Source organism: Epinephelus lanceolatus, chromosome 11, assembly GCF_041903045.1.
Source record: "Epinephelus lanceolatus isolate andai-2023 chromosome 11, ASM4190304v1, whole genome shotgun sequence".
NCBI classification, from domain to species: Eukaryota; Metazoa; Chordata; class Actinopteri; order Perciformes; family Serranidae; genus Epinephelus; species Epinephelus lanceolatus.
Window position 1 is genome coordinate 2775012 of NC_135744.1, and position 131132 is coordinate 2906143.

The following is a 131132-nucleotide window of genomic DNA, read 5'->3' on the forward strand; positions in this document are numbered from 1 at the left end:
TGTGAGGGTCTTAAGGACAGAGGGATGTCGTATGCTGTAAAGCCCTGTGAGGCAAATTGTGATTTGTGATATTGGGCTTTATAAATAAAATTGATTGATTGATTGATTGATTATTGATTATGTTAAATAATATCACTTAATTTACATTAAATCACCTCATGGGGCACCATTCCCGAAAAGGGAAAATACTGATAGCCAGTTAAAGATATCAGTCTCAAAACGTCACTAAATTATCAATTTGGAATTTTGGTTAATAATTAAATTAATAACAGTTACCAAATTTAACAGTAAAACCTGAAGGATTTCAGAGTTCTTCACATGGCAGAGGTTGACTGTTTATTCACTCTTGTGCAACATTAAACAGACAGCAGGCATGATTCCAAAAAATTATATTTATTCATAAAGTAAGCAAAGCTAAACCAAAACTACACACAATTCTAACTAACTAACTATATACAAGCTTGGTGTGTGTGTGTGTGTACGAGAGAGAGGGAGAGAGAGAGAGAGAGAGAGAGAGAGAGAGAGAGAGAGACTTTTTTGACTTTTAAAAAACTACTTTATTTACAGTTTCAGCACAAACACACTAGGAAAGGCAGACAGGTATCATCTAACATAGACATGCTGCAAACTTCAGATCTCCTTGATGATATATTGCACATAAAACCTCCTCATATCCCCACTGTTGTTTAAAAGCTTCTACATTCTTCGTGGCCTTGTAGAAGCAGAACTCCAGCCTCAATCTGACCCTCACGTTCTGGTTCCATAAGGCCACGACATCACACACAGGCTCAGCCTGCAGTCTGTCTCTGCGAGTCAGATATATCACCAGTTTAGCTTCACCTACCAAGAAGTTTAAAATTGAACTGAAATGATTTTGTTCTTTTGCTGTACTTGACTCCACCAATAAAACGGAGAGACACAACACTAAAAGCATTAAAAACAGCAGTTAAAACACTTAAAAACTCTTGCACTCAGTAAAAACACTCTCAGACAGATTACAGAAAGGGCACTCATTTAAAACACTACGATTCAAAATAGACACAAAAGCATGGATGGCGATAGCACCATGTAAAATCCTCCACTGTAAATCACCAGTCCGTTTTTTTAAAGGGGGTTTGTAGAGAGTCCTCCACTGTGGACTCTGTTCCCCCAGTCTGTCCTTCCACACAGTGGGTGCTCTGTCGTACACGCCCTTTTTGTTTATCACCTTCACACAGTTCATAGGTCTGTCTGTCTGTGTTGTGCAGGCTCAGCTTCTCCTTATTGCAGACTTTCAGGAGAGGACCGCTGAGCTCCACAGACCCAGGATGCAGACGGAGGTCGGGGAAAGCGTCTGTGGGGTCAGGCCCCGCCTCTCCTCTGCCGTACCGCAGGAGAAGGCTCCTCTCATTCACAGAAAGCGTCTGTCTCCAGAGCTCCAGACTCCTCTGGATCAGCCGGACTGACCGCACCCCCAGCACCGAGATCACTGCCTGGGCATCAGTGAGTGCTGGCCCCACTATTTTCACCAACTGCTCCACTGTCACAATCTTTGAACTGCACAGCGCCCCCATCAGCCCAGGCACGGCGCTGCTGCAGACATCCAGTCTGCCACCACAGACTAAAGGCTCCTTCAGCAACTGTGCAGAGAGTCAGACTCCTGAACATGTTTCCAATTAAAAAGTGCACAGGATTTAAAAACACCCTGACAAAATTGAGGCAGCCCACTTAAACATAAAATTTTAAGATCAGTTAAAAACAGAGCAGCATCCAGCCCCAAGTTGTTCACACGCCTGAGTACGCAGCTGGCCACATCCCTCCACACTAAATCAGAATGCCCTGTGAGATACCTCTGAATAAACCGTATCTTGAAGGTGGCTGTTCTACTGGCCAGGTGGACGAGGCCCTGGCCCCCCTCCTCTCTAGATAAAAACATAACTGACTGTGGCACCCAATGTAACCGATCCCAGAAGAAATTAACCATCTTTGCCTGGATCTGGGCTAACAAACCTGATGGTGGATCCAAACAGGCCAGCCGGTGCCACAGCAGAGCGGCTACAAGATTGTTTAAAACCAACACTCTTCCTCTGTAAGATATGTCGGAGTGAATCCATTTCCACTTCAACAGTTTGCCCTTGACCTTTTCAATAATAGTATCCCAGTTCTTTTTGACCAGACTTTCATTTCCTTGATAGATACCAAGATATTATAGGCCATCCTTTTTCCAGGTCAGGCTTTGAGGGAGAACCGGGAGGCTCTCACGCCACTCACCGACAGCAAGGGCTTCACTCTTTCCCCAGTTCACCTTCGCAGCCGACACACCAGAGAACTTATCAGTAATACTAGCTAATGTATTGACATCATGCTGATCCTTTATAAAAACAACAACATCATCAGCATAGGCAGATAAAACCACATTGCCAGTAAAACCAGATAAAAACAGACTTTTAACACTCGAGCGTATTTTATGAAGGAGGGGTTCCAGGGAGAGTGCATAGAACATCCCAGACAATGCACAACCCTGCCGGACACCTCTATGCACTCTAAAAGGAGCACACAAGCCACCATTAAACTTCAGCACATTCTCAATGTCACTGTACAGCACCTGGATCTTGGCAATAAGACCAGTGCTGAACCCAAACCTCTCCATGGTCTTCCAGAGGAAACGATGTTCAACGTGGTCAAAAGCCTTTTCTTGATCTAATACAATCAAGCCAGTATTCACACCCAATGCACTGGAGACCTCCAAAACATCCAGAATGAGGTAGACATTGTCTACCATAGACCTGCTGGGTACACAGTACGTCTGGTCCCGATGGATAACTTGCTCCATAGCTTCTCTCAGCCGGGTGGCCAAGGGTTTGGAGGGTGCCAGTTTTTTTATGTCCTGCAAGTTGCCTTTTTTTTGGCAGGAGGGCAATTACCGCCCTCCGGCAGGACAGAGGCAAGGAACCAGAGGCAAGGCTGTCATTAAACACATCCAGCATATCTTGTGACAAGGTACTCCAGTAAGATTTATAAAACTCAACACTGAGGCTGTCGATGCCTGGGGCCTTCCGGCCCTGCATGCTCTGGAGGTACAGACAGGGGGCGCTCTAGCTGGGAGTTGATCTCTTCAGAGACCTGAGGCAGTCCATCACAGAACTCCTCGAAAAGTTCTCCATTCTCCTCATACTCGCTTTGGAACAGTGAGGAGTAAAACTCCACAGCCCTACCCCTGATCTGTCCTGGTTCTGTCAGCTCTCGCCCTGTGTCTTTTAGCAGAGAGTGTATCATCCTCTTCTGTCCATGTTTTCTCTCCGAGCCAAAAAAGAAGCCAGAGGGAGTATCCATCTCAGCTATGGTCTGAATTCTGGACCGGACCAGCGCACCTTATAATTTACTGTCCAGCAGGTTGGCTAAAGCTGTCTTTTTAGTCTTGAGGATTTCAATATATTCTTGATTTCCTGTGGACTGACTAAGTTGTTCTAGTTCCACTATCTCAGTCTCCAGATCTCTGATAGATCCGGTGATATGACGTGTGACATTGAGTGTGTGCTGCTGACACAACAGTTTTATCTGAATTTTCCCATGGTCCCACCACTGTCCTAGACAGGAAAATTTATTTTTCCTCTGTCTAAAATCAGTCCATAAATAACTAAGAGCCTCACCAAAACTTTGGTCAACAGCTAAAACCAAATCAAAATGCCAGTAGGTGCTTTTAGGTAAAATATTCCTAATAAAAACACTACAGAAACCCAAAGAATGATCTGTAAAACCCACTGGTAAAATCCTACACATTTTAAAAACAACAACAAAACAACAAAATTGTGTTTGAAACAATAAAAGCAGTCGAGGCGAGCTAAAGACATTGTGTTGTCTCTTATGTCGGATCATGTGTACTGTCTGCAGCTTGTGTGCATCCTATGTATGTATGCACTCCACACATCCACCAGGCCATGGGAGTAGACCAGCTGCTTCAGAGCCTGCTGAGAGACTGGATGAGGCTCTGCATGATTTCGATCTAAAAGATCATTCTCAATCCCCGCCTAAAAATAAGAAATCAGATGACCTATAATTTTGTACTTCTGTACTTGTACGTTACTGATTTTTTCTAAAAAGAGCTTCCTCTCTGCACTGTTGTTTGGAGCATAAACATTAATAAAAACAACAGTAAACTGATCAAAAACAGCCTCAACTAAAAGACACTTCCCCTGAATGACATGCTCTGTTCTTACTGACGTCGGAGTAAAAGCTTTTGAGAACAGGACAACCACCCCAGCACTGACTGCAGTGCTATGACTTAAAATGACCTCCCCTCTTTGCCAGTCAGTCTCATTATTACTGTCACTGTGTGTCTCTTGTAAAAACAAAACATCTATATGTTTGAGTTTAGCTGTTTCATATATGTTATACTTTTCGTAACTTCTCTGGCCCTGTTGACATTCAAACTCCCAACTTTAAAAGTATTCATAAAAAGTGAGAGACTTAAAACAATACTAAAAACAGCCAATAAACTAATTGAAATGCATGTGCTTTCCCATCATTTAACAAATTTGTTTTTTTAACTTTCAGGATCAGTTTCTTCAATCTGAACACTTCTTGATCAGTAAAATCAGAGTCAGCTTTGTTTCTGATGTGAAGTCTGGCTGAAAACGCCTCTTTCTCAGGAAAATAATGCTCGAGGTTTACTCCTTTCACATTTTTTGTTTCTTGAAGGAAAGTTTTTAACATTTTTGCTGTATATGCCCTATCTTCCTGGCTGACTGATTGCTGAGTGTGTGACAGATTACTGTCATCAGAGACGCAGTCCTCACTATCACTGCTATCTAACAGCTCAGCTCTCCTGCCTGACTGTCTGCCTGTCAGCCTGCTGCTTTTTGCTCCTACGTCCACATTCTTCTTCCTACCGTGACGCTTCTGTGGCATTGATATCCACGCAGCCTCCTGCTCCATCATCTCCACAGCTTCACCTGCCTGCCCACCACATGCTTCACCTGTCTTACCTGCTTCACTTACCTCACCTGCCTGCTCAACACCAGCCCCATCTTCTTGCTCAACGCCAGCTTCACCTACCTGTTCAACACCAGCTTCACCTGTCTTACCTGCTTCACTTACCTCACCTGCCTGCTCAACACCAGCTTCACCTACCTGCCCAACACCAAGCTTCACCTACCTGCCCAACACCAGCTTCACCTGCCTCCTTACCTTTGTTTCCATCTGTGTCATCTTTCCCACTCACCTCACCTTCCTGAGCCCCAGCCATCTCACCTGACTTACCTGTCTCACCCAACCTGTTCTCCACACACTGCAGTGGCTCCACAGTTTACACCAAGCCAGCTCGGCTCAGACAGGCTTTGACCACGTGCCCCTCCTCACCGCAACCAAAACACTTCATGAATGAAGAAGTAGCGAATAACAAATAATCAAAGTCATCAACTCTCACATGAAAGCGGACATTGAACTCCTCGGTACAGTTATTCAATATCATGAAAAGTTGTCTCCGGTGGGAAACAACATGTTTGAGTAATGGAGATTTACATCCAGACAGGACTTTATTTAATTGGAGAAACAATCTTACCCTGTCTGGATAACTCCCTGCTGAGGAACTCATCACTTATGAACGGGGGGACGTTTGACAGAGTGATCTTTGTTGCCGGTTGAGTGAGTGGCAGCACCAACTCAAACAAACCACCGACACTGATCCCCGTCTCCACCAGGTGATTCACCTGCTCAACCTTCTCCAGGAACAGGACCACCGCAACGTTCATCCAGGCCGCCGATTTCACCGAGGCATGCCCGGTCACCTCTCCTACGCCAAGGGCGACCTCCGAGAGAGAGAGAGAGAGAGAGAGAGAGAGAGAGAGAGAGAGAGAGAGAGAAAGAGAGAGAGAGAGAGGCCGGTGTGGTAATCAAAGGACCGTTTGGCCTACAAAACAAAATGACTGACAACAGAGAACTACAAGATGGTTGTAGTTCTGTAGTTCTATAAGGCCGAATCAAAGCTGGCTTCAGATCGGGGGAGGTCTTGTTCGACTGTGTGGTCAGGACAAAGACAAGGGAAAAGTTGTCTCTTCGGGTGTAGCTCTGTTGAAAGCCTATTTTTAAATGAGTCTTTGTGAATGTGATATGTGTTGCAAATGGTCTGGATCAATGCAGAGGATGTTTAGTTGCATGCAAGACATTTCTGTGAACAGCATTAGCAAACTAAACACTAAGCTTTGGCTAAGCCAACTAACCAATAACCTAATTGCAAACAATCACAACAACTCAGTAAACAGCATTCAATCACATTCAGCAAGTTAAATAGTCTTGCTTAGCCTGTAAAGCTGTGATAAAAATATGCCCAGTTGTTACATTACCGATCCTTGAATGGATGGAAGAAAGAGTTGCTTTGTGGTGTGCTGCTTTTGTTAGCCGGCAGAAGAAGGCTGGAAAGAGCTGTGGTTAAAGAAGGAGTCTTTGTCGTGACCTTGTTCCAAAGGTGCAGATCTGAGGAAGCTGATCGCTCGGGGTCCTTGCAGAGTTAAGGCCCTGACACACCAAGCCGACGGTTGGCCGTCGGTCAAAGTCGGGCCGTCGGTGAGCGTCTGTTGCCCTGGTTTTTGCGGTGTGTCCCGCACTGTCTGCACTTTGGCGACGGCGGCTTTTCGGCCAATTGAGCTTGTTGAATTGATGGCGGAGCTTGTTGGTTCAGGTTTTATTTCCTCGCCCCTGTAGCGAGTGAATCTGCCTGTAGTGAAACCAGGGTGAAACTGGGTGCTGGTGCTTCCTCCGCAGGCTCCACATTCACTCAGCTGCCCGACAGATCTGCTGCTTCTTCCACTTTATTAACCTGAATAGCCGCAGCATGACTGGAGGGAAGCACAGCCAGTTAGCTTCCACTGGCCTCCCAGGTAGCCCCGGCTCTCTGTTTGGATACAACCGGAGCATCGAGCCCCAGTTTGTTATTCAGGTTGAAGTGGGATGAAGCAGCGGGTTTGTCGGGCAGCTGAGTGAAGTGGAGCCTGCAGAGGAAACACTGGGACCATCTGGATATAATAGTCCATGGAGGTGCTGCGGTGCTCAGCTGCACAGATAGGAAACTCCTCAGCTGACAGGATGTACCACTCTCTCACTCCGCTACTTTGTTTATCTCATGCATTCCTCAGACTTCCGGTTTCCATTTTTGCGTTATTTCCTCTCACACACAGGCGCAGAATGTACGTGCTACTACTACGACGCGAGGCGACATGAGGCGACGTGAGGTGACGTAGACGACACAACAGTTGGCTTTCCTCGCCGCTAGTTCTTTGATGTCGGTTTGGTGTGTCAGCACCTTTAGATGCTGGGGTGCTAACTCAACTTGGTTCTCCTTGTTGCTGGAAAGTTAGTTGCAAACCTTGTGTTTGCATACTAATTCATCTGGTTTCCAAGTTTCGACCCCGCTGTGGGCCGAGGTCGTGGTCCAGAGAGTGTGTGAGAACCCATTTTCTGGTTCGGGGCAAGGAGCAAGGGTCTGAGCTTGTTGGCAGCCCAGGAGAAAGAGGAGGCCTGTCTGGGCACCTCTGGGCTGGTCCACAGCTCTGGACAAAGAGGTCTGAGCTGCTCAGCAACTCAGGAGCAAGAGAAGGACTTGTCTGAGAGAGCACAACTTTCCTGAAGTTTGCTTACTGACATCACAGTGGGGCATGTCACTTAAAAGTCCTGTCCAATCAAGTTTTGAGACTTGTATCTCACTTACCCCTTTTCCACCAAAGCAGTTCCAGTGCTGGTCTGGTGCCAGTTCTTAATTTGGAACTGGTTTTCCTGTTTCGACCGACAAAAGAACTGGCTCTGGGCCAGAAAAACCAGTTCCAGAGTGGCAACACTTCTTTGCTGGACTAGAAGAACGAACCACATATGTCACGGGGAAGGGGCCGGGGTTATTGAGCCACTCAGCTACTGCAATGCTGGAGGTGATGGTGGACGAAAGTGTAACTCTGCCACAAACGGAACCTGGTAAGTTTCTTTACGAACATTTTCGCGTTGTTTAGTTTTACCAGTTTCTTCAGATAATCAATCAATCAATCAATCAATCAATTTTATTTATAAAGCCCAATATCACAAATCACAATTTACAGCATACGACATCCCTCTGTCCTTATGACCCTCGCAGCGGATGAGGAAAAACTCCCCCAAAAAACCCCTTTAACGGGGAAAAAAAACGGTAGAAACCTCAAGAAGAGCAACTGAGGAGGGATCCCTCTTCAAGGACGGACAGACGTGCAATAGATGTAGTACAGAACAGATCAGCATAATAAATTAACAGTAATCCGTATGACACAATGAGAGAGAGAGAGAGAGAGAGAGTGAGAGAGAGAGAGAGATGCAGGTAATGACAGTAGCTTACAACAACATTATTGAAAGTAATAATATTATAGTTATAGTTCTGGCTACTGTGGTACAATATGTTGAAAGTATGTATTAATATCTGGCAGTATACACGTGTGACAATAGTCATATGTGTATAATAACAGTAGAAGTATGACTAATGACTAATGATGGAGCAGCAGGAGGCATCTGGCAGGACCACGGCAGCAGCACAACCACACGCGTCACGCTGTCCAGGCACCGCTGCGATATGAGTTAATCTGAGAGACAGTGGAGCACAAAGGCTCCGGAGAAGAAGCTGAGTTAGTGACATCCAGAATGGCCGAGTTAGCAAGATGCAGTAATAGAATACGAGAGAGAGAGAGAGAGAGAGAGAGAGAGAGAGAGAAGGAGAGAAGGTGCCCGGTGTATTATAGGGGGGTCCTCCGGCAGACTAGGCCTAAGTCAGCCTAACTAGGGGCTGGTACAGGGCAAGCCTGAGCCAGCCCCAACTATAAGCTTTATCAAAGAGGAAAGTCTTAAGTCTAGTCTTAAATGTGGAGACGGAGTCTGCCTCCCGGACCGTAACAGGAAGATGATTCCACAGGAGAGGAGCCTGATAGCTGAAGGCTCTGGCTCCTGATCTACTTTTGGAGACTTTAGGGACCACGAGTAACCCTGCGTTCTCAGAGCGCAGTGTTCTGGTGGGATAATATGGCACTATGAGCTCTCTAAGATATGACGGAGCTTGACCATTTAGAGCTTTATAAGTTAACAGTAGGATTTTATATTCAATTCTGGATTTTACAGGGAGCCAGTGCAGCAAAGCTAAAACAGGAGAAATATGATCTTGTTTCTTAGTTCCTGTTAGTACACGTGCTGCTGCATTCTGAATTAGCTGGAGAGTTTTTAAGGACTTACTAGAGCTACCTGATAATAGAGAGTTACAGTAATCCAGCCTAGAGGTAACAAAAGCGTGGACCAATTTTTCTGCATCTTTTCGGGTCAGGATAGGCCTAATTTTCGCAATATTACGCAGATGAAAAAATGCAGTCTGTGAGGTTTGTTTTAAATGAGAATTAAAAGACAAATCTTGATCAAATATTACTCCGAGGTTTCTTACGGTAGTGCTAGAGGCCAGAGCAATGCCATCTACAGAAACTATGTCATCAGATAAAGAGTCTCTGAGTTGTTTGGGGCCAAGAACAATAACTTCAGTTTTGTCTGAATTTAACATCAGGAAACTGGTGCTCATCCAAGTTTTTATGTCTTTAAGGCAGTTAAGGAGTTAAGTTAAGGAGTTTAGTTAATTGATTACTTTCTTCTGGCTTCATCGATAAATACAACTGTGTATCATCCGCATATCAATGGAAATTTATAGAGTGATTTCTAATGATGTTACCTAAAGGAAGCATATATAGAGTAAATGGGATTGGTCCGAGCACAGAACCTTGCGGAACTCCAAAACAAACTTTGGTACGTAAGGATGATTCATTATGAACGTCAACAAACTGAAAACAGATAAATAAGATTTAAACCAGCTCAGTGCAGAACCTTTTAGGCCAATTAAGTGATCCAGTCTCTGTAGTAGAATTTGATGGTCAATTGTGTCAAACGCTGCACTAAGATCTAATAAAACAAGTACAGAGACGAGTCCTTTGTCTGAAGCAATCAGAAGGTCATTTGTAATTTTAACTAGTGCTGTCTCAGAGCTATGATGCACTCTAAATCCTGACTGAAATTCCTCAAATAAATTATTATCATGGAGAAAATCACACAGCTGATCTGCGACTACTTTCTCAAGGATCTTTGACATAAAGGGGAGATTAGATATTGGTCTATAGTTGGCTAACACCTCTGGATCCAGGGTGGGCTTTTTTAGTAGAGGTTTAATTACAGCTACCTTAAAAGACTGTTGTACATAGCCTGTTAATAATGATATATTGATCATATCTAATACATGAGTGTTAACTAAAGGAAAGACCTCCTTAAGTAGCCTAGTTGGGATGGGGTCTAAGAGACACGTTGATGATTTAGATGAAGAAATCACTGCGGTCAATTCTTGAAGAGAAATTGGGGAGAAGCAATTTAAATAGATATTAGGTTTTACAGCTGTGTTTGAGGTTAGATAGGTACTATCTGAGGACAGGAGGTCATGAAATAACAGCTGTGTCCCAATTTAGTGCCCGCGTCCCTCGGAGGATGCAGCCCTAAATTGGGACACAGCTATTGTTTGTGATGTCTGCTTGTGTTAATGTTAACTGATCAACAGGTTAGCCTTGGTAACATTAGCTAACATTGGCAAGTTACTTAGCCATGGGCTCACCTACCAGCCTCACTTTAAGTTGGCTAAACATTGTATAATGTGTAGTGGACAAGTCACTGTTTAAAGCGCTGTTTTTCATGTGGTCTATAGAGTTATCTGCCATCGAACAAGACGATGCTAACTTGGAGCTAACGTCGCCACTCCACTGCAGCTCGCCAACACCATCCAGCAGCTCAGGTCAAAGCCACCAGACCAAACCAGGTAAGCGTTGTTGTGGTGTTTATCCAGTAGTTTGTCTCACCAGACTCTATGCAAACATGGAGACATACCTAAAAGTATGACTTGATTATAATATAAATATGTGCTGTGATAAATGAACAATCATTCATGCACAATCCCCCAGGGCAGCTACATACTCCAATCAGCAATACTATGCACAAGTGTCACTGTTACTTTTATACCCACATCCTCATTTCCATATGGTGTGAGGTCTGTATACTGTGTTTTAAGACTAGTGCTGATTGTTGAGCTGACATGTTTGTTACATTGTACTGCTGAACCTGTGTTTAGCCACTTATTACTTAAAAAAAACTTTTGAACTGATTCTTCTGTTCTTGTACACAGGGAAGAGGAAGAGAGACAGCAACACAGAGCTGCTGGAATACCTGGAGAGGGCAGACGAGAGGTTCTTGCAGCACAACAAAGACCTGAATGATTGACACCAGTGCGTTTCTTGGACTGATGGGGCGCATGGTATCTGTGATGGAGGCCCAAGCCCAGAAATGAGCAGTTCTGTTTCATGGGAAGTTTTAGTTTTGCACATTCAATGCACACTTAATGATGTACAATTTAACTATGTAATAAGTTCAAGTAAAGCTAGTAAAAACAAGTCAAGAACTCAACAGGTTACCCATTTATGAAGATGCTTTTCATAGATGTCTTCAGTCACTGTGTTTATAAAGAAATGAGAACATGATAGCCATAATCATTTCTATGAATTTATTGAACTGAAGGATGAAACAATAGTGGTGACATGAAGTAGTCCAGCAAACAGATAAAAGTAGTCAGGTAAACAGCAACAAAACAGCAAAAACAATGGAGAGTAGCAGCCAAAACACGTGCAGCATACACAACCAGAACTAAATAAAACAAACATTTGAATGGCAGGTTCAATTATTCCCTCTGTTAAAGTATGCCATTAAAGCAGTTCTCATGTCAGCCCCTTCTTGGTTGCCATGCTCTGGTAATGCCTGAAGAGGAGGCTGAATGTTGGCCTGTGTGTCCTGGTGCTCCTCAGTGAAATTGTCACTATATTCCTCACAAATGCTATGAAGGACACAGCAGGTCAGTGCCATTTTCTTGCTCAGGTCAAGTTTGCAGTCATTTCTTTTTAGGAGGCACCTCCACCGTCCTTTCAATCTCCCAAAAGCCATTTCCACAACCGACCGTGTACTGCTTAATCTGTAGTTGTAGGTGTGTTGTTCAGGGGTCAATCTGCCAGTGTCCGCAAAGAGCTTCATGAGCCAGCTCTGAATGGGGTAGGACAAAAATGTATAGGTAAATAAGCATGCTGAGTGGAGAGTGATCAATACTAAAATGAATGTCCATCATACTATTCAACCCTTATGCCTCGTTTAATAAAGTTTTGCTTGTATTGAAAAATAAATGGGAATGCGCATGAGTGTCTGTACATTTTTCCCCGTTAAAGGGTTTTTTTGGGGAGTTTTTCCTTATCCGCTGTGAGGGTCCAAAGGACAGAGGGATGTCGTATGCTGTAAAGCCCTGTGAGGCAAATTGTGATTTGTGATATTGGGCTTTATAAATAAAATTAATTGATTGATTGATTGATTGAAATGTGTGTATGTGCAGATACAAACAGGGTCTTGCAGATCTGCATTCATAGCATGTGAATGCGCTGTACATGTAATGTATGAGGAAATGTACAGCACATTTGAAGTGTAATATATCATTCTGTTGAGTTTATTACCTTTTATTGATGCCATATACAGTACAGGCCAAAAGTTTGGACACACCTTCTCATTCAATGCGTTTTCTTTATTTTCATGACTATTGTAGATTCTCACTGAAGGCATCAAAACTATGAATGAACACATGTGGAGTTATGTACTTAACAAAAAAAGGTGAAATAACTGAAAACATGTTTTATATTCTAGTTTCTTCAAAATAGCCACCCTTTGCTCTGATTACTGCTTTGCACACTCTTGGCATTCTCTCGATGAGCTTCAAGAGGTAGTCACCTGAAATGGTTTTCCAACAGTCTTGAAGGAGTTCCCAGAGGTGTTTAGCACTTGTTGGCCCCTTTGCCTTCACTCTGCGGTCCAGCTCACCCCAAACCATCTGGATTGGGTTCAGGTCCGGTGACTGTGGAGGCCAGGTCATTTGCCGCAGCACTCCATCACTCTCCTTCTTGGTCAAATAGCCCTTACACAGCCTGGAGGTGTGTTTGGGGTCATTGTCCTGTTGAAAAATAAATGATCGTCCAACTAAACGCAAACCGGATGGGATGGCATGTCGCTGCAGGATGCTGTGGTAGCCATGCTGGTTCAGTGTGCCTTCAATTTTGAATAAATCCCCAACAGTGTCACCAGCAAAACACCCCCACACCATCACACCTCCTCCTCCATGCTTCACAGTGGGAACCAGGCATGTGGAATCCATCCGTTCACCTTTTCTGTATCTCACAAAGACACGGCGGTTGGAACCAAAGATCTCAAATTTGGACTCATCAGACCAAAGCACAGATTTCCACTGGTCTAATGTCCATTCCTTGTGTTTCTTGGCCCAAACAAATCTCTTCTGCTTGTTGCCTCTCCTTAGCAGTGGTTTCCTAGCAGCTATTTGACCATGAAGGCCTGATTGGCGCAGTCTCCTCTTAACAGTTGTTCTAGAGATGGGTCTGCTGCTAGAACTCTGTGTGGCATTCATGTGGTCTCTGATCTGAGCTGCTGTTAACTTGCGATTTCTGAGGCTGGTGACTCGGATGAACTTATCCTCAGAAGCAGAGGTGACTCTTGGTCTTCCTTTCCTGGGTCGGTCCTCATGTGTGCCAGTTTCGTTGTAGCGCTTGATGGTTTTTGCGACTCCACTTGGGGACACATTTAAAGTTTTTGCAATTTTCCGGACTGACTGACCTTCATTTCTTAAAGTAATGATGGCCACTCGTTTTTCTTTAGTTAGCTGATTGGTTCTTGCCATAATATGAATTTTAACAGTTGTCCAATAGGGCTGTCGGCTGTGTATTAACCTGACTTCTGCACAACACAACTGATGGTCCCAACCCCATTGATAAAGCAAGAAATTCCACTAATTAACCCTGATAAGGCACACCTGTGAAGTGGAAACCATTTCAGGTGACTACCTCCTGAAGCTCATCGAGAGAATGCCAAGAGTGTGCAAAGCAGTAATCAGAGCAAAGGGTGGCTATTTTGAAGAAACTAGAATATAAAACATGTTTTCAGTTATTTCACCTTTTTTTGTTAAGTACATAACTCCACATGTGTTCATTCATAGTTTTGATGCCTTCAGTGAGAATCTACAATGTAAATAGTCATGAAAATAAAGAAAACACATTGAATGAGAAAGTGTGTCCAAACTTTTGGCCTGTACTGTATATGGCATCAATAAACACATGAACACAGACAAAATTATCAACAAAATTAAGTGACAAACCAAGAATGTTCTTAGTGAGGCATATGGGTTAAGAAAATGAGGTTAAACATAAATCACTTGTATTTTCATATAGTTTGTTTACATGCATTTCAAATAGAGAGTTCATTTCACAGAGTTATGCATCCTCTTTTGTCCAGCTGAAACTACAATAAACTAGCCCTTAGTTGTCTAAATAAGTACACATACACATTTGCGTTGTGAATTAGCTGTGCTCTGCCAGCTAACGTTAGCTTACAACAAAGGCTAACATAAGAATCTCACATTCAGTGTTAGTAAGAGACAAACCGTGTTAGGTTATTACCTGTCTTCTGGAACGTAATTGCCGCCCATACAAATATTGTCGAGCAGCACAAATACGATGTATCTGCCATGTTTGGATGCAGATGAAGCCTCATAGAGCCAGGAGTAACAGCTGCACAAGTACGTGGTCCGCCATCGTTGTTGTTGTTGTTCCTTCAAGCTTGGCACCAGTGGGAAAGCAAAGATGTAACTGACGTATACAGTGACACAGTGACGTGGCACCCTAACCACCTCGAGCCGTGGAAAAGCAAATTGGTTCTCAGCTGGTTCGCAAGTTGAACCAACTGAGAACCAGCACCAGCACTGGAACTGCTTTGGTGGAAAAGGGGTAACTGAGGTGTGAGGTGGGACATCCTGGAGATGGGTGTCAAATAGCTCTCTTTGTTTGAAGAACAAAGAGCGTGCAGAGAAGAAAAGCCCTCACATGTCCAGTTTAGATTTTAACAAATGGCAAATCATCTGTGGTCCGTGTGAATCCCAACACTCCTTAATGGTCAGTTTAAATGAATCTCTCAGGGTATGTTGCTGGTACCTTTATCTTAAAACATTTTTTTGCAAGTTATGTGATGACTGGCTTGGCTGTTAAAGAGTAAGGTCTATTTATATGCTGAGCAATGCCTCCTCCAAAGCTCATTGGATAACATCTTCAAAATGAAATGAGATATCAACGAGACTTTGATAACTTTAAAACAGTTGGTCCAACCATGATCCATTGAAAAATTTGGTACAAATTATGCTTGCGGTTTAGAAGAAGATTTTTTTTTAATTGTTTTTCAAAAAAATTCAAAATGGGATAAATTTTCCAAGTTGGACCTTAATGGTTCTTGAGGCTGTTTTGTAGAGCACATAGAGCTGGACTTGTGAGTCAAATTTCAAGTCGTACTTGAGATGCATGGCCTTTTCAAAAATTGAATTTTGGGGTTTTAATTATACCGCCCCCATCTGGCCAATTGCTGTCATATTTCTGGAACAGCATTTGCACACAACATCCAATCATTGGTGAAAATTATATGTGCAAGCAGTGTACCGCCTCTGGGAAATTTGTGAAAAACATTTCTTTAGAAAAACAAAAAGAAGTCTGCAAAACATGAACAACAGGGTTTCAACCCTTCAGGCTTTAACCCCTCATACTCCAGCACAAAGTAAACAGGGTTCAGCCCCTTCAGGAGTGGAGCCCTAAAGGCCAATTTCCACCAGATGCGTGTTGGTTGCGTCTGCGCTCCGGCACGGCAGCGGAGCCGATAGGATTCCATTCTAGTCAATGTGTGTGTTTCCACCAGCTGCGGCTGTGCTGCGTTCCGGCTCCGTCTCAGCTCCGGCACTCCAGAGCCCTCCGCAAGAGATAGAGGCCATATATATATATATATATATATATATATATATATATACGTGTATATGTATATATATATATATATATATATATATATATATATATGTATATATATATACAGTGTTGGGCAAGCTACTTGGAAAGTGTGGTGAGCTAAGCTACTGGTTACTCTAATATTAAATGAAGCTTCACTACATCAAAGCTATTACCCTCAGAAATGTAGCAAGCTAAGCTACAGCAAAATGAAAGTAACTAATGCAACTACATCCAAGCTTTTTACTAAATTGAACCAACTTCGTGCCAAGTCCAGAGGCGGCCTTTGGCATCAGGGGGCCCGTTTCAATACTTAATATGGGGCCCTACCATGTAAAACATAAACATAATTATGTTTGCCAGCTACGCGTCCTGCGTCCGTGACGCATTATAAGCTGAAAGAACGCAGTAAAGTCATCCATGCGTCCCGAGAATGCACATATTTTCCCATGTAAAACGATACATTGTGACCAAGTGTTAAAATCATAACCAGGGCAAGAAACCGGGACTCAGCAGAAAAGGCGAGGATTCAGGTTGGTTTGCAACAAATAAGGATATGGATACTTTATTGTCCCTTACAATCCCCTCAAATTAAATTAACAACAAAAATAATGAGTGCTCCGCGTTATTTTTGTCCAGTTGTGGTCAGAGCACTCTCTCGGTCAGAGAAACGGAAATAAAAGAGAAACAACTTTCTACAGATTTGTTTTCAAAATTCAGCCAAAAAATCAAAAATTCAAAATTCTCAACTTAAATTAACAGCAAAAATAATGAGTGCGCCGTCATTTCAGCACCATGGACAGCTCACTACCTGCATGAAAAGACAGAGACAGACGGAGGAAAAAAAGAAAGGTTTCGTTCTGCAAGGTGACAGACTATTGCAATTATCCTTTTCATGATGTCGTTCCAGTGTTTCTTCTCCAGCATTTGTATTTCTTGGTATGTTTTGTCAATGGCACTGTGCATTCTTACGCGCGTCTCCAGCTCGCGCCAGCTGTCCATGTTGGAACGGTATGCATTTGATTTCTCATGATCCTGGAGTGTGAGAGTGAGTCGTTCCCACATTCTGAAACCCCCGTCAGTGAGACTGTGATTTTGCTTGCCAAATAGGGTACAGCTGAAACAGAAAACTGAATCTGATGATTCTGAATACACTAACCATGATTTGGGTATTTTTTCTCCATTTTTCATCCTTATGAAATATCTGTCATTAGTAAAATGGCGGCGTGTTTGGCTCTGTGGGAAGTTAAAGTCCTCTATCTGAACGGGACCTCTCCGAACAATATCGATCCGTTGGTCACTGGTAATATGCTCTGGCCAACATGCTGGGTCTGTCTCTGTGAATGGTAGTGGGACTTTCTCCCTGGCTGCAGTGCTGGTGGTGGCATCTCCCTCACCTGTCTCAGTTGTGGGACTATCATCATGTGGTGCTTCAAACGATAATGTATTATCATCATTATCACCAGCTGTTTCAGTAGAAAGGTCTTTATTTTCACCTTCTCCCGTATTTGTTGTTTGGCTGGCGTTATGTGAGTGGGTTGCAGCTGCTGCTGTAGTCGGTGCAACTGTTATAGATGCAGGACCAAAGAAAGAGGTCACTTTTGGAAGACTGCTCACAGCTTTCCTTTTGATGTCTGCTAGTTTTCGCTTTTCAGCACCACTCTGGTATGTGCGTTTCATTTTGTAACGTTAGGGATGTTAGCTAGCTAGTTAGGTGATGGCGGGCAGTGATTTATTATTGTGTCTTCCTTGCGGCATTTATTTTTTTGTCAGTCAGTTGGGGGCCCCCTGGTGGCCGGGGCCCGTTTCAACTGAAACGGTTGAAACATAGGTAAGGCCGCCTATGGCCAAGTCAGTGTTATCTTACTGATCAATAAAACTGTCAGTCAAACAGATAGGCAGGTAAAAAAGTTAAGTTCAACTGTTTATTGAACAGTGAGCTGCACTAACTCACAACATGACTCAAACCACAACAGCAAGAATGAAAACCTGCTTCAAACAGTCACAACATGGTCAAAAACGTACATGCATGTATGTATGTATGTGTATGTACACTGCAAAAACTCAAAATCTTACCAAGAATATTTATTTCTAGTCAAAACAAATCTCATCACAATTGAAATAAGACTCATCACCTAAAAAGTAACTTGTTTTTAGACAATTTTCACTTGTTTCAGGAAAATTTCCACAGACAAATCTGTCCATGGAGCGAGCAAGTTTTTTTTTTTTTGCTTGCAATAAGAAAAAAAAAAAACTTGCTCCATGGGCAGATTTTCATACTTATTTCAAGTGAAAATTTGCTTGAAACAAGTATTTTTAAGTGTAAAGAGATTTGACTAGAAATTTTGACTAGAAATGAGGCTAGTAAACACATATTAGTAAACACATTTTATAGTGAGCAGCATACACATGTCCACTACAAATCCCAACCGTGTTTACAAAGTTTGAATGAACGAGACTGACGCAAAGGAAACAGAGGCTGCGCATTGATCCTTTTGCCTCTGTCTGCAGGAAAGAATAAAAATCCCATTCATGATGGGGTCAAATGGATTATGTGCACAATTAACCACAAAACAAGCAAATACTGATACACATATATACATACATACACACACATATATATACATTATATATATATATATATATATATATATATATATATACACACACACATATATATATATACATATATATATATATATATATGTATATGTGTATATATATATATATATATATATATATATATATATATAAATAAAAAATAAAAATGGTGTTCCACTGATAATTGTTGCAGTTAATTGCACTACTCTGTTTTCTTTTACTTTTTTCTCCTCTCTCCTTGACATCTTGCATGTTGTCTGGGCGCAACAGTCCAAGCTCAACAGTCCAAAATGGCGGCAGCGCCCCTAGTGGCTGTTGGCAAAACTAAAACGGAGCTTCGCCTCTTGGTATCCATGCTCTTTGACCGGAGCGCCACCGTGGTCGTTTCCACTGCAGTCATGCGTGGACTGCACGCTTACAATAGGTTCGTTCGAGATGAGTCAGGCCTGCGCAGATTCGATCACCAGCGATCGGCGCACAATGCATGCCAGTTAGTTTTGTGTCCGACTTCATCCCGACTTGCTCTGATGTATTACAAAAGTGGACAGCGATAAAACCGTGAGAGCGTGGTTTAAATGTCAACTCAACAAGATGACGTTTTAGATACAGAGTCTACTGTATATTAACACTGGACTTTTTAATTATTGAAGTATTTAGCAACACAGAGACTTGTGGTCAGTGGGATGTGAGGATTCTTAAAATAACATCAGATGTGAAGCCCTGACTGTATCTGACTGAGCCTTAATGAAAGCTGTTGTCTTGTTTTTTTTTTCCTCTGAAAGTATTAACCTTATAGTCAAGCGCTGTTTATTTAGCCTGTGTAGTTGAGGGGACAGGTCAAACTGATATGATGCTGATTTACAGGAGAATTAAATGGAGGATAAACCATGAACATAAACTACAGATCACCTGTAAAGCATTTTAATAAATGAATCTATCATAATTAAACAACTGGAGACTGAAAACAAACTGATATATGGGTCTGATCACTTTTTTAATGAACTGACATCATTCCAGACAGGATGTTAGTGTGTTCCTGTACGGACTGAAGGCTGCTGGAAACTGTCAAGGCTATTCAAGAGAAGGCTGAGACACGGGGTCAAACATGGGGGGATTGCACATGCGCAGTAAAATCTGGTCTGCACTTCCTCAAAGGCTCAGTAGATGGCGTGAGACCGCAGAATAAGGGGGATGTTTGTTTCATGGTCAGTTTGTATTTTTGGTTACATTTGGGAATTTATGAATGATTTGAAAATGTTTGTTTTTGCAATAGAATTTAACTATTATGGCAAAACTGATAATCTGTGCTCTGGCTTAACAGCAAAATATATTGTGATAATATCTAGTGTTACACTGAAGGATGATTCTCAGAATCAAAACCAATGACAACAACCCTAGTTCTTTACCAGAGGCATTAGTTAAGGTTAGCTACTTTATTAAGGAAGAAAAACAAATTAAAATGATGTTGAAAAAAGAGCTTATTGACACATGTTGACATATTCCAGTATTCAAATATTCTCAGTTTCATTATTGTCTTGATGTCACACACCACAAAACACAGGAACAATTGCAGGACAAAAATGGTTTATTTTGCGTTTTCACAAACAAACAGTCACCACACAAATAACAAATGAACTAAAAGTCTGAGGAAGAGCTTTGTGCTGGAAACATCACACAGCAAAACAAGAGGTATTTGATCTGGCTCCATTTTGTTGGTTCTGGGATATGTGCATGCATGTCATTTTCACAGCTTATTATTGGACTGTCACTGGTGGCCTGCGCTGTGGGTGAGAATGACAGAGATGCAATTCCAAAAACTTCAGGCAACCGCTGTCCAAAAGTCCAAGCAGACCACACCAAGTGCACTCCTTGATCGCCTGAGCGGATCCTGTGCTTTTTATCTAGCGCCCCTGATGTCACCCTCCAGCATCGCAGCTCAAGTTACACTGCGCATGTGCAGACCCCCCATGTTTGATCCCGTGTCTCAGCCTTCTCTTGAATAGCCTTGGAAACTGTTGGGAAACTGTATGACTTCACCGCGGCTTTTTGTCACCGCCCCCTGCTGCGGCCGCCTGCTCTCGTCTACTTTCCAGGCAAGGCGCAGTTCATCTCGGGAACTGCCCATTGGTTCGACAGCCCATTGGTTCGACAGCCCATTGTTCCGACCATATTAAACTCATTGTTCCGAAGTCTGTTCCAAAATCATCATGATGCCCTGTGGTTAAGGTCTGGTTAGGTTTAGGCACAAAAACCACTTGGTAAGGGTTAGGAAAAGATCATGGTGTGGGTTAAAATGAAAAAGAAAGTGACAAACTCATAAGCCGTGAGCCTGCTCCGTCTCAAGCCGGTCGCGGCACACCATACGCCCGCCGCGAGCCGTTCAGCACCGCAGACAGTCGGACCAATGGGCTGTTGAACCAATGACATGGACCCGTTCATCTCGAACGAGCCTATTAGCGAGGTGGACGGTGATAACACTGCGTGGAGGATTGACAAGCACGCACATGTGCTAACAGCTGTACCCACACGTATCCTATCGCCATTTTCCCAAGCTAAAATACAAAAGACTTGGAGCACACACCTCTCAACCACCTACTAATACACAAGCCACATTTTCTTTATTATTCGTGTTAAGGGTGCAGAATGGGTTTCCTTTTGACTAATATCAGAGACAATACACATACAGTAGCTACTCAAACGTGAATATGTAGTATTTGGTGGAAAATAAATGCATTTGTGAGCGAGGCAGAGTGCAGATTAAATGGCAATTTTGCCTTGTTGCAGGAGATGCTTGAACAGAAAGACAAATAACTCGCCGTGTTCGATGACTGACGTGTGACGTACCCACCCAGGTAGAGGCCGCATTTGAAATCGTGTTGCTGACCATTATGTCATCCAACCAGCGGGAAACAGAGGCGGGACATAGCCCCGTCAATCATGCAGACATTTCAGCGGTTTGAATAGGCTGGGCGAGGCGGGGCGAGGCGAGACGGGCGGGGGGGTCCAATCCGGTTTGAGCTAGTTCTTCTTCCAATGGAACATTAATGTCTCGCTGCGCAGTGTTAGACTGTACTGGTACAGCTTTATCCACAATACAGGTACCACTGTATTTTCATCTGTACTGGGCAACAGTAAGCTGTTTCTCTTTTCTTTAAACACCCCACACAAACCAGCCATGCCTAAACGGAGACATGTGAGTACACCGACATCTCTCGTGCATTCAGCAGTACGGCATTTATAACCCCCAACTGCAGTTTGTAAAATGGGCTTGTTAAGCTTGAGGCAGAGTTGTTAAAATGTTGCTGCAGATGACCGTTTTCTGCTCAAGGTGTGTGTCCTGGTGTTGCTGCTTGCAGCAGGAGTTAAGTTAAAGTCTGTTGCGATTTTCTCTAGTGGCTGCTTCTTTCTCCTATCTCTCTCGTGTAATTATTATCTTTGTGCCAATTGCTTTTCCGTGTGCGGATTTTCACTGCAGAATGGTGACACGCACAATCGCAAGTGCGTATAAATGCATTTACTTGCATTGTAAGGACAAAGAGCGATTATTTTCCGTGTCGATGGTTGCTTTGCTGCCAAGAAAGTTGGCGGCATATTGACTATTTCCTATGGGGCTCGTCACGCCGGATACTTAAGTTTCTTTGAGAGAAAATGCGACCACATCGACAACGTCTAATGTAGCAGATACTCGGTCGGAGCTGGGTTTAATGTCAGGGTTTTGTATGAGCACCGTGTCTTGTTTACGGCCCTCGTGTGGAACGAAAACACATATGATATGAATACATGAGGACCTCTCTCTTCCAAAAACCAAGCATGCATGCGTAGGCTATTTCTTATTACCGCATGGCCGCCCGTTTTTTCCCCACTGAAAATTAATTCCTTGGAAGGCGTTCTTTGTGCTAGCGTTGTTTGTTTCTGTGTATTGTCGGCTCAGGCCAGTCGAAGGTTATGCAATGGCGAGCCTCCGTCAGTGAAGCGCTGCTCTTGTTGCTGGGTGTTCTAGTAGATTTTGCTAGCAGAACGACAGACTCTTAAAATTCATGGCGGGAACGCTCTCTACACTGCTCGGTTTTCTCTGTACACTAGTAATTGCACTTATTACCAATGAATGGATGTGTCCTGAAGAGGCGGAGTCCGCCCGCTTCTCCACCGGAATTTTGTAGCAGCCTGTACAATTAAGTCAGTTGAAGGAGCTTGAACAGCACGACCGCTGTTATAACTACTACATGATGCCTATGATATTGTGTTACGACTTCTGTATTCAAGCGAGTCACAGGGCGCTTTACCTCCTTGTTTTATTGTTTGTAGACAAAGTAGTTCTTAATTTTGATATGTTGCTAATATTCATAAGTGGTATTTGTGATTTCTAACATGCTTAAGAAGTGAGCCTTTTAGCCTTTACAAGGACTGCTTAATTGTTAAAGATTTTTAGATTATTTCTCAGCCAATCTCAGCGCTTGGTGTGAACTAAATCATGTATGGAGCTACATGTGAGTCCATAGGCTTATATTCTGTCTGGAAACGCCCACTTTATAGTTACATAACTAATGCTGAAAGCTCATGACCCACTCACCAACTCAGCACAGGCACAGACAATTGCAGACAATTTCCTTAAACTGATTTTTTTTTTCTTACAGGAACCAGGAGTCTCAGTGGTAAGGAATAATTAAACATATTTTTAACAGACTTGTGTTTATTTCATTTTTAAACTAATGAAACAGTCTGTGCACCCACAGGGGGTCAATAAAACCACATCAGTGAGAGCCACTGGTTGATATGTTAAAAAAAATCACCCTGTCTGTTTACTGTCTCTGCAGCCCAGGAGGAGATCTCCAAGGTTGAAAGATGTAAGTACGAATCCAGACTGTCACAGTAAGTTTGTTTGATGTTCATTGCATTCTTAGTGCTGACGTAGTGTTTGTTGCCACAGAAACCTGAAAATGCAAAGGCAAAGACAGAGGCCAAACCTAAGCCAAAGGTGGGAGCTTTTTTTCTTTTAATAATTCTTATTATTAGACTCTCAGCTGTTGAATTAGTGACTAATGCGATTTGTCTTTCTGTATGCAGAAGGGACCTGCTAAGTCTAAGAAAGCTAAGGAGGTGGAGAAAGCCAAGCCTGATGAGAAAGCACCAGACACCCCTGCTGAGAATGGCGAAGCCAAAGCTGAGGAAGAGGTAAGGCTCATGGCATCAAATATAAACATGCAAAATAAAGTTTGTCCCTTTGGTGATTAAGCTGTGACACTTTGTCTTCCAGACACCAGCTACAAACGCAACTGAACAAAAAGATGAAGCGGCAGAATAACATTTCTCCAACCACATCTTTTACCAGTGCTCCCTGTACCTCTTTTCTTGTACAATTCAGGGGAATATTTTTATCAACTATTTTCTAAATACAGGTTTTTTAGTAGTTTGATTGTAGAGAACACTTTTTTTTAATGAAAGAAAAAAAGTCAATTTGGAGACGGGAATTTTCATCACATCCCACAATTTTGCATCGCCGTAGAATTTGCGGTCATTGTTGTTACTGTCAGTGGATTTCATTTTGAGTTTAAAATGTCAATGGGGGGGGGGGGGGGGGGGCAGGACAGGTTACCTTGTCAATGTGCAAGCACAGCATTAACAGAAGCTGGGGCAACAACTGGAAGAGCTTGTCTGCATGGGTTACATTCCATATGTTTTTAAGTGTGTGTAATCTGTGCTGGGGTGGGAATGGACAAAGTCACAGGGCAACTTTTTATTGTTTTATTGTTTATAATAAAGACCAGTGTTTTAGAATGTTTTAAAACTTTGTTCCTGTATGTTAACTCTTGTACTCATGCAGTTTTCTTAATGAATCAGATCAATAAAGCTAAAATCCCTAGTACTGGAGCTCTCTTTATCAGAACCGTGCATCACGTGTATTAGTTGTGTCTCTGTTCTGTGATAGCATCTAAATAAATTTGTATAGCTGCTGTGTAAAGGGGTTTCAATCTCTATATTCAGTGTGTAATGGTACATTGTTAGGATGATTCAAAAAATGATTGTTTTCTTCACCAAGCTATTGAGGAGTGTAACCATAAGAAACAAACTGTTGAGAATGGCCTCTTAAAGACCAACAGACAAACTACATTTATTTGAGATGTCAAATGCATACCAACGGTAGCAATATTCATGTGGATTTTAGATTTCTGTATCAACTACACGTGTGCAGGTAATTTGGATTTGTTTATAGATGTACCTGTGTAATGATTGTTATCAACAAACCAATAAAACTTGGTTGGTAGGTGTTACGCTGTTTTATTCTGGAAACACTAAAAGTTGCAGATACAAGACTGTAAAAACATTAACTCCAAATTTCAAGGCAAAGATGGAAGGTGTATATTACAAAAACACAAACATAAATATATATATACATATATATATATATATATATATAAATAAACACAAATATATATGTGTGTGTATATATATATATACACACACACCCACACATATATACATGTATATACACACATATATGTTGGACTGCACACTCTCTCTGTGCACCCCTCCCCGCCCTCACAGGCATCCTGCCTGCACCCTGTTTGAAATGTCTCCTGGTGCCTATTGAGCAGGTGACAGAACAGTTTCAGCACCATGGACAGCTTCTCATTGGACTGTTGGTGTATCAGCTGTTGTTCAGCCTTTAGTTCTCCTTGTGTCGCATGTACATTACTTTTGACAAAATTGTATGAAACGTCAGTGTTAGTAAAAAAAATCGATGATGTGCCTTGTGCCCTGACGGATCTTTGATGTAACCTCATAGCGGCAGCACTTTCTTTTCCGTCCCTGCCATCGTTGGTCTGCACAGAAAGTCAGGAGGGAGTCACAGAATTTACTTTGCCTGTTTTTCCACCATCTGCTGTCAGATGATTTCCTGTATTTACACACAAACATGATACTGCCTATAACTACAGCGACTCAAATGTCCTGAAGACATCCCTTCCTAATGATAATTTCATGTAATTATGTTGTAATATGTTGTATGTAAGTATGTTATTATAATGACAAAATGCACGGTCCCTCATATAGGCAAACATTCACTCTGAGGTTCATTTGAAGCTAATATGTTGACATATTATGTTATGCTATACTTATCTATATCATAATTTTCATCATTTACCAAATGCTAATATGTTACACAGATTTTTTCATTATATTGTATATTTATATTAAATCTCTGACAAACAGCAAATACTTAGACCATAACTTACCATTACAGTTACAAGCTTTTATTACAGTTTTTCCTAAGCTTAAATACATTTCTTGAAACTACAGCTCAATGTCACAAACTCTAAAGACAAAACTGAGAAGAGTTACCACCTTGTCAGACCTCTACAAAATTAAACCCTGCACTCAAAATCATGTTCTGTCTTTTCAAAATTGATTCCTGATTCTACCCACCAAAACCATATGTCTGCTGCTCTGTAGAGCAGAAATTACGTAAGCACTGTGTGATAAATTTAAACACTACCATGAAAATACTGTTTATATATGTCTTGGCTTCATGGGGCACTTGCTACATATTCTAATTTATAAAACAATGTAGAAAATGTTTCCTTTTTCCACTTTTTTTTTTTTTTTTTTTTTTTTTTTTTTTTTTTAGAGTTCAGGGGATTTTTGTCCCAAAGTTGATAACACTTTTTTGGTATATACAGTATACTATAAAGACTGTTGCCATACTGTAATACTGTACTTTGAATATTACAGCAAATATTCTATTGATGACACCATTATCAGCATAGGAGAAAATGTACATTTGTCTATCCAATGAACTGCAGTTGGGCAAAATTTACAATCCCAGCATGGAGAACTGAGAGGAAGGCCTACAAACATTTATTTTTATCAGTTCATTCAGCTCAACATTGTACTGTATTACTTTTTCATCTTTACATCTCCCGAAAGACACTTTAAACATTTTCCTACTGTAGTTTTTCTAATTTTACGTACAATAACAGTTCAGTTACAGGGAGTTTCAACATTTGTATATTCTCAGAACTACTGCACTATCAAATATACTGTAAGTCTACATGATGACTCTGGGAAGCTAATTGAGTTGAAACAGGTGAGACGGGAGTGAGGCTAGGTGGTAATTAGGGTGTGTTATTTCAGAGGCAGGTGTTCTCCAGATGAACAAAGTGCTCTAAATGATGCAGTTGGTGCTCAGATTTATGCATAGATGTGATTTAGAATTTCTATTTAATAATAATAATACATTTTATTTATATAGCGCTTTTACAACTCTCAAAGACACTTTACATTTAAAACAAAGAAAAGAAGTACATACAAAAAAAGGGGGGGGGGAGTGAAACAGAGAACGAAAAGCTAATGTTTAAAGGTTAAAAGCAGATTTGAAAAGGTGGGTTTTGAGGAGTGATGTGAAGGTGGATGGATCTGGACAGTCACGGATGTGTATAGGGAGGGTGTTCCAGAGGGAGGGGGCGGCTATGGAGAAGGCTCTGTCGCCCCAGGTTCGGTGCTTGGTCCTGTGTGGAGGTGAGAGGAGGTTTTTGTTGGATGATCGAAGGTTGCGGGAGGGAGTGTGGTGGTGGAGCATGTCCGTGAGGTAGGAGGGGGCCTGGCAGTGGAGGGCTTTGTGGGTGAGGAGGAGGATCTTAAAGTTGATTCTGTACGGGACAGGGAGCCAGTGTAGGTTTTTCAGGACAGGGGTTATATGTTCACGGGAGCGGGTGTGGGTGAGGAGGCGGGCAGCAGAGTTCTGGATGTACTGGAGTTTGTTGAGGACTTTGGATGATGAGCCGTAGAGGATGCTGTTGCAGTAGTCGAATCTTGAGGTAATAAAAGCATGGATGAGAGTTTCAGCGGCAGAGAAGGAGAATAATGGACGGAGACGGGCAATATTTCTGAGGTGAAAGAAGGCAGTTTGGGTGAGGCGGCTGATGTGATGTTCAAATGTGAGGTTATTGACGAAGGTGATACCAAGGTTGCGGATGAATGGGGAGGGAGAGAGGGTGGTGTTGTCGATGCTGAGGGTGAAGTTTTGTGTTGATGTAGAGAGGGATTTTGGGCCAATGAGTATTATTTCAGATTTGTCACAGTTCAGTTTGAGCAAGTTGGTTTGCAGCCATGATTGGAGTTCAGTCAGACAGTTGGTGAGGGTCGAGCGGGTGGCTGGGGTGATGGATTTTGTGGAGATGTAGATTTGGATGTCGTCAGCGTAGCAGTGGAAATGGAGACCATGACGACGAATGATAGAACCAAGGGGGAGTAGGTAGATGATGAAGAGGAGAGGACCAAGCACCGAGCCCTGAGGGACACCTTGAAGCAGGGGGACAGTGGAGGAGGTGCAGTTGTTGACATGGATGAACTGTCGGTGAGGTTTGATTTGAGCCAGGAGAGAGCAGAGCCAGTGATGTTGAGGGAAGTTTGGAGGCGGGATAGCAGAGTGGTGTGGTTGATGGTGTCAAAGGCAGCAGTGAGGTCAAGGAGGATGAGTATGCTGAGGTGGCCAGAGTCGGCAGAGAGGAGGAGGTCGTTAATGATTTTGAGGAGAGCGGTTTCAGTGCTGTGTTGAGGGCGGAATCCGGATTGAAATGGTTTATATAGTTCATGAAAGCGGAGGTGGGTCTTGATTTGGGAGGCGACAACATGTTCCAGAATTTTTGACAGAAAGGGGAGGTTTGAGATGGGACGTAAATTTGAGATGATGTCAGGGTCCAGGCTGGGTTTTTTGAGGATGGGGGTGATAGCGGCCAGTTTCAGGGATAGAGGGACAGAGCCAGAGGTGAGGGAGGAGTTAATGATGGTAGTGATGAGTAGGGAGATTGTTGGGAGGCAGACTTTGATGATGGAGAATGGTATGGGGTCCAGGACAGAAGTGGAGTGGCTCTTCATCTTGGAGATGATGGGGAGGAGTTCCGGGGGTAGACAGGGGAGAAGTGTGACAGTGGTTGAGTGGTGGTGGAGGTGGTGAGCGGCGGAGAGACTGAGATGGGGGGGGTGGGGGGGGGGGTGCTGAGTTGAGTGTAAATGGTTTCGATCTTTGATTGAAAAAATGTCAGAAAGGAGTTGCATTTGTCAGTTGTGATGGAGGAGAGGGTGTTGTTGAAGTGTTTGAGGAGTTTATTGACAGTGGAAAAGAGAGTCTTGGGGTTTTTGGAGCCAGAGTGAATGAGTTGTGAGTAGTAGTTGGACCGGGCGGCAGTGAGGGCGTCTTTGTAATTTGAAAGGTGGTCTGTATAGGCATGGAGATGGACTGTGAGACTGTTTTTTTTGTAAGGTCTTTCAAGCTGGCACTTACGGGTTTTCATGTGATGGAGTTCAGGAGTGTACCAGGGAGATGAGTGAGTGAATGAGACAGTTTTGGTCTTTAAAGGAGCCAGTTTTTCGAGGCAGAGGGACAGTGTGTTGTTGTAGTGGGTGACTAGGTCAGAGGGGTTTGGGGTCAGCGGGGTGGTGGATGCGGACAGCGTGTTTGCCAGTGAGTCAGAGAAAGCTGAGGGGGAGATGGACTTGATATTTCTGAAGGATATGTTGCGTGTGAGTTTTGGGGGAGGGAGTAGGGTCTTGAAGTCTGCAGTGATGGCCAGGTGATCCGAGATGTGGAGGTTGGAACTGGAGAGTTGGTGCAGGGTGAGACCAGTGGAGCAGACTAGGTCCAGGATGTGGCCGTGACAGTGGGTGGGGAAGTTGACATGCTGGATGAAGTGAAGGCAGTGGAGCAGTTCCAGGAGGTCTATTGCACTTTTACAGTTTGGATCATCAATGTGGATATTGAAGTCCCCAAGCAGGAGAATTGAGGGGGATACGGCGGATAGCTGGGTGAGGAATTCGGCGAGGTCTGAGAGGAAGGAGTTGTTAGGTTTGGGAGGGCGGTAGATGATGGTGATGACCAGGGAAGTGGGACCAGACAGTTTGAGGGCTACATGTTTGAAGGACTGAGCAGGAAGTATGGAGATTGTGGACATTCTAAAGTATTTCCTGTAGATGGCAGCAACGCCACCACCCCGTCCGTCTGGGCGGGGTTTGTCAGTGTAGGTGTAGTCAGTGGGTGTGGTCTGGTTTAAGGAGAAGTAATCCAGGGGTTTGTGCCAGGTTTCGGTGAGGCAGAGGAAGTCCAGTTTATTGTCAGTGATGAATTCATGTAGGATGGCACTTTTGTTGGTCAGTGAGGAGGTGTTGAGTAGAGCCAGTTTCTGGTGTTGTAGGGTTTGAGTAGCACAGGGGGTGGCAGGAAAGCAGAAGATGGGGCACAAGTTTTTGTTATTCACAGTCTTAGTGCGGTAAGGGCGGGGTGGTCTGTGCTTTATGATGGACCGTATGGGGAATGTCTCAGGTGGGAGGGTTAATGATAGATATGGTCGGATGGGGGTGCTGGTGAGGGGGCTGTGCTCTGTGCTGTTGTTTGCACGGGGAGAGGAAGAGTGTCAGTGGAGGGGGCGTGTGATGTAAATAGTCATGCACGTGGCGCGTGATGTACAGCATGCTGAATATTGGCTGCCAGTGTGCAGCTTCCCAGGGTGGTAGGGTGAATGCCATCGTGTTTGAAGAAGGAGGGACGGTTCCAGAAAAGATTAAAATTGTCCACGAAGTTGAAGCCTCGAGCGTAGCAGGCAGGCATGAGCCAAGTATTCAGCAGGAGCAGTCTGGAGAAGCGTGCGTCCCCGCGACCAAGTGTGGGAATGGGACCGGAGATAAAAACGGACTTTCCACAAGTGCGTAGGAGGTCCAGGAGGGAGGTGAAAGCACTTTTGGTCAGCTCAGAGGCACCCCGAGCCAGGTTGTTGGTCCCTACATGCACCACGATGCGGGTAATGGAGGATGGGAGTGACTGCAGCAGCCCAGGGAGTTTTCCCAGGATTACCGGGACTGTGGCTCTGGGGAAACAACAGGTGGTGGCATTGAAGAAGCGGATATTCCTTGTGATGAAGTCTCCGATGATCAGGGTGGTTGGAGGGAAGAGCGGGCGAGGAAGGGTTTTTGATGGGTTGGATGGTGTCGAACCAGCGTCCGGGCCGTGCGCTGGCCGCGGGATCGGTGACCGTGCACGGCCGGACAGGTGCGGCGGTGATTCGGCCCCAGGAGGAGGAGAGTCTGCCGGCGGCGTGGGGTGGAGGAAGCTTCCGGAGCGTCTGAGGACGGCCTCCTTCAGGAATTTGCGACGTGAGGCAGAGGTAGTTGTCCTGGAGGAGAGCTGGTGATCCAGGACCGCAGCAGAGCCACACTGGGCATTGGCAGGAGCTGGTGGGGAGGAGGGCTCCACGTCACCCATGGGCGCTGGGCTGCCGGGGCGGCAAACCACGGGGACACCGGCAGCTGCCAGTGTGGAGCCAGCCACGATGATCCCAGAGGCAGGGCAGCTGGAGCGGGGAGATGGCTCACCAGAAGCCGCCGAGGCACCGGGGGCCGCGGGGCCGTCGGAGCGGGAAGCCGCGGGGACGCCATCAGCTGCAGGTGTAGGACCAGCTACCCAAGACGTGGAGCCACCTGAGCCCGAGGGCGAAGCACCAGCCACAGGCGGAGAGGGGCCAACGGCCTTTCCAGAGCCAGGCGTTGCACAACCACCAGCAGCTGTGTGCAGAGAGCTAGCGGCGGGGCTACCACGTTGGCTAGCTTGAGCTATGCTAACCGGGCGGAGATCTGGTTTTTCTGCTAGCGCCTCGAAGCAGTTGGAGAGGCTCAGGTGAGGAGTAGAGGCAGTCGCATCGTGGAGTCTCTTTCTGTCGTGGATCGCAACTTCAGCCCAGGATGTCTGGAGGCTGGGTGTGGAGGAGGAGGAAGGCCGCGGACATGTGGAGGTATCCCATGGGACGGTGTCCCGGAGGGCCGCTTTGAGGGAAACAATGTGCAAGGACTGACAAAACAAGGAAGACTCCAAGGCACTCTCAGTTGAACAAAGTTAAAAAGCCTTTATTTTAATGGCTTGGTAACATCTCCCTTTAAAAAAGAACTCCAATGCGTTTCGGCAATTAAGCCTTCATCAGGGAGTCAAACAGTTCTCAACAGGAAGGAGAGTTTCTTAAAGCATAAGTCCACCTATCAGAAACCTCCACCTGGCAGGAGTGCTGGTCAGGTGACAATTGCCATTACATAAAAGCATCCAGCAGATGTCATCCTTACAACACAGTCAGAGATAAGTATCATACAATTCTCAAGAACGTCAAACATGAATATAGAAGGTCAACATGCAAAACACATTACAGTCAGGTTAAAAAATAAACCATGCAGAGAGTAAACTCAAACAACATTAAAAAGACAATCAAATAAAGACACTAAAGTGCCACGGCCTCTGCAAGCTTCACAGATACAGGTCAGATAGACTCTCTTTCTAGTAGACGACAGTTTAAGCCCAAATCTACTTTCTGCCCATTGGTTCAAAATGCTGCATTAAATACATTTGCCAAAAAGGTGAATTTTGATGTTGAAAATTTATTTAAGAACAAGAGGGTTCACAAACTAAACAATCTCTCCCACAAAGAAAAGATAGCATTGGAAACACTATCAAAAGATGATGAAATAGTCATTAAAAAGGCAGATAAGGGGGGTGCTATTGTTGTGTGAGGCAGAAATATGTATGTAAAAGAGGCATTTCGTCAACTAAATAACAGAGTTTTATCAACCCCTGACCTACAATCCTACAGAGTCACTCAAACAGGAATTGGGAAGAATACTATTTGAGGCAAAGGACAAGGGGTGGATATCTGAGCCTGAATTTAAATTTCTGTGGAACGAAACTCCAAAAATGGCATCATTCTATTTGCTACCTAAGATACATAAATGTGTTGACAACCCACCAGGCAGACCTGTGATCTCAGGAAACGAAAGCCTGACTGAACCAGTATCTAAGTACATTGACTATTTCATCAAACCTTTTTTACCTTCTCTCCCTGCATATATACAAGATACAACTGATGTTTTGAACAAGATCAAAGAACTGCAAAATATAGGCCCTGAATCTTTTCTTGTCACAATGGATGTGGAAGCATTGTATACGAACATTGAACACCAACAGGGTCTTGAAGCACTCACATATTTTTTAAAGTTGCGACCTGCATCTGAAATGCCACCCACTGACTTTTTACTTTCATTGACAGAATGGACCTTAACTAACAACATCTTCATTTTCCAGGACAAGATCTTTAAACAGACAAAAGGGTGTGCAATGGGGGCGTGTTATAGCCCATCATATGCAGGCTTGTTCGTGGGCAAATGGGAAGAAGATTTTGTCTTTAATTGTGAAATGAATATGTTTTTGAAGTACATTGTTTGGTGGAGACGCTATATTGATGATGTCTGTTTGATTTGGTCAGGATCAGAAACAGAGTTAAAAGAATTCCATACATTTTTGAACAGTATTAACTCAAACATTAAGCTTTGGAATACAGTAAATATTTTATTAACTTTCTTGACCTGACCATCTCTAAAGATGATCAAGGATCTCTACATACCTCTGTGTACAGGAAACCAACTGACAGAAACACCACTCTACATGCCAGAAGTTTCCATCCAAATTGGCTCAAAGAGAATGTACCATATGGACAGTTCCAAAGAGTAAGGAGAATTTGTGACCAAGACGAGGTTTTTGAAAGTGAATCTAAAGAAATGATATCAAGGTTTGTGGAATGGGGGTATAAAAACACCAATCTCCAAAAGGCCTACACTAGAGCTAAACACACTGATAGGTCATCACTACTGAAAAGAAAGACTAATAAACAGACAAAAGACAGACCAGTATTTGTCACTATGTACAGTACAGAGGCTGAACAAAATAAGCAAATCATAAGAAAGAATTGGGGTATCATTGAGAGTGATGATCTTCTGAGCCAGGTTTTTCCTGAACCACCTCTGGTAAGTTTTAGAAGATGCCCTACCCTGCGAGACAAACTGGTCCACAGCTACCTCAAACCAGATTGCCAACAAACATGGTTATGCACTAGGCCTAGTGGTTGTTACAAATGCCACCACTGTAATCATTGTGCTAATGTAATGCAAACCAAAACATTTCAGGATGTTGTATCCCAAAAACAACTCACCATTAACCAATTTATAAACTGTAAAACCTCATTTGTCATTTATAGATTGGAATGCTCTATGTGCAGAGTTTTCTATGTAGGAAGAACTAAACGACGCTTACAAGACAGACAGGCTAAACACAAATATGCAATCCGCACAGGCAACATAAACTATCCCATGGCAAGACACTATATAGAACATCACAACAGTGACCCATCCACCTTACAGGCTTGTGGGATTGATCACATTCCACTGTCCTTGAGGAAAGGGGATAGACAGAGACAGTTAAATCAGAGGGAAACCTTTTGGATTTATAAACTACAGGCCACTAAATATCCAGGCCTGAATGAGGATCTTAACTTTAGTGTGTTTCTTTGATTGTCTGTGCATGACTTTAGTGTCTTTATTTGATTGTCTGTTTAATGTTGTTTGAGTTTACTCTCTGCATGGTTTATTTTTTAACCTGACTGTAATGTGTTTTGCATGTTGACCTTCTATATTCATGTTTGACCTTCTTGAGAATTGTATGATACGTATCTCTGACTGTGTTGTAAGGATGACATCTGCTGGATGCTTTTATGTAATGGCAATTGTCACCTGACCAGCACTCCTGCCAGGTGGAGGTTTCTGATAGGTGGACTTATGCTTTAAGAAACTCTCCTTCCTGTTGAGAACTGTTTGACTCCCTGATGAAGGCTTAATTGCCGAAACGCATCAGAGTTTTTTTTAAAGGGAAATTTTACCAAGCCATTAAAATAAAGGCTTTTTAACTTTGTTCAACTGAGAGTGCCTTGGAGTCTTCCTTGTTTTCTCAGTCTAAAGATTCCCTTCCAAAGAGCACCTCAACAAAACTTGTCTTGAGTCCAGGAAGCGCTCCTAGACTGACACTTTGTGAAATGTGCAAGGACTGTTCGTGAGCCAGGTCCAAGCAGGAGGTCAGCATGGCCTGTTTATCTTGCAGTTCCTGAGAGAGTTGGCGGATGTCTTCCTCAAGGTCTGTAATCTGTTTGTTTGCTTTTGTGAGCATTGTGTTGTCACAGGCCATGGATGTAGCACGTTGGCTAGCTTGAGCTATGCTAACGGCTAGGTGCAAGGGTAGGAGGTGCCGGTAGTCTAGGCTGACCAGACATCCTCTTATGCCCGGGCATGTCCACTTTTCATGTCCCGTCCGGGGTGTCCGGGCATTTTTTATAAACTGATGATAATGTCCGGTTTTCCGTGTGTTTGTGTGTGTGTGTGTGTTAGAGTGCGGCACGGGCAGCATATTTCTGTCTGAACCCCGAACCGAGCCCGACATTATTTAATGACCGAAGCACTGAGTTTGTGTCACGCAGTGGTAACAGGCTATTTAACAGGCCGGGCGTGCGCCGTGGGTGCTCAGCTGAGGGAGACCTCCGTGTTTGAGATGGGAGCGGGAGGCACAAGGTCCGACGCTTCTAGCGAGAGGAGAGGGAGAAATAAAATAAAATAAGATAAAATAGGAAAAACCTGTCTCCCTCTTTTATTTTATTTTCAGCGCTCAGTCAAGGCGGAGGCGGGCGGCTGGAGGTCCGAGACTTCCAGAGAGGGGAGAGGTAGAAACAAACAGCCAATGTGTGTCTGTGTGTGTTATGTTCAGGTGTTGTCACATAAATAACAGTGCCCAAGCAATAAACAGGACAGACAATAGGATTTTATTTATTTTTACACTACATTTTCACTGAAAGCTGACCGAATCCGACCCGAGCCCGAATACAATTTATAGCTACATTTTTGACCAAACCTGGACCAACCCGTTGGGTACCGTCAGGCTCGGATCGGGTAGCCACACTCTAGTGTGTGTATGCGTCCCCTACTGGGGCCTATCTGAATTTCTGTCTTTGAGAGATATTATTTTGTAATATAACTGAATTTTCTATCCATACATATAAATTTTAAATATATTAAAATTATAAGGCATCTTTGAGTAAACTGCGAGTATCATTTAAGTAGGCTATGTATGCCAAGTGTCCTCTTTTTTGGAAATCAAAATATGGTCACCCTACGGTAGTCGGTGGGTAGATGCAAAACTAGGACAACAGTCAGTGGAGCCAGCAGGGTCGTGATGAGTCTTTTAAGTCTTAACAATGACACTTTGCTCAGAATTTAGCTTCACGTTTTCAGAACTGTGTGTATAGTTTCATTTTTGTGTGTGTGTAATAGAGAAATACTAATGTAAGCACATCATCTAAGCGGAGAGAATGTGGCTCAGAGGTAGAGCAGGTCATCCACTAATCGGAAGATCAGCAGTTCGATCCCTTGCTCCTTAAGTCTGCATGTTGAACTATCCTTGGGCAAGATACTGAATCCCAAATTGCTCCTGATGGCTGTTCCATCAGTGTGTGAATGTTTACTGAGTAGCATGTGTCATCATGTATATGCACCAGTGTCTGAATTTGTGTGTGAATGGATGAATGTCACATATAGTGTAAAAGTGCTTTGAGTAGATGAAAGAATAGAAAGGCGCTATTTAAGTGCTGGACCATTTGTGTTTTTAATATTATTGCCCTCTATTTTATACAGTATTTGGAAATGTTATATCCAATTTGACTTGCATTGTTGTCTTTGTCTGATTTAATTTCATAATTTCATTTCAATTTCAGGATTTTTCAGATAAATAAGCTCTATTTTGATGCTTTTTAATGCACTCTAGCACTTTATTTACCCATAACCCCCCCCCCCCCCCCCCCGCCATATATTGAACCTTACATTTTAAAGCCCACGAGTCCCACATTTTGTTGATTGACTTTTCCAACAAATGTTTACATTTTTTCTTGAAGTATTCATGATTAAATCAAATATCTGATTCAAAGTTTCTACTAAAATCTGCTAAGTAGTTCTTTGAGCCTGTCGAGGCAATTTTAGGTTTTATTTTTTATTTTGTTTATTTTTGTTCAGAAACAGTTGTTATAATACATGTAAATGGTTTATCACATTACAAGCAAAAAACAAACAAATCCACAGAATTACGCTGATTGTCATTTTGGATAACCACTGAAAACAAAACAAAAAATCCACAGATTCCATTTGGGCCTGGTAATTAGTATTGAGTAGAAACAGAATACTTAACAACTGCTATCATTAAAATTTAGAGAATTACGAGGTGTTTGTACTTGAGTATTTCCATTTTAAGATATTTTATACTTCTAGGGAAACATTGTATTTTTTACTCCACTACATTTATTTATCTGCTTTAGTTACTTTGAAAACTTAGAGAGTTAATACAAAATATAATCAACTAATAAAAGATAACGCATTTTTATAAAACTACCCAGCAGTATTTATATAAAGCCTTTAACATTTAAGTGATTACTGGTGCACTCTCTTTTCTTGCATGTTATCACACAAAATTAACTGCTTAAATGACACAGAGGACACAAAACTTGCATCTGTGATCACCGTTGGGGGGGTTTGATGAATGAATTAAATGACAATCTAGTAGATCAGGGGCTGTTTGTTTTTATTTGGGCTATTCTTATTTTTGAAATAGCCTATATATTTAGTTTCGTAAATATATTATTAGTATTAATAATACATTCAGGGCTGAAGCCACTGACACCCAGGCCTAACAACGCCACTGTCTGCTATTAATCACACTGCTGTCACTTTACTTTGTCATTTTGTATTCAAATGCTCTTGCAACCAAATTTCAATAAAGGCTTATTGTAATGTAAGGATTTAGTACACTGAGTTAGTCAAATAAATTGACTCTATCTCATTGTTTAAGATAAAAATTCCCACAGACACCCCCAGATTTTGTGCAATTTGGATTGCAGCAGCCTCGTACGCTAGTGCGGCGGCATAGCTATAAAATGGTTCATTTTTGTGATAAAAGCACCAAATTTGGCAGATGTGTTGACAAATATATTTAGAACAAATCTTGATATTGGGGCATCAGAAACTCGCCCCCTGGTGGCCAGAGCAGGCAATTGAATCCTACCTTGCCCATGGACCCGTCCCATTAAAGAAGCAACAGACAGCATTTTTGCCTATATATATCATTATGAAAATAATGTGGGTTGCACAGGGTAGTATACACAGTAAAATCAGACTATCAGCGTTTACATAGGTTACTTAGTGACTTTGTAATAAGCTTCTGCCACCAGGGACGAATTTTCGCGGAAAAAAATCTGCTTTATGGCAGGAAATGCGTCACGTATTGCCAAACTGGTCGGTCAGCCAATCAGAGACTGGAGCTGGTCCTTATGAAGAACTGGCCGGGGCATGAGATAGTTGATTCAGGAGCACAATAGCAGACGGACAAAGTTTGGAGATAAGTGAAAAACGGCCTCCCAAAAGAAAACGAGCTAATCTGTCTGAGGAGGAGAGGATGCACAAAAAGGAGAGTGATAAAAGAAGAGGAAAAACAAGAGTAAACCTCAGTCAGGCGTTCAAGAGATGGAGGGAGCTCCGAGACCAAAGAGGCTTCAGAACCGATGTCCAGCTAGCTTTCTTTCTAATGGATCAGTAAGTAACACGGCTAAATGTTAGCTAGCCGAGAGAGGACTGTACTGTACTGGCTGCTAGTTCATTCCTAGCTGGCCAGCATCACAAATCGCCGCAACCAGGGACCGGGTAGCGAGTGTTGGTCGGCTGACATCCTCGTTGCCATTCTACGGCAGCCCTCGGACAGTGATTATCGGGGTTCCATTCCCCTGTCGGGAGTTATTTTTCAACAGTCACCGGCTCACTATACATTATCCCTTACGTGTCTACTGTTGTTTGAACTGATACTGTGCATATTGGTATCATTTACTGTGAGCTGTTTGTACTGGTACTGTGCATTCTGGTATAATTATTTGCATTACTATTTGTGTTTTTCTTCAGATAAATCTGATAATTGTTGCTCGGTCTCTTGACTCATTTATTTAGTAGAGTGTCCCCACACTTTCTCATTCTACATACACATAGAGGTATAATGGTGGCTTTACAGCCTACATTTTATTGATTATCTCTGATCCCCACGGTCAATTTGGTCTTTGCGACAGTGTGAGCAACACCGCTGATGATAGGTGGCGCCAAGCTAAAAAAACCCCGAATCCTATCTGTTGCCTCTTTAAGGTCTGCTCAAAGATAATCAAAGTCCAGCAGAGAGACTGAAGCTGTCTTTGGGATAAATATGAAGGCCAGAAAGCAAAAGGAATTACTAGCCAATTTAATCACGTCCTGTCTAACGTGCCAGTGTGCATCTTTTGCCCATGTATCGATCTCTGACATATTACTACTGCTGCTTGTTTCTGCCTGTGAGTTTGTGTATGGTCTGGGTAGATTGTAAAACAGAATTGCCCTTCTGGGATAAACAAAGTTGTCTGAACTGAACTAAACTAAATAGATCAAATCTCACAGTAAGGCTGCAGGTGCAGTTTAATTTCTTCTGGTAAACAGATAAACAGAAACCAGACAAAGTAAACTTTACTTATTTACTAGATATCATTAATCTTTCAAAGCCATTGTACAATCCCAGTAATTTGTGTTGACAAAACACAGATTTTAAAGTAAGAAAGTTTACAGTATACAATCCAGTAGTTACTGCTGCACACATTTTCCAGTGGCAGTGACAAAAACACCTGTAGCAAAGGTCTGAAGTTAATCACTCCTTAAAAACATGCCTGATCACAAAAGCTGCCATGGCCTAAGAGGTCTGCAACAAAGTGTTATTCTGCATCATGTCACATACAGATATGTATAAAATAATATACTCTTCAATTACTGAAGTGAAATTATGAGCCTATTACATTTGATCACATATGTGAGGTATTAGCAAAATTACCATGATACATGCTACCACATTTGTTCAAATACCTAGACAAATAATAGTCTAGATTATACAGGCTCATCAGTAAATCAGTAAAGTTAGATAGAACTGACCTCCACTAAAGTCAGTGTATGCAATGAGTAGCATGCATCCGCTTTAACAAAAAAAAAAAAAACAACAATCCACTTAGACCTTTTTATAAATTCATGTCCGTGTTTTTTTTTTTTTTTTCATATACAACTTCAATAAATTTTAAATTTCTCTACATGAAAACTGCCTTTGGATAAAATGGAAGCATTAAAATGTTAGCATGCAATCTACTGTCCTGAAAACTCTAAGTGTGTGTGACAAAAGTACCTGATTGTGAATCTAAAGTGATTTACTGACTCACACCCACCCTGATCATTGACCTAAGACCAATTCATACGAAAAAAAGTGGAAGATTAGTGTATGTGACAGTGGTTTTGTTTGGTCAGACTGGTGTTGTATTAATGTACAGTAGTACAAATTCCATCTCGTCACAAAACAGGACGTCAACAGTTGGCTTCGTTCAGGAAGATAAATTAGTCCATTTTCTCTTCAATTCGTCCCATTTTGGTACGCATGTTTCGTGCTAGGAAGAAGCCAATGGTGGCCATGGCCATTATCACCTCGGCTACCCAGAAAGCAAAGTCCCAGCTGTGCTGTTTAGCAATAGTGCTGAAGGGAAGCCCCGCCATAAAAGCCCCCACTGCAACAAAAGAAAGCTTGTTTAATAACAATAACAATAACAATAACAATAACAATAATACATTTGATTGATGGGCTCGTTTCAAAGCACTCAGACACCTTACAAGACACAGTTATAAAACAAGCAGCAATCTAGCCATGGATCATTAAGTCAAAAAATCAGTAATATACAATAATAAGTTATAAAATAACTAGACAAAATTATAATTATGAAAAATTAGGTATAAAATCATCATCATAAAGTCGTCATCAGTGGAAGTCTAAATATGTGTGTCACCATTAAATCAGACCGAACAGGCCAGTTTGAAAAGGTGTGTTTTCAGATGGGGTTTAAAAGTCGAAATAGAGTCAATATTGTGAATGTCTTGTGGGAGAGAGTTCCAAAGGCTCTAGACCCCATGGTGGTCAAGCAGGCAGATGGTGATGTGAGCTGGATTGCAGAAGATAAAGAGTACGGAGGGTGTGTAGATATGATAGAGTTTGGATAGGTAGGAAGGGGCTTGATCATGAAGGCCAGTAAAGGTGAGACAAAGAAACTTAAAATCGATGCAATATTTAAGAGGAAGCCAGTGAAGCTTCTGGAAGCAAGATTGACATAATCTTTGGAGGGGATGATATGGTCGGCTGAATTATGGACCAACTGGAGTTTATGAAGACACTTGAGACAAAGACAGAGATGCAATAATCGATGCGAGATGTAAGAGTGAACAAGAAGGGCGGTGCTGTTTCGTGTAAGAGATGAGCGAAGAAGACAATCAATATTATGTAGATGAAAATATGTAGACCGAGTAACATTATTGATATGAGCCTCAAATGACAATGTACTGTCCAGGGTGACACCCAGACTCTTAACCTGAGGGGCATGATGGACTTTGGAGTTGTCAGTGGTCAGGGCAGTGCCAGCAAGTGGCATAAGCTGTATGGGTGAATGCTTAGCTGTATTGTTATCATGTCAAAATGACAAAAAAACTCTCTGGTGCCCACTCAACTATCACTACACTACTGAGAGGAGTGGATGTGGAGAGAGAGAGAACATGAAGAAAAAAATGGGCAGGAGGAGAGCTAGTTACTGTTACCTATAAAGCAGTCAGTGGCCGCATCCAGCAGCTCACAGAGGTTACATTGATTTTCATTGTGAAGCATTCAAGCGCTATTCAGTAAAAATAAGTATTGGGTGAAGGTAAATCATAATGCTCTCGTGAAAACATCCACAAATTCCTCCTTCAAAAAGCTGGATTTATTTAAGTTTCTCATCAAAAGCTAAATTTACAAGATTATGGTGAACACATCATAAGTACTATAAAATAAGTATTAGAGAGGGAAATTATGACGTATCATATATAGTTAAAAAGGCTTTTTATTTTTAAGATGTTTTTCATGACAGAAGGTTATGTTAAAGGTTGTTACATAAATGTGTATCATTGATTTTGTGCCCATTCAAAGGTAGTGTAACGAAGGACTGAATGACTTTAAAACTGTTCATTTATTTTTTATAGTGTAGATTTCTGTTTTTTCCCTGGTACACAAGAAGAATAAATAAAAAAACAAAACAAAGAAAGACCAATATAAAAACATCAGTGTCAGCTATTGGCCAAATTGTCATTTAAAACACTGGTATCAGTATCGGCCCAGAATTTCAAAATCGGCGCATCCCTAGTTCAATTAGAAAGTTAATGTGTATATTTTATTATTATTCTAAAATGTTATATATCATTTTATTTATTCTTCTGAGTTAATTTGAAATTCTTTTTTTATTTATTATTGATTTATATGATTATTACAACACATGTACAACATGTTACTGAAAACAAATTAGCACATATTTGACCTTATTTTTTTATTGTTAGCTAAGTTATTTACTTTTTGGTAAAAAGCGTGCAATACTTTGACTGTTAAAGGGGGCTCACATAGGGCACTAAATTTGCTAGAACCGCCACTGTTTCAGGGAGAGACTATGCGGTTAAGCAAAAACAAATGTAGTACCTACACACCTCCCAACATTCAAGACCATGCTCAAAACTCACCTTTTTAAATTAGCTTTTAATGTATAAGTTTGTGTTTTACACTGTTTTATTGCTGTTTCGAGTTTTATTTTATTCTGACTTAGCTCTCTTCTATGGTTTTTCAAAACTGTTAAGTGTCTTAGAACATTTGTAAAAGTGCTTACAAATAAAATGTATTATTATCATTTATTATTATTATTATTATTATTATTGCTACAAGGAGTCATATGAATCTATCAATGCTGAAATACTACAGGACGTGATACAGATGTTTCTACTGGTCATGTGAATCTGCAGCTTACCATTAGCCATCAGTGCTACAACAGCATGAGAGGTTCCACAAAAATTTGAAGGAGCACTTTCACTGGCTATCACCCCAAACAAAGCAATTGGTCCGTAAGAAGAAAATCCAAACATTGCACCAAGGAACAGGATCCAGATCTGTGTAGGACAATATGAAAATGTAGAACAGTGTTCTTGAAAGCTACAATTTTGATACCCATGAACCCAAAACATTTTTAACATACCTCTTTTTCTGGTACACCAATGTGAATGGAGACAGGATGAAGGACTTGGACCCAAACAGGAGCCTCCTGAGCAAACATAATAATCTCTCATGATATTTTCAACATGGACAACATGTTGATTTCAAGCATTTTACACAGTAATAAAAGAAATTGTGTTGCAATTACCTTCGGAATTTCAGGTGTGATAGTGACCCTGAAGAGGTACATGGACACATACATGCCAGCCATCATGAGAATGAGCAGGCCATGACGAGGGTTGCCGTAGGTGTCCAAGCCTTGCTGGAGGGAGTCAAAGAGAGGATGTTTTTTAACACTGACCCCGGCTGAATAAACTCAGTCATTTCTGCCCAATTCATCCCAGCCTATCACTTACCCGAGCTACAGCTCTGTCAGAGAGGAAGCCTGCTGCAAGGCTGCCCACAAAACCTCCCACCTCCAAGGCACTTGTGTAGGTACTGCCTGTGAGCAACACAGCTGATGTCAGCACCCACAACCAGTTAGACAGAGTGAAAATCAGTGAGAAGCAATGGACAATTAAAATGCATACCCATCAGAGCAGTCTGGCCTTTCTCCTGCATGAGGAACAGCTGTCCCCAGTCAGTGGCAGCCGTCTTCACCCCAAACACCACCAAGTAGCCCAGAGACAGCACCCACAGAAAAGGAGAGAGGATGAACTCACTCAGGGTGCTCTCATTGTTGCCTGGTGAATTCAAGTACAGACAGTGAGTTACTAACATGCTCAAATAAACTAGACATCAGCAGTGGGTCAATATACAAGCAGTACAGTATACAGGAAATGCAGTAGTATGTGTGTGGGTTAAAAACATATTTTAGTTATATTCTATACATCCCCATCACATGGTGTAGCCAAGTCCCATCGAAATCAGTAAAAATTATGCGTATGGACTGGGTACTGCAGTTGTGTGTTGATGATGGTATCTGGCTGCTTATACTGTACATCAGTTCTGAAAGATTCAATCTCAGAGAGTCACACAGATCTGTTAAAAATTTCAAAAATATAGTAATGTCCAGCCAACCACACAGAGACTGAAAGATCTGTTTGTCACATACTCATATGAACAATATGGTCAGTAAAATGCAGAGGTGGCATACTCTTAAGCAGGGGCACTCAGATACAAGTCTTTAGGTCCACTTGCAAAATTTCCAGTGTCACAGTTCCAAGAAGGAAGGATTAAATCACTGATATTTACCAGGGACTCTAGGACTATGTGCACAATATAAATGTCTATATTCAATGAAGAAATTACACCTTTGTGTCATAGCTAAGTCCTGGGCACAAAAGGTATGACAAAGGAGAAACTGATCTCATTGTTCACTGGTGATTTACTGCTGTAAAACTTTTTCACTGTATTCATGGTGGAAAATGCCATTTCTCTTGATTTTACAATTTCTACCAGTAGCTTGATGTGACAACTTCAGCTTGTGAAATTTTGTGCTTTTTACATGTGAGCTCTGCATTATTCAATATGGCCAGAGTTACATTAAGAAAATTGGTCTCTTGCTTTTTCCAGGGGAAAATGAGCACGTACTTCTGAGCAGTGGTAAGGTAAGGTAGTTACAACGGGCCCCACTGCATGCTATTATGACAGGCTCTAGTGAACTCTAATTACTGTTTATGCTCCTAAACTAAAAACTGTGTAATCTTATCATCTTGTCACATGATCAAATGGAGACTTGATAACACCAACATACCCAGATATAATCATTGCATATATGTATATGAGAAAAACACCAAAGAAATTAAGGAATTTATCATTTAATTGAATCTTTTTCTTATAGATTATTTATAGTTTCTGTATAATAAGCATATATTTGATAACATATTTTGTTATAGATTGCTTCCGACTGTAAATACAACAAAGGAAAACCATGATGGGGATGGGTTTGACATTTCAAGCAAGAGTACCCAACTGCAGGCAAGATGGCGCCATATACATTGCGCCGCCATATATCCAGTCCATACCGGAAGTTAATCTTCTTCATGTATACATACCGGAAGTCAGTTTTTTTGTTTTTTTCCCCAAGAAGTCGGTTTTAAGTCTGTCTTTTTTTCATATTTATTTTAGCAATGTATTTACAAACTTTGAAGCAGTCAACAATTATAAATATATATATATATATATATATACATATACATATATATACAGTACAGGCCAAAAGTTTGGACACACCTTCTCATTCAATGCGTTTTCTTTATTTTCATGACTATTTACATTGTAGATTCTCACTGAAGGCATCAAAACTATGAATGAACACATGTGGAGTTATGTATTTAACAAAAAAAGGTGAAATAACTGAAAACATGTTTTATATTCTAGTTTCTTCAAAATAGCCACCCTTTGCTCTGATTACTGCTTTGCACACTCTTGGCATTCTCTCGATGAGCTTCAAGAGGTAGTCACCTGAAATGGGTTCCACTTCACAGGTGTGTCTTATCAGGGTTAATTAGTGGAATTTCTGGCTTTATCAATGGGGTTGGGACCATCAGTTGTGTTGTGCAGAAGTCAGGTTAATACACAGCCGACAGCCCTATTGGACAACTGTTAAAATTCATAGTATGGCAAGAACCAATCAGCTAACTAAAGAAAAACGAGTGGCCATCATTACTTTAAGAAATGAAGGTCAGTCAGTCCGGAAAATTGCAAAAACTTTAAATGTGTCCCCAAGTGGAGTCGCAAAAACCATCAAGCGCTACAACGAAACTGGCACACATGAGGACCGACCCAGGAAAGGAAGACCAAGAGTCACCTCTGCTTCTGAGGATAAGTTTATCCGAGTCACCAGCCTCAGAAATCGCAAGTTAACAGCAGCTCAGATCAGAAACCAGATGAATGCCACACAGAGTTCTAGCAGCAGACCCATCTCTAGAACAACTGTTAAGAGGAGACTGCGCGAATCAGGCCTTCATGGTGAAATAGCTGCTAGGAAACCACTGCCAAGGAGAGGCAACAAGCAGAAGAGATTTGTTTGGGCCAAGAAACACAAGGAATGGACATTAGACCAGTGGAAATCTGTGCTTTGGTCTGATGAGTCCAAATCTGAGATCTTTGGTTCCAACCGCTGTGTCTTTGTGAGACGCAGAAAAGGTGAACGGATGGATTCCACATGCCTGGTTCCCACTGTGAAGCATGGAGGAGGAGGTGTGATGGTGTGGGGGTGTTTTGCTGGTAACACTGTTGGGGATTTATTCAAAATTGAAGGCACACTGAACCAGCATGGCTACCACAGCATCCTGCAGCGACATGCTATCCCATCCGGTTTGCGTTTAGTTGGACGATCATTTATTTTTCAACAGGACAATGACCCCAAACACACCTCCAGGCTGTGTAAGGGCTATTTGACCAAGAAGGAGAGTGATGGAGTGCTGCGGCAGATGACCTGGCCTCCACAGTCACCGGACCTGAACCCAATCCAGATGGTTTGGGGTGAGCTGGACTGCAGAGTGAAGGCAAAGGGGCCAACAAGTGCTAAACACCTCTGGGAACTCCTTCAAGACTGTTGGAAAACCATTTCAGGTGACTACCTCTTGAAGCTCATGGAGAGAATGCCAAGAGTGTGCAAAGCAGTAATCAGAGCAAAGGGTGGCTATTTTGAAGAAACTAGAATATAAAACATGTTTTCAGTTATTTCACCTTTTTTTGTTAAGTACATAACTCCACATGTGTTCATTCATAGCTTTGATGCCTTCAGTGAAAATCTACAATGTAAATAGTCATGAAAATAAAGAAAACGCATTGAATGAGAAGGTGTGTCCAAACTTTTGGCCTGTACTGTATGTGTGTGTGTGTGTGTGTCATAAAAATAAATAATGATAATAATAATAATAATAATAATAATAATTAAAGCTGCAAGCAGCTGTGATCGGGCCCTCGCTCCCCCATACAACCGTGGGGGCCTGAGGCACATGGGGGCTGTGGCGCGAAACAAGAAGGGAGAAAAACCTGGCAGGAGCAAAAAGGCAATGTTCCATTCATCCACCAGGTAGCGCTACGAGCGTAACAAGATGTGGCCAGGTGCGTTCAGGGGTGGACCCTCATCACACATGTGAAATTTCGAGCAAATCGGACATTGCATCAAGGATTTATACCAAGTTGATGTTCCCGTGGCCGCCGCGGCAGCCTGCAACATGACAGCACACGTGTGTTACTGTGGAGATTCATCAACTTGATCATCGTGTGGCCACAAAATGTAGTTGATCAGGTCAGGAGCTTGAGGTTGGTGTTTGTCGGTGTAAAAGATGGCATTTCCTGTTTCCACAAGGGGGCGCCATGAGCAAGATTGCCTACGAGCATATGGAGGTGTTGAGGGTGGGGCTCTTATCATGTACAGAAATTTTTAAGCAGTTTGGATGACGTATGTGGGAGAGAGAGCTGCTTCAATATGCATGGCGATGCATCAACAATGGCAGCGCCATAGCAGCCACACCCTTTGACCTACAGACATGCAGAGCACAACTTATAATCAGCATGGTCTCTGGATGATCTGTAAAAAATTTGAAGTCGATGAAATCCCTAGGACTAGTTCGTTAAAATACAACATGTGGAAATCACGCCAAAATGACAAGTCAAAATCAAAATGGCCGACTTCCCTTTTGGAGTAGACCATTGGTGCCAGAGACTTTTATGTGCGTCTGGACAACATACACATGTGTACCAATTTTCATGTTCCAACTCCAAAAAAAACCCTATGGGGAGGGTTTTTGAAAATTTCAAGGGGGCGCTATATAGGCATTTTGTCCCCCCCCCCCTCCCATGGGCAACGCCCCTATCAGATGCAAGAGCTCGACATTCTTGACCTGTGTGTCAATTTTCATGAGGATATGGGGACGCTGAAGCCATCAAAAAGCCAAACGTATTTGGTGGCGAGGGAGGCACCATAGCGGCCACGCCCCTTGACATAGAGAAAACCTTTTAATAACTTTTGAACAGCATGGTCTCTGGATGATCTGTAAAAAAATTGAAGTCGATTGCATGAAATCCCTAGGACTAGTTTGTTAAAATACAACATGTGGAAATCACGCCAAAATGACAAGTCAAAATCAAAATGGCCGACTTCCTGTTTGGAGTAGACCATTGGTGCCAGAGATTTTTATGTGCGTCTGGACAACATACACATGTGTACCGATTTTCATGTTCCAACTATAAAAAAACCCTATGGGGAGGGTTTTTGAAAATTTCAAGGGAGCGCTATAGAGGCATTTTATCCACCCCATGGGTGACGCCCCTATCAGATGCAATAGCTCGCCATTCTTGACCTGTGTATCAATTTTCATGAGGAGATGAGGCCGTTGAAGCCATCAAAAAGCCAAACGTATTTAGAGGCGAGGGATCGATAGTCGCCACGCTGCCACACAGACACCATTAGACGTAGCTTCACAGTGTTCCTAAGGTATCTCCACTAACTTGTTCTGCATGCATTAGAAGTGGAATGACGTTGATGCGGTCAAGTTTGTGGCATCAGTACATGTTAAAGTAAAAACTGGTCACTTCCTTTTACCACTGGGGGGCGCTAAGAGTAAGGTGGGATATTAACATATTGGGTCGTTCGGGGCGGAGCCATCATCATGTCCAGCAAGTTTGAAGCTGCTGAGATCAAGTATGTGGGCGTGAGAGCCGTTCGAAGTTCGATGGCGAGAAAACGGAAAATTGCCAAAATTTGTCATGCCCTAGTGGCCAGGCCCCTTGACACAGAGAAAAGCTTTTAATAACTTTTGATCAGCATGTTCTCAGGATGATCTGTACCAAATTTGAAGTCGATCGGTTGAAATCCCTAGGAGGAGTTCGTTCAAACATGTAAAAAATTCAAATCAAAATGGCTGACTTCCTGTTGGGTTTACGGCATGGCTCCAAGAGGATTTTTTGTGCGTCTTGACATGTTCTATGAGCCCACCAATTTTCATGCATATAGGTGAAACTCACAGGTGGGGCTCGAGGCACGAAATTTTCTGGGGGGCGCTATGTCGCCATTTGGCCCCGTCCACATAAAACACTGACGAAATATCAAACTTTTCACCCGACCAAATGCATGTGCCAAATTTGGTGAGTTTGTGAATTTGGGAAAGGGGCGAAATTGGGGATTAAATGTTCATAATAATAATAATAATAATAATAATAATTAAAGCTGCAAGCAGCTGTGATTGGGCCCTCGCTCCCCCATGTAACCGCGGGGGCCTGAGGCACGTGGGGGCTGTGGCACGAAGCGAGAAGGGAGAAAAAACCTGGCAGGAGCGAAAAAACGCAATGTTTCGTTCATGCACCAGGTGGCCCTACGAGCGTAACCAGATGTGGGCAGGTGCGTTCAGGGGTGGACTGTTATCACACATGGGAAGTTTCGAGCAAATCTGACAATGTCAATGTATAATAGGGCATTTCCTGTTTCCACAAGGGGGCGGCATGAGCGAAACCAGATGTGGGCAGGTGCGTTCAGGGGTGGACCCTCATCACACATGTGAAATTTCGAGCAAATCGGACAATACATGAAGGATTTATATCAAGTTGAATTTCCGTGGCGAAGGATGAAAAGTCGCCACTGCTGCGGCCTGCAACATGACAGGACACGTGTGTCACTGTGGAGATTCATCAACTTGATCGTCATGTGGCCACAAAATGGAGTTGATCAGGTCAGGAGCTTGAGGTTGGCGTTTGTCAGTGTAAAAGTTGGCATTTCCTGTTTCCACAAGGGGGCGCCATGAGCAAGATTGCCTTCGAGCATATGGAGGCGTTGTACAGAAATTTTGAAGCAGTTTGGATGAATTATGTGGGAGAGAGAGCTGCTTGAATATGCATGGCGATGGATCAAAAATGGCAGCACCATAGCAGCCACGCCCTTTGACCTACAGACATGCAGAGCACAACTTTTGATCAGCATGGTCTCTGGATGATCTGTAAAAAATTTGAAGTCGATTGGATGAAATCCCTAGGACTAGTTCGTTAAAATACAACATGTGGAAATCACGCCAAAATGACAAGTCAAAATCAAAATGGCCGACTTCCTGTTTGGAGTAGACCATTGGTGCCAGAGACTTTTATGTGCGTCTGGACAACATACACATGTGTACCAATTTTCATGTTCCAACTCCAAAAAAAAATCCTATGGGGAGGGTTTTTGAAAATTTCAAGGGGGCGCTATCAGTGGCGTCATTAGGCCTATTTTAGGGGGGCTTCAATTTTATGTTCATTAAAAAAAAACAAATTGTCAGCACTTTTTTTAAACAAAAAAGTGCTGACAAATTCAATATAATGTGGCATTAGGAGAAGAACGTGAACAAGAATGGATATACAAATTTTTTTCAGGAGAGTAAGTATTCATCACTGCTGATAGTAACAATAAGTTAGCTCCAGCCCCCCAGCTAACAGCAGAAAGTCCCATGTAATTAATGAATCAAATGCTCCCTGTTTGACAAATAAAAACCTGGCTTGCACACTCTGTAGGAGAGAGCCATCTGTACAGGAGGCAGCATGAGATGCGTGCTGTATCTCTGTGCACGTCTTACCTTTGTTGTTTTGCGGTCAAAAGTTACATTTCAGCTCTAAAAGAACGCTTCTACTTAGCTAGCTAGTTAGTCTGAAATGCACTGTGAAGGTCCTGGTTGTTTATAGAGTTAGGTGTGCACTCTTTTTTTTTTTTTACCATATACTATCTTTGGGGTGACTTCCTTCTGGAACATCAGCTCCAGCATCAGATGCACACAGTGAAACAGGAGCTGAGCTCATTCACGTATGATTATGTGAATAATAATAATAAATATAGCCGTGAGCGGCAATCTGCGGGTTCTAACCTGTTCCGCCCCAAACCAGCCACCGTGACCCTCACCACCCACCGTGACCCTCATCTGCCGTAGTGCAAGACGTTCCCCACTCTGTCCCTGAAAGCTCCAAGCAATACATACTCTTTCCAAGTCACACATTTCTTGAAATCGGGTTTTCAGCTAGCCTACATGCTAATAACATTTGTGGTATACTTTCACATAGAGACTCCATTTGAACATCAAAACATAAATTGAAATTTTACCTATTGATGCGTATTTCAAAGTTTCAATAGGTATTTTAATGTTTACCTTAAGTATACCTCAAAGCCACTTCTGTTTTCCCACTATCCTCTTGCTCCACCCTTCTTCACATATTTCAACAAGTCACAGTCTGCCAGCCTCTCCCTGTTCTCTACCAATCCGTCATTAGCTGTCAAATTTCTCTCTCTGCTGTCATCCAGCTGTCATTTCAGCAAAACTCCCAGCCCACCTCCACCCCTGCACCACCTCCATCAAGATACAGACTGTCTTAATCTGGATCTTCAACCCAGAAGTTCCCTCATCCGGTGACCTCAAGATTCCCTACCTTCCCCAGTGTCTAGGCCGGGGGGTGGGGGTAACTTCTTCAGTTGCAAGTTTCTCATCCACAGATCAGTTTACTCAGCTGGTCTCCTCCCCATGGTCTAAGTGGCAAATTAACAAACCATTCTAAATATATTCACGTGACCTCAAAAGTCACATAACTATAGCAACATGTGCACATGCAGGCTTTTTTATTCAAACATGACATAATAGCTTCATTTGCATGAAGTGGTATTATGTGGTAGTGAGGGTCCGTGTACCTTTTGATAGTTTGATATTTTGTTTTCAAAATAAAACGGATTTACGGAAATACGGCCGTTTTCGCGTTATTCCGTTTTGAGACACAAAACGAAATAACGGAAGTGCTTCCGTTTTCCCGTTTTCTCTTTCAAAACCAAATTACGGAAAAACCAAATTGAAACGAGACCCAGATGCATTAGCTAGGTACAAATAGGATAGGCCCAGTACTCTATGTCATTGTTTTCTCTCTGCTCAATTCCTACAACATTGCTTTTTGTGTTTATCTTTCTTAACCCCACCTGAACAACCACTAGTGTATAAAAATGTTATGTAATGTTTTATGTTTCCAAATCAAATGAAATCAAAATGATAGTAGGCCTATTTACCATATTGTTCAACCAGGTGAAGTTCCAAAAACATAGGCTAATCTGTGGCATTTTACTAAATCTAAAATAGGCCTACATGTGCCGCCCTCTTCAAGGGTAAAAAATGTCCTGACATCATGTTTGTTTCACTTATGTTGTAGGATGGGAAGTCATCAAATATTAGCAAAACTCACAGAGTGAGAGAGACCTGCAATGTCTGTTTGTCAGTCTGTCAGACTGTCCTGGCCATAATAGTATTAAACTTAAAATCTGCACCATATCATTAATGATTAACAAGACTGAGTAACTACATTGGAGTTGGAACCCAGGATCAACTGTGTGAACATACAAGGAGTTATACATGTAAGCAGAAAGGAGAGTGGAGAGAAACATGATGTAAAGAGAAAGCTTGGGTAAATGACATGCAGTAATCATTTCGTCCATCGCTGCTTACTTGGGTGACATGCATAAGATTTGTCTACTTCTCATGAGAATTGTGTCATATAACACACGCGGCCTGCGTCTAGGACACAATGCAGCGGATAAGGCACGGCGACTTGTTGTTGACAAACTCCTTGAGGAAACTGACATTCTTTGTCTACAAGAAACTTTTCTTGCTAAACAGGACCTGGACAAGCTTAACTCTGTTCATAGTAACTTCCATGGGGTGGGGGAGTCAACCACAAATTTGAGCTTGGGGTTGGTTCAAGGCAGAATACCTGGAGGTGTGGCCATTATGTGGCATAAAAAATATGACCCTCTGATCAGTGTGATTAGATTGAGAGTAGACTGGTGTGTTGCAATAAAAGTTTCTTATAATGGTAATGTTCTTATCATTTTGAATGTTTACACACCTTATGAATGTTCCAGTAACGAGGACCAATATCTTCAAAAGCTTGCTTTTATTGGCTCTTTTATTGAGGAAAATGAATGTACCCGTATTTATGTAATGGGTGATTTGAATGCAGATATCTCTGATAGGAAGTCTGTGTTTGGCCGATACCTAGTTGAATTTTGTCATGATAATAAGCTCTTGTTAACAAGTAAGATCCATTTGCCAACAGATAGCTATACATATGTCAGTGAGGCTTGGAATACAACATCCTGGCTAGATCATTGTGTAAGCACAGCTGATGCCCATGAATGTGTGGATAAAGTTGAGATTTTGTATGGGTTTGCAACAATGGACCACATGCCTGTCTCCATTATGCTCAATGTAGAAAACCTACCTACAATGACCACGGATGATAATCAGGTTAATCATGGTGGGAAACTTGAGTGGGCTAAACTCTCAGAGAACGACCTGCTACATTATCATGACTTGACTGAGAAGACCATAGGTAACATTGAAATTCCATATGATGCTATAATGTGTGATAATTTCAACTGTGGTATGCCAAATTACAAAGAAGAGCTATGTGTACTATATGACAGAATTGTGCAGGGTCTGAATGAGGCTAGTAAACCACTCATTCAGAGAAAAGCAAAGAAGTACAGCTTCAGGCCAGGCTGGAATGAGTATGTGGATGAACTCCACCAGCAAGCCAGAGAAACTTTTAAAAATTGGGTTATCGCTGGTAAATCAAGGCATGGACCTGAGAGTGAAATTAAAAAGAAAGCTGCTGCTAGGTTCAAATATGCAATTGGGAAATTGGCTTTAAACAAATCCTGTGGCCTTCATCTGATCTCTGCAGAGCATTTGAAATTTTCATGAATGAAATTTTCATTTTCAAGAATGAATGAATGAGTGAATGAATGAACTAGAAAATTTCACATGAAATTTTGAGTGTGCCTGATGCTTGCTGCCAACTAGTATCCCCATACCAATACGCTAATTATTAATAGCAGTAAATGTATCACTGTGTGTCTGTGTGTGTGTGCATGCCTGAATGTGTGTATGTTCACGTGCTGTCGCCGCGTTTGTGTATGTGTGAGTCTGTTTGTCTGTCTGTGTGTATGTCCACTTACAGATAGAAAAAACAGCTTAACTTAACAGCTAAAAAAGACTGCAGTCTAAAATGTCCAAGATGGACACAGAAAGACAGAGACAGACAGACCCAGACAGGCAGACTGACACATATGTAATTACCTCTGTATGATGAGGCTTTAACTGCAAAGAAGTCAGGTTGCTGAAATATTCAAATTTGACTGTGCTGTGACACACAGACGATTGGCCGAACGGCTGGAGTTGATTCAGCCAATCACCAGTTGGCAATGGCACAGTCAAATTTAAATACACCAAGAAAAGGCAGAAACTGAGCCAAAAGTTCCTCTCAAACTCCAACTGTTTAATGAAAAACCGTAAGTGCTACAGCTACAAAAAGCACACCGTGAGCGAGAGGACAGGATGCGGATCACAAAGGTGTAAATTTCATTTCTGTGGTGTGAAAAATGAGGCCAGAGCCATGATGGACATAAGTGGAATGGTCTGCTTTCTTCCAGAAATTTGGGCTCTCACTTAACATGGGAGTGAATGGGGCAGTTGGTTGGACTTGTTGTCCTTTTAGACCACCTGCAGCCAAAACCCTAAATCCATTTTCTTCAGCGGTCGCACCTCTGCGACCGGAACGGCTTTTCCTCCAATTTGGTGTACAATTTGTGTATGTAGAGTGAACGATGTGGCCGCACCAGCGAGTTTAAGAGAAAATTTCTTGATGATTTCAGAGGTGCTGTGCACTCTAGCGATGACATCACCCACTCTAACTCTCAACATTCCACGCAATACACACCCATTATAAATTCTGAGAAGGGATGAAAATTTCATGATTTTTAAACAGCTGGTGTAGAAAAACTAAAAGAGATATGGAAAATATGAATCAGTCACTGAAAGTCGATGGCAATGTCAACATTTCAGAGTTGGAATGGAGTTTCTACGTGAATGTATGAGTTCGTGAAGTGTGGGTGAAGATGAGTGAGTTTGAAGGATTTTCTCATTGACTTCCATTATAACCAAGTTTCAGAAAACGCTGAATATCTTGGAAAGTTTGAATGGGATTGAAAAGTTGAATCATATGTAAAAAGTCAAGGAATTGCTGAATATTTTCCAGTTTGAATGGAGTTTCTAGCTGAAAGTATGAATTGGTAGTTACCGTTTGAAATTTTGTGATTTTTGAAGATTCCGTAATTCATTTTCAATGGAGAAAACGGTGGCGCCCCCTATGTGCCAATCTCAAAATCTTTTTTTGGGTGTGTTCTTGGTCCCCTTCTGATGATATTTACCCAGTTTTGTGACGATCGGAAAAACGGTTAACATTCTACAGCCGATATTCGCTAAGCCCCGCCCTTTCCAAGGACACTTTGCTTGACGGCAGCCGTGTTTTTCGTCCGATCTTGCTCATTTATAATAGAAATGAGTGTCTCGGTCCCCGGATGCCTCATACCAAGTTTGGTGTTGATAGCACAAATATTTCAAAAGCTTATTGATTTTACTGTTTTTAACATTATTAAAATTAGCAAAAATTCTGTAAGGGTGGCATTCAGGGTGCAAGAGGCTTTTTTGTAGAGGACTATCAGGAGGATGTGTGTGTAAAATTTCAAGTCAATAGCACTTGTGGTGCGGCGGGCAGAGCCTTTCAAGCTTTACACTCTATGTTATAGCGCCCCCATAAGGCCGATTGGGACCAAATTTTTTGAGCAGTATTTGGATGTCATTTATAGTCCATGTACCACGTTTCATGTCCCTAGGTCCTTCCAGCTGGTCATAAATTAATAAAACGCAAATTATGATGGTTAATGACGCATAGGCCACGCCCACTTTCACCTATCAACATGGCACTCAAGATATGAGTTAATAGCCACCCCTAGAGCATGCATACCAAATTTGGTGAAATTCCATCCAATGGTCTTTGAGATACAGATGTGTGGCATTTATAGCGCCCCCTATAGGCTGAGCTCAAAATGCTTTGGTAGGCAGCTTTCAAGTCTCATTGTGGACCTACCCACCAAGTTTGGTGATGATAGGTCAAACGGTGTGGGAGTTATGGCCAATCAATTCTAAGCTCCGCCCACAGCAAAGATTCATTGGTCCGTGGCGGCCATGTTTTTTGACCAATCTGGCTCATTTATAATAGAAATGTGTCTTGTCATCCCCCAAAGCCGTGTACCAAATTTGGTGTTGATGGAGTCAAAATTGTAAAAGTTTATGTCACTTTACTGTTTTTCAAATTATGCAAATCAGCAAAAAATCTAGTAGACGGAGCTTAATGGTCCCAGAGGCTTTTTTGTAGAGCACATTGAGCTGGACCTGTGTGTCAAATTTCAAGTCAATCAGACTTATGGTGTGAGGGGCGTGGCCTCCCAAAAAAGTCATTTTTAAGCCTTAATTACAGCGCCACCATGTGGCCGACTGGGCTCATATTTTAATAAATGTTGATGCACATCATTTTCAATCATTGGGCCAAGTTTCAGGTTTCTGGCTCATTCCAGCTCACGGGAATTTGAGCTCAAGCGGCAGACAACAAAAAATAATAATAATAATAATAATAATAATAATAATAATAATAATAATAAACCACTACAATCTTAGAAGGGTTCTACCCCTTCGGGGTTAGAACCCTAATAATAATAATAATAATAATAAACCGGTACAATCTTAGAAGGGTTCTACCCCTTCGGGGTTAGAACCCTAATAATAATAATAAACCGGTACAATCTTAGAAGGGTTCTACCCCTTCGGGGTTAGAACCCTAATGACAATAAGAATGATGATGATGATGATGATGATAACAATGACAATAATAATAATAATACACTAATAATAATAATAATAATAATAATAATAATAATACACTAATAATAATAATCACTCCACCACCCCTATTGACCTGTAGGAGTCAGGGCAGAAGAGCAGAGAGAGTGAGAGGGGAGAGAGCTCTACTGGAAAGGTGAGTCACAGGATAGAGTCATTTGTGATGTAGACAGTCTTTGAATTTTATGGGGTGACTTCCTTCTGGAGTATCAGCTGTGTTTCTCACTTTACGCATGGATGCACACAGTGAAACAGGAGCTGAGCACATTCACGTATGATTTTCATCAGTGGATAATAATAGTAATAATAATAATAATACATTAATTATAATCACTCCACCACCCCTATTGACCTGTAGGAGTCAGGGCAGAGGAGCAAAGAGAGTGAGAGGGGAGAAACCTCTACTGGAAAGGTGAGTCACAGGATAGAGTCATTTGTGATGCAGACAGTCTTGGATTTTTATGGAATTCGATATGAATATGAAATATGAAACATTTCAGTCCAGGTGCACCATATAAGACTTATTTAACTTGAGCTTTTATTTAGGAGAGTAATGATTGGAAAGTGGAGATAGCCAAGAGAGAGATATATAAGCCAAATTAGCCTGGCCCAAATATTTTCAAGAGTACCTTAATATAACTGTAATTTAAGTAATTAAGTAATATTTTTCAGGGCTTGAAATAACAACCATTCTAGTCACATATGTGCCCAAAATGTAATCTGTGCAACTTCAAAATATTTGGGAGTAAACAATTATTGTGTTGTGAGCGAAAGTCATGACATTAGCCTTTGTTGATCAGTTATTAATTCAATTCATTGTGTTTTAATGTATCTTGAAGGGTCAGGCAGAAGGAGATGCGGAGGGAGAAAAAGATCAACAGGCAAGGTCAAGGCAGAGAGAGCAACGGGATCCAGAGATGGATCAAGAGGCAGAGAAAGATCAAGATATTACAGAGAGAGAAGGAGAGCAAACAGACCAAGAGAGGGAAATTGATGAAGCAGCTGCAGCATCTCACTCCACTACAGGGTTCGATTTAGGTGACAAAGACACAGGGCCCAGACAGGTAAAGCTGAAGACCTACCCACAAGATAGATTTGGTACGCAGAAGTGAGCATTTCACCACAGCTGGTTTGAAAAGCACAACTGGTTAGAATATTCAGTCAATCAGAATACAGCTTTCTGCTTCCCATGTAGAGTGTTTGGCAAAAACATCAAACATGATAGTTTGGTCAGTAGTGGTTGCAAGAACTGGAAGAAAGCTTTAATCATCTTTGGCAAACATGAAATTGCACCAACACGTAAGGACAGTGTTGTTGCATGGAAAAGCTACCAGGCAACTAGAAAACAGGGAGACGTTGCACAGATGATAGCATCTGCAAATGTGAGTGAGATAGTAGAGAGAAGAGAATATCTCAGGCGAATTGTTGCAGTCACTGCTATGTTAGGGAGACAGGGACTCCCTTTTCGTGGCCATGATGAAGGAAAAGACAGCACAAACAGAGGGAATTTTCTTGCGTGCATGGAGCTTTTGAAGGAATTTGATCCTTTTCTTCAAAAACATAACCCCCCATCAAATGCTCAGTATATCTCAGCAACCTCCCAGAATGAGATGATTGACTGTTGTGCCCAGGAAGTGACAAGTGTCATTGTATCTGAAATGACAAAGTCCTAAAAATCTTTGCCACAAAATCTATGCCATCATGGCAGATGAGGCAAGAGATGTCAAATCAGAGCAGTTAGCTGTTTGTGTCAGGTATGTGTCAGACGGGGCAGTGAAGAAACGTTTCCTAGCACTTGCAGAGATGAAATCATTTGATGCCCAGTCCATTGCAAATGAGCTGCAGCAGCAGATTCAAAACAATGGTCTTGCAGAGCTTAAGTGTGTAGCACAAATATATGATGGTGCAGCTGTCATGAGTGGGACCACTGGAGGTGTACAAGCACATTTTAGAAGGCTTCATCCTGAAGCTATCTATGTGCATTGTTATGCTCATGAACTCAACCTGGTGTTGTCCCATACTTGCAAGGCCATCCCAGAGGCTGTGGAGCTTTTCAGCTTGTTGGAGTGTGTGTACTCTTTCTTCAGCACCTCCCTAGTGAATCATCATAAGTTCATGGAGGCTCAGACAAGGCTTGGATTGACAACAGTTGAGCTTGTGCAACTTTCAAACACTTGCTGGGCATGTCAGTTGCGGTCAATCAGTGCAGTTCTTGACACATTGTCTGCCATTTTGGAGTGCCTTTCTGCTATTAGATCCCCCATAGCTGTTGGTCTCAGAGCAAAACTCTATAAGTTCTCAGCAGTCTATGCACTACTGATGTTTCAGTCACTTCTGTCTGTGACCGAAGGACTCCACAAGCTCCTTCAGAAAGAGACTTTAGACCTGTCAGAAGCTTTGATCTGCAAACAAGCAGTGTGTGACACACTTAAGGGCAAACGCACAGATGCATTTGCCACAGAGCTTTATGAGAGAACCAAAGCCCTGTGCCACACCCACAGTATCCCTGAACAAGGTGCCAGGACAAGGCATAAACAGAGGAAAATGGATGATTTTTTTTTTTTGACACATTGTAAAGAGAGTTACTTTTCCCTTGTGTGGATAGGATGGTTGGCGAGCTTGAGCAAAGATTTTGCAGTGTAGATGCAGGGCTACTAAAAGGCATCCAGGCATGCAGTCCTAAATCTGAGAACTTCTTGAGTGAATCACACTTGAATGAACTTGCAAAACACTACAGCATTGACCTGAAAACAGAGGAGGTTCTGGTGGCCAGAAACTTTCTTGCCCGGAAAACAGAGGCTGGATGTTCACCTAAAGATATGTTGTCTGTGCACAACCTCCTTGATTTCCCTCTCTGAAGGCAACCATCCAAGTTGCCCTAACAGTGCCTGTAAGCAGCTGCTCGTGTGAAAGGTCCTTTAGTGCACTGCGTCGGCTGCACTCCTGGCTACGTCAAACAATGGGTCAGAAAAGACTTCACAGTCTTGCAGTCATGTCAATTGAAAAAGAGGCACTTCAGCACCTAAATCACAATAGAGTGATAGACGCCTTTGCCACCCTTAAAAACAGACGACATTCTTTGATGCTTCCACCATCCAAGTAACTGCCAATTGTAGCCATGCTATTTTAAAATGGTGTACTTTGTGAGAACACAGTGCTCTTTTTTTTTTGCATACAGTTTTGGATAATACATGTGGGCTCTTATTGAATAAGAAGCATTGGTTAAATACAGCACTGTAACTATGTGGATTTTTTCTTTTTTTGTTGTTGTTAATGCTGTAAACATACAGTACTTCCTGTGTTTGTTGTTGTACTGTATTAAAAATGTAATGGTGGCCTAAAACATTTACACAGTAAAGTATCTCTGAATAAATCTAAATCTGTCCAAAAAGTGGAAAAGCAATTTCTCTGTTTTTGTTAGCTGTTTGTGAAATTAAAAGTTCGCTCACATCCTGTGCATCTCCTGGGGGCTAAGCCCCCCCGTCCTTAAAACCTAGTGACGCTCCTGGGCGCTATAGAGGCATTTTGTCCCCCTCATGGGTGACGCCCCTATCAGATGCAAGAGCTTGCCATTCTTGACCTGTGTGTCAATTTTCATGAGGATATGGGGACGGTGAAGCCATCAAAAAGCCAAACGTATTTGGTGGCGAGGGAGGCACCATAGCGGCCATGCACCTTGACATAGAGGAAAGCTTTTAATAACTTTTCATCAGCACGGTCTCTGGATGATCTGTAAAAAATTTGAAGTCGATTGGATGAAATCCCTAGGACGAGTTTGTTAAAATACAACATGTGGAAATCACGCCAAAATGACAAGTTAAAATCAAAATGGCTGACTTCCTGTTTGGAGTAGACCATTGGTGCCAGAGACTTTTATGTGCGTCTGGACAATATACATGTGTACCAATTTTCATGTTCCAACTCCAAAAAAACCCTTATAGGGAGGGGTTTTTGAAAATTTCAAGGGAGCGCTATAGAGGCATTTTGTCCCCCCCATGGGCAACGCCCCTATCAGATGCAAGAGCTTGCCATTCTTGACCTGTGTATCCATTTTCATGAGGAGATGAGGTCGTTGAAGCCATCAAAATGCCAAACGTATTTAGTGGCGAGGGATCGATAGTCACCACGCCGCCACATGGACACCATTAGACGTAGCTTCACAGTGTTCATAAGGTAGCTTCACCAACTTGTTCTGCATGCATTAGAAGTGGAATGAAGTTGATACGCTCAAGTTTGTGGCATTAGTACATGTTAAAGTAAAAACTGGTCACTTCCTGTTACCACCGGGGGGCGCTATGAGTAAGGTGGGATATTAACATATCGGGGCGTTCGGGGCGGAGCCATTATCATGTCCAGCAAGTTTGAAGCTGCTGAGACCAAGTATGTGGGCAGGAGAGACGTTGGAAATTCGATGGCAAGAAAACGAAAAGTCTCCAAAATTTGTCACGTCCTAGCGGCCACGTCCCTTGACATAGAGAAAAGCTTTTAATAACTTTTGATCTGCATGTTCTCAGGATGATCTGTACCAACTTTGAAGTCGATAGGACGAAATCCCTAGGAGGATTCCGTTCAAATGTAAGTTGTGGAAATGGCTGTAACGAAAAAATTCAAAACAAAATGGCCAACTTCCTGTTGGGATTTCACCATGACGTTAAGAGACTTTTTCGTGCGTCTCGGTATGATACATGTGTGTACCAAATTTCGTTTGCCTACAACAAACTAACCCCAATGGGGAGGGTATTTTGAAAATTTGTAGGGGGCGCTATTTCGGCATTTTACGCCGACCATGTGCAACCGCCCAAAAATATCGAATTTCAGATGTGGCCGGACAAATGTGAAGAGTTAGAAGCACTTTCAAATTTGGGAAAGGGCCGAAATTGGGACATGAAATGTCGCAAGAATAATAATAATAATAATAAACAGCACGATTTCAATAGGGTCCTCGGACGACTTCGTCGTCGCTCGGGCCCTAAATAAAAAATCCTTGCATTTCAATAGGGTCCTCGCACCGCTAGGTGCTCGGGCCCTAATAATAATAATAATAATAATAATAAACAGCACGATTATAATAGGGTCCTACGCGGACGACTTTGTCATCGCTGGGGCCCTAATAAATAATAATAAACAACGTGATTACAATAGGGTCCTCACGGACGACTTCGTCGTCGCTCGGGCCCTAATAAACAGCTCGATTTCAATAGGGTCCTCAGACAACTTCGTCGTCGCTCGGGCCCTAATGATAATAATAATAATAATAAACAGCGCAATTTCAATAGGGCCCTCGGACGACTTTGTCGTCGCTTGGGCCCTAATAATAATATAAAAAAATAAAATAAAATAAATAAATAATAATAATTATAATAATAAACAGCGCGATTACAATAGGGTCCTACACGGACGACTTCGTCGTTGCTCGGGCCCTAATAATACAATTTGTTTGGAATAACATTGACTCCAACAAGTTAAACCCACAAAAAAAGCAGAAAATCAGCAAACACATGAATTTTAGTTGATTTAATTTTTAACAAAGATTAAATAAGGTGAGCACTTTAATTTATTGGGCTACAGTTGCAACATGCAGCTTACTATCAGGTCATTCAAAACAACTGAAAGCCATGGACACAACAAATGTCATACTTACTCTTACATTAGTATGGTTAATTGTAACTATTTAACTATTAAATGAACGTAATAATTAGGTTGTCATATTGTCAGATGTATTCTATTATATTTCTAGAATACAGGTAAACGCAATATTACACTATTGTACTGGCAACATAAAGAAGTAGACTTGGAGTTCTCTGTTGTTGTTAACAAGTTTTTATTCCAGATATCCATATCAATCCCAAAAGTAGAAAAAAAAGAGAAAAAAATGGAAAAACAGTAAAATAATTTGTTTGTTATAAAATGTAAGAAAATGGTAACCACTGTTTGCCAAATCCCAAGATGCAACCTAAAATGTCTTGTTTTGTCCCAAGCAAATATCATTAAACATTACTGTTACATGTAGAAGTATATGATCTCAAACAGATACTTCTCATCAACATACCATGGAAATGAACTGCTTTTTCTGTATGGTTTTTCAGGTGCCTCTGGATCGCACTCTCATTTTTGGTTTTAAATTTGGGGCAGAGAGGACACCCAAACTCGGATGGTGAAAGGGTTGTGTGCCCCAGACTGGCTTTGTCACCCAAAATAGAGGGGTGCAACTGAAAAAAGAAGAAGTCAATCAACATTGATAGCTGGAAAACATATTGGACATCAACCATATTTTACCGATCTGAAGGACTCATGGTGTGGGAGGCACTACAGCTATTTATGTATCCACGTGTATGTGCACTAGTGCTCTGCATTACTAAAACATAATACAAATGTATTTTTTGCAGACACCCGGGGCTTTGTTGCTATTAATGAGAGTACAGTTTTTATTTATTTATTTCTTTGGTATTGTTTTTAAATTCATATTCTGGTTATTATAATGGTTTTACATGCCCTTTTTGATCCTGCACTTTGATATGACGCACTGATGGCACTTTACCTTTTTACTGTTATTATGTTACTGTTTCTGACCTGTTTGTCTGTTTTGTGTGGATGAAGCCAAATCACTTAAACTGTGAACCAAATCTACCTTTGGGTACAAATAAAGTTACCTTACCTTACCTTATGTATACGTTATTTATCTGAACTGGTTTAACCTCGGGGGTCGCTCATGACGACTCTCGTTACTATTTTTAGAATATCTCCAGAAAAAAAGATGTATAGAACTTGATTGAGCAGTACAGGGTTGAGGTTATACAAGCATTAATGCACAAGGAGACCAAGCGAACCAAAAATTGTAAAAAATGGCTTGTGTGCAGTGAGTGTGTGCACAGATGTTTTACACCACAACACACCAAAAAGCAGAGGAACACATATTAACCCCGCTGCAAACTACACATCTAAATTAACCAACACATCAAGCGAGGGCAGTAATAGTCTCTGACCAACATTAACACTCTTTATACACAGACATTGATGAAGGGGAGCACAACAGACCTTGAGCAGCTAACATTAAGTTAATGCCAATCATGCCCTTGTTTTTACACAACAAATGTAGCTAAACCCACTATCTGGTAGTAGTAATTTGTGCATGCCGAGATTCCCCACATAGAAGTCCCCCTAATTATTTGATACATTATGCAGAATTGCATCTTACAGAACATAACACATGCGTTTAAAGATAATGAAGATGGCGGCGTGTGTAAAGACTGCGGCTTGGTACTCTGTGCTAGTGCTAGCTACTAGCTAGTACTGCTAGTGCTAAGTACCGAACAGAATTTTGTTGAACAATGTACAGTGACAATAAAGTTGTCTAATTCTAATAATTAAAAGACTTGTTCCCTTACGGTTCTTTCTCTTACTTGCGCGTGTATTGTTCGTATTCTTCTCTTCTTTTTCTTCTGCAAATAATATACATAAAGAAGACCAACTTCTGCTAGGGACTGTGGATATCCATCCCATCCCTTGTCTGCCATCTTGTCTGCAGTTGGGTCCCTCTCTTTTCAAAGGCATATAGCCCACCAAATGGCACCATTTTTCATTATATGTGTTTTGTTTTGTTTTGTTTTTTACACAGGCATTATTCTAAGGTGGCAACATGAATTACCCACAAGGCCCCATTTTTGACCTTACATTTTGTAAGAGAGCTTGCTCTCTCTTTGGGCCCCTTTACCTCACGGGCCCCAGTGAAACCACCCTACCTGCACTGTCTATATTTACGCCCCCTGCTTCTGAGCTTTTTTTTTTAATCCAAGCTTCCAACTCTGATAATGTTCTTGTAAACTCTGGCATACTAGCAGCTCAAAGCTGTGTGGTTGAGGTGACATGATAGCTGTTTGTCACTCGGAAGTGATCAAGCAGGTTGCGCTGAAACTTTGCAAATAAATTTTACTTTCGTCTTGATCTGTCCCAGAGTCGGCCTATTAGGTATGTGAGCTTTGTGCTAAAAGAAATATATGTAAAATATAAGAAATGTAAAGATAAAAAATCAAAGATAAAAATTAAAAATGTATCTTCTTATAAAAATGTTTAAGTGCATATTTTTATTGTAGGAAAAATGCCAAATGTAAATAGGTAACAATTGTAGGCGGAATGTATAATTAAAGAAATTGTACATACTCAGAGAAAGACGCTCTGGACAGAGATAATTATCCTATTTGCCTTAGAGGAGAAGCTTTTTTAAGAAGTCTCTCTGTTTTGAACTTGTGGCTACACAGGCATTGGAGTATGGAAGCAGAAATTGTCCATAAGTCAGTAAGAGATCTGAGCTGCATTTCTTAAAACCCTTTGTCACCCAACGATGGCCCTATATCCACTTAGAAGAACACAATTTTTGGAGTTTAGGCATCTCTGACAACTATGCCTGAGATGTAATTACTGTTTGTGATTGGCTCAAGGGTTTTAGTTTAAAGCTACAACAGGTAAGTTTTATAAAAAAAACTATAACTTTGTGTCATATTTGCTGACACTGTCACTGTATCCTGACAGAAGTAGCCTACATAAAACAGATAATCTTTGAAAAAAAAAAATCAGGTTTCCTTGGCTCGCACGTAGTGTTCCTAATGGTATTTGCAAGAATCCACAAACAAAAACAACCAATCAGAGTCAGGAGTCTTTAATGTAATGTCAATCATGTCAGCATTTTTGCCTATATATATCATTATGAAAATAATGTGGGTTGCACAGGGTAGCATACACAGTAAAATCAGACTATCAGCGTTTACATAGGTTACTTAGTGACTTTGTAATAAGCTTCTGCCACCAGGGATGAATTTTCGCGGAAAAAATCTGCTTTACAGCAGGAAATGCGTCATGTATTGCCAAACTGGTCGGTCAGCCAATCAGGGACTGGAGCTGGTCCTTATGAGGAACTGGCATGAGATAGTTGAGTCAGGAGCACAATGGCAGATGGACAAAGTTTGGAGATAAGTGAAAAACGGCCTTCCACAAGAAAACGAGCTAATCTGTCTGAGGAGGCGAGGATGCACAAAAAGGAGAGTGATAAAAGAAGAAGAAAAACAACAGTAAACCTCAGTCAGGCGTTCAAGAGATGGAGGGAGCTCCGTGACCAAAGAGGCTTCAGAACTGATGTCCAGCTAGCTTTCTTTCTAATGGATCAGTAAGTAACACGGCTAAATGTTAGCTAGCCGAGAGAGGACTGTACTGTACTGGCGGCTAGTTCATTCCTAGCTGGCCAGCATCACAAATCGCCGCAACCAGGGACCGGGTAGTGAGTGTTGGTCGACTGACATCCTTGTTGCCATTCTACGGCAGCCCTCGGACAGTGATTACCCCCACCCCCCCCGCCGCAGCTACTGGGCACCCAGCCTCTCCAACCGGGAGAAGTGGAGTAAGATCCTCTCCTCCGCTCCCGTTTGTCTGGTGAACGCCTCTCCTCTGTCAACACACTCTGCCAGCAGTTTAATAATATTGATGCCAGTTGTAACATTTGAATGTTTTAGTAGTGAGTGTGTGTGTGTGAGAATGTATAGTGAGCTGGTGACTGTTGAAAAATAACTCCGCTGTGCGTCGGGGTTCCATTCCCCTGTTGGGAGTTATTTTTCAAGTCACCGGCTCACTATACATTATCCCTTACGTGTCTACTGTTGTTTGAACTGATACTGTGCATATTGGTATCATTTATCCTGTAAAATCCAGAATTGAATTTAAAATCCTACTGTTAACTTATAAAGCTCTAAATGGTCAAGCTCCGTCATATCTTAGAGAGCTCATAGTGCCATATTATCCCACCAGAACACTGCGCTCTGAGAACGCAGGGTTACTCGTGGTCCCTAAAGTCTCCAAAAGCAGATCAGGAGCCAGAGCCTTCAGCTATCAGGCTCCTCTCCTGTGGAATCATCTTCCTGTTACGGTCCGGGAGGCAGACACCGTCTCCACATTTAAGACTAGACTTAAGACTTTCCTCTTTGATAAAGCTTATAGTTAGGGCTGGCTCAGGCTTGCCCTGTACCAGCCCCTAGTTAGGCTGACTTAGGCCTAGTCTGCCGGAGGACCCCCTATAATACACCGGGCTCCCTCTCTCTCCTCTCTCTCTCTCTCTCTCTCTCTCTCTCTCTCTCTCTCTCTCTCTCTCTCACTCTCATCCTATTACTGCATCTTGCTAACTCGGCCATTCTGGATGTCACTAACTCGGCTTCTTCTCCGGAGCCTTTGTGCTCCACTGTCTCTCAGAATAACTCATACCGCAGCGGTGCCTGGACAGTGTGACGTGTGTGGTTGTGCTGCTGCCGTGGTCCTGCCAGATGCCTCCTGCTGCTGCTGCCATCATTAGTCATTAGTCATACTTCTACTGTTATTATACACATATGACTATTGTCACACAAGTATACTGTCTGATACTAATACATACTTTCAACATATTGTACCACAGTAGCCAGAACTATAACTATAATATTATTACTTTCATTAATGTTGTTGTAAGCTACTGTCATTACCTGCATCTCTCTCTCTCTCTCTCTCTCTCTCTCTCTCTGTCTCATTGTGTCATATGGATTACTGTTAATTTATTATGCTGATCTGTTCTGTACGACATCTATTGCACGTCTGTCCGTCCTGGAAGAGGGATCCCTCCTCAGTTGCTCTTCCTGAGGTTTCTACCGTTTTTTTTTTCCCCGTTAAAGGGGTTTTTTTTGGGGAGTTTTTCCTTATCCGCTGTGAGGGTCTTAAGGACAGAGGGATGTCGTATGCTGTAAAGCCCTGTGAGGCAAATTGTGATTTGTGATATTGGGCTTTATAAATAAAATTGAAATTGAAATTGAATTGAAATTTACTGTGAGCTGTTTGTCTGGTACTGTGCATTCTGGTATAATTATTTGCATTACTATTTGTGTTTTTCTTCAGATAAATCTGATAATTGTTGCTCGGTCTCTTGACTTATTTATTTAGTGGAGTGTCCACACACTTTCTCATTCTACATACACATAGAGGTATACTGGTGGCTTTACAGCCTACATTTTATTGATTATCTCTGATCCCCACGGTCAATTTGTCTTTGCGACAGTGCGAGCAACACCGCTGACACTAGGTGGCGCCAAGCTAAAAAAAAAAAAAAAACGAATCCTATCTGTTGCCTCTTTAATTCTCCTGTTTTGTCTTTCTGTCACAGAAGAGGTTTTAATTTTTATGAGGTTGTTATGCACAACTCCTCTTTGTTTAATTTCAGATTTAGATAATTTAGGTGGTCGGGGGACAGACACTGTTTGTATAAAACTATGGGTGGGTAACTGCACTAGAAGCTCAGATAAGCGTGTAAGACTTCGACTCTGAGTCCTGGTCTCAACTCTGGGTTGTCAAGGTTTTGAATTACTAATAAACTTGGCCAGGTTCCTAGATATGAGAGCAACTCCATTCAAAGTGGGATGAATGCCGTCTCTCCTAGTAAGACCAGGTTTTCCCCAGAAAGTCTGCCAATGATTAACGAAACCCACATTGTTTGCTGGACACCACATTGATAGCCAGCCATTAAATGATGACACGCAGCTAAACATGTCATCAGTGGTCAGATTTGGGAGGGGTCCAGAGAAACCTACGGAGTCCAACATAGTTTTTGCGTATTCACACACCGAGGCAACATTAATTTTAGTGACCTCCGATTGGCGTAACCAGGTGTCATTGCCACCGACGTGAATAATGATCTTACTAAATCTACGTTTAGCCTTAGCCAGCAGTTTTAAATTTGACTCAGTGTTGCCCACTCTGGCCCCAGGGATACATTTGACTATGGCTGCTGGTGTTGCTAACTTCACGTTTCTCAGAATAGAGCTGCCAGTGATCAGAGCTTTCTCCTCAGCGGGTGTGTCGCTGAGTGGGGAAAAGCAGTTAGAAACATGAACAGGCTGGTGAACCGTGGGCTTTGGCTTGGAGCTACACTTCTCCCGGACAGTTACCCAGCCTCCTGGCTGCACAGGGGTCACCGGGGGACCGCTAGCCGAGGATATGCTATGTGGCTCCACACCGGCTACAGGGAACTGGCTAACTACCGCAGCTACTGAATGATTTTCCATGGTGTGCAGCAAATAAGCTACACTTGTTACAATTACCATTACCACTAAAGGAGGCAGAGGCATAGCTAAACATCTGGCACACTGAGCAAGAAAGAGCAGAAGGAGAAGCCATCGCTAACTGTTAAGCTAATGTAGCTAACAAGGCTAATAACGTGCAAAAAACAACTAAGAGATTAGTAAGAAAGTCGTAAAAAAGAGGAGGGCTATAAGTGCTTAAACAGAACTAGTGTGGGTTAAGACTTGAATTAGATGTTAAGCAACTGAAGTGAAGAAAAAACAGACAGCAAGCTGGTAGAGTTCGCTTGAGCAGCACAGAGATGATGGGCCTGTCTCATTGATCACACTTACGCACTTGGACACTTGACGTGTACATCCATGTGCTTAGTGTAAGTGCGCAAGTGTATTCCATTTCTACGATGACCAAAAGTGCAGTGCACTTAATTTGTACCCACACTTACGGTAAGACCGCATCTGAGCGGTATTTGGCCAAGTATAAATCTCACAATGCATCACCAGCTGGTGGAGTTCCGCCAATAAACTAAAGAAGGAGAAGCTGGTGAAGTCTGCCCACTATAGTTCAGTGAGTCTGCCATCATCGGGATTTCGACTGAGATGCCGCTGAAGAAATTTCAATGTAAGAAAAATGTTTTATAAATTTAACTTTATATCATCAATCAATCAATCAATTTTATTTATAAAGCCCAATATCACAAATCACAATTTGCCTCACAGGGCTTTACAGCATACGACATCCCTAGAAACCTCAGGAAGAGCAACTGAGGAGGGATCCCTCTTCCAGGACGGACAGACGTGCAATAGATGTCGTACATCATAGTCCCGTTCATATCATAGCGTCATAATGGTACATGTTAGGAAGCTTTGTTAATGTGTCTGTGGTGAGGAAATTCACATAAAGCTTTGCCCTGGAATTATTTACTCACGATTTATCTGAAATAGGGACCACGGAACAAATGTTCCAATTCATTAAGTTAAGAACGGAAAACGATTACCTGTTTACCGGGGCTAAAAATACTGCAGCTGATGGATACAGGTGAGTAGTTTGTTCCATCATTTCTTTTGATTGATGTCTTTATTTTGAACATGACAATTATTACAAAACAGGAATGATGCTCTTGCATTAGCCATCTTTGAAGAAGGAACAGAAACTGTTTCCTGTTTAGACCATTTGTGTACTGAAATAAGTAAAAAAATAAGTGAAAAAATAACTAAATAAATAAATAATGGTAGAAATAATGCCCTTGATGTATAGGACAGGCAGAGCGTACTTGCTGTAGCTCTGGTTGAGGGTGAGAGGCTGCCAGCAAATAGTTTGTTGGGCACAGGGAAACGGAGATCTGTGTGGGTACATGAGACCATAAAAAGAGGGTGGATCACTAGGAGTACCACCAGTTGGTCCAGGAGCTTCACCTCCACAATGGCCATTTCCTGACGTATTTTAGGATGACTTGGGGGCAGTTTGACAACCTGCTGTCTATCGTCAGGCTGTACAGCTCTAGGTATCCTGCAACCACTACCACCTGTTTCTCCTCCATTGTTTAACAACTGTAAACTTGTTGTCATGACCACCACCAGAAAGCAAATCATCTGATTGAACAATGGGAAAAAAGTGGAGATGGCCTGGGGCGTGTTTCCACTCTGAGTTTAAGATTTTTCAACTCGAGGAGTTCAGAGCATTCTAGCAAAAATGCCAGGCGTCTAGAGTGCTGAAACATGAGGCGTGTAACAACGCAAAAACAGTGAACAAAAGCTTCATTCTCATTAAAAACAATTACAAAAGGCCGCCTCCAGCTACTAAAATGCTTTCTCTTTAATCAGGGCCTGAAGAGGTACTTGGGTCTGTGGAAGTTACCAAAAGTTGTCATACATACTGATCACATATATCATAACTTTGGATGTTGGGGCACACCCATTGCTAAGATGTTATAACCAAAAGGGAGTTAACATGGCACCATGTGATTGACATGCTTTGAGGTTACCATTCTCAGCTACACAGGGAGTGGCCTATATATCAACTGTAATCCACTGACTCACCAACTCTATTTACTTACCTCCCTTGGCCCCCTTATTGGCTGCTGCCTCGATGCTAGGCAGGCCCACATTTTTTGGCTCATTCGTTACAAACACCAAACAAATAAATGAGAAAGCAGCACAGATAATGCCTGACACAGTCAGGATATTCCTCCAGGTGTAGTACTGCAGAAGCACTGTGACCAGGATTGGTCCCAGACTTCCAGCTAGGTTCATACTGCAGGACAGCACAGACCACCATGTTCCAAACTGGGAGGGCTCAAACCACTGTTTGAAAAGAGACACAGGAGAAAACAAAGCAGAGCAGAGTAAATATTTCTAAATTCCTACAATGCAGGCAGAGAATGCAGACTTACTTTTCCTCCACATGGATGTTTACCACTATCATATATTGTAACATCTACGGTTACTTTCCATGTTGCACTTTAATGAAGAAACCCACAAGTCATGTTCCAAAACAAGCTTATTCACATCATTTAATTATCTTTCAGAGAGAGGAGGCAAGACTTCGATTTACAGCACTCTGTTTTGAGAACAACACTGTTCAGATTCTTCTTATATTTTACTGCTGGCACATGCAGTCACGCACCTTCATGATGTACTACAGCTGAAGGCAGCAATAAACATTTGTGACTGCATACCTAACAGAGGAACCAGTAACTCGAGAAGCCACGAGGCAAAAACTTAAAGCAGCCCACAAGCTGATTGAACACTGTGTTGATCCAAATATTGTGGATGCCAAGCCGTGAAACAGGTGCTGCACAACTGCAGCAAACTGGTAAAAACTTAAAGTTATGAAAAATAAGTCACCAAATAAGAAAAAACATTTAGTCAAAATAGTTTTTCTTTTGTAAAGATCTAATGAGGACAGTCTATAAATACTTTCTCCTGCAATCTGATCCCTTTCACTCATTGCATATATTCCAAAGCCTATTTATTCTTCACCTTTTGAACACTCCTACTTTTAAGCCAGCTTCTCACAAGCTTCAAGCTGTCTCTAAGCATAGAATAGCTGAACGTGTTACGGTTTGCTCAAAGAGTATATGCTTTCCAAGCTCTGCCTATAATATATACCATTCACAAGATCTTTACGATCCAAAAGCTATTTGTGAATGAGCCCTTGCAGATTGTTAGCAAGGGACCGTGTACTTTGCGGCCATTCGTTATTCGTTTTGAAGTAGGTAAACAAAAAAAAGGGAAACAATCCTATTTACCTACTTCAACACGAAAAAGGAAAACAAAAAACAGGAAACAATCCTATTTTCCTTTTTCGTTTTGATGTAGGTAAACAAAAAACGGGAAACGAGTCGTCTCCCGTTTCTCATTTGGAAATTGGAAATTTAAAAACTAAAAACAAGTCTTTACCTGATTTTCTATTATGCGTTTATTAACCACAAGTCGGGAAATAAAATACGACCGTAATTTAAGCAAACTTGCTTTGCCTTAACCCGGAAACCATTCTTATTCTTCTCCTTCTTTGTTTGCGATGGCAGACTAGACTACGGTGCATTGCTGACCCCTGCTGATACTACTGGTTTGCCGCGCTTGTGCCGTGCCCCATTACAGCAGCCTACAAGCATGCTGTGCCAATAAATCAGCTCAGACACTGTTAGAAATGTAGTATTTAGCCTAATAACATCATGCTACAGCAGTAATAACGTCAGCTTTAGTCAAATGGCTCTAGTAGGACCGCCAGGATTACAGCGGCCCTCCAAGCGCTGCAATCGTCATATCTAACTTCACTGTCTGCCTGTGTGCTCAGAAGCACACAAAAAATGCATTTTTGAGTAATTTCCGAGAAGTTATGATAAAATAAAATAAAAAAATTACATATAGGACTGACAACCTCTCCAGTGTCTCATGTCAATTAATTAACACTATTTGTCGGCTATTTATAATGTAGGGATGTCCCGATCCGATATTCGGATTGGTATTGGCCGCCGATATTAGCAAAAAACGGGTATCGGCATCGGATCGGACTGCATGGAAAAATGCAGATCCATGAACTCCGATCCAGTTTTTCACGGAGTCTGTGCCAGGTTTTCTGGCCAGCCCATCGCTCCGTGATTCAAGCAGTCCATTCCAGTGATCCGCTCCAGCTCTTACTATCAATCCACCAGGCCAGCATGCAGACGGCAGATACGCAGAGGGTAGGAAGAGTAGAGGTCAATTTAGTTAACTGACTATTTGTTTCCTGCTCTGGTTTTTTGAGAGTGATATTTTTATTTGGTTTACACTCTTACTGTTTAAGTAAAGAGCACTGATGGCATTGTTTTGGGCACAATTAATGAAATTGGAGCCATGGATGGACTACAAAAACACTACTAAAATAACTGAAAAGGAAAGGCTGCATTGTTTGTTAAATGCCAACAGTGTCTTGTGGTGTTAATCTATTTTTTATTTATTAGGGGGCAAAGCACAAGTGTGTGGAGTCTTGCTGCTATTTTAATTTCATTGTTAGACATTTTAAAGATTTCTTGTGTTGATTCATTTTCTATTTATTAAGGGGCCAAAGCAGCCAAAGCAAACCAGCTATATTTTTTATTTCATGTTAATGTTCAAGTTTAAAGTTTATTTATTTAACCCTGTTAACAATAAACAGGTCAGTTTCTCATACCAACTGTTGTGGATCATTCTAACTAACCTGATTAAGTAGTTGTTCTTTCCTTGATCAAACCTTTTCTAACATGACTGACAACAAAATAAGTGAATATGTATAATACGTGCTTGGATCGGATTGGTATCGGTATCGGCCAAAACTCAAGGCTGTAATATCGGTATCGGATCGGAAGTGAAAAAGCTGGATTGGGACATCCCTATTATAATGTTTATTTTTTGTTTGTTTTTTTGTTTTGTTTTTTTGCTGCTGCGCTGCTGCTGCGCCGTGTCTCCAGTTGAAAGTGGTGATTTGCTAAATACATTCTACAATAATAAATTACATTAACTTTTGGTCTATAATATTGTTGACTATATTACGCATTTTAATTAAAAAAAACTTAAAAATAAAAGAAATAAACACCGAAATAATTAGTGGAAACTTTTTTTTATTGATAATAATAATAATAAGACGAAAATTAAGTAGGCTGTGTGTTACTTATGCGCTGATGAAGTGGTGGGTGATCAATGTGCCTGACATCGATTGATTTAGAGTTTCAGCACCGCGGCAGTGGCCAGCTCCTGTTAAGATATAAACAGAATGAAGGCGGACAAGGTAAATACAGAACTTGTCTTGAGAAATAACTTTCAAATTGAATCAGAGATTAAATGCATTTTCAATAGAGGCAACTTTTTAAATTAGGGTATTGCTTTCTTTTCACTTTCTGCATCCATTTAAGATTTTACTTGAGATCACTCTTTAAGAAACTCTTAACAAGAGCTGGCCACTAACGCGGTGCTGAAACTAAATCAATTGATGTCAGGCACATCGATCACCCACCACCTCAGCAGCGCATAAGTCACACACAGCCTACTTATTTTTCGTCTTATTATTAGGCTATTTTTCTTCCGCCAGATTTCGGTGTGTAACTTGTGCCACAGCTTGGAGCGCACACAGGGTCTTCATAAAATATATAGATTCAAGATTCAAGATGCACAGTAAGGACACACGTTTCCCTGCAGAATGAAATTCGTTCTTTTCTGTCACCAATTAATGCTAAACAATAATCTGAAGTATGAAACAGAACAAAATATATAGACTACGGCGCGCTCTGTTTTAACATCTCCTTGCTTAGTGTAATATTAATGTGACTGCCGTGGCTGGATCTGTGAGCGTTTTGTCGCTAAGAAGACTGTTAAGAGTGGGTCAGCTCAATCTTACAACTCCTTCTTAGTGAAAGATCTTCTTAAGCTAAGAGCGATCTGGGAAACACCATTATCATGTCAACATACAGGGAAAATGTATCCAGAGTTTTTGACATTTACCAGGAGAGCTAGAGCCATTTGACTAAAGCTGACGTTATTACTGTTGTAGCATGATGTTATTAGGCTAAATACTACATTTCTAACAGTGTCTGAGCTGATTATTGACAGAGCATGCTTGTAGACTGCTGTAACGGGGCACGCCACAAGCACGGCAAACCAGTAGTATCAGCAGGGAGCAGCAATGCACCGTAGTCTAGTCTGCCATCGCAAACAAAGAAGGAGAAGAATAAGAATAAGAATAAGAATGTTTTCCGGGTTAAGGCAAAGCAAGTTTGATTAAAAGAATTCAGTCATATTTTACTTCCCGACTTGTGGTTAATAAACACATAATAGAAAATCAGGTAAAGACTTGTTTTTTGATTTCCAATTTCCAAACGAGAAACGGGAGACGACTCGTTTCCTGTTTTTTGTTTACCTACATCAAAACTAAAAAGGAAAATAGGATTGTTTCCCATTTTTTGTTTACCTACTTCAAAACGAAAAAGGAAAATAGGATTGTTTCCCGTTTTTTGTTTACCTACATCAAAACGATTAAGGAATGGCCGCGAAGTACACGGACCTAGCAAGCCCTGTATGTTCTCGAATTACTACCACTGCCAATATCACCACTTTGGACTTGCACAATCAGTGTCTCATAGAGGCTGGTATCTCCTCAAGCCAGATAGTGCTACCTCTGGCCCAAAAGTCTGCACTGTCTGACAGCAAGGACAGGATTTCTCCAAACACTTCCAACAACCAAGAGACAGGAGCACTATCTCTCACAGCATTGTCTCTCACAGAACAGAGGGAAAACAAAGACAATATGTCTGGCAGCGGGTGGCTCTCACTCCAGGGTTACACCAAGCAGCAACCTCCAGAGCTGAAAAATGAGGCCAATGCAGAAGTGCCAAAAACTACAGTCCCTCAGACTGCCACTTGAGGCTGTCTCCAGAAGTGAATTAATACCTATAGACCTCCATGTTAAAATGCCAAACTTTACAGCAGAAATTAACATGTTTACAGCCATGGTATACAGAGTTCCTTGTCTGTATTCTGAATTTTTATATGAATTCTCAGAGTTTGTATCGAGTATAGTCCTTAAATCAGATTAAATTTTTATTGTGGGTAATTTAAATGTTCATGTGGACGACAATTATGCTGCATTTATCTCATTATTAGACTCAACTGGCTTCAGTCAGGTTGTAGCTACATAAACCCACTCACTGTTTTAACCACACCCTCAGTCTTGTTCTAAATTGAAGACTTAATAGTCTTTCCTGAGAATCCCTCTTCATCAGACCATTTGATGTATTTGATTTCTTATTACTCAATTACACGCCACTTGGCAAAAGCTACTATACTAGATGTCTATCTGATATTGCTGTGGCTAAATTTAAGGAGGTGAATCCATTGGCTTTAAATGAAATACCATGTCTCAATGTCAAAGAGGTCACCTATACTAACGTTTGTTCCTCCATAATTGATTATCTTATTGATAATACTGCAGGCTAGCACTTAACTCTAACTGTTGCACCTCTTAAAATGAAGATAATGAAACAAAGAAAGTTAGCTCAGTGGTATTACTGCCAAACCAAAGTTAAACAAATATCGCAAAAAAATTTCAAAGGACTTGGCATTCAACCAATCTGGAGGAATCTCATTTAGTCTGCCAAGACAAAAAATAAGGCTATCAGCAGTGCCAGGGCAAACTATTACTCATCATTAATAGAGAAAAATAACAATTTTTTCAGCACTGTAGCCAGAGTCACAGCTCTGTCTGTATTATTTTAGTCCTCAACAGTAATGACTTTATGAGTTTCTTTAATGACAAAAATCCAACTATTAGAGTCAGAATTCATCACTTCCTGCCCTCAAAGAGTACCAACCTGTCTTCCAATACAGGGACCTTAGATACAGCTGTGAGACCTGAAATATATTTAGACTGTTTTCTCCTTTCAACCTTCAACAACTAACCTAAATGATTTTCTCATCTAAACCATCAACATTTCTCTTAGATCCCATCTCAACTAGGTTACTTAAATAAGTTTAATCCTTAGGTAACATTTCTTTATTAGATATGATCAATGTTTCTTTATTAACAGGTTACAAACCAATCTTTTAAAGTAGCTGTAATTAAAACTCTTCTATCATTTTTCATGTTTTGATAACTATTGTTATAATTGTTTGTTACATGGATTACTGTCATACTTCTATTTTTCTTTCCCCGTTCAAAGGGTATGTTGGAGAGGGAGTTTTTCCTTAACTGCTATTAGGGATAAAGGGATGTCGTGTGCTGAGCCCTCTGAGGTAAATTTATGGAGCTACATTTGTTTCTTTATTATTCAATCAAACAGAGTAGGTTTTGCAATCAAAAAAAAGATTTGAGAGCAAAAGTATCAATATTGCAATCAAAAAATGTTTTATTGCATGTAAAAATGATTGATTAAAAAATTCAGATCCTAAAGTTTTGTTTGCAAATCCCAAAGTTTTGTTTGCAAATCCTAAAGTTTTTTTTGCGAGTCATTTTTTTTCGTTTGCAAGTCAAAAAGTTTTGCGAGTAAAAAGTTGAACCTGGTGGGCAGGGCCTAAGCTAGGCCAGTCTCAATCGGAATGACAGCTTGCAAAGCAATTCTTTTTTTTCTTCTTCTCTCAGTTTATTGGCAGATTGCAAACAATTTAAAGGTGCATATCGCCATCTACTGTACAAGAGTGTGCAACATCATGTCATTTAGCCTGTTTCTTAAATTCTACCCATCAGCCTAGTACGCTTGCAGAGCAACATGGGAGTTCTGTAGTTCATGTGGAATTCAGTGCGGGAGCTGTGGCGAAAACCAATTCTGAAACCAAAGTTTTTCGGGCTGCGGTTTCAAAAAAAAATTCGTCCACACAAGTGGTGTGATAAAAAAAAAATATGATATCCACACAAAACTGCAAAACCTGCTACCAAGTGATGTAATACACATGCCAAAGCACTAGGTGGCGATGTAACTTCTAATGGAAAGGCCATTTTAACCAATCAGAAGTCAGAGTCAATACCAAAATAGGGAAGTGCGGAAAATAAAAACAACCCGATCCACAAAAATAGCGCGACCTAATTCAACAACAGAGGCGCCTGAACGGCCAAATACACTACCATGAAAGCAGCGACGGGCTTGCCAACGGAGGTCCGACCCAGCTGGATCCAGAACTTCCGTTGGCAGGCCCGTCGCCTGTAGTGTATTTGGGGTAGCAAGCAACAGGAGCAGCCTCCTTCGTTGGTCGTTAGGTCGAGCAGCTGGATATGCCATCCAAAGAGAGCAGATAGCACGCTCACAAATAAAGTTAGTGTGACATATAGGGTATTGATGTGTATCCACCCGCTCAATTGTGACATTATTTTATGGATAAAATATAAAATATTTTACATGGATTGTAAAAATATTTCTAAGTATACTTAACATCATGGATTATACTTACTGTGACATCTTAATGAGATCACTTATATTGTTATAAAAAGAAATGTTTCATGTTATATTGTTGTTATAACATAGAATGTCTTACGTTTAACGTTATAACATATTGTTTTAAACATGTTTGAATAAGGAAACAGTGTGCAGAGAAGGATAAATTGAGAAATGTTGATTAAAACATGATTTGATTGTTCCACTTCATGCATCGGTTGAGACATGGTGAGACTGTGCTGTTATTGAGCGCGGCGGATGATACTGTGCCAATGCATACTGTAGGCCTACACCAAGAGGGATTCTAACAATTCCCTTTTAAAATTAGCAGGGGAAGGCATGTGGAAACAGCAGTGTCTAATGGATTTTTGTTGGCAGGGACTGATAAAGTGATAATGTTATTTTTCAAAAGTGTAATGACCCATAAATTACATTTTTTTGAGTGATAAGCCTAATCCTGGTGCTGTGAGTGGGACTTTTATTAGATCTGAACATTACACTGAATGAGTAATCTGTGTTGCATCAGGTGGCCGAAAGGATGGAATTACCTTGCGCAGCACTTTCCCACATGGAGGCCAGCCACAGCCTTGTCCCAGGCCATTGATGAACCAAAGCAGAGAGAACATGGAGACAGTGGAGGACCAGGAGAAAGCTACGTTAATGCCCCCCACCAAGAAGAGGCCGATGGAGAAGAGCCAGCGGGCACTGATCTTGTCCGACAGCACGCCGCTGATGAATTTACTGATGGCATAGGCCATAGTCTGGCTGCTAGTGATCAGACCTGCAGAGAGACCATGAAGGTCAGTATAAATGTAAAGATTATATAAAAGGAAACACAAGCTGTAGCTTTGTACATATGCAATTTAAGATTTTCTTTGAAGAAATAAATAATGCATATCCTGAAATTATCTATCTTACTGATGCTCAGAAAGTGCCCTTTCTATGTAGGGAGAAAAGCCAATGTCCAATAGTAGCTGCAAACTATGTTGAGTAATGCCACACACACTAAGAGAAAGCTCTGTAGTAACTGTATCTATTGGGTAAAAGAATATGGTACAGATGCTGCTGTGTTAGCTTGTGCTAACTGGGTTGGGAGTAGTGCTGCACGATTAATCTAATCGCAACTGCAATCGCGAGTTCAGGCTGTGCGATTACATAACCGCATAAAAGGCTGCGATTTGCGATTTAATGTAGGCTAAATAAATGTTAACGTGTGTGCCTGTGAACATGACTGCCACTCCTGTAGTGTCTGGAGTTTGTTGACATCACGTCCACAAGCTATCCCGGTGCGTGCAGCCAGCGTTGGTGTCGAAAAAACGTCTGTTACATGGCGATACTTTGGATTCAGGTACGGCCACGTTGAACAGAGAGACGTGCTGTGTAAGTGTAAAAGTTAAAGTCGCCACGTCCCGCGGCAACACGACCAATCTATATCAGTACTTGAGACGGGACGTGGCGAGTTCAACTTTTAAACTTTTACACAGCACGTCTTTCTGTCCAACGTCGCCGTACCTGAAAGACGTGCTGTGTAAAAGTTTAAAAGTTAAAGTCGCCACGTCCTGCGGCAACACGACCAATCTATATCAACACTTGAGACAGCACAGCACAGGGAAAAGTAGGAAGAGTGCATGCGAGAGAAAGCCGAGCCGTGTAATGTTAAAGACAAAGAGACAACTGCAAGCTGCCAGAGCCTCATAAAACAACATCCAAGCACTGTTAAGCAAACATTTGTAAGTGTCACAGGGAGATCATGGACTCCATAACAAATGAAAAAATTGAGCAATCTGCTGTGTGAGCAGCGTGTTTGACTGTGCTCAGTCTGTTGATGGTCATTGACACACTGTCTGTCCATAACAATAACTATGTCAGGTCAGTGCCCCCCTAATATAATGTAGGGGAAACACTGAATCAAGCAAAAAGACTCATGATACCATTTATTTATTATATTTTATTGTAATTATATTGTAATCGCAAATCGCGATATTGTCCACCATAATCAAAATCGCACATTTTTATCAAATCATGCAGCACTAGTTGGGAGGATTACCTGTGTAACACCAGCAACAAAAAGTTTGCTGATGTGGTACTGCAGGGAATCAAACCCCGAGCACTCAACCCCCCCACCCCTACCCACTGAGCTAACCATCACAAACAAACAGTTTACATGACATTAGAGAAAATTGATTTGTTGTGCTAGACAGAATAAAGCAAGACTTTTAAAATACATGTGCACATGTTAATCCAACCGAAATCATACTAAATCAAAAAGAGAAGAAAAGAAAAAGTAAAGTATACAGCATGTACGTAATGTACAGTATTGTAAAGTTGTCCACCATTGTCCCAGTTTGCCGCTAGCTAACTGTAGCTAATTTGTCGATTGTTTGGTCTATGACGTAACAGGTCAACCAGAAAAAGGTCTAATACTAACAAGCTGCAAGGGGGCATATCGCCACCTATCGTAGCTGGACATACTTTTGTCAATAAATCTGTTCTCCTGCCGTGATTGTATACTGGGACAAGGACAGTACTCCAATTAAATTAAATTAAGTTGCCTAGTTGAGCTATAATTGTAGCTCGACTTAACTGTGCATGTAAACGTACTGACTGAGTGCACAATAGCCTCACTGTAGACCTAATGGCCTAATGGCTGACATTGCTTCTTACTTACCCAGGTCATCTTTGTCCAGTTCAATCTCATCCATCACAGAGGGCATGACAAAGGAGAAGGTCTTCCTGTTAAAGAAGTACAGCGCGTAGCCAATGAACATGCAGAGGAAGATGGTTGCACGATAGTAGCCATAGCTCGAAGCCCCCATTGTTGCAGTCGACTGAACAAAAACAAAAGACACACAACTTTAGGGGTAATGAGGACAAAAAATTATTACGTCCTCAGTTTTTCCTTTGGTGAAGTCTTGTGTTTGGGTCCTCCGGCATCTAGGTTATAGCCAATCAAGTTGAGAACTGCAGTGGGACGATGGGGATATGAAACAAGATGTAGCATTGGCTGGACAGCACTGATTAAATCTTTTCCATGAGGAGTAACACTCTTCATGCAGGCTGGATGCTCAGTCTATCCATGAGGCTGCTGCTTGAAATGTCAAGGACAGAGGAAGGAAACGTTACACTGACCTGAAAATGAAAGCAAAGTAATAAATACCAGGAGTATTCGAAAACTGTAGATATTTTACACATGCTATGGACGCTTAGTTTTAATAGGCTATAAATGGGCAAATAAATGAGGCATCCCTGAGAGCTCAATGCACTGCAAATTAATAAAACACATTTAACTAGACAACACAAAAAAATGAATAAACATTTTTACCAACATGGCAGCACATGGGAGCATTTAGAAAACATTCGCCAATTTGCTGATACGACAAGGCATTTACACTGTAAGAAACTCACAACACAATAGACAAAACAACAAAACTGCTTCCTGTGAATACTAAAAAGTGATGCACATGGCTGGGATATGCTTGGGGTACAGCCCAAGGTTTTAATTTGATATTTTTTCGCTCCTTAATCCTTCCTTGAACTGTAAGTCGTTCTGGTGCACCTTTTTTCGAAAACCATCCCAAAGCTCTTCTTCTTCTGCACTGAGGAACGTGGAGCAAGGAGGGATCTCTGAGGAGCGAGGATAGACAAGAGCAGCCTTCACGCAAGTCTTTAAACAGCCAAAACGCCCCGCAAACATTTAGCCCAATAAAAAAAGTACCTACAGATACTACTAATGAATAAATCACATAAGATCATTCTGCACCTTGAGACAGGACATATTATAGATTCAGAGTCTGTTAAACAGAGAGAAAACATTGTTCCTCTGTCAGTGATAACTGTGTGCCTTTATTAATAGTAGCTAGGGTTGCAGTGGTATACTGGTTTTAAGTGATAAAGTGATATGAAAGTTGACGGCTATCATACTGTGCACACAACCCTAACACTAGCAGTGCACATGTGACACAAACTCCATTGAAGTTACAGTCTCAACAGCTGTTAAAGACGACTGAAAGCTGATCCAGCTGTGATCAGCTGCCGCCATCATTAGATGATAGCCGTCGCTTCACCTGATGCTTTTGAACAAAGGATGTCTCATTTCTCGTAAAATATATTACATATTTCCTCAATTCTTCTATTCTCACATAGTTTCCTTGCGTTTCTCCTAAAGGCTCATTTATGCTCAGTGTTAGATACGGAGATGGGGTCTTGTGTCTGTAGCCTTTGCTCATTTTTTTTTTGTTTTTGTTTTTTTTTAAAAAGGTTCATTTATACTCCCTTTACATACAAAAACAGATGACTGTAATAACGGAAAAGTCAGTATCCTCATACTTCCATACATCCTTTATGTTGGCAAAGATACAGCCAACAGATGGCAATAGAAGGCGGAGTCAAAGGTTTAACACAACAACAAATGAGGCAACAGTGGAGGAGGTCATAATATTGTACCTTTAAACAGAGGCAGCGTTGTAGACGGTGGAGGTCTGTGAGGCCATTAAATAAATTGCAACATGTTGTGACAGCTGTTTTTTTTACTGATCTGCCTTGTCACCTGTTCACGCCCCGAACACACCCAGCTGCGCAGGGATTTGTTCCCGGTTCCCGCTTCCATTCAAGCACTCCCATTCATTCCCTGTTGGAACAGCTGATTTTCACTCGCCATTCATTCAGCAGGAGAGAGGAGCAGGAGAAGGAGACTGGCAGAGAAAGTGTGGTGTGACGATCGGCCGGAGCAAACAGCTCATAGTGCGAGTAATATTAAAAGTTAGGTCGTTTAAACCCTCGTTCTTCACCCGCCAGGGCCATCATCTTTATCATCCTCAGCATTACTGCCGCAGCGATCTCCGGATTTCCCCGTACACATCTCCCAAACAGCTGATCCCTTGCACACAATCCTGCAACCACGTCACCCTTGCCGCAAACCGTATCCCCAAACCAGACTGGACTGACGGTGTCAGTAAGTGGGGGGTGGGGGGTAACCTGACTTTTTTTTGCTCAAGGAGTTTTTTTTTGTTAAAGGTTGATGATATTTTTTGAACTGTACTGAAAGTAACTTCGTTGATGAACTGAATTTGATTTTTTTTTATTTTGATTCTTTGAACATTTGAAAGAGACTGAGTAAAAGGAAAAACCCAAAGTGGGATTTTGTGTTGGCTTGTTCTTTGTGTAGTGAACTTTGAGAATTGTTTATTTTTTGCCGGTGTTTGAAATATACATTAATATTAGGTTTGAAAATTATTTGTGTTGTGGTTTTCACATTCATTCAATGTAAGGGTGTTCATTTCAAGTGTTCATCCTTGTGTGACGTTTTTAAACAAACAGACAAACTGACTGACTAATCTTAAATGCCAGGAGAGAAACCTGGCTGGCACCCCGAAACAGATTTCAAAAGAAAGGAAATCAAGTCAAACCGTCACAATGTGGACGGAGGATCCTTTTCACTATATTCCTTTCCACCATTATTTAAATTTCTACATCATCTCCTACAGTCATATCACACTTGAACTAGGCTACACTGCCTCCATGATCTCAAGTGGTTCTGCTCAGTTTTGTCTATACCTGTAAACTTTAAGAAAGTGTTTTGATTTATTTATTTCAAACATTTAAAAAAAATAAAATATCTTGTAGAAAAAAAAACACACAGACAAAACAATTAATAATGAACAAACTGACATTGAAAAACATAAAGTAGTATTTCCTGTCCAAAAAGGAGTAGGAAGAAGCTACATGCTTGTCTAGTCCTACCCCTACTCTCACACTATACTAATCTATCACTAATCAAACTGTTACATACATACCCACTCCTTTGCATTTATAACCCCACATTTACATCACTTCACTTCTTTATACTTTATAGCCAATATTACCCCATATACAGTCAGGTCCATAATTATTTGGACAATGATACAGTTGTCATCATTTTTGGCTCTGTACACCACCACAATGGGTTTTAAATGAAACAATGAATACCTGCTTAAAGTGCAGACTCTCAGCTTTCATTTAAGGCTTTTTTCAAAAATGTAGTATGAACCGTGTAGGAATGACAACCATTTCTTCACACAGTCCCCCAACTTTAAGGGCTCATAAGTATTTGGACAAACTAACATAATCATCAATTAAACAATCAGTTTTAATACTTGGTTGCAAATCCTTTACAGTCAATGACTGCCTCAAGTGTTGGACACATAGGCATCATCAGATGCTGGGTTTCTTCCCTGGTGATGCTCTGCCAGCCCTTAACTGTAGCTGTCTGCACTTCCTGCTTGTGTTTTGGGTGTTTTGCCCTCAGTTTTGGCTTCAGCAAGAGAAACACATGCTCAATTGGATTCAGGTCAGATGATATGACTTGGCCATTGCAGAACATTCCACTTCTTTGCCTTAAAAATGTCTTTGGTTGCTTTTGCAGTATGCTTCAGGTCAATGTCCATCTGCATTGTGAAGCATCGTCCAATGAGTTTTGAAGCATTTGGTTGAATCTGAGCAGATAATGGTGCCCCAAACACTTCAGCTTTCATCCTGCTGCTCTTCTCAGCAGTCACATCATCAATAAATACAAGAGAACCAGTTCCACTGGCAGCCATACATGGCCATGACATAACAGTACCTCCACCATGCTTCACTGATGAGGTGGTGTGCTTTGGATCATGAGCAGTTCCTTCCCTTCTTCCTTCTCTTGTCTTCCCATCATTCTGGTAGTTGATCTTTGTTTTATCTGTCCATAGTATGCTGTTCCACAACTGTACAGGCTTTTTAGATGGTTTTTGACAAACTCTAATCTGGCCTTTCATTTTTAAGGCTAACCATTGGTTTGCATCTTGTGATAAACCCTCTGTATTTATTCTAGTGAAATCTTGTCTTGCTTACAAGAGCAGCAGGATGAAAGCTGAAGTGTTTGGGGCTACATTATCTGCTCAGATTCAACTAAATGCTTCAAAACTCATTGGACGATGCTTCACAGTGCAGTTGGACAATGACCTGAAGCATACTGCAAAAGCAACCAAAGACATTTTTAAGGCAAAGAAGTGGAATGTTCTGCAATGGCCAAGTCATATCATCTGACCTGAATCCAATTGAACATGCGTTTCTCTTGCTGAAGCCAAAACTGAGGGCAAAACACCCAAAACACAAGCAGGAAGTGCAGACGGCTGCAGTAAAGGGCTGGCAGAGCATCACCAGGGAAGAAACCCAGCATCTGGTGATGTCTATGTGTCCAACACTTGAGGGAGTCATGGACTGTAAAGGATTTGCAACCAAGTATTAAAACTGACTGTTTAATTGATGATTATGTTAGTTTGTCCAAATACTTATGAGCCCTTAAAGTTGGGGGACTGTGTGAAGAAATGGTTGTCATTCCTACACGGTTCATACTACATTTTTGAAAAAAGCCTTAAATGAAAGCTGAGAGTCTGCACTTTAAGCAGGTATTCATTGTTTCATTTAAAACCCACTGTGGTGGTGTACAGAGCCAAAATGATGACAACTGTATCATTGTCCAAATAATTAGGGACCTGACTGTATAATACAAACAGGAGAATACAAGATGATAAAAAACAAAACAAAAAACAACAGTATCACCCTGAGTGTGTTTTACCTTCCCTCTAATCATTTTTGTACCTTACGAAAATACTGTCTTTGTACCTCATTTTAAACTGTCTGTTATCTTTACTTTGTTTGATTTCTTCATCCAGTGCATTCCACAAAATCACCCCACAAATTGATAAGCACATACTTTTCAGAGTGGTGCAAAAACGACCTCAAATTTAATTTTCCTCTTAAGTTATACCCCCCCCCTGTCCAAGAACATGTTTTGTATGATGTTTATGTTTATTTATTCAGATCCCCATTAGCTACTGTTATTACAACAGCAGCTACTCTTCCTGGGGTCCCTATTAATTTTTTAACAATACTTCAGAACTGAGAAATACACAGATACATATCCATCACATTCATACTCACAATAAGACAATACATAACACAATATAACACAACACTAAGACACAACTAGAGCAATTTAAGTCTGTCTAATACATATGATTGTCACATAGCGGTGAGGTTTGTCTCGTTCTGGGTTTTTGTTTTGTGGCTTCCTGTTTTATTTTGAAAAGTAACTCTCCTCTCATTTCAGGTCACTTGCCCTTCCTCATGTGTCACTGGTCTGATCGTCTCCCCTGATTCCTGATTGTGTCCACCTGTTCCCCATTACCCTTATGTGTATTATAGTCTGCGTCTCCCTTTGTCCTGTGCCAGAGTGTCTCGCCCCAGCCTTTTTCCCACAGCCCTCGTCTCGTCCAAGTCGTGATCTCTTGTTGGTAATTCTGTATTCTTTTGCCTCTTTACGAGTGATTTTTTTGTTTGATAGTTTTATAGCGCAGCTCTGTCTCACAGTTTATGTTTATAGCCTTTTCTTTCCTCCGTTGGAGTGATCTTTTGTTTGGTAAGTTTCACAGCTCAGCCTGTAGTGTAGTTTTGTTTCATAGCTGTTTTGCTTTCCTCCGTTGGAGTGATTTTTTGTTGTACATTTTTCATAGCCTAGTTTTGTAGTGCAGTTAGATTGTAGTTTTCCTGTAGTGTAGTTTTGTTTCATAGCTGTTTTGTAGTATTTTAGAACAGTGGTAATAATCTGGAAACATAAATATTTTTCCATACTTTATTTTTCATTTTCCATACTTTTTAATACCTGGAAATGCCTGTACAGGAAAGGCCAAAGCAGACTCTACCTGCTGAGGCGGCTCAGGTCTTTTGGAGTGCAGGGGGCGCTCCTGAAGACCTTCTTTGACACTGTGGTGGCATCAGCCATCTTTTACGGAGTAGTCTGCTGGGGCAGCAGTGTCTCGGCTGCAGATAGGAAGAGACTGGACAAGCTGATCAAGAAGGCCAGCTCTGTCGTGGGATGCTCTCTGGACTCTGTGCAGGTGGTGGGAGAAAGGAGGATGACAGCCAAGCTGTCATCTCTGAGGACTAATGACTCCCATCCTCTGCAGGAGGAGATAAAAGCTCTGGCGAGCTCTTTCAGCGATAGACTGATTCACCCAAAGTGTGTGAAGGAACGCTATCGCAGGTCCTTCCTGCCTGCTGCTGTCAGGCTACATAACCAGCACTGCTCACAGTAGACTGCACCATGGACACTTTATTGACACTTTATTGACACTATGGACACTTTATGGACACCACAGCTGTCTGCTATTTTGCACATACAATCACTTGCACTAGATGTGCTCCCTTTATCCACTGCTCATTTTCATTCACTGCTGCTCATTATTATCCACTTCCTATTATTTTCATTATTATTATTATTGTTATTGTTATTTATCGCCGACTCTTGGATTTTTGTACTTATTTGCATGCCTAGTTATTTAAGTTTTTTAAGTCTAATTTTGAAATCTTTAATCTGACTCTTTTTCCTTGACTGTAACACTGGAATTTCTCAATTATGGGATCAATAAAGGTGTATCTTATCTTATCTTATCTTAAATTGATCAAATTTATTTCCATACTTTTCCATACTTCCCATACTTGCGTAGGAACCCTGTATATAGGTCCACAGTAGCTTATTATTATTATTGGGTCTTATAAGAGTGGGCTACAATGAGTACCGGGCCATCATGACACGGAATTGTGTGCGCTTTTACGCACACGGGTGTAGGTGATCACGGATATTTGATGTGGGAAAGATGTAGCCAGATGTATTACCTGTTTTAGATACATCGTTGTCTGTCCGTCCGTCCATCCATAGCACGAGTCATGTGCTACGGATGGCAATAAGTCGTTATCACGACATAACAGTGCACCAAAAAAAAAAAAAAAAAATACATGGCCGTTCTCGTCTTCCGTAGATTTGAGCTACCTGTAACCTTTTTGAATTATTTTCTTTTGTATTGGACCAGATCACTGAACAATAATCTATCTGTGATAACACTAATGCTTGCACTAATTGCTTAGTCAACTATCTAGGCATGTATTTCCTACAGTGTTTTATCACAGCCATTCTTCTTCCCATTTTTACCACCATTTGATCGATTTGGCTGTTCCAAGACATCTGACGATCAACAGTGATCCCTAATAATTTTGCTTCTGTTACTTGTTCAATATCTGTATCTCCTATAGTTATGTGCAAAATTGGTGCATGTTTTAATGACCGTTTTAAACTAAATATCATACATTTTGTCTTTTCAATATTAAGAACTAACTTATTTACTGTAATCCATTCTTCTACTAGCTTTAATTCTTCATTTAAAACCTTACCAAGTTCTCCAGGTGTATGTGCTGATGCATATAATGTAGAGTTGTCTGCATATACATCGCAACGGTGGAATAATTCAAAATTAAAGGTAAATCATTTGTAAAAATGGAAAACAAAAGCGGTCCTAAACAACTCCCTTGGGGCACTCCACAACTTACTGCTCTTACCTCAGAATAACTAACATTAAAATGAACAGTATATTTCCTGTGGGTGAGATAACTTTCAATCCATGCTGTAGCAGATGCTTCAAAACCATAACATTTTAGCTTATTCAATAACAACTTATGATCAAGTACATCAAATGCTGCACTCAAATCCAACAATACAGCAACAACTTTTTTCTCATCCATATTCGTCATTCAGTCATCCGTCATCTGAGTTAAAGCTGTAGCTGTAGAGTGCCCATTTTTATATGCATGCTGATACACAGTATTTAAATCATTTTAAAAAAAATACTTCTGTATTTGTTCATATACTATTTTCTCCATTACTTTACTTAAAGTGGGTAGTATGCTTATTGGTCAATTACTTTTTCATGAAAAAAGTTCCTTACTATTCATGGCTAGTGGAACAATTTTAGCAATTTTCCATTCAGAAGGACAAAGACACTTTTCTAAACTTAAATTAATGATATAAGAATTCAAATTTAAACTTGCATGATTTATTATTCATTATTCTGTTTTTTATTAACCTACTTGAAAGCCCATCTTCTCCATTTCTGAGATCCATATTATCGCATAAATCTTTAATTTTCTTACCAAAATAGTAACTCAAATAATTTGCAATGTCCATAGGTTTAGTAAGAAATTTTCCATCTGCTTCCAAAAAAGATGGTGTTGGTTTAACTTTTCTTCCCATTAATTCCCTCTTCCCATTCATTCCATACTTTTCTACTGTCTAATTTAGCATCTTTGATTGTGTTTTGATAGTAAATTCTTTTTTTCTTTTTGTTCAATTTTGTTACACAATTCCTCAATTTACGATATTTACACCACTGTGATGCATCACCTGATTTGATTGCTTCTGCCTTGGCTTGGTTTCTTTGCATCATATATTCTTTAAGTTCATGATCCAGCCATGGAGCCATAACACTTATCACAGTTTGCTTTCTCACAGGGGCATGTTTGTCAAGAACTGGTATTAACAAGTTAGTAAAAACATCCAAAGCCAAATCAGGATCTTTCTCCTGCAAAACCATTGACCAGTCAATATTGCTTACTTCACTATAGTAATTATTTCCATTAAAGTATTTAAAAGTTCTCTTTAATAGTATTTTTTGACCAGATTTTGAAACTTTTGTCCACCTTCCAATTGCAATTAGATTGTGGTCACTACAGCCTACCGGGATTGATATTGCTTTTGAACATAAATCAGCAACATTTGTAAATATTAAATCAATACAAGATGATGATTTTGAACCATCAGCTCTGCAACATATTTTAGTTGGCTTTGTAATAACTTGTGACAAATTACATGTATCTGCAAGAGAAAGCAACTTATTTCTGAGTGGACAATCTTTTGAGTTCCAGTTAATACTTAGATCTCCCAGGAAATAAATCTCATTATTTATATCACACACCCTATCTAACATTTCACATATTTGATCAAGATACATTATTGGTGCATTTGGAGGTCTGTAACAGCACCCAATAATTACTGGCTTTAGATGAGGTAGCTGAACTTGTAACCAGATTACTTACTTAGTTACTACTTACTTCTCCTAAACTTCTTAAATCATCCCTAACAATTACCAGTATTTGGCTCTGAACATAAATTGCTACTCCACCTCCATTTATATTCCTATATTTTCTGTAACAATTATATCCTTCTATATTCAATAAAGAGCTGTCTATTGTTGAATCCAAATGTGTTTCTGAAATCGCCAATATAGATTCTGTTCTCTGAGAATTTCTGAAATGTCTTGTATTTTATTTCTTAAACTGCAATTATTCAGATGAGCTATTCTTAAACTCCTTTTTGGTAATGAGAAATTAATTTGCATCATAACTTTAATTTAATCAATGAGTTTCATCACTTTCAGAGCCATCACATGAACAAGAGAAAGACAAACTAAACACATACAGACACGTACACACACAACATAATCCAGCCATACAGACATCCACACACATCCACACACCCATTTCACCCCCAGTTCAGTATTACACATGCAGCTGAAACTCAAAAAAAGCCACACCATCTCCCATTTTAACTCATATTCCTGATGGCCATCAACTTGCTTCTAAGAGCATACTTATTACTGAGAAACCTAAATTCAAATTCATTTCAACACGAAATCAACGTTCACCAGCAAAGTTCACAAAACAAACTTCAATACATTTATCATATAGTTAATTGTTGTAGTTTCTTCTCTCTCTCATTTATGTCCATACCTGGTGACAGGCGCCATTCCATTAAGTTCTTTTACCTGTTGTTTTGAAGTCCAGGTTCAGTCACCTGAAAGTTATAAGTTAAAATCAATGTAGCCAAATGAATGATGCCATGCTTCATACCTGGGCTCCTCAGTCTGTCTCTTACTTCACGAAAGCGGGTCTTCTTTATAGCCATATCCGACATCAAATCAGGAAAAATCTGAATCTTCATTCTACGAAACTCCAGCAGACCTTCCTTCCTCGAAATCCGTAAAATGTCCTCTCTCGCCATGTATCTCTGCATCTTCACATTCATTGCCCTGTTACCAGATTTCACCACAGGTCCAACTTGATGCGCAATCTCCACGTCTGGTTCCACCAGGAGTTTGTCTTTAAACAACTCCTTAAAAAGTGAGGACATGTAACTTGTAGGATTTCCTTTTCCGATGTCTTTGGTGAGGCCAAACACTCGTAAGCAGGGCGTAAAATTAACATTTTACCTCATCTGCCATTGGCTAGTGACCTTCAAAAATTATATTAACATATTTAACATATTTTTCACCAAGCAAATAAAAAAATTGTGCCTTACTTGATGAAAAATAATTGCCTTATGTTTTTAGTATGAAAATCCAACTTAAGGAAAATCCAACCCTGTCCTCTGTGTTTCTTTGGCGTGCTTGCGGCAAAGGCTGCAGTAGTAGTAGGCCTATCACGATACCGCAGCAAAAATGAGGCAGATGTGCCTTTTGTCATTTATAAAAAGATAAATCACTTTTCTATAATACATCAATGATATTTCAATGGAATAAATTACTTATTGACTTATTCATACTTCAAAAACAGCATCAATAAGTGATTAACATAGGGGGGATCAAAATAAAATAAAAATCAACCAGTCACCCTCCTCCCCTCCATAAGTCCCTCCATAAGTAAAGAACAGTCCCTAAAGTGCAGTGAGGTTTGTGGAAATGTGAATGGCTCGTTTCTCCTCTGACACGCCACATACCTGTGTACCGCCACGGTTCGGTTGTCCAGGTACTACTGGGCAGTCATGACACCAATGAAAGAGGAAATTACTGGACCTGGAGTTGGACTTAGTTGGAGACGGCCGGTAAGCCGTTATCTTGTGCCGCAGAGCCTCTGCCGTGTTCCTGTCTGTGACCCCCGTTCAACCCACAACCTCCAAGATTCACCTTTCCTTTCTGCTGCTGGTTGAAACGTGATAATAGGGGCGCCCCAGCGCCCACTCCACTAACTTGACGTGGAAATGAGCAGTAGTCTAGAAAACTGGCGAGTTTTTTTGTTGTTGTTGTTGTTTTGTTTTTTTTCGAGGGCGCTCATGCGCCCTCACATAGATTGCGCCCTGGGTGGTCGCCCACATTGCCCATAGCAAAAACCGTCCCTGGACACAGCTGGCAGAAATGGTCAAAGCACATAAAAAACCCACATGCAATTCAAAATTTTCCATCGGCCACTGGCAGGTGTGTGTTTTTGTTTTACACGCCGGTGGGTGTTAATTTTACGCCCTGCTCGTAAGTTGTATTTTCTGCTGTGGCTTTCCAACCGCTCAGCCCTTTCTTTGAGTTCATCATTTTCCTGGCAGAGCAGCTGATTAGCTGCTTTTGTAATCCGACTGTCCATATTGCATAATGCTTCTTCGACATCTCTGATTTTGCGGCTGCACACAGATATGTCCTCTTTAAGCTGCAGTTGCAGTTTGTCTATGACCACGCTGATTTCTTCTCTCATAATCATGCGAATTAATGCAGGCAATTCCTGTTGCTTGGTCTCTTGACCTGCCTCGTCCATTGTCGTCACCTGTTCAACAGTTTCACTCTCTTCTGTCTGCGCCTTTGTCTTCTTTGAAGGCATGACACGACAATCAAACGAGCAGTGTTAAACAACTTTCATTCTTAGCTGACATCGCTTAAATCCTTGTTGTAGCCGTATTTCAGACTCATTTTGTTGGAGCTTGGCATTCTTGGCATTTCCACCGTGTGCTCAGCTTCAGAGCATGCACATACAGACATACACACACCAATGATGTCAGGTAGTAAATTATTCCTTGCTTTGTACATGATTTGAGCAGTTTTAAAGCCCACCAGATCCATAAATTTCAGTTCATGTGACTTCAAAAACAGCTTATTAGCGTGTTCCCTATATCCAACGTTATTCGTATGGCTCTTTTTTGCAGTATGAATAATGGTTGTAGAGTGGTTTTGTAGGTTTCCCCAGACCTCAACACAATAATTTAAATATGGCAATATCAAAGAACAGTACAGTGTGCAAGTGTGCAGAAATACGGACAAAATGATGGCAGAATATGGGCAGATGGCTCCTTCAATCTCTGTCTTCGTATCTAAAGTCGAGCATAAATGAGCCCTCATGAATACTGAAGAAATGGAGCAGAACCACCTGAGATCATGGAGGCAATGTAGCGTAATATAATGTGCAGACAAGTTTTTCATGAATTCACAACACAAACTTTCTTGTCATAGCAGTTTAGTATCTGGAAATGCCTATCTTTAGATAAAGATTTTTTTTTTTCCATGTTGGTATTTGTGATGTTGTGTGATAGTCAGTTGACAGCCAGCGACCTTGTTATTTCCCCTCATCTCTCATAGGCTCAGGATAAAGTGGCATTCTGGAACTGCCGCTCAGTTTAGTCCAGTAGACTGTCAAATGTCAATGTCAAGTTGTTTGTTTGTTTTCATTTATTTAAATTCAGATTTTTTTTTTATATTTTTGTCGTATTTTTACTAATTTATTTCATTGTCCTCTACATTCATGTTTCTTGATTTCTCCAATACTTTGATTTAACTTTTAATTTCATTTCTCTTACTGTTTATGTTATGCACCACTAGGGTGAAGGTAGGTCATTTGGGACATCGGGCAAAAAGGGACAAATGAGGTTTTACATCTTGGGCTCTTTAAATAATAAAAGCCAAACAGCAAAGATATTATTGAATAGTTTCTACAAATGTGTTTTAAATTATACAATAAGCGGGCCAAGCGGAGCGCGGCAGCGGCAGTCATGGAGGCAAAAAATCGGGCGTGGGAGGAGTTCGGTGAGGCCATGGAGGAAGACTATCGATCGGCTCCAAAGAGGTTCTGGCAAACCGTCCGGTGCCTCAGGGGGGGAAGGCGGCAACTTGCTCACACTGTTTACAGTGGGGGCGGGGAGCTGCTGACGTCAACTGGGGACATTGTCGGGCGGTGGAAGGAATACTTTGAGGAGCTCCTCAATCCCACCAACACGTATTCCAGTGAGGAAACAGAGACGGGGGTCTCGGGGGCGGGTCGTCCAATTTCTGGGGCAGAAGTTGCTGAGGTAGTGAAACAACTCCGAGGCGGCGGAGCCCCGGGGGTGGATGAGATTCGTCCTGGATATCTCAAGGCTCTGGATGTTGTAGGGCTGTCCTGGCTGACACGCCTCTGCAACATTGCGTGGACATCAGGGGCAGTGCCTCTGGAGTGGCAGACCGGGGTGGTGGTCCCCATTTTCAAGAAAGGGGACCAGAGGGTGTGTTCCAACTACAGGGGGATCACACTCCTCAGCCTACCCGGTAAGGTCTACTCCAGGGTGCTGGAGAAGAGGGTCCAGTCGATAGTTGAACCTCAGATTGAGGAGGAGCAATGTGGTTTTCGTCCCGGACGCGGAACCGTGGACCAGCTCTTTACCCTCGCCAGGGTGCTGGAGGGGGCATGGGAGTTTGCCCAACCAGTCCACATGTGTTTTGTGGATTTGGAGAAGGCTTACGACCGTGTCCAGGGGCATCCTGTGGGGGGTGCTCCGGGAGTATGGGGTTGGTGGCCCCTTGCTAAGGGCCATCCAGTCCCTGTACCGAAGGAGCATGAGTCTAGTTCGCATGGCTGGCAGTAAGTCGGACCTGTTCCCGGTGAGGGTTGGACTCCGCCAAGGCTGCCCTTTGTCACCGGTTCTGTTCATAACTTTTATGGACAGAATTTCTAGGCGCAGCCGAGTGGTGGAGGGTGTCAGGTTCGGTGATGGGAGGATCTCGTCCCTGCTTTTTGCGGATGGCGTGGTCCTCCTAGCTCCATCAAACAGTGACCTCCAGCTCTCGCTGGGGCGGTTCGTGGCCGAGTGTGAAGCGGCTGGGATGAGAATCAGCACCTCCAAGTCTGAGGCCATGGTCCTCAGCTGGAAAAGGGTGGATTGCCCACTCCAGGTCAGGGGGGAGGTCCTTCCTCAGGTGGAGGAGTTTAAGTATCTCGGGATCTTGTTCACGAGTGACGGTAGGATGGTGCGGGAGATTGACAGGCGGATTGGGCAGCGTCAGCAGTGATGCAGGCGCTTAACCGGTCCGTTGTGGTGAAGAGGGAGCTTAGCCAGAAAGCAAAGCTCTCAATTTACCGGTCAATCTACGTTTCAACCCTCACCTATGGTCATGAGCTCTGGGTAGTGACCGAAAGAATGAGATCGTGAGTACAAGCGGCCGAAATGAGTTTCCTCTGCAGGGTGGCTGGGCTCAGCCTTAGGGATAGGGTGAGGAGCTCAGACATCCGGGAGGGACTCGGAGTAGAGCCGCTGCTCCTCCACATCGAGAGGAGCCAGTTGAGGTGGTTCGGGCATCTGGTAAGGATGCCTTCCGGACGCTTCCCTTGGGAGGTGTTTCGGGCATGTCCAACCGGGAGGAGACCTCAGGGCCGCCCCAGAACACGCTGGAGGGACTACATCACCCAGCTGGCCTGGGAACACCTCGGGGTTCCCGCGCAAGAGCTGACAGAAGTGGCTGGGGAGAGGACTGTCTGGGCTTCTTTGCTGAGGCTGCTGCCCCTGCGGCCCGGACCCGGATAAGCGGAGGACGACGACAATAATTTTTATAGGTATAAGATAACTAGCCCATACAGATCACCCATCCATTCTAATAATCTGGAGAACAAAATTTGTGTTTAAACTGTGTTTAAAGTAAACATAAGATGCTATATTATACATGTCAAAATATCATGAGAAAGATTTATTGCTTTTACTCAGGGTTTTTTCAAAAATATCCCTCCATTAGAATGGACGGTGGATCTGAGTGTCACTGGAAAATAAATAGGAAAATACAGTTTATACAGGGAAATACTGTTCTAATTTGATTTTCTAACTAAACAATTAGCTTATAATGCATCCTATTAACGATGTCAACAGAATAATCATCTCAGGAGGTTCAACATCCCGTTTTCTGGAGATACTTCAGAAATTAAGGATATTTTGAGTCATGATGATGAATACAATGCAAAATATATATGTTATATATTCAGGAGGCTGAGGCAGCTCTTAGGCATGCAGAGATTGTAGGTAATGTTCAGTTTGGCCAGGGAGGCCTGGGGCTTGGCTCAGGCAAACCGGTATGGAATACAGCAGGTCTCAAAGATAAAAGAAAGCTGGTCGTGGAACAGATACGTAGACAGGAGGAGATATTAAGGGGTGCAAAGGTAGTGGCCCAGACTAAACAGGGACAGTGGCTGAATTGGGAAAGTGTAGAGAAGAGGAAGCTTAGTTGGAGGGACCTGTGGAGTATGGAGGAGAATCGTATTAGATTCCTGGTAGGGGCTACATACGATGTGTTACCAACCCCCCAGAACCTAAAACTGTGGTTAAATGGGGACCCATCATGCCCATTGTGTTCAGGTACCGCAACCTTAAAGCATATTTTGTCAGGCTGTAAAGTTAGCTTGTCACAAGGCCGATATACATGGCGACATAACCAGGTGTTGAAATGTTTAGCTGCAGACATCGAAGGGAAACGAAGACAGGTGAATTCAGAAGGTGTTAAGGATATCTCCTTTAACCTTAGCTTATATTGTAGTTATGCTATGTAGCACGTGAAATACAGTACGGTGAATGCTAGGAAAGGTAGTATCAGCACGATCTCTACCTGGAGCTCACATGTACGGAGCCTGGGTTTGTTGAAGGTGGCAGTGCTGTTTGGGCTGAGAAAGCCATGCGTAAGTAGGGTAAAGGAGGTTATTGGGTTGGTGCAGGGAGCAGTGAGACCTGGTATTAGGGGAGTGTCTCTGGGACGCCAGAGATCACTGTCTAGCCTCCTGGAGGTGTCGTGGGACCAACTAGACGAAACACTGGTGAAAGGAGGTTCCCACCCGATGACCCAAAGACATGTTAATTATCGCTGCTCACTGGTCTGTATAGTCAAGCCTTGCCATAATAGCTTATCATAGGGCTTAGGAGGATTATTCACTGAGTGCTGATCCTTTTCTAGAGCACAAACTTCTTGTGTTTAGTTGAATATATGCAATGTGTTTTGAAGTATTATTTTAAATTTATTGATATTAGTTAACAATTAATTAAAAAAAAATCATGTTTTTGTATGTATATTAAGACCAGGGGCATGTTCAGGGAGTGGCCTGAGGTGGCACGGGCCACCCCTGAAATATGATTGGCCACTCCAGGTGCCACCCCAATATCTTAAAATTTGATTAGCTATTTGCCCATTCAGAGTTGGGCCACCACAATGCTGAATGTAAACTGCACTTTTTAAGTTGCAGTTCCACCTTAAACCTGAGAGGCAGTAATGCGCTAATGTAGTAACTGACCTTCAAAAAAGAAAAACGGGACGGGAAGAAGAAGTTGTGATTGACAGGAGCAACCGCAGAAGCAACACATGTGTCTGGAGCACCCTACATTTTTTGATAACTACACTTACTGTGCCTGTGGTTAAAAGCTGTAACGGCAATGAGCTAAAAAGTTCCCCCAGTCTTATTGTTTTTTTTTCTTGTATTGTAATTGGCACAAGTCTGTAATCATCTCATCTCATTAGCAAACACTGTTTGGACTGTCAACGATGCTAAAGCTAACAGTTAGCTATGTAAATCTGTACTGCCTAACATTGTTATGTTAGACCTGAGTAACATCAATTACATTACGTTTTCATTTGTGTATGCATAAGTATCTACTGTACAATACATAGAGTGATGTGCATTATGGGACTATTACAGTATGTAAAGAAATCAGAAGAATATGCAGGATTTCTTCAAAAGAAAGAAATCAAAAATAGCAGAGCCAGAGCAGTCAGTCAGAGGATGAGAGCCAGCTTGTCATTAAAGATGTACAGCAGGAGCCTTCAGCTTCAGCTGTACAAATAGGCTAGGTATGTAAAATCCTGATAGTTCCAGATTTTTCTTATGTTTGAACTTATTTAATTTATGAACCCATTTGCCCTAATACCAATGATATTGTGATAATTTAGAAACTTGTCTATTATATGTGTTAAGGTGCAGTAGTCTTAAATTCATCTAGGTTATCTGAATTGGCTAAGTCAATAAGTAAGGTAAGGTAAGTGTTACTTAGGAAAAGGCTGATTTTATTATCATTCTAATCACAGATTTTGTATTATTATAGAGTCACATGTGGATGGTGAAGATGAAAGACCCACAACGTCAGATACACATCAGGGTATGTATGCATTTACCTTCTTTAAAACATTATGTACACTGATTTGGACTGAGATATTTCACTTACACTACAGTGGCTTATACTGTCATTAGGGATGTCCCGATTACATTTTTTTTTGCATCCGATCCGATACCAAGTCCTTTATTTTGACGCCGAGTCCGATACCGAGTCTGATCCGATACTTTGCAAAGCATTAAGAAAGAAAAGACAAAGAATGCATCCAAGTTGTCCCATAAGGTTTGTTTTTTATTTAAATAGTGTCCAAAAAGCTCATTGGTGGTTCAAGAACACAAAATGTAAACAAACTCAATATCTTCTTCTTGTCGTCAACAAACAAAATAGGCCTCTATCTTTTGTAGCGGTGTGACACATGAAACATATTTTTCTTTTACTCAGTCAAACCCCACAAAGAAACCATAAAACCCATAAAACAGGTCCCTTAACACCAAAATTAAATTTTTGCCTGGTTTCTGTAGAACAAAAGAATTATACTCAGTTTTCAAAAATACAAATACAACTGTAATCAGTTTCAAGAAAGTACTTTTTTCACCAAAGAAAAGAAATGTTCCGTCCCGTTCAGTCAATTCAATCCAGTTCAAACAAAAACACTCCATTCCGGGATTTCTAAATAATATATCACAGTTCAATTCAGTTCAATCCACACAGTTCACTAAACAAAAGAAAACTCCACCCCAGGTTTTCTCGTAAACAATAAAGTAAAGAAAATCCACTGTTCACTCTGACTCAGTTCAGTTTCAAAACAATAAATCAACCCGGCCCGAAGGTTCCAAATAAGGAATAATGAAACGAAAAGTAACCCCCAGCTTTTGCCAACTCACGGGACCGTGAGTGAATGCCGTAACGCTCCGGCTTTGTTTCGGGCGCGGAGACTCCGTAGGATCCCCCGATATATCAGTGGCGAGGAATCTGAAGTGAGGCCTATTTCGCACCTATTTTGCGTACTTTGAGCGGTGTAAAATGCCGTGGTAGGCCGAATATGCAGAGGACTTCTGGCTCATTTCTCACTCACCAGCGGCTCTCGCCATACTGCCAGGAGCAGCATAATGTAGGGGCCGGTCTACCTGGGCTCAGCTGATCGAGCCATCCCACTGGCCGATACCACCAGTGGGTGTGTGTCTGGAGGTGAGTAAGCCATCAGCTGATAACCACTGTCTTATAAAAAAAATATATTTATAAAATATACAGGATCGCCACACTTTATAAATTGGAAAGCGGAGGCAACAATGAACAACATAGATGAAAAACCTGGCCATTTTTGTTGTTTTGATTCCTCTGATCTTTTATTACCGATTTTGTAAAAATAGCATGATCGGCGCTGATACCCGATCCAAGGATCGGATCGGGACATCCCTAACTGTCATAAAGCGTATAGCCCAATTTTTTAACAATACTGGTGTGAAAAGCCTAAATGTGACAATTTGATAGGGGTGCACGATAACTATCGGGCCGATAATTATCGGGCTGATAACAGGAAATTATTACATCATTCCGATAAGTCCGATATCATGATGAATAGCCCCGATAACATATACAATTTTGTCAGCACGGCAGTGCCCCTCTCCCACTATGAGACCTGAATGGCCTGCAGTGAATGCTGCGTTCAAGTGACGTCGGCATAATCAGAAAAACTCTTTCTGACTGGGAAAATTCAAGAATACCCCCTCATGTCGGAAAACAACTCGTTAACTCGGTCATAATTTCACACAGACACGCACTCTCTCTGTCACTAGTGTTGCATGGTATACTGGTACCAATGGTAGACCGCGGCACTAAAACTCCACAGTACATATGATACCATAATGTTGGAGTACCGTAGTAGTACGGTACCTCATGGTAGCACTACTGTGGGATAAGTTCAAAGTCCAGTCACAAGAAGGTGAGTGTCGTCCATTAACGGCACGCGCTGTCCAGTAACGGCGAATCCTGCCGGTTGTGGGTTGAACGGGGGTCACAGACACAGACAGGAATACGTATTCCTGTCAAATACGGCGGCCATAGTGCTCCGCGGCGCAAGATAACGGCTTAGCGGCGACGGATAAGTCCAGCTCCAGGTCCAATAATGTCCTCTTGTCGGCGTCATGACTGCCCAAAAGTACCTGAACAGCTGAGCCGTGGCAGCACACAGGTATGTGGCGTGTCAGAGGAGAAATGACACATTTCAACACGAACACATTTCTCTCTCTCTGGCAGGTAACGGTCCACAAACCTCACTGCACTTTAGGGACTGTTCTTTACTTATGAAGGGACTGCTCTTTACTTGTCAGGGGAGGAGGGTGGCTGGTTGATTTTTATTTTATTAATTTATTTTATTTTGATCCCCCCTATGTTAATCACTTATTGATGCTGTTTTTGAAGTATGAATAAGTCAATACGTAATTTATTCCATTGAAGTATCATTGATGTATTATAGAAAAGTGATGTATCTTTTTATAAATGACAAAAGGCACACCTGCCTCATTTTTGCTGTGGTATCGTGATACTACTCAGAACCATGATACTGTCACGGGTATCGTACCGTGGGTCCCAATTTTGGTACCGTGACAACACTATCTCACACACACAGACGCCCTCTCTCTCTCTCTCTCTCTCTCTCTCTCTCTCACTCTCTCTCCCTCCCTCTCTCTTCTAATATGAGATAAAAGCACAACTGAACCTCATTTACCTTAGTGAAAAGGTATTCATTTGAATGGAACCATAAGCCAAAATTCTTTAAACTTATTTTTTTGTTACTATGGAATGCACTTTTTCAGTTTGTTTACATAGACAAGTCTAACTTGTTCAGTGCAATCATTTTCTATATATATATATATATATTTATTTTTTTTAACTTCTGGAATGAACTTTTTCAGTTTGTAATCCCGATGCATGTATTTGCATCAGTTCAAGGGGCCTTTATTTTTATATCAGTAAGTAATGCACCTTATTTAAATTGATAATCATTTGAGATATCAAACAGTTTTTTGTTTGATATCTTTTCGAAAATGTTTGAGATGCTTGCCAATAGTTTTTCTTTGGAAAAAATAATTATCTCTTCATTGAAAGAGTCAAAACTGTTTTGGTTTTGTTCATAGTATTGATGTCATGATCTTAGGTATATATAAATATACTGTATATGTGTGTGTGTTATCGGTTATCGGTTATCGGTATCTGCCTTTAGGAGCTGAAAGTTATCGGTTATCGGTATCGGTTTAAAAGAAAAGTTATCGTGCATCCCTACAATTTGACATATAAATAAACTGCAGCAATCCTTGTATTGCTTCAGGTGTGACCAGTGCTGACAATGAGGAGGGGACAACAGGCCATGCACCGGGGGATAGTGTTGTGGCAGCCCCTGTTGCCCCACCCGGACCTATTGGTATGTCTTAACAGTTCCTTTTTCGTATGAAGTATAATGTGCTTAATATTTTAGGCAAAATTTATTAGCATTGTAACGACAACCTATGTGTTATTGTAGAGTCAGATGAGGATTCCTGTGATGAAGGCCCCTTATTGTCACATACAGTACAGGCCAAAAGTTTGGACACACCTTCTCATTCAATGCCTTTTCTTTATTTTCATGACTATTTACATTGTAGATTCTCACTGAAGGCATCAAAACTATGAATGAACACATGTGGAGTTATGTACTTAACAAAAAAAGGTGAAATAACTGAAAACATGTTTTATATTCTAGTTTCTTCAAAATAGCCACCCTTTGCTCTGATTACTGCTTTGCACACTCTTGGCATTCTCTCGATGAGCTTCAAGAGGTATATATACCTAAGATCATGACATCAATACTATGAACAAAACCAAAACAGTTTTGACTCTTTCAATGAAGAGATAATTATTTTTTCCAATGAAAAACTATTGGCAAGCATCTCAAACATTTTCGAAAAGATATCAAACAAAAAACTATTTGATATCTCAAATGATTATCAATTTAAATAAGGTGCATTACTTACTGATATAAAAATAAAGGCCCCTTGAACTGATGCAAATACATGCATCGGGATTACAAACTGAAAAAGTTCATTCCAGAAGTTAAAAAAAATAAATATATATATATATATAGAAAATGATTGCACTGAACAAGTTAGACTTGTCTATGTAAACAAACTGAAAAAGTGCATTCCATAGTAACAAAAAAATAAGTTTAAAGAATTTTGGCTTATGGTTCCATTCAAATGAATACCTTTTCACTAAGGTAAATGAGGTTCAGTTGTGCTTTTATCTCATATTAGGGGAGAGAGAGAGAGAGAGAGAGAGAGAGAGAGAGAGCGAGCGTCTGTGTGTGTGAGATAGTGTTGTCACGGTACCAAAATTGGGACCCACGGTACGATACCAGTGACAGTATCATGGTTCTGAGTAGTATCACGATACCACAGCAAAAATGAGGCAGGTGTGCCTTTTGTCATTTATAAAAAGATACATCACTTTTCTATAATACATCAATGATACTTCAATGGAATAAACTACGTATTGACTTATTCATACTTCAAAAACAGCATCAATAAGTGATTAACATAGGGGGGATCAAAATAAAATAAATTAATAAAATAAAAATCAACCAGCCACCCTCCTCCCCTGACAAGTAAAGAGCAGTCCCTTCATAAGTAAAGAACAGTCCCTAAAGTGCAGTGAGGTTTGTGGACCGTTACCTGCCAGAGAGAGAGAAATGTGTTCGTGTTGAAATGTGTCATTTCTCCTCTGACACGCCACATACCTGTGTGCTGCCACGGCTCAGCTGTTCAGGTACTTTTGGGCAGTCATGACGCCGACAAGAGGACATTATTGGACCTGGAGCTGGACTTATCCGTCGCCGCTAAGCCGTTATCTTGCGCCGCGGAGCACTATGGCCGCCGTATTTGACAGGAATACGTATTCCTGTCTGTGTCTGTGACCCCCGTTCAACCCACAACCGGCAGGATTCGCCGTTACTGGACAGCGCGTGCCGTTAATGGACGGCGCATGGACACTCACCTTCTTGTGACTGGACTTTGAACTTATCCCACAGTTGTGCTACCGTGAGGTACCGTACTACTAACGTGTAACATGAATTACTCCTGTGTGGGATCAATAAAGTTCTTATCTTAGCCATCTGAGAAGATCAAATACATTGTTTGTGGTGCCTAACTGTTTCCCAAGTATATTAGTGCATGTGTGAATGAATAAACGAGAGGCATTAACGTAAATTTCTTTATAGAAAGGCGCTTTATGAAATTAAGTCCATTTACTTGTATTAGTTTACAAGGCAGCCTTGCCACATCCAATATGGCAGCAATGATGATGTATCGCTGCAGCGGGCAAACCCACTCGATGCGGCGTCTACGTATATATATGTCTATGCTTATGAGGAACTGGCCGGGGCATGAGATAGTTGAATCAGGAGCACAATGGCAGATGGACAAAGTTTGGAGATAAGTGAAAAACGGCTCCCAAAGGAAAACGAGCTAATCTGTCTGAGGAGGCGAGGATGTACAAAAAGGAGAGTGATAAAAGAAGAGGAAAAACAAGAGTAAACCTCAGTCAGGCGTTCAAGAGATGGAGGGAGCTCCTTGACCAAAGAGGCTTCAAAACCAGTGTCCAGCTAGCTTTCTTTCTAATGGATCAGTAAGTAACACGGCTCAATGTTAGCTAGCCGAGAGAGGACTGTACTGTACTGGCTGCTAGTTCATTCCTAGCTGGCCAGCATCGCAAATCACCGCAACCAGGGACTGGGTAACGAGTGTTGGTCGACTGACATCCTCGTTGCCATTCTACGGCAGCCCTCGGACAGTGATTACACCCTGGTCTCTTTACTCATTTATTTAGTAGAGTGTCCACACACTTTCTCATTCTACATATACATAGAGGTAAACTGGTGACTTTACAGCCTACATTTTATTGATTATCTCTGATCCCCACGGTCAATTTGGTCTTTGCGACAGTGCAAGCAACACCACTGACGCTAGGTGGCGCCAAGCTAAAAAAAAAAAACCTGAATCCTATCTGTTGCCTCTTTAAACCCTAAAAGCAGTATGTTCCTTCAAGATAACCAGGTGTTTGGCTTGGGTGAAATATATGGGTGTGATAAGGAAGATGTTACTATGAGCTTCACCAGGCTAGAAGAATTTTGTCAAGGAAAGCTGAGAATGGGGCGGCGTAGTTGGGAAACATCCTCGATTTAGCTGTGTTTTTAGAACCATACCAAGAGGTGTTTGTTGAGCTCTTCAGACTGTGAAAAATAGCTCTAGCCCTCCCAGTCAGCAGTTGCTGCATGTGAGCGTTTTTCAGCTCGAAAGCTCATTAAAAATACTTTGCGGACAACCATGCTAGATAGCAGCCTAAGCCATTTAGGTTTGTTAAGTATTGAGTCAAGAAGAGCAAAGGCACTCAACATGGATAGTTTTTTCAAAGTATTTGCAAGCCAACACAAGAACAAGCGAATTATACTGTTTTAAATTACCCAGGGCTGTGCTACAAGAGGCAGCACTCATCTTAGCAAACAGCACATATCAAGACATAAGTTATATAGTACTGGAAGGAAGTATTTTTTATCAAAACAATATGCTGTGATGACAAATTGCAACTATCTCCCCAAAGCAAGGAAAAGACATCAGTTTATAGCTCACATTTTTGATTATTGTGGTACATAGCCAAATGTGACCTATGTTCAATTGTGCACAGTTAACAGAGAAAAAAAAAAAGGCTGTTTTAATTTTTTTTTTCCTTCTTTCCTATTCTTTTTCACAACTGTACAGATCATACTACAGTGTTGAGACAAGATTTGCTGGTTAGGAGGGATGTGACTCTACTAGGGGTGAGTTCTCTAAACGTTTAGAGTGGGTAATATTTTTCGTGTAAATGTGTACACGGGTTTCACCGCTGGGTGGTGCTATTGAATTATACCAGTAAAGCCCCAGTTATCCGAATACCAACTGAATGGGCCATTTAACCAACGGTTACAGGCCGCCACTCCAAAATATCACCATTCTGATGGTCCGCCATCCCAAATTCTGGTCCCTGAGTCCTGACAGTAAGCTATGGCGAGCCTGTAGAAGCTGTATTTCCTATGCATGTCAGCGATTTTCACCGGGGACGCCAGGAGTAATTCAGGCTGACATTACCTGTTTTTCAGCGAACTCCTCTGGTAATTTTATTAAAAAGCATGGCATATAGGTCCACAGTAACTTATTATTATTATTATTATTATTATTATTATTATCATTATTATTACTGGGTCTTATAAGAGTGGGCTACAGTGAGTACCGGGCCATCAAATCACAGCATGGGTAAGAGGACACAGAACTGTATGCGCTTTTACACATGTGGGTGTAGGCGATCACAGATATTTGATGTGGGAAAGATGTAGCCAGATGTATTACCTGTTTTTAAGCAGCACTGAGATACATGGCTCGTCCGTCCGTAGCACGAGTCATGTGCGCCACTTCACCACCGACCTGTGCGTAAAAGCACAAACAATTCCGTGTCCTCTCACCATGGATGCTGTGATTTCATGGCCCGGTACTCACTGTAGCCCACTGGCGAACGACCCCCTTAATGAACGCGCTGTTTTAATAGAACGGAGCACGTAGGCTACTGACCTGTTGCCAAACCCGGTCTCACATCATTTCTTGTCATATTCACAGTCTATCTCAGTTAGTCAACAATAAGTATCACCCCCCTCCCCCCTAAAAAAAAAAAAACATTTTTCGTGTACTAATTTTTCATTACTGTTTATGATCTCAAACACGTGTAAACGTGTACACTGACTCACCCCTAGACTCTATTCAAGTAAGTTAGCAAAGTCTCTCAGATGGTAAGAATACTAGAGTAACCAAGACTGTAGCACGTTTAAGGTTTTGCACAGTTTCTTTAAATAATTTGTACGAAGGAGCTTACCTATTTTAAATAATTATGTTTGTAGTGCACTTTATAGACAATGACTGTGTCACAGGTTATTGTAACATTATTAACAAGTCAGTGTTGAAACAAGATTTGTTAAAAGTGATGTAAGCTTTTTTATGGCACATAAGCTCTGGTGAAGTCAGCTTTCTCTGTTGATAAAAAATATTCTACATTGTCTGTAACTCCAACCATTTACATTATTGCACATGTAAAGTTTTGTCAAGTAAATATTTTGCCCAAAGAGGCTTAAACTCTAAACTTTTTTTGCACTTTATACTGTGACTGTTTTTGAATGTGGATTTTCTTTTGTATGTAGCCTACTTTGGGAATTTACAAATCATTTAAGCAGTATTTAACAGGTCACTTTACAATGTTAAAACAAGATTTGCTGGTCTAGAAGGCGAGATGTGAGGAGGGATGTGACTTTTTTTTAATTCAAATTAGCTGTGAGTTCAGGTTTCTCTGTTGGTGAGAAGAATGGAAGGTTGTTTTTTTTTTTTTTTTCAAGAATAAAGTATGGAAGGTTTCTATCACATTTGTATGTTGCCACTAGGCTTGTGCCGATGTCTCAGAGCCTCCCTCAAAGGCTGCAGAGGGACTCAGCAGCTCTGCTCAGCTGTCTGCTGCAAGATCAAATTTCATCGGGGGCGGGGAAAAGTGCTAAGGAGTCAGCAGTTATTCAGTTTGTTGCCCTAACCAAAGATACTGGATTACTACTGTACTGTAGTACAGTAGTCTGCTGGCTAAAGCTAAACGTAGATTCAGTAAGATTGTTATTCACGTCGGTGGCAATGACACCCGGTTACGCCAATCGGAGGTCACTAAAATTAACATTGCCTCAGTGTGTGAATATGCAAAAACTATGTCGGACTCCGTAGTTTTCTCTGGACCCCTCCCAAATCTGTCCACTGATGACATGTTTAGCCGCATGTCATCATTTAATCGCTGGCTGTCCAGATGGTGTCCAGCAAATGATGTGGGTTTTGAGCTGCTCTCATTTCTAGGAACCTGGCAAATTTTATTAGTAATTCAAATCCCTGACAACCCAGAGTTGAGATCAGGACTCAGAGTCGCAGTCCTATACGCCTCTCTGAGCTTCTAGTGCAGTTACCCAGCCATAGTTTTCATAGGTCTATACAAACGGTGTCTGTCCCCCGACCACCTAAATTATTTAAATCTAAAATTAAACAAAGAGGAGTTGTGCATAACAACCTCATAAAAATTAAAACCTCTTCTGTGACAGAAAGACAAAACAGGAGAATTAAATGCGGACTGTTAAATATCAGGACTCCATCGTCTAAAGCAGTGTTAGTAAACAAATTAATATCAGATAATCATATTGATTTACTCAGTCTCATTGAAACCTGGCTGTGTCAAGATGAATATGTTAGTCTAAATGAGTCCACTCCTCCCAGGCATAATAATACCCACATTCCTTGAGGCAGTGGCCGAGGAGGGGGAGTTGCAGCCATTTTTAACTCTTGTCTGTTAATCAGCCCTAAATCTAAACTAGATTATAATTCATTTGAAAGCCTCATTCTAAGTCTTTTACATCCGACCTGGAAAACCTCGCAGCCACTTTTATTTGTTACAGTGTACCGTGCTCCTGGCCCATATTCTGAATTTGTATCTGAATTCTCAGAGTTTTTATCCGGTCTAGTTCTTAAATCAGATAAAGTTATTATTGTAGGCGATTTTAACATTCATGTCGACGTTGATAATGACTCCCTGGCTACCGCGTTTATCTCATTATTAGACTCCACTGGCTTCAGTCAGGGTGTACATGAACCCACTCATTGTTTTAACCATACCCTTGATCTAGTTCTGACGTATGGAATTGAAATTGATAACCTAACAGTCTTTCCACAGAATCCCTCGCTATCGGATCATTATCTGATTACTTTTGATTTCTTTTTACTCGATTACACGCCACTCAGCAACAGTTACTATACTAGATGTTTATCAGATAGTGCTGTCGCAAAATTTAAGGAAATGATTACTCCGTCGTTAAATTCAATACCAAGTCCTTCAGTAACAGAGGTTTCCCATACCGACTTTAACCTCTCCCGAATTGATCATTTTGTTGATAGCGCTGTAGGCTCGCTGCGAACAACATTCAACTCTGTAGCTCCACTTAAAAAGAAGTTAACAAAGCAAAGAAAGTTCGCTCCTTGGTATAACTCTCAAACCCGTAAGTTAAAACAAATATAGCGAAAATTTGAAAGGAATTGGCGATTAACCAAACTGGAAGAATCTCGTTTGATCTGGGCAGACAGTCTCAAAACTTATAAGAGGGGCCTCCGCAATGCCAGAGCAAACTATTACTCAGCATTAATAGAAAAAAACAAGAAAAACCCCAGGTTTCTTTTCAGCACAGTAGCTAGGCTGACTGAGAGTCAAAGCTCTATTGAGCCTTGTATTCCTTTAGCCCTTAGCAGTAATGATTTTATGAGCTTTTTTAATGACAAAATTCTAACTATTAGAGGCAAAATTCATGACCTCCTGTCCTCAGATAGTACCTATCTAACCTCAAACACAGCTGTAAGACCTAATGTATATTTAGATTGCTTCTCCCCAATTTCTCATCAAGAATTAACCGCAGTGATTTCTTCATCTAAATCATCAACGTGTCTCTTAGACCCCATCCCAACTAGGCTACTTAAGGAGGTCTTACCTTTAGTTAACACTCATATATTAGATATGATAAATATATCCTTATTAACAGGCTATGTACCACAGTCGTTTAAGGTAGCTGTAATTAAATCTCTACTAAAAAAGCCCACCCTGGATGGATTAGCCAACTATAGACCAATATCTAATCTTCCCTTTCTGTCAAAGATCCTTGAGAAAGTAGTCGCAGACCAGCTGTGTGATTTTCTCCATGATAATAATTTATTTGAGGAATTTCAGTCAGGATTTAGAGTACATCATAGCACTGAGACAGCACTAGTTAAAATTACAAATGACCTTCTGATTGCTTCAGACAAAGGACTCGTCTCTATACTTGTTTTATTAGATCTTAGTGCGGCGTTTGACACTACTGACCATCAAATTCTACTGCAGAGACTGGATCACTTAATTGGCCTAAAAGGTTCTGCACTAAGCTGGTTTAAATCTTATTTATCTAATCGTTTTCAGTTTGTTGATGTTCATAATAAATCATCCTTATCCTAAAGTTTGTTTTGGAGTTCCGCAAGGTTCTGTGCTCGGACCAATCCCATTTACTCTATATATGCTTCCTTTAGGTAACATCATTAGAAATCACTCTATAAATTTCCATTGTTATGCGGATGATACACAGTTGTATTTATTGATTAAGCCAGAAGAAAGTAATCAATTAACTAAACTCCATAACTGCCTTAAAGACATAAAAACCTGGATGAGCACCAATTTCCTGATGTTAAATTCAGACAAAACTGAAGTTATTGTTCTTGGCCCCAAACAACTCAAAGACTCTTTATCTGATGACATAGTTTCTCTCGATGGCATTGCTCTGGCCTCTAGCACTACCGTAAGAAACCTCGGAGTAACATTTGATCAAGATTTGTCTTTTAATTCTCATTTAAAACAAACCTCACAGACTGCATTTTTTCATCTGCGTAATATTGCGAAAATTAGGCCTATCCTGACCTGAAAAGATGCAGAAAAATTGGTCCAAGCTTTTGTTACCTCTAGGCTGGATTATTGTAACTCTCTATTATCAGGTAGCTCTAGTAAGTCCTTAAAAACTCTCCAGCTAATTCAGAATGCAGCAGCACGTGTACTAACAGGAACTAAGAAACAAGATCATATTTCTCCTGTTTTAGCTTTGCTGCACTGGTTCCCTGTAAAATCCAGAATTGAATATAAAATCCTACTGTTAACTTATAAAGCTCTAAATGGTCAAGCTCTGTCATATCTTAGAGAGCTCAAAGTGCCTTATATACCACCAGAACACTGCGCTCTGAGAACGCAGGGTTACTCGTGATCCCTAAAGTTAGCAAAAGTAGATCAGGAGCCAGAGCCTTCAGCTATCAGGCTCCTCTCCTGTGGAATCATCTTCCTGTTACGGTCCGGGAGGCAGACACCGTCTCCACATTTAAGACTAGACTTAAGACTTTCCTCTTTGATAAAGCTTATAGTTGGGGCTGGCTCAGGCTTGCCCTGTACCAGCCCCTAGTTAGGCTGACGTAGGCCTAGTCTGCCGGAGGACCCCCTATAATACACCGGGCACCTTCTCTTCTTCTCTCTCTCTCTCTATTACTGCATCTTGCTAACTCGGCCATTCTGGATGTCACTAACTCGGCTTCTTTTCCGGAGCCTTTGTGCTCCACTGTCTCTCAGATTAACTTATATCGCAGCGGTGCCTGGATAGCGTGACGTGTGTGGTTGTGCTGCTGCCGTGGTCCTGCCAGATGCCTCCTGCTGCTGCTGCCATCATTAGTCATACTTCTCCTGTTATTACACATATGATTATTGTCACACATGTATACTGCCAGATATTAATATATACTTTCAACATATTGTACCACAGTAGCCAGAACTATAACTATAATATTATTACTTTCATTAATGTTGTTGTAAGCTACTGTCATTACCGTCTGTCCTGCATCTCTCTCTCTCTCTCTCTCTCTCTCTCTCTCTCTGTCTCATTGTGTCATACGGATTACTGTTAATTTATTATGCTGATCTGTTCTATACGACATCTATTGCACATCTGTCCGTCCTGGAAGAGGGATCCCTCCTCAGTTGCTCTTCCTGAAGTTTCTACCGTTTTTTTCCCCCGTTAAAGGGTTTTTTTTGGGGAGTTTTTCCTTATCCGCTGTAAGGGTCCAAAGGACAGAGGGATGTTGTATGCTGTAAAGCCCTGTGAGGGAAATTGTGATTTGTGATATTGGGCTTTATAAATAAAATTGATTGAATTGATTGATACTATACAGTTTATACTATACTGTACTATTACTACTATTATTACTGGTTTATCCACCATCTTTGCCCTGACGTCTTGGTGTCCTTCTGCTTCTTCTTGTTCTTGTGTAACCTTGTGTGTATTGGCGGTTAATACAGCATTACCGCCTCCTAGTGGATTGGAAGTACATTACACCTATAATGAGCTTTTATTGGGAAAAATAGCTCAAATGCGACCCCCAGTGGTAAAATTAGGTATATAATTCGATATATCAGTTCGGTTAGATATTTGGCTTTAAATCAAACTGGTTGGGAAATTTTCAAACTGGCACAAGCCTGTATGTTGTGACCAGTAGGTCTATTTTTTTTGCAGTGTTAGTAATTGAAGTAGATATGAGTTGTGGAGAGAAAAATGGTAAATGAATGCTATGCCGACACCTACAGTACAGGCCAAAAGTTTGGACACACCTTCTCATTCAATGCCTTTTCTTTATTTTCATGACTATGTACATTGTAGATTCTCACTGAAGGCATCAAAACTATGAATGAACACATGTGGAGTTATGTACTTAACAAAAAAAGGTGAAATAACTGAAAACATGTTTTATATTCTAGTTTCTTCAAAATAGCCACCCTTTGCTCTGATTACTGCTTTGCACACTCTTGGCATTCTCTCGATGAGCTTCAAGAGGTAGTCACCTGAAATGGTTTTCCAACAGTCTTGAAGGAGTTCCCAGAGGCGTTTAGCACTTGTTGGCCCCTTTGCCTTCACTCTGCGGTCCAGCTCACCCCAAACCATCTCGATTGGGTTCAGGTCCGGTGACTGTGGAGGCCAGGTCATCTGCCGCAGCACTCCATCACTCTCCTTCTTGGTCAAATAGCCCTTACACAGCCTGGAGGTGTGTTTGGGGTCATTGTCCTGTTGAAAAATAAATGATCGTCCAACTAAACGCAAACCGGATGGGATGGCATGTCGCTGCAGGATGCTGTGGTAGCCATGCTGGTTCAGTGTGCCTTCAATTTTGAATAAATCCCCAACAGTGTCACCAGCAAAACACCCCCACACCATCACACCTCCTCCTCCATGCTTCACAGTGGGAACCAGGCATGTGGAATCCATCCGTTCACCTTTTCTGCGTCTCACAAAGACACGGCGGTTGGAACCAAAGATCTCAAATTTGGACTCATCAGACCAAAGCACAGATTTCCACTGGTCTAATGTCCATTCCTTGTGTTTCTTGGCCCAAACAAATCTCTTCTGCTTGTTGCCTCTCCTTAGCAGTGGTTTCCTAGCAGCTATCTGACCATGAAGGCCTGATTCACGCAGTCTCCTCTTAACAGTTGTTCTAGAGATGGGTCTGCTGCTAGAACTCTGTGTGGCATTCATCTGGTCTCTGATCTGAGCTGCTGTTAACTTGCGATTTCTGAGGCTGGTGACTCGGATGAACTTATCCTCAGAAGCAGAGGTGACTCTTGGTCTTCCTTTCCTGGGTCGGTCCTCATGTGTGCCAGTTTCGTTGTAGCGCTTGATGGTTTTTGCGACTCCACTTGGGGACACATTTAAAGTTTTTGCAATTTTCCGGACTGACTGACCTTCATTTCTTAAAGTAATGATGGCCACTCGTTTTTCTTTAGTTAGCTGATTGGTTCTTGCCATAATATGAATTTTAACAGTTGTCCAATAGGGCTGTCGGCTGTGTATTAACCTGACTTCTGCACAACACAACTGATGGTCCCAACCCCATTGATAAAGCAAGAAATTCCACTAATTAACCCTGATAAGACACACCTGTGAAGTGGAAACCATTTCAGGTGACTACCTCTTGAAGCTCATCGAGAGAATGCCAAGAGTGTGCAAAGCAGTAATCAGAGCAAAGGGTGGCTATTTTGAAGAAACTAGAATATAAAACATGTTTTCAGTTATTTCACCTTTTTTTGTTAAGTACATAACTCCACATGTGTTCATTCATAGTTTTGATGCCTTCAGTGAGAATCTACAATGTAAATAGTCATGAAAATAAAGAAAAGGCATTGAATGAGAAGGTGTGTCCAAACTTTTGGCCTGTACTGTATGTGTGTGAGTGTGTGTTTGTGTTTGCGCGTTCATACGTGAGTGCATATGTGTGCGTGCAAGCGCTCCTGCTCACACTTCATGTCACCCCTGCAAAAGTCAGTGCCCCACTGGGGCCACCCCTATCAAAAATGTCTAGGCACACCCCTGATTAAGACAATTTGTCATTTTATCTATTATGTGATTTCTGTGTTAAGAATCTATTAAAAATACATGGAATTTAGTATCCTAATCCAAAACAATATTTTGCTTTTTATTTATAGGTGCATTTAGGGTAGAAATCCACCATTACAATATTGTTTTTTGATGTTTGGATGATAATTGGGTTCTGAACGGGCTATGATGGGCAGAGCAAAAAGTCAAAAACCACTGTTCCTTGATCTTGCAAGAAAAGCCAAGTGTAGGGATGTGCCATTTCATATCCCTCACAATAATATCAGTATAATTTTTAACATGACATGAAAAATACATATCTTGAAACTCATGATATTTCGACTTGTTGACATATTGATGTCATACTGTCACGCACGGCAACAACAAGCATGGCTAAAAGCAAAATTATTACCGACTCCACAGTGGTTCCAAAAAGGGGAGCAGCATCAGTGGTGTAGAATAAATGGTGGCATCCTGAATGTTCTATGAACCAGCCCCGGACTTCTCAGACTCTTTTAGAGACTTACCGCTCAGAGGGAAGTCATTCAATTGCTCCTCTGGCAGCAGCATGGCGTCTCTACCTCTCCTCTCTCGCCATGTGCACACAAGAGTCATGTCGTCAACTGATTTTGTCATAAACCTTTAGTGATGTAAACCTATATAACGCTCGCGGCTCAACAAAAAACTACATATATGTGAATGTGCAATTGTCATGGTAACATAACACACTGTAACAGGTTACAGTGGGATGATTAGAGGAAAAAATGGCAGAACATAAAGGTCCACGTGGAAAAAAAAAACCAACTCAATCATTTAAGATTTAGCTAAAAGAGAAGGAAATTACCAGTTGACTTATATACATATATATATATATATATATATAGATCCCAAGGTCCATTTCTTTGAATTTCAGAACTGTTTAAATGTGGAATTTGTGGTAGATTTTATTTTGTTGTACTATATACAGAATCTGACTCTCACTCTGAGTTAATGTTGTTGTTGACAAACTAAAGAAATTAGATAATTTTTCTTTAGTTTTTACTGAATATTTGTGGGCAAACTGTTAGTTTAAACTGTTAAAGTTATATCACTTATTTAGAAGCAATTCTATGTTCTTAAATTAATAGTAAAATATTATTTTACCAATTTGTTATATCATCAAGAATATCATTATCGCAAAAACACCCTGAAATATTGTGATATTATTTTAGGGTCATATCGCCCACACCTAGCCATGTAGCGCATTTACTTTCTCCTTCTGGTAATAAGAGTTCTGCAGCTAAAATAGGCTGTGCCAACAAAACTGTTTGTAGAGTGTTGCATTTTATTACATGTTTGACTTCTGTTCAAAAAAATTTCACAGTAGACTTTACTTTTTATAGGAAAGGGTTTTGAGTGAGTAATTAATGCATTCAGGTAGGGCTGAGCGATCATACAATCTCAATTTGGGATCGCGATAAAATTTTGATCAATCTCAATTATCAGCATGGCACGTTTTGAATCGATATCATATGGCAAGAGTAAGCGCGACAACAGCATATCAGAGTCTGCCGGCTACCGTATACCATGCAGGCAGGACACGCCCACTTCTCATTGTAAGTGTGGATACAGTTGTAACGGGAGGTAAACAGAGAGAGAAGTTGAAGAGAGAAGTTGGAAAAAGGAGAAAAAATGAGTGAAACTGAAGTCAGGATGGAGAAAATAATGCAGAACGTGAAAGCGGCATCACTATATCATCCGGAAACGAAGATATTGTTGAAAAAAAGGTAACGCGACGTCAGTTGTGTGGAAGTGGTTTGGATACCTCAAAAGTGACGAGGAGCAGATGAAGCCGGTCTGCAAAATATGCTGGCGGTTGGTACCAACCAGGTCGGGAAACACCATAAACCTTTTCTATCACCTGAGACGGCACCATCCCAGTGACCACACAGAGAGTCTAACTCAAGCTGCCCCGGCTCCACACACACAGCCTAGCAAGTAACCTCTTCGTCTGCTGTTAGCATCGCTAGCAGCAGCTTAGCAGAACAACAGTCTATCCAGTTGTGTTTTGCAGCCACAGAGGGTATACCCCACATTTTTACTTAGTATATTTTTGTATTGCCTCAACAGACATTTGAGATCATTATTATTATTTAATAAGTGATTTTTAAGTTGTTTAAATACATTGTTTACAAAATCAAAAAATGTAAAATATAGTGAAAACTGACTATTCACTTAGTTTGCACTTGTTTGAAAACATAATTATATGATTCTGTAAAAGCTTAAGAGTGCTGCTCTCAATTTTCTTTTGCCAGTTGTGGGCCCTGCTGCTCTCTTGACCAGTGGAGGGCAATTCATTCATACAATGTGAGAGTGTAATGTGAATCCTATGTCTGCATGAAGACCTTAAAAACATTTTGTTCTCAATATTGGAAAAGCATATTATTTAGTGTTTTATGTTATTAAACTTTTATTGTTAACTTTCAATGAATCTCTTGTTTCTTCAAACTCCAATCAGGATGCTCCCTAAACTGGCAGAATCAGCAAAAACTACATATTGTGATAAAAATCAAGATCGATCAATATGAAAAAATATATCGTGATAACATTTTTTGCCATATCGTCCAGCCCTACATTCAGGTAAAATGAGACAAATAAATTAAGCTGACATGCAGCATTTTCCTGAAGATAAAATTGCAGGATTTTAGGCTCCCAGGCACCATAAAATCACGACTTGCTGTTGTGTGCCATCCTGCCATATAACAGACATTTTAGTATTTTTGTCACTTAAAAATACTAAAGATGATGTAGTGAGTTCATGTCAGACACAGTAGTCCAGAATTAGCCATAATTGTTAAACACTGTAGACAACGTGGCAGCAACAAAACAATCAGCTAGAAGACTGGAAAAGCATGGCAGAAAAGATGGACTGTTTTTTAAATGAACAGCTACAAGTTACATGAATGATTCTTTTAAAATTAATGTCTGAACTAATACATGGATTTAACAATTTAAAAAACAAACAAACATGAAAGTCCCATTTTTACCTCACCAGCTGTCCCATTTCACCTGAACATGTCATCAATGCGAAGTAGGGGTTCTTAATGTGTTTGAAGGTCCAAAGTTTCTCAAGAATTTTACTTGACAATATATTTTCTTTACAGAAATATAGGCTAATAGAAAAACGAAACAATTTCTAAAACTAAAACTGAAGGTAGCCTTCAGAGATTTAGGTGGTTTTCTTTGTTATCTACAAGGGAGTATCCCACATTACCTGACTTCACCCTACACTAAGGCAAATTTCTTGAACGTGAAAAACTACTTGGCAATAAGGATCGTGTTACATTAAGTGCCTGGAGCATCTGGTTTGGAAGTCTCCAGTCAGCAACCCTGAAAATATCAGGTGTCTCTTACAGTGGAAAATTAGAAGACGGACGTGGTTGTATGCCTAGTCTTATTTTAGAAATATAAAAGTTACAGAGGAAGTCCGAGGACCTCATATGACCGCTAAGTATCGTTTCCAGACATCAGTCAGCCAAAGGTTTTCTCTACGTCGCGGTGACAAGATCTATATCCACTAAGGTTACATATACACTGGATGTAGCTAAACTACTACTGTCTGAGGTGGGACTGTGACAGATAGAGGCTGTGATGACACACATGTAGTACAGATGGTAATGGACTGAGAAACTCACTGAACAGGAGTAGCGTTGATTCAAAATCCCCCCACTAAGTTAACGTTACTCGTGGCGAACTGATTTGTCGGGCGGATCCTTCCAGCCTACATATGACCACATGTCGACATAACACACCCTGATGCTAGGTGCCGCCTGACACCGCGCTTTATCATCTCACTGCAACACTGAACAATGAATTGTCCGAAAAGCTGGTTACCTTTCATTCGCGTCCCTCTCGCTGACCTCAAGGACGACGCGCGTTCATGAATCTGCAGCCCTTGAGCGCGTCACCGTGACACACTACGTAGGCAATACGCAGAGGCTACGCCATAGCCTACGCAACTAACCTACGCCGGTGTGAGCATAGTTGTGGAGAGTGTGCGTCTATAGTGTGGCCCAATGACCAACAAGGTTCTCAAGGTGACCTAAAATTAGAATTAAAACTGCACATGAAAGCGGTTTTGGCCTTTTCAAACAGTGTTGTGTTTTCATTGAGAAGCATATGACGACTCCAGAACAATGTCATAAGATAAGATAAACTTTATTGATCTTAAACTGGGGAAATTCACATGTCACAGCAGTTGAAAGCACAGATAGAAAGTGGAGAGTGACAATGTAGGCTATACTTAAAAAAAAAATTAAAAATAGAAAATATGTATATACAGTAGGCCTATATGTATATTATAGCTATAAATATATGTACATATTTCTGTATTAAAATATAACAAAAATCTGTATAGAAAAAAGTAAGGCACTAAAAACTGTACACACAAGATTATTTACTATATACACACTATATACACAATGGATGCGGAATATTGCACAGAGTATGTAAATTGCACAGTCTTCTTAGCAGCGATGATCTTATACAGTGTTACATATGAGATAACGTAATGAAATTCTTAAAATACTGTAAGTAGATAAAGTGAGGCAGTAACCAATTTTTAACCCATTCAGAACCCAGTTATGTTCCAACCACACAATGATGAAGATTCTTAAAACAGAAATCGCCTTATCTTAACCTTCTTTCAACAAAGAAAACATGAGATTATTTATTTTTCATAAATGGTTGATGATGCCTTTAAAAACATTTTGCACTGTGTTCATCATCACAACTCAAAATATCCATAATTCCTAAAGTATCTCCAGAAAACAGTATGTTGTAAACCTCCTGAGATGAATAGGATGTATTATAAGCTAATTGTTTAGTTAGAAAATCAAAAACAGTATTCCCCTGTTTAAACTGTTTTTCCCCTATTCATTGTCCAGTGACACTGAGATCCACCGTCCATTCTAATGGACTTATATTTCGGAAAAAATCCAAAGTAAAAGCCATATATCTTTCAAATGATATTTTGACATGGATCAGTAATATAACATCTCATGCTTACTTAAAACACAGTTTAAACACAAATTCTGTTTTTAAAATTATGATTAATAGACTGAGAGGTGTCTTGTGCTTCCTCCTTGCCTCACAGCCGGCCATGCTTATTAAAAAAGGGGCATGGCACTACTGCAGTCCACTTTAGGTGATGTGGAACACTGTGATTGGTTTATAAACATCCCATTAGATAACTGTCTGTTCCAATACTCAAACTACCATTCTATATAGTACGCCAGAAAAGATTTAGTATGTTCCAATACGTAGTGTCAAATACAGTAGGCCAAAATTACCAAGATTTTCTACTACATCTGGTCAGATTTTGCAGTATGCAAGCAAGCATGCTTTTCTGGCTATTCTGACCCCCAATCCTCTGCACAGCAGACGATATGTCACACCAACTGAGCCGCAAACAGATGACAACTTGAAAGCTCAATGACAGCATGTTCCCAGCTGTTTGACAGCTGTCATAGGTGGCAATGACGGATGACAGCGCATTCAAGTAATGGTTGACCAGTCAAATAGTAATAATAGGAATATTAATTAAGTCAACAAAATAATCATCAATATTACAAACAACAAAAGGACATAACTACAAAAAGTGTGTGGCTCTACCGCTCAGATGCAGAACGGGTTGTCCACCAATCGGAAGATCGACGGCTCGATCCCTGGCTCCTCCAGCCTGCATATTGAAGTATCCTTGGGCAAGATACTGAACCCCAAATTGCTCCCGATGGCTGTTCCATCAGAGTGTTGTCACGAACCAGGCCGCACGGCCATGACAAAGAGGGAGACACATACACAAGGAAAGCCAATTAAAGGATTTTATTTACTGAAGAATAAACATAAGATAATGACTCCCTGGCTACCGCGTTTATCTCATTATTAGACTCAATTGGCTTCAGTCAGGGTGTACATGAACCCACTCATTGTTTTAACCATACCCTTGATCTAGTTCTGATGTATGGAATTGAAATTGATAACCTAAAAGTCTTTCCACAGAATCCCTCTCTATCGGATCATTATCTGATTACTTTTGATTTCTTTTTACTCGATTACATGCCATTCAGCAACAGTTACTATACTAGATGTTTATCAGATAGTGCTGTTGCAAAATTTAAGGAAAAGATTACTCCGTCGTTAAATTCAATACCAAGTCCCTCAGTAACAGAGGTTTCCTGTACCGACTTTGATCATTTTGTCGATAGCGCCGTAGGCTCGCTGCGAACAACACTTGACTCTGTAGCTCCTCTTAAAAAGAAGTTAACAAAGCAAAGAAAGTTCGCTCCTTGGTATAACTCTCAAACCCGTAAGTTAAAACAAATATCGCGAAAATTTGAAAGGAATTGGCGATTAACCAAACTGGAAGAATCTCGTTTAATCTGGACAGACAGTCTCAAAACTTATAAGAAGGGCCTCCGCAATGCCAGAGCAAACTATTACTCAGCATTAATAGAGGACAATAAGAACAACCCCAGGTTTCTTTTCAGCACTGTAGCCAGGCTGACTGAGAGTCAACGCTCTATTGAGCCTTGTATTCCTTTAGCCCTTAGCAGTAATGATTTTATGAGCTTTTTTAATAACAAAATTCGAACTATTAGAGGCAAAATTCATGACCTCCTGTCCTCAGATAGTACCTATCTAACCTCAAACACAGCTGTAAGACCTAATATATATTTAGATTGTTTCTCCCCAATTTCTCTTCAAGAATTGACTGCAGTGATTTCTTCATCTAAATCATCAACATGTCTCTTAGACCCCATCCCAACTAGGCTACTTAAGGAGGTCTTACCTTTAGTTAACACTCATATATTAGATATGATCAATATATCCTTATTAACAGGCTATGTGCGACAGTCTTTTAAGGTAGCTGTAATTAAATCTCTACTAAAAAAGCCCACCCTGGATCCAGAGGTGTTAGCCAACTATAGACCAATATCTAATCTTCCCTTTCTGTCAAAGATCCTTGAGAAAGTAGTCGCAGACCAGCTGTGTGATTTTCTCCATGATAATAATTTATTTGAGGAATTTCAGTCAGGATTTAGAGTACATCATAGCACTGAGACAGCACTAGTTAAAATTACAAATGACCTTCTGATTGCTTCAGACAAAGGACTTGTCTCTATACTTGTTTTATTAGATCTTAGTGCAGCGTTTGACACAATTGACCATCAAATTCTACTGCAGAGACTGGATCACTTAATTGGCCTAAAAGGTTCTGCACTAAGATGGTTTGAATCTTATTTATCTGATCGTTTTCAGTTTGTTGACGTTCATAATGAATCATCCTTACGTACCGAAGTTTGTTTTGGAATTCCGCAAGGTTCTGTGCTCGGACCAATCCTATTTACTCTATATATGCTTCCTTTAGGTAACATCATTAGAAATCACTCTATAAATTTCCATTGTTATGCGGATGATACTCAGTTGTATTTATCGATGCAGCCAGAAGAAAGTAATCAATTAACTAAACTCCATAACTGCCTTAAAGACATAAAAACCTGGATGAGCACCAATTTCCTGATGTTAAATTCAGACAAAACTGAAGTTATTGTTCTTGGCCCCAAACAACTCAGAGACTCTTTATCTGATGACATAGTTTCTGTAGATGGCATTGCTCTGGCCTCTAGCACTACCGCCAGAAACCTCGGAGTAATATTTGATCAAGATTTGTCTTTTAATTCTCATTTAAAACAAACCTCACAGACTGCATTTTTTCATCTGCATAATATTGCGAAAATTAGGCCTATCCTGACCCGAAAAGATGCAGAAAAATTGGTCCACGCTTTTGTTACCTCTAGGCAGGATTACTGTAACTCTCTTATCAGGTAGCTCTAGTAAGTCCTTAAAAACTCTCCAGCTAATTCAGAATGCAGCAGCACGTGTACTAACAGGAACTAAGAAACGAGATCATATTTCTCCTGTTTTAGTTTCGCTGCACTGGCTCCCTGTAAAATCCAGAATTGAATTTAAAATCCTACTGCTAACTTATAAAGCTCTAAATGGTCAAGCTCCGTCATATCTTAGAGAGCTCATAGTGCCATATTATCCCACCAGAACACTGCGCTCTGAGAACGCAGGGTTACTCGTGGTCCCTAAAGTCTCCAAAAGTAGATCAGGAGCCAGAGCCTTCAGCTATCAGGCTCCTCTCCTGTGGAATCATCTTCCTGTTACGGTCCGGGAGGCAGACACCGTCTCCACATTTAAGACTAGACTTAAGACTTTCCTCTTTGATAAAGATTATAGTTAGGGCTGGTTCAGGCTTGCCCTGTACCAGCCCCTAGTTAGGCTGACTTAGGCCTAGTCTGCCAGAGGACCCCCTATAATACACCGGGCTTCTCTCTCTCTCTCTCTCTCTCTCTCTCTCTCTCTCTCTCTCTCTCTCTATTACTGCATCTTGCTAACTCGGCCATTCTGGATGTCACTAACTCGGCTTCTTCTCCGGAGCCTTTGTGCTCCACATCTGTCTCTCAGATTAACTCATATCGCAGCGGTGCCTGGACAGCGTGACATGTGTGGTTGTGCTGCTGCCGTGGTCCTGCCAGATGCCTCCTGCTGCTGCTGCCATCATTAGTCATTAGTCATACTTCTACTGTTATTATACACATATGACTATTGTCACACATGAATACTGCCAGATATTAATACATACTTTCAACATATTGTACCACAGTAGCCAGAACTATAACTATAATATTATTACTTTCAATGATGTTGTTGTAAGCTACTGTCATTACCTGCATCTGTCTCTCTCTCTCTCTCTCTCTCTCTCTCTCTCTGTCTCATTGTGTCATGCGGATTACTGTTAATTTATTATGCAGATCTGTTCTGTACGACATCTATTGCATGTCTGTCCGTCCTGGAAGAGGGATCCCTCCTCAGTTGCTCTTCCTGAGGTTTCTACCGTTTTTTTCCCCCGTTAAAGGGGTTTTTTTGGGGAGTTTTTCCTTATCCGCTGCGAGGGTTATAAGGACAGAGGGATGTCGTATGCTGTAAAGCCCTGTGAGGCAAATTGTGATTTGTGATATTGGGCTTTATAAATAAAATTGAATTGAATTGAAGAAAAAGAACCTAACTAAACATGGCATTTGCAATCAGTAAAGTCAGTGGTGTAGGTGAGGGCATGAGTGAAACAATGTATGTGTAAAAAGTACACCATAAACTAACTGTCACAACTTACCCCCCACAGCCTGCAAATCCACAAGTCACTCCCATAGCAACCACTCAACCTATAGGGAGCAAATTTAAAGGGATGCAAAGGGAAAGGGGATAACAAGAGGGAAACATACAGGTGACATTAAACTGGAGCCCGCGACAATGCATCCGCCACCACATTATCACGGCCTTTAATGTGTCGGATGTCCAGATCATACGACTGAAGGAACAGTGACCGCCTAATCAGCCTCGGGTTGGGGCATTGCAGGGTATGCAGAAAGGTCAGTGGATTGTGATCTGTATAGACCACCACTGGTGACATTCCAGATCCCACATAGACTGCAAAATGCTGCAGGGCCCAGATCAAAGCAAGGGCTTCCTTTTCAACCACTGAGTAATTTAACTGATGTCGATTAAATTTTTTAGAAAAGAAACTGACTGCTCTGTCAACTCCCTGCTCATCTGCCTGCATCAACACAGCCCCTGCTCCTACATGGCTCGCATCCACCTGTAAGACAAAAGGCTGGTCAAAACAGGGTGCAGCCAGCACTGGTGCTGCACACAGAAGAGACTTCACATTGCCAAAAGCTTCCTGGCACATTGGCGACCACACAAACTGAGCCCTGGCCTTCAGCAAGTCAGTTAACGGTGCCACAACAGTAGAAAAATTCTTACAGAAACACCTGTAATAACCCACCATCCCAAGAAATCTCATGAGTTCTATTTTAGTGGTAGGCTGCGGAAACTGCTCAACTGCCAACACTTTAGCATGCACAGGAGCCACCCACCCCTGTCCAACCACCCGACCCAAGTAAGTCACAGTTGCACGAGCAAACACACACGCCAGATTAATTGTGAGCTTCGCCTCTGCCAACCGGTCAAACAGAGCTCTCACCCGCTGCATGTGAGAAAACCAGGTATCACTGTAGACAACTAAATCATCCAAGTAAACTGCACAGCCAGCCAGCCCAGCCACCACACGGTTCATCAAACGCTGAAAAGTTGCCGGTGCATTTCTCAACCCAAATGGCATCACTTTATAGGAGTACAGCCCAGATGGAGTAATGAAAGCTGCCACTTCCTGTGCTCTTTTGGACAAGGGCACCTGCCAGTAACCCTTCAACAGATCAAACTTGCTGACATACCTAACAGCACCCACCTGGTCTACACAATCCTCCATTCGAGGCAACGGAAAAGAATCTGGCTTCGTCACCTTCTTAACCTTTCGGAAATCCGAACAAAACCTGGGCGTGTTGTCACTTTTAGGCACCAACAAACATGGAGAAGCCCAGCTTGACAGAGAAGGCACTGAAATATCATTATCAACCATATACTTCACCTCAGCATCTAAATATTTACGCTTCTCAGGAGAAACTCTATAAAAATGCTGACAGATAGGCTGTGCATCACCCACATCAATATCGTGCTCAGCCCAATCAGTATGGGAGGGCACATCACCGAACAGACCAGGATACTTAAAAATAAGCTCTTCAAACTCCACAGCCTGTGCTGCTGGCAAATGGCTGAACTGGCCCTTTAAGTTCTTAAGGGTCTCTGAATTTTTCAGCCGACCAGACAACAACCCCTCATCAGGCTCAAAAACAGCCTTGCCCACACCCTCATCAGAAAACTCTCCAACTGTGCCAGCTACCAAGGCAGGATTCCCCGCAATTGACTCCTGCTGGACAGCACTGGATGGACTAGAAGAGTGAGCATAGTAGGGTTTCAGCAGATTTACATGGAACAGTTTCTCAGGCTTCCTACGGCCTGGAGTTGAAATCAAATATTTCTGGTCTGAGACCCGTTTAACCACTGTATATGGACCAGAAAACTTGGCCTGGAAGGGAGAACTAACCAGCGGACAAAGAGTCAAAACACAATCACCAGTACTAAACTCACGAACCTCAGCCCGACGATCATACTTTTTCTTCATTTTAGCTTGTGAAGCAGCTAACATTTGTTTTGCCAACTCCCCTGCAGAATACAGACGGTGCTTAAATCCATTTACATAATCAATAAGGTTGGTGGGTGGGTCTGACCCCTTCCACCCATCCTTAAACAGAGACAGGGGACCCGGCACAGTGTGGCCAAATGCTAAATCATTTGGGCTAAACCCTGTACTTTCTTGCACTACCTCCCGTGCAGCCAAAAGCAACCAGGGTAGCCCCTCCTCCCAGTCCCCAACCAGCTCAACACAATAAGCCCGCAAAAGAGCCTTGAGAGTTTGGTGGAAACGCTCCAGAGCCCCTTGAGTCTGAGCTCCAACACATGGCTACACAACTTGGATGGAACTACCACTTGAAAAATGGGGTCACCAACAAAATCCTCACCATGGGGCAACCACTTCCTCAGCAAAATACCATCCTGAATAAAGTAACCACTGGCAACATTTTTCACCTCACTGGCTGACAACACAGACCCAAACAGCTCTTCCAAAGATGGGTCTGTTCTCTGCTCACTCCGCAGGTCACTGTGAGACACAGACAAAGGGAAATCAGGTAAACATGGCAACACAGTCTCCACCTCCCCTTCCCCTTCAGCCCGACTCATCACCCGTGTAATCGCACATGCCGGAAAAACTTCAGGAAAACACACAGCACTTTCATCAGGCTGCTCTGAACTCAAAGGAGAAGCAGTGACCACTGGAGGTGGTGGCTCACTCGCCCAAACATGACTGCCAGCCAAATCATTACCCTGAATGATATCAATCCCTTCAACTGGTAATGCTGGTCTCACAGCAATAGGCACCTCGCCCTGCACCAAGCCACAGTCTAAGGTCATCTTATGTAATGGCACAGGCACCAACCCCAACCCCATTCCTCGCATAAGGATCTTATCCTCAGTATCAGTTTTCTCTGAAAACGGCAAAACAGATTCCACAATATAAGAATTAACAGCACCGGTATCCCTCAAGATCTTAACGGGAACCTTAGTGTCACTACCAGCCTATGTTACAAACCCATCAGAGACAAAAGGCTGATACACTGAAAAAATGGGAAATAGCAGGTCTTTCAGTTTACAAAAATGAAGTACATATAAGTAACACAATTCATTTATATTCCTCTTGTGAACATGATTTCATCAATTAAACTCCAGGTGTTTATTGCTAATGCTGAATGCACATGATTCTCTTGTGTTATTGAATCGTGATTGAATTGAGTACTAAAATAAAAATAACAGGCACATATTCAAAAAAGGGCGCAATGACATGTCATTGGCCCTCGGGTGACGGGAATGCACCAATGGCAAACACCAACCACAACAGGAAGAGCTGTCGCACAGTCGCTGCCCGCGCAATGAAGTTTCAAGTTTCTGCAGCCAGCCAGCCACACATCCCTCTCTGCAGAGACTCAATTACTTAAGTAAGTACATTAAATTGATTTATGGTCGTGTTAAGTACATTGACATGGTGTATGCTATTGAAACAAATACAACCAACTGTCCTTGAAGCAATATTCTGCCTTGCGCAGTGCCGAGGGTGTTTATCTGAGTTTGTCTGACAAGGGTGAAATCTCTGAGCTCTCAGCTAGCTTGTAACGTTATAGCTTGTTAGCCATTTGGCATAGCACTGCAATACCTTACTGCCTTTCGCTTTAATCAAGAGCATTAAAAAAGGAGTTGTCAGTTGGTGTTATAAACACGGCACAGTCCGCCACAGAGAGAGAGGAGCGAGCGGCGCTGGCAAGAAAACGCCATTAAAAACACTGAATGAGGGTACCTGTTCAACACGCCGTGGGTCACAGTTAGCGGACCGAACAGAGACCGCTAACAGACCGCTAACGGCTAACAGTTAGCGGCTAACTAGCTAACTCTCCCTCCGACCCTCTCAGTTCGGTAAGTTAGTGTTCTTCTCTATTAATTTTCTCCGTGACCGTGCGTCATAGCGAGAAGCCACGCATATCACGTGAAACAGCGGAATCGTAGCTTTCCTTGTTTCCTTGTCGGTAGTCCAATGTTTTTATAGCGAAAAACAATGATAAATTTCGCCTAAAATGATGTATAACAGAGCTTTCATACAGCTTTGCACACACATTATTCTTGGATGGATTACTCGCGAATGCAGGCTGAAATGTCACGCATATCACATGAAAGTGCAGGACCACACATCATTGTGCTGTCATCCCATCACGCTATAAATCCAGATTAATTGTCTACAAAATAAAAACCTGACGAATTTCTTTACAACCCATTATTCAGATCTTGTTATCAGTCACTTCATATAGTGACGAATATCGTATCTTACCACGTCTTAGGCTTGCGTGTGTTTCTCCCTGTCTATCCACATTTGTAGTTCAGCTTTCAAGATGCAAATATCTCCATATTGTCCAGTTGACATTCCATCAAACTTTGTATGACAAGACCAGCCACTTTACCTTTGTGCACCCAGACAACTGTAGCCTAATTATGCATGCTGACAGGGCAGTGGTCACCATATACATTTGGGGGGGGGGGACGTCCCGCAAATCTGGTTAGCCCAGATTGTCCTGAAAAAAAACACGATATAGCATGTGTATGTAGCCTGTATAATGACTGTGATATGGGCTTAAAAGTAAAGGCAGTAAAAATACCCCAAAAACGCCTAGGGCCCATAGGGTTAATGTCTGAGTTTTTATAACTGATAGTGTGCGTGTGTGTGTGCAGAAATAAACGTTCTGAGTTCTCCTCATAACTTTAGTGAAGTGTCAACAGATCAACATGTTTAGATCACGTGTCAACTCTTCCTCATTCATTTAAAGGGCTCTATTCTTCACGTCTTTTCTTCTCACTTCTCTCTCTAAACTCCACAAAACCACCTACTGTCTGACTAGCGCTGCCTAGTGACTGAAACTAACACAAAGCTGACATTATGACAGGAAATGACAAATGAGCAGATTATGATTGAAACATCATTTAATGACAGCAACTAAATTAAGCCTTTATATAGCCCAAACCATACACATAATGCAATGCAATTTAAAGTAGGATGTCTGAAAATAGGGCCAGAGTTCAAGCAGTTAAGTCTGTGTAAAATTATTTTCAGATTGCCATTGTGTCCAATATTGTGCTGTATTACAGAAAATGCTTCATAGTACTATTTAATCGTTAATGCCTGTTGCATCGTCACTTTATCATTTTATCTGTTTGTAGTCATTTAATTAAGTAAGCAAACCTCTGAGTTCACATTACTGATGCTAAATATTTTCTTTCATAGATCCGTCATTCTATATTTGCACAGCATACACACTCAAAGGCTTTATGGTGGTAAGTGTTGTCATTTTTAGGGTTCTAACCCCGAAGGGGTAGAACCCTTCTAAGATTGTACCGGTTTATTATTATTATTATTATTAGGGTTCTAACCCCGAAGGGGTAGAACACTTCTAAGATTGTACTGGTTTATTAGGGTTCTAACCCCGAAGGGGTAGAACCCTTCTAAGATTGTACCGGTTTATTATTATTATTATTATTATTATTATTATTATTATTAGGGTTCTAACCCCGAAGGGGTAGAACCCTTCTAAGATTGTACCGGTTTATTAGGGTTCTAACCCCGAAGGGGTAGAACCCTTCTAAGATTGTACCAGTTTATTATTATTATTATTATTATTATTATTATTATTATCATTATTAGGGTTCTAACCCCGAAGGGGTAGAACCCTTCTAAGATTGTACCGGTTTATTATTATTATTATTATTATTATTATCATTTTTTGTTGTCTGCCGCTTGAGCTCAAATTCCCGTGAGCTGGAATAAGCCAGAAACCTGAAACTTGGCCCAATGATTGGAAATGATGTGCATCAACTTTTATTAAAATATGAGCCCAGTCGGCCACATGGTGGCGCTGTAATTAAGGCTTAAAAATGACTTTTTTGGGAGGCCACGCCCCTCACACCATAAGTCTGATTGACTTGAAATTTGACACACAGGTCCAGCTCAATGTGCTCTACAAAAAAGCCTCTGGGACCACTAAGCTCCGTCTGACTAGATTTTTTGCTAATTTGCATAATTTGAAAAACAGTAAAGTGACATAAACTTTTACAATTTTGACTCCATCAACACCAAATTTGGTACACGGCTTTGGGGGATGACAAGACACATTTCTATTATAAATGAGCCAGATTGGTCAAAAAACATGGCCGCCATGGACCAATGAATCTTTGCTGTGGGCGGAGCTTAGAATTGATTGGCCATAACTCCCACACCCTTTGACCTATCATCACCAAACTTGGTGGGTAGGTCCACAATGAGACTTGGAAGCTGCCTACCAAAGCATTTTGAGCTCAGCCTATAGGGGGCGCTATAAATGCCACACATCTGTATCTCAAAGACCATTGGATGGAATTTCACCAAATTTGGTATGCATGCTCTAGGGGTGGCTATTAACTCATATCTTGAGTGCCATGTTGATAGGTGAAAGTAGGCGTGGCCTATTCGTCATTAACCGTCATAATTTGCGTTTTATTAATTTATGACCAGCTGGAAGGACCTAGGGACATGAAACGTGGTACATGGACTATAAATGACATCCAAATACTGCTCAAAAAATTTGGTCCCAATCGGCCTTATGGGGGCGCTATAACATAGAGTGTAAAGCTTGAAAGGCTCTGCCCGCCGCACCACAAGTGCTATTGACTTGAAATTTTACACACACATCCTCCTGATAGTCCTCTACAAAAAAGCCTCTTGCACCATGAATGCCACCCTTACAGAATTTTTGCTAATTTTAATAATGTTAAAAACAGTAAAATGAATAAGCTTTTGAAATATTTGTGCTATCAACACCAAACTTGGTATGAGGCATCGGGTGACCGAGACACTCATTTCTATTATAAATGAGCAAGATCGGACAAAAAACACGGCTGCCGTCAAGCAAAGTGTCCTTGGAAAGGGCGGGGCTTAGCGAATATCGGCTGTAAAATGTTAACCGTTTTTCCGATCGTCACAAAACTGGGTAAATATCATCAGAAGGGGACCAAGAACATACCCAAAAAAAGATTTTGAGATTGGCACATAGGGGGCGCCACCGCCAAACCGTTTTCTCCATTGAAAATGAATTACGGAATCTTCAAAAATCACAAAATTTCAAACGGTAACTACGGATTCATACTTTCAGCTAGAAACTCCATTCAAACTGGAAAATATTCAGCAATTCCTTGACTTTTTACATATGATTCAACTTTTCAATCCCATTCAAACTTTCCAAAATATTCAGCGTTTTCTGAAACTTGGTTATAATGGAAGTCAATGAGAAAATCCTTCAAACTCACTCATCTTCACCCACACTTCACGAACTCATACATTCACGTAGAAACTCCATTCCAACTCTGAAATGTTGACATTGCCATCGACTTTCAGTGACTGATTCATATTTTCCATATCTCTTTTAGTTTTTCTACACCAGCTGTTTAAAAATCATGAAATTTTCAGCCCTTTTCAGAATTTATAATGGGTGTGTATTGCGTGGAATGTTGAGAGTTAGAGTGGGTGATGTCATCGCTAGAGTGCACAGCACCTCTGAAATCATCAAGAAATTTTCTCTTAAACTCGCTGGTGCAGCCACATCGTTCACTCTACATACACAAATTGTACACCAAATTGTAGGAAAAGCCGTTCCGGTCGCAGAGGTGCGACCGCTGAAGAAAATGGATTTAGGGTTTTGGCTGCAGGTGGTCTAAAAGGACAACAAGTCCAACCAACTGCCCCATTCACTTTCAGGATATTAGGTTGTGTCTAAGTACAGCAGGTTTCACAACAGGTTGGCAGAGGCTAGAAATAGGCATCATGGCAGGGTGTACAATTTCTCCATTAGCATTTACTATGGCAATGGAAGTAATCATCAGGGCTTCTAAGTGGGTAGTAGGTGGGGAGAGACGGCAGAATGGGTTGCATCTTCCACCAGTTAGGGCTTACATGGATGACATGACACTGGTGACCACAACAATGCCATGTACAAAGAGGCTACTAGAGAAGGTAAATAAGAACCTCAAGTGGGCCAGCATGAAAATCAAGCCTAGTAAATCTAGAAGCATCTCGATATGTAGAGGGAAGTTAAGTGATAGGAAGTTTGTCATAGATGATGAGGACATCCCAACAATTAGGGAAAAGTCAGTAAAGAGCTTAGGTAGGTGGTACAATGTAGAGTTGAATGATAAGGAACAGGTGGTGAAATTTAGAAAAGATGTGGCTGAAGGATTGGATAGAATAGATAAATCAGAACTTCCAGGAAAGTTGAAGTTGTGGTGTTTGCAATTTGGGCTATATCCTAGGTTAATGTGGCCATTGTCATTTTATGAAATTCCAATATCTGTTGTGGAGAGAATGGAAAGGTCGGTTAGCTCCTACATTAGGAAGTGGTTGGGCGCTCCTAGGTGCCTGAGTAGTGTTGCATTGTATGGAAAAGGGATACTTCAGCTGCCAGTATCTAGTTTAACAGAGGAATTTAAATGTACCAAGGTCAGGACAGAGCTCTTGTTATCTGGGAGTAAGGACGTGGTAGTTAGGAGTGTGGTTCCAAATCCAACCAAGGGGAGGAAGTGGAACCCAAGATCGGCAGTTCAGGAGGCAGAGGCAGCTCTTAGACATGCAGAGATTGTAGGTAATGTTCAGTTTGGCCGGGGAGGCCTGGGGCTTGGCTCAGGTAAACCGGTATGGAATACAGCAGGCCTCAAAGATAAAAGAAAGCTGGTCGTAGAACAGATACGCAGACAGGAAGAGATAGTAAGGGGTGCAAAGGTAGTGGCCCAGGCTAATCAGGGACAGTGGTTGAATTGGGAAAGTGTAGAGAAGAGGAAGCTTAGTTGGAGGGACCTGTGGAGTATGGAGGAGAATCGTATTAGATTCCTGGTAGGGGCTACATACGATGTGTTACCAACCCCCCAGAACCTAAAACTGTGGGTAAATGAGGACCCATCATGCCCATTGTGTTCACATACCGCAACTTTAAAGCATATTTTGTCAGGCTGTAAAGTTAGCTTGTCACAAGGCCGATATACATGGCGACATAATCAGGTGTTGAAATGTTTAGCTGCAGGCATCGAAGGGAAACGAAGACAGGTGAATTCAGAAGGTGTTAAGGATAGGGGCTTAGTAATTCAGTTTGTCCGTGAGGGAGAGAAATACAGAAGGGATAAGTTAGTGAGGAGGCAAGGGTGTGGCCGCCTAGAAGGTGCTTGTGATTGGGAAATGCAAGTAGATTTAGGGGGAAAGCTTGTTGTTCCTCAGGAAATAGTCTGTACCAGGCAGAGGCCTGA

At 41.4% G+C, this 131132-nt stretch overlaps 2 protein-coding genes and 1 pseudogene across 5 annotated transcripts; 1 reads left to right on the forward strand and 2 right to left on the reverse strand.

Annotated features, from left to right (window-relative positions):
* The first annotated feature begins 21514 nt into the window (after positions 1 to 21514).
* LOC117271524 (uncharacterized) lies at positions 21515 to 24775 on the forward strand. Of its 2 annotated transcripts, none has more exons than XM_033649736.2 (6): positions 21515 to 21702; positions 23144 to 23161; positions 23324 to 23353; positions 23437 to 23484; positions 23574 to 23681; positions 23764 to 24775. In XM_033649736.2, the coding sequence occupies exons 1-6, from the start codon at positions 21685 to 21687 to the stop codon at positions 23809 to 23811; spliced, it is 270 nt and encodes an 89-aa protein (XP_033505627.1). In that variant the 5' UTR covers positions 21515 to 21684; the 3' UTR covers positions 23812 to 24775. The 2 variants fall into 2 exon arrangements, with proteins under 2 accessions (XP_033505627.1, XP_078028261.1); XM_078172135.1 differs by having other exon boundaries at positions 21515 to 21607.
* Positions 24776 to 38924: 14149 nt separating this feature from the next.
* On the reverse strand, positions 38925 to 116715 carry LOC117271981 (glucose-6-phosphate exchanger SLC37A4-like). Of its 2 annotated transcripts, none has more exons than XM_033650602.2 (10): positions 116586 to 116715; positions 80354 to 80513; positions 78234 to 78466; positions 70366 to 70612; positions 43080 to 43232; positions 42906 to 42991; positions 42698 to 42811; positions 42533 to 42598; positions 42308 to 42446; positions 38925 to 40003 (listed from the first exon to the last, which is right to left on the reverse strand). In XM_033650602.2, the coding sequence occupies exons 2-10, from the start codon at positions 80499 to 80501 to the stop codon at positions 39837 to 39839; spliced, it is 1353 nt and encodes a 450-aa protein (XP_033506493.1). In that variant the 5' UTR covers positions 80502 to 80513; positions 116586 to 116715; the 3' UTR covers positions 38925 to 39836. The 2 variants fall into 2 exon arrangements, with proteins under 2 accessions (XP_033506493.1, XP_033506502.1); XM_033650611.2 differs by lacking the exon at positions 116586 to 116715 and adding an exon at positions 116387 to 116538.
* LOC144464620 (uncharacterized) lies at positions 64872 to 70357 on the reverse strand (annotated as a pseudogene). Its single transcript, XR_013492292.1, has one exon. The product of XR_013492292.1 is annotated as an uncharacterized LOC144464620 (transcript).
* Positions 116716 to 131132: the final 14417 nt, after the last annotated feature.

Bases quoted from the DNA above. Each gene is read 5' to 3' on its own strand.
- LOC117271524 (XM_078172135.1), top strand. From the start codon at position 21,554: ATGTCTCGCTGCGCAGTGTTAGACTGTACTGGTACAGCTTTATCCACA. The intron at 23,485-23,573 runs GTGGGAGCTTTT...TTCTGTATGCAG, and splicing joins AGGCCAAACCTAAGCCAAAG to AAGGGACCTGCTAAGTCTAA. The intron at 23,682-23,763 runs GTAAGGCTCATG...TTTGTCTTCCAG, and splicing joins AAGCCAAAGCTGAGGAAGAG to ACACCAGCTACAAACGCAAC.
- LOC117271981 (XM_033650602.2), bottom strand. From the start codon at position 80,501: ATGGGGGCTTCGAGCTATGGCTACTATCGTGCAACCATCTTCCTCTGC. The intron at 78,467-80,353 runs GTAAGTAAGAAG...GTCTCTCTGCAG, and splicing joins ACTGGACAAAGATGACCTGG to GTCTGATCACTAGCAGCCAG. The intron at 43,233-70,365 runs GTAAGTAAATAG...TGAATTCACCAG, and splicing joins CAATAAGGGGGCCAAGGGAG to GCAACAATGAGAGCACCCTG.